Genomic DNA, 144,179 nt, shown 5'->3' with positions numbered 1-144,179 from the left:
GCGACATCCACAGAAGATATGTGGTTAGTTCTCCAAGATTTTTGGAACAACCTCCTGCTGAGTTTCTTCAAAGACTGTCTGCAAGCAGTGTACCTAGAAGAATTGATGAAGGCAAAGGGTGATCACTAGTGATGAGCGAGCACTAAAATGCTCGGGTACTCGTTGCTCGGGTCGAGCACATTGGATTACTCGGGTGTTCGACCCGAGCAACGAGCCCAATGTAAGTCTATGGGAAACATTTTTCAGGCGGCTCCCCCCCCCGGCGGTCTGCAGAGGGCCTAAAAATTGCCCAAATCGATGGGAACAGCATGGGGAAGACCCCTGGAAGCATCTCTGACTCCCAGATCACTGCTGTCAAAAACGTTGTCAGAGTATTACACCACTTTTATGGACTCACAATAAAACGTACAAAAACAAAATGGATTTTCCTGGGAAATATGTTAAGGAACATCCTTCCCAGGGTAATGACTTGTATATAAGGCAAAATAAATAACCAAAAACAAAAATACTCCTCCACACCTTGGGATATGTTCACACATAGCGTTTTTGATGCATTTTTACACTTTTGCATTGCTTTCAACCAAGACAAATGCATTCACCAGGAAATGTTATTTTAACATTTTAAACCTTATCTGGCCATGTGCTGTGTGACACATGCATACAGTGCTGAAAAGACATGGGAACAGCATGGGGAAGACCTCTGGAAGCATCTCTGACTCCCAGGTCACTGCCTAAAAGTGTGCCCATCATAAGTGATCCTTGGCGCATGCGAAGATGCCTCCCGCCATGCACCTGTCGTTGCAGACTTGCAACAATCACCGTCCACGTCCTTTTCCCAGTGCAGCGTTCAGTTGTCCCTACCCCATTCCTTGGAATGCAAGCGCAAGTATGCAGGCAGCCACCCACCCACAGGCTGCAATACTATACTGCCAAATTTTTGACAGCTGCTTGCACTTGAAATGTAGCCTTTTAGGCTCGTGGAGGCGGAATTTTTTCATAACCTCATGCTGGCGTTGGCCAGGTGTCCATACTCGGTCCCCAGCCGCGACTGTTTCTCCCGGTGTCGTCTCCGCCTTGCACTTACAGGGAAGGACCGCCTAACCACAAACATCTGGACAGGTGAATGTGGCCAGGGACGGTACGGAGCCAGTCCACAGCTTTTTTTGCTGAGTTGTATGTCACCACAGCCATATTCTTTAGCTTGGTGAAAGTGTAGCGCCCCGAGGGTTCGGCCGCTACAGGGGTATTGCACCTCAAACCAGAGGTGTGATATTCCACTCCCGGGTAAGGATGGAGCGTGGACCAGGACTCAGTAGGCTGCATGCATCACACACACCCCATTTCCGAGGGACAGCTCAACGGTGCTCCCACTAGACAGAAGTGCAGGCACGACAGCATCTGTCCCTGGCTGGAGTGGGGAGGGGGGAGGAAAACCCAGTGATGTAGGAGCAGATAGGGGTTGGGTTTCTGGGCATAGGTAAGAGCCCATTGGTTGCAAGTCACCTGGGCTCATACACTAGAGGGAGGTATATAAGGTGGGCACCATCTTAGAACAGTGTTCAGTCTGGGGAGTTCAGTTGAGTGGAGAGAGAGGAGAAGTTCAGCCAGAGAGGGCTGACAGGGAGCTGCGGCTCAGTCTGGGCCCAGCTCCACGAGGCAGGCCTGGAGTGAAGGCCAGAAACAGGAGAGAGGACAGAAACAGAGAGGAACAGAAAGGAAAGGAAGAAAGGAACGGAACGCTAAGAGAGGCCCAGAGACACGAAGGCAGAAGGAACCCTAAGGACCCAGGAGATTGCGGGTGACGGGTTGGCAGAACAGGGTACCGGATCCCAAGTTGGTAGAGGCGACTAATCCTTAACCAAGAACCGGCGGTCGTGACCATTTAATGGTGCGACCCCTCACTATACCTACTAGAAAGGCATACCACATAGGGTCAGGGAAGTGGGCACCCAGCCTCCCAAGAGAAGACCCGAGGCAGCTGGACAGAAGTAGCGTCACTGATGGGGCACGGCCAGAGAAAGAAATAGAAGGGAGTCCTGTGCCACACTCTGGAATTACCTGGGGGTTGACCGAGCCCCCTGCCTGGTGGACGCAGCACGGCTTGGGCAGTCATTGCCGGCGGAATGACTAAGAATATAAAGAACTGTGAGTAAAGCATTTGAACTGCAATCCCACGTCTCTGTGCTTCATCGCCGCACCAGCACTACTAGTGCTGGGACGCCCGTGCACCATCACTCCCATCATCCACATTCTCTGCCCTGGGGCTGCACTCTTCCCGTGGGGAGTCACACTACCTAAGCTGCACACACCATCAGCCCCAGCGGTCTGCCTTGCAGCGGCGGTCCGCACTGACCGCTATCCACGGGTGGCGTAGTCGGGCAACTAATCTAAAACTTACAAGTGGACTACCACTGGTTTGACCACCCTGAGCCACGGGACCGGGTCGCCGCCATGGAGACTACAAACCCCAGAGAACCGGTTCCGGGTAAATCACGCAAGGGGGCGAGTCAAAAGGACTTGGGAAACCATATCTAACCAGCTGTCATTTCTCCCAGGAAGTCCTGTAAAGCTGCTTTCACTTGAAATGTGGCCTTTTAGGCTCGTGGAGGCGGAAGCTTTTCACAACCTCATGCCTCGTGTCCATACTCGGTCCCCAGCCGTCACTATTTCTGCCAGTGTTGTCTCCGCCTTCTACAAGCGCGGGTCCCTGAACATTACTGCTGGTACTTTTATGTGGGAATCTGCTTGCCTCCTACTAGCCTGGAATATTTCCAGTAAACTATGGTACGACGCCATGATATTAGCACTGCCCCCAGTACCAGTAGCGAAGCCTTCCCCAATTTCCTTCTCAGGAATTTTATTTGGTAGACTGAGTGGCTGCCCAAATACATTAGTTTCTCACAAAGGAGCTGAAGATAGAGTGGCAGTAGGTGCAAATTTCTCCAGCCTGTTAGATATCAGAGGGTGAACGGCAGCACATTGGATCTGTGGTTAGCACTGAAGCCTTGCAGCACTGGGATCCTGGTTTCAAATCCCAGCAAGGACAACATCTGCAAGGATTTTGTATGTTCTCCCCGTTTTGCATGGGTTTCCACCACAGTAAAAAAGCAGCCATAGAGTGCCCAGGATCCTTCTCACACACTTTTCTTAGCCAGGACTGCTTCTCGGCAGGGTTGGACAGTCCCACCAGAGAATCCTCTGGTGTGCCCTGGCTTCTACATCAGGAGAGTTCATGATAGCACTAACTTTGCAGCTGCTATGGGGCTCTTGAGCGGGGGAGAAAGGTGAGCCCTAAGAATCCAATCATCTGGTGGGCCCAATGTTTTTCAATCTGAAACAGCTTCTCAGTGGGAGTTGTATTTCACCACAGCCATATTCTTTAGCTTGGTGAAAGGACTGGCAAAGAGGGAAACCGTATCTACTCCGGCTGTCATTTCTCCGTCACCAGGTTCCGCACATTGTGACACATAACCATGCCTGGCTGTATGTTCAGCGGTGAGAGCCACAGATCAGGCTGCTGTGTTACACCTTTCAACAACTCTGCAGCGCTGGGTGGTTTGTCACCTAAGCATTAAGCATGTTATCTTCAGCACAGCCTGTTGCCGCTTGGCCAAGACAGTGCTGCAGTGCTTTCAGCTTGTGACTGATGTGGTCATTTCGGAGATGGAGGAGGAGGTGCAGGAGCTGAACAATGTGATTACACTGAGGTTACATTGGCGACTCTGTTTTTATGCTAAAGAAAGATCCTACTGTTTTTTTTTTACGTTATTTTTTAAGGCAAATGCATTCACCGGGAAATGTCATTTTAACATTTTACAACCTTATCTGACAATGTAGTGTGTGACACATCATCAGACACATCCTGTTTTATTGATGATGGAGGGACTCTGAAAGACACATAGAGCAGGGCCACAGTAACGAGTACGACATGTTCCCATTAGAAAGGAGAGTCTGCTATACAGTTATAGGGTATGCAGTGAGTCTGACGGCTGACCAAATTTAGGAAAAACCCCACTAAGAATTTAAAGACACATAGAGCAGGGACCCAGTAGCGACAAATTCCCATTAGAAAGGAGAGAGTCTGCTATACAGTTATAGGGTATGCAGTGAGTCTAACGGCTGACCAAATTTAGGAAAAACCCCACTAAGAATTTAAAGACACACAGAGCAGGGCCACACTAACAAGTACGACATGTTCCAATTAGAAAGGAGAGAGTCTGCTATACAGTTATAAGGTATGCAGTGAGTCCAACGGCTGACCAAATTTAGGAAAAAACGCACTAAGAAATTAAAGACACGTAAAGCAGAGCCACAGTAACGACAAATTCCCATTAGAAAGGAGAGAGACTCCCATAGTGTTGGCCTATGCAGTGAATGCAAGGGCTGCCAAAAATTTGGAGGCACTTCAATGCCCCTTGAAAGAGACGTGGAGGAGGGCCTCATAAAAAAATGTTCCCATTAGAAAGGAGCGGGCCTCCTATACTTGTAATGCCCATGCACTAAGTGTAAGGGCTGACAAACATTTACCCATGGGGGGTGTACATGAACATAGTGTATAATTTTTTTTTTTTACGGGCATCATAAACACCCTTCAAAAAAATTATGTGGGTGTTGCATCATGGACCACGGTCAACCTGGTGATATGGTGGTGGAGGATGAGGAGAAGGAGGAGGACAAGAGCAAATAGCCAAAATCAGGAAGCGTATACCCATATGTGGGTGTGAAAACGTGCATGGGAATACACCTCCCAAGAAAAGACACTGGATTTGAGTTTATGTTACACTGCTATCATTCGGTGGTGTTGAGAAGTCTGGCTCAATCCAGCCCTTGTTCATTTTTATAAGAGTCAGCCTGTCAGCATTTTCAGTTGACAGGCAGATGTGCTTATCAGTTATAATTCCATCAGCGGCACTAAAAACCCGCTCTGATAAAACGCTGGCGGCAGGGCAGGCCAGGACCTCCAAGGCATAGAGAGCCAGTTCATTCCACGTATCCAGCTTGGATACCCAATAATTATAAGGCACAGAGGAATCACAGAGGATGTTGGTAGGGTCGGCAAGGTACTCCCTCAGCATCTTCCCAAACTTTGTACTCCTTGTGAGAGTACCCCGCGCCTCAGGGCCTGTGCGATGGGAGGGTCTGAGAAAACTCTCCCAGAACTTTGACAGTGTTCCCCTGCCTCTGCTGGATTGAAGTTGTGTCTCTCTCGCCTGTACTCCTTGGTTGTCCAACAAAGTGTGCCTTCTTCCGCCAGCGTTTTCAGATGGGAATTTTTTTAATAGTTATGCAACAAGGGCCTTCTGGTACAGCCCCATCTTTGTAGACCTGTCCGCCTCAGAAATAAGAGATATAAAGTTCTCCTTGTAGCGTGGGTCTAGAAGTGTCACCAACCAGTAATGACTGTCACTCAAAATTTTGAGAACGCGAGGTATCATGGGAAAGGCAGAGTAACATAAACTCAGCCATGCGTGCCAGACTACTAACAGGCAAGACTTCCGTGTCCTCACCAAGAGGATGACTGACCATGCTCTCCTCCTCCTCTTCCTCTCTGTCCTCTGGCCATCCACGCTGAACAGACGGTATGACAGCTGTGCAGGTAGTACCGTCTATAGGGCATGAAACTAGCTCCTGTCCTTCCTCCTCCTCCTCTTCCTCATTGTCACCCAATCCACGTTGGGATGAGATGAGGCTTGGCTGTGTGTAATCACCCTGTATGGTTCCTTGCTCCATCTCATCGTGCTCTGCCTGCAATGCATCCTCTTTGATTGTGAGCAGAGAGCGTTTCAGAAGACAGAGAAGCGGGATGGTGACGCTAATTGTGGCCTCATCGCTGCTCATGATCTTGGTGGAGTCCTCAAAGTTTTGGAGGATGGTACATTTGTCTGACATCCACTTCTGAGGTCTTATGTGTGAAGTCTGAACTGAATACTGACGGCCTTGTTGATGCTGGCACTCAACAACTGCCCTCTTCTGCTCACAAATCCTTCCCAACATCTGCAGTGTAAAGTTCCAACGCGTGGGGACATCACACACCAGTCTGTGAGCCGGAAGCTGCAAACGCTGCTGAAACACGGCAAGGGCGGAGGAAGCTGTAGCTGACTTTCTAAAATGGGCACACAGGCGGCGTACTTTAACAAGCAGATCTGGCAGCTCCGGGTAGGATTTGAGAAACTGCTGAACCACGAGGTTAAGCACATGGGCCAGGCATGGTACGTGTCTGAGCTCATCTCGCCTCAGAGCCGCCACCAGGTTCTGGCCATTGTCACACATGATCATGCCTGGCTGTAGGTTCAGCGGTGTGAGCCACAGATCTGCCTGCTCTTTTAGAGCTGTCCACAACTCTTCAGCATTGTGCAGTTTGTCACCTAAGCATATTATCTTCAGCACAGCCTGTTGACGCTTGGCCGAGGCAGTGCGGCAGTGCTTCCAGCTTGTGACTTATGTGGTCATTTCGGAGATGGAGGCTGAAGAGGAGAAGGAGGCTGAGGAGGATGAGGTGCAGGAGCTGTAGACCATAGGGGCAACCCTGATTGACCTAGGGCCCACAATCCTTGGCGTCGGGAGGACGTGTTCCATCTCAAGGTCCGACTGGGTCCCGGCTTCCACTATGTTAACCTAGTGTGCCGTCAGCGAGATGTACTGTCCCTACCCACAAGCACTTGTCCACGTGTCCGTGGTTAGGTGGACTTTCCCGGTAACTGCCTTGTTGAGGGCACGGCTAATGTTTTGGGACACATGCTTGTGTAATGCGGGAATGGCACACCAGGAGAAATAGTGGCGGCTGGGGACCAATTACCAAGGGACGGCCTCCGCCATCAGGTTGCGGAATGCTTCCGTCTCCATGAGCCTAAAAGGCAACATTTCGAGCGCAAGTAGTCATGAAATGTGAGAATTTAGTAGTGTGGCCTGTGGGGCGTTGGCTGCATATTTGCACTTGCATTCCAAGGACTGGGATATGGACAATTGAACGCTGCGCTGGGACAAGGACATGGACGTGCTTCCTGATGCTGCTACTTGAGAGTGCATGCACAACAGCGGAAGACGCAATGGTGCCACCTGCAGACACTGTTCCTGCACCCTGGGGTTCGGCCCACAAAGTCGGGTGCTTTGCTGCCATATGCCTGATCATGCTGGTGGTGGTCAGGCTGGTCGTTTTGCCACCCCTGCTGATACTGACCTGGCAGGTGGTGCAAATGGCCTTTTTGGGGTTATCGGCAGAGTCTTTAAAAAACAACCAGACTCAGGAAGACCTAACAGTTGTACTGGCAACTTCCTTCGTGTTGGTGTTACGGGGAACGGTTGCCTGCCTTCTGTCTGCGGCCACTACACTGCTTCTTCCTGCCTGTTGGGGTGCTCTGCCTCCCTCCACCTGTGTGCTGCTGTCCTCACTCTGCATGTTCTTCTGCCAGGTTGGGTCAGTTACTATACCATTCACCACCTCGTTCTTCCACTTCCGCACCCCCGCACGATGGTCCTCCTCCTGACTTTCTGGCAATTGTGTCTCATCATCGTCCACCTCTTGTGACACTTTCCCACCGTCGCATTCGTGTGACCGTGGCTGCTCAAATATTTGGGCATCGCTACACACGATCTCCTCTTGCCCCGCTTCAAGTGGACCGTGCTAGAGGCCCGAATCTATAAATGGAAAATGAACAGCTCTTCAGAGTGTCCAATTGTGGGATCAGTTGTCTCCGGGCACTCAGCATGGTGGGAGGAAGGAGGATCAGGGTGAGGAACATGCGGTCCAGACTTACGGCTACTGAGACTTGACCGTGTGGAAGACAGGGTGGTGGTGGCTAAGTAACTGGAAGCATTATCCGTTATCCGACCAACAACCTTTTGACACTGCTCTGGGTTCAATAGTGGTGTGCTGCGGTCCCCTAGGAATTGTGACAGGAAGGTCAGGCGAGAAGATGTGGGTGTTTGTTGTGGCACAATTTCAGCTTGCCCACGGCCTTGTCCCTGGCCTCTGCATGCACCATCACCATCACGTCCAGTTCCCCGTCCCTTGCCACGTGACTTGCCCATTTTAAATGGAGGACAGTATCTTCCCCGCTCACTACAAATGACTGAGTTTGGAGCGAACTTATATGTGATCCTTGTGTCAGAGAAAACAAAGTTTTAAATACCTGGCCTGTAGGTAACTAGTTTGAACAGCAAACCGGTGTCAAAAATGTCGCTGACACAGTGAAAAAAAATTAGAATGGAGGCCAAAAATGGCAGTATTTTCTGAAAATGTATATGTGATCCGTGTGACGGAAAAAACAGTTTTAAATAGCTGGATTTCTAGCGCTGTAATATGGAAAGGACCTGGCTGTATTCTGAAGTGCCAACAAGCAAATGGCACAGAAAAACGGTGTTCTCTGGATTGCTTTTTAAGCAAATTATGAGGATTAAGATCCAAAAAAAAGTATTCCTGGCCCCTGAGACCTGGGCCTTTGTATAGAAATATCTAACAGCAGCAGAAGGCAGAATTGGAATGGAGCCTGCTATATACTCTGCCTGCCTGCCTGACTATATACACTGCCTGCCTGATATCTCTGCAGATGGATTAGTTAGTCCTCAAAAGGACTGTTTGTTAAGATGGATATGTGTAATGTACTTTTTTTCTCCCTACACTACCTAATACACAACCCAATCTATCCCTGACACAGCAGCACCTCTCCCTGCACTGTCTGATTCCGGAGTGACTGTGACGAGCATGGCGGCGCCAGGTCTGATATAGACCTGATGACGCTGTGCGGCCAGCCAATCACTGTAATGCCACAACCACCATGGCCATTACAGTGAGTGGCAGGCAATCCCTGCATGTTGATTGGCGCTCTAAAGAGCGCCAAACATGCAGGGAGGGAACCCTCCCTCCCTGCCTAAAAGTTTTGATGTTCTTTCCTGCAATAAATGTTTGGGGATTTGTTCATAATGCTCATTAACCCCTTTCTGGCCCAGGGCGTACTAATACGTATCTGTGCCCTGGGCCTTATGGGCCTGATACGTATTAGTACACCCTATCTTTAATGCGGCACAGTGACTTCGGTCGCGGTGATCGCATTAAATTTCCAGTGCCATTTTACCTTAGGGTAGATGGCGCCGGCATCTCGGGGGGTGTCGCCACCCTCCAGCACCCACGATCGCTGTGATTGCCAGAAACAGTGATGTGCAGCCTAGGATCAGTGCCCGTAAGAGGGCACAGTAACAGGGCGGTCACAGGGCGGTGATCAGCTTGTGACCTGCCTGTCACCACCCCATGACCCCCAGTGATGTCAGAGAAGCCCCCAGCCAGCTCTGATTGGAGCGATCAATGATGACATCGATCGATCCAATCAGAGTACCTGAACACAAGTGACAGAGTGGTCACAGGGCGGTGACCGGCTTGTGATCAGCCTGTCACCTCCCCGTGACCCCCTGTGGTGCGTGCCCAGGCCCTAGCCATCTCTGATTGGTGCAATCGATGTCATCATCGATCGCACCAATCAGAGTAGCTGACTGGGAGGTGACCAGCCTGTCACCACCCTATCACCCCCCTGTGACCGCCCTGCAGATCCTCACACTTGGTGAGGATTTCTACAGAGCGGTCACAATGATCTGCACTGTGTTGGGCTTTGTATTGCCACAGAATCTTCTGTGACACTACAAGACTTTCCTCTCACCTGCTCCAGTCGCTGCTGCTGCTCCAGAGTCCTGCTGTGGTCTCCAGGGTCCTGAGTCTCCTGCTCCAGCATCCTGCTGCGGTCTCCAGGGTCCTGGATCTCCAGCTCCGTGTCCTGCTGCTGCGGATCCTGCTCCAGAGCCTCTTCCAGAACCTGCTGCTGAAAGAAAAACAGAGAAGACTTTGGTAAGTCCATCTCTGTTCTCCCCTCATCCACCCCTATCCCCCTCTCCCCCCCTCCTTTACCACCAATCTCCCTCCCCCTAGTTTTTTTTTTTTTCGTGCGTCTTGCAGCGGCCGGGCGCTGACCAGTGACTAGGTCACTGATCAACTTCCGTGCTCGCTGCTTTTCAGGACCTTTTTTTGTCCCTGTCAATTCCCCCCCCACACACACACACACTTTGCACCACCTCCGTGCGTGCATCCAGCAGCCGCCGAGAGTTGATCGGTGACGCAAATCACCGATCAGCACTCGCGCTCGCTACTTTACCCTTTTTTTTAACTAACCTTTTTAATTTGGAAGAGGGCGGTCGCGTTGGGCCTTGCGGTGCCACAGAAACCTATGACACCAAAATCGCTGCTCCTGCTCTAGAAGACATCGTACAGAAGACATCTTACAGAAGACATCTGAAAGACGACATCTGAAAGACGACATCTGACAGGCGACAACTGTAAGTAGGATTTTTTGATCCGTTCTCATCCAGCCCAATCCCCCTCTCTCCCCTCTTCTCCTTCCCCCCTTCCAATCACCCTTTCTCCCACTAAGTGCTGATCATTACTTGATCAGTACTTGATCGCTCGACTTTTATCTGTTTTTTTTTCCCATGCTTTCTGCAGCGGCTGAGCGCTGATTAGTGACCACAGATCACTGATCCACACTCATACTCGCTGTTTTACACTCCCCTCCACCTTTGCACCAAATCCGCGCACACCCAGCAGCTGCCGAGAGTTGATTGGTGACATAGTTCACCGATCCGCACTCGTGCTCGCTGTTTGCACCACCTACAGTAGTTCCTTTTTTCTCTTTTTTTTTTTCAGAAAAAAAAAGTTCACACCAAGCACACTGACACACACACACACTCTAAATAAAGTACTGACACACACGCACCACATACATAAGAAAAAAAAATGTCCCGCTCATCCCAAACTCGCTATTCAGCGGAGGAGGCATACTCTTTTCTTGCCTCCGACACTGACAGCGAGGGCGAGTATCTCACATTTCTTTATTTTTCCAACTCCTCGTGGTCCTTTTCTTCTTTCTCCTCCTCCTCAGGTGCTGCTGGACCGCCCCGCAGTCGTCGCAGGAGAGAAGATGATCCAGTGCCCCCCACTACTGACCCCATATGGACCTCGACCCCTGAAAATTATGAGCCACTGATTCCTGATTTTGTGGCGGAATCAGGAATCAAGTTTGACACCACCGGCCTCACAGGAATAGACTTTTTCAAAGTTTTTTTCTCTGAGGACTTTATAAACCTCATGGTGGGCCAAACTAATTTATACGCTCATCAATTTTTGGAACAAAACCTCTCTTCATCATTTTCTAACTGGTCTCCTGTAGACGCAGAAGAAATGATGAAGTTTTGGGGCCTGGTCCTTCATATGGGGATCCTGAAGAAGCCAGAGGTTTGGCAATACTGGAGTGTTGACGTTTTGTATAACACTCAAGTGTTCCGAATGGTCATGATCCGAAGACGTTTTGAGGCCATCCAAAAGTTCTTGCATTACAACGATAATGCAAGGTGTCCTGCACGCGACGACCTGAACTTTGATCGTCTTTTCAAAGTTCGGCCGGTCATCGAGCACTTCAACAAGTTTGCTGAAGTGTACATGCCCCAAAGGGACATCTGCGTGGACGAGTCCCTAGTTCATTTTAAGGGGCGGCTTGGATTCCGGCAGTACCTGCCCAGTAAGAGGGCCAGGTATGGGATCAAGCTGGGTACACTCACAAGTTTAGAGTTCATGAAGGGAAGTGTAGCGCCCCGAGGGTTCGGTCGCTACAGGGGTATTGCACCTCAACCAGAGGTGTGATATTCCACTCCCGGGTAAGGATGGAGTGTGGACCAGGTCTCGTTTAGCTGCATGCATCACACACACCCCATTTCCGGGGGACAGCTCAACGGTGCTCCCATTAGTACAGTAATGCAGGCACGACAGATCATGTCCCTGGCTGGAGTGGGGAGGGGGGAGGAAAACCCAGTGATGTAGGAGCAGATAGGGGTTGGGTTTCTGGGCATAGGTAGGAGCCCATTGGTTGCAAGTCACCTGGGCTCATACACAGAGAGGGAGGTATATAAGGTGGGCACCATCTTAGTTCTCGGAGAAGTTCAGTCAGGAGGAGAAGGGAAGAGGGGCTCAGCCGGAGAGGGCTGACAGGGAGCTGTGGCTCGGTCTGGGCCCAGCTCCACGAGGCAGGCCTAGACTGAAGGCCAGAGTCAGCAGAAAGAACAGAAACCGAAAGGAGCAGAAAGGAAAGTAAGAAGGAACAGAACACAAAGAGAGGCCCAGAGACATGAAGGCAGAAGGAACCCTAAGGACCCAGGATATTGCGGGTGACGGGTTGGCAGAACAGGGTACCAGATCCCAAGTTGGTGGAGGCGACTAATCCTTAGCCAAGAACCGGTGGTCGTGATCATTTACTGGTGCGACCCCTCACCACACCTACTAGGAAGGCACACCACATAGGGTCAGGGAAGTGGGCACCCAGCCTCACAAGAGAAGACCCGAGGCAGCTGGACAGGAGTAGTGCCCCTGGTGGGGTACGGCTGACGAAAGGATAGAAGGGAGTCCTGTGCCACACACCGGAATTACCTGGGGGTTGACCGAGCCCCCTGCCTGGTGGACGCAGCACGGCTCGGGCGGTCCTACCTGTGCACAAGTGACCTGGATGAGAACTGTGAGTAAAGAACTTGAACTGCAATACCTTGTCTCTGTGCTTTCTCACCGCATACAGCACTACTGGTACTGGGACGCCCGTGCACCACCACCCCCTCCATCCACTACACTGCCCTGGGGCTGCACTCTTCCCGTGGGGAGTCACACTACCTCAGCTGCATACATCATCAGCCCCAGCGGTCTGCCTTGCAGCGGCGGTTCGCACTGACCGCAATCCACGGGTGGCGTAGTCGGACATTAAATCATAAAAGCCCCCACAAAAGACTGCCATTGGCCTGACCACCCTGAGCCACGGGACCGGGTCACCCCCACGGAGACTACAACCCCCCAGAAGCCCGGTTACGGGTGTCCCTCGGCCCAGGGGGCGAGTCAGCTTTGGCGTAGTCGGCAGGATTCAAACCAACCCGCCACAAACGGGTATTGCGTGCCTGAAAAAGACTTTGCACTTACCTGAGTGAAGTTTCCCACCATCCGGAGTCGTCTCCCGCCATCTTCAGTCGTCTCCCGCCATCTTCAGCCGTTTTCCCGCCATCGGACGCCATCTTCAGTCGTTTCCCGCCATCTTCAGCCGTTTTTCCCGCCCCGGCAGAGCGGACGCCATTATGTGCGCGCCAAAAGACAGCAGGAGGCCACCTCCCATCGTGGGTCAGGTCCCAGAGTGGCGCCAAAGAAGGAGCCCGCCCCCAACAGCGATGAGTGCAGCTGTGGAGATGTCCATCAACGTGGGGGGGCTGCCCCTGAAGGTTATTGTCAGCAGGTGGCCCCAAGACCACCCCCAATGGGGGCGGACAGGAAAGAAAACTGTGGGGCAGGGTGCGGTCTAGATCAGTCTGGGCAGACCGCACCCGGGAATGGAAGGAGCACCGAGCACGACCAGCACCTTGGCCCGTAGCCTGCTGCAGGCTAAACCGCCATGCAGCCTAACAGAGCTGCTGGCACAGCTCCCCAGGGACCCGGAGCGTGCGCAAGCCACGCTAGAAGACCTGGACCGGAGGATGGTCTGGACGCAGCGGGATGTGATCGCCGGGTGGAAGGAGGAGTTGGCCCGGCAAGCCGTGACCCGACCGCAGGAGGCGCTGCCACCGCCCAGCCGCACGCCTGCCTCCGAGGGCGGTGAAGGTGGACCGGAGTCCAGGGACGCCGCCGCGGAGGAGACCGCAACAACCGGGGCAGGTAACGGGGACGTCACCACCCCCAGCCCTGAAACCGCGAGCATACCTCAGCCTCCCATTGCAAGGCCCGAAGCCCCGGGAACCGCACCTGTCGCCACGCCTCCGCCGCTACCAGCTAGGCCTCAGGCTGCAAGCGCTGCTGTCACGCCCCGCCCCGCACCGTGCCCTTTAACCCCGGGCGCGATAAAGAAACAGGCGTCACAGGCCGGGTCGCAAGGCCTAGTGCACCCGGGCGTCACTGCCTCAACAGCGCCCCCTTCCTTGACTGCACCACTCCCGGGCATGACCAGCAGATGACTACCGGCCTGGTCGCAAGGCCGAGTGCCCACGAGCGCTGCTCCCCACCCGGGGCCCCCTGCCATACTACCCCTGGGCGCGGATCTGTTCGCCCAGCACACCGGCCCGGATGGACTGCCCCTGGTATGGCGGGCCGACCTGATCAACAGCCACCCATGGAGAGACCAGCCTCCGCGTGAACCCCTGATACCGGCTCCGGAGCCCAGAGAGATAACACATCCCCCACTAGAGGATGCCCAGTTCGAGTGGGACCCCACTGGAGAAAACCTAATGGGGTTCACCCAGGAAACCCGGGCGGACACAGCCCGTCGACTGGAGTCCTGCCGCCAGCAGTTGGTGACATTTGAGAGGGAGCGGCGTACCAGGGAGGAGCGGCTCCAAGCATGGAGTGCGGAGCAAAAGAGGAGAGCCCGACAGGATCCTCAAGCCACCCGCGGTCCCTGAGTCACCGGGACCGTGGTGAAATTTCAGATGGATCACGGCTGGGGCTTCATCAGAGATCCTGAGACCACAGACGACGTCTTTGTGACCCAAAGGGACGTCGAGAGCCACCTGCCAGAGGGACATTGCGGACGAGATCTATACCCTGGTGACGTGGTCACCTACACCCGGCACAAGGGCGCAAAGGGATTGTACGCCCTCCACGTCCACCGGCTAACCGAGGAAGAGCTGCAGTACCACTCAGCCACCAAGTACCAAGAGGGTCCGGATGGGCCTGAAGATTACCCGGAAGAACCAGGAGCATCAGGAGGACACCGTTACCAGTAAACGGTAAAGTGTGACTGTATATAGTTGCCCGTCAGGGTATAAGAACTGTTGTGGGACTGTTTCCACTGAGAGTGTGGTCCCCGTTGGGACTGATAAAGAACTGATGCTGACTGTGTGAAAGTTACCCCCCTATATCCCTTATCTGGCTGGGGACTGAGAACAGCCATCCCTTTTCCCTAACCTGGCTGGGGACTGAGAACAGCCATCCCCTTCCCTAACTGGCCGAGGACTGAGAGCGGCCATCCTGTACATAGTTGCGCTTCCTAAAGCGCCCCCTACTGGTTTTATAAAAAGACTGCAACGTCTACCTCAAAAGAAGTTGTTGCACCCTTAAGAAGAGTGAACACCTGGTCGCAAGTTGCACAGCGGCCAGTACCCAAGAATATGTTTTACTTGAGAATGTTTTATACTGAAAAGTTTTATATGCTGCTAAAAGAGTTTTATACACTGTGTTCCAAATTATTATGCAAATAATATTTTCTCAGATTTTCCCAAATTACCTATATGAATTGCAGTCATTGTAATTTTCCAGTCAAATAACTATTAGAGTACAATTGAAAGGTTTTTGTACAAACTGCCTATGATAACAGTATATTTTTTAAAAAATAAAAAAAACAAACTGCACTCAAAATGCATGTTCCAAATTATTATGCACAGCAGAGTTTTCAACCTTTTCATTTTAATAAAGAACAAAAAAATGGTCATTTTTGAAATTATAAGCATTAGCAGGTTATTACAAACTGAAATCAAACAGTTTTCAACTCAAAACTTTATTCTAGGTGATGTTACATTTGCACATGGGACCCCTTGTTCGAAAGGAGCTTCTGAACTCTCTCGTCCATTGAATTTGTCAGGTTTTGGATGGTTTCTGCTTTAATTGTTTTGCATGAGGACAGAATACCCTCCCAGAGCTGTTGCTTAGATGTGATCTGCCTCCTGCCATCATAGACACTCCTTTTGATGATGCTCCAGAGGTTCTCAATGGGGTTGAGGTCAGGGGAGCATGGGTGCCGCACCATAAGTTTGTCCCCTTTTAAGCCCATAGCAGCCAGAGAAGCAGATGTGTTATGTGCAGCATGAGACGGGGCATTATCATGCATGAAATGATCTCGATGGTCCAGATGGATGGAGTGGAGGATGGCTGGTTGATGGACACCCCATGCAAACATGGCTACGGCGCTAACAAGGAGGAGGTTGAGTAATGTTTTGGGCTGGAATCATGGGGAGAGAGATTGTTGGCCCTTTTAGGATCCCTGAAGGGGTAAAGATGAACTCCATAATGTATGTTGAGTTTCTCAAACAGCACTTCCTTCCATGGTTCAAGAAAAAGAACCGTGCATTCTGCAGCAAGATCATTTTCATGCATGATAATGCCCCGTCTCATGCTGCACATAACACATCTGCATCTCTGGCTGCTATGGGCATAAAAGGGGACAAACTTATGGTGTGGCACCCATGCTCCCCTGACCTCAACCCCATTGAGAACCTCTGGAGCATCATCAAAAGGAGTGTCTATGATGGCAGGAGGCAGTTCACATCTAAGCAACAGCTCTGGGAGGGTATTCTGTCCTCATGCAGAACAATTAAAGCAGAAACCATCCAAAACCTGACAAATTCAATGGATGAGAGAGTTCAGAAGCTCCTTTCGAATAAGGGGTCCTATGTGCAAATGTAACATCACCTAGAATAAATTTTTGAGTTGAAAACTGTTTGATTTCAGTTTGTAATAACCTGCTAATCCTTATAATTTCAAAAATGACCATTTTTTTGTTCTTTATTAAAATGAAAAGGTTGAAAACTCTGCTGTGCATAATCATTTGGAACATGCATTTTGAGTGCAGTTTGAGTTTTTTATTTTTTTAAAAATATACTGTTATCATAGGCAGTTTGAACAAAAACCTTTCAATTGTACTCTAATAGTTATTTGACTGGAAAATTACAATGACTGCAATTCATATAGGTAATTTGGGAAAATCTGAGAAAATATTATTTGCATAATAATTTGGAACACAGTGTAGTATTTTATATGTGTGAAGAAAGTTTTGTAATACTTGTTAAAAGAGGAAATTGTACCAGTAATGTTGAAAGAGAAAAGAGCCTCCCATAAAGGGATGGGTTAAATGGTTATTGTCTTATATGCGAATGCATTCTAAAAATTTTGCATGTTTTTGAATTGTTTTTACTCTTTTACAGCCCGAGGACGTGCTGTGGTTTACCGGGGGGGAATGTAGCGCCCCGAGGGTTCGGCCGCTACAGGGGTATTGCACCTCAACCAGAGGTGTGATATTCCACTCCCGGGTAAGGATGGAGTGTGGACCAGATCTCGTTTAGCTGCATGCATCACACACACCCCATTTCCGGGGGACAGCTCAACGGTGCTCCCATTAGTACAGTAATGCAGGCACGACAGATCATGTCCCTGGCTGGAGTGGGGAGGGGGGAGGAAAACCCAGTGATGTAGGAGCAGATAGGGGTTGGGTTTCTGGGCATAGGTAGGAGCCCATTGGTTGCAAGTCACCTGGGCTCATACACAGAGAGGGAGGTATATAAGGTGGGCACCATCTTAGTTCTGGGAGAAGTTCAGTCAGGAGGAGAAGGGAAGAGGAGCTCAGCCGGAGAGGGCTGACAGGGAGCTGTGGCTCGGTCTGGGCCCAGCTCCACGAGGCAGGCTTAGACTGAAGGCCAGAGTCAGCAGAAAGAACGGAAACAGAAAGTAACAGAAAGGAAAGTAAGAAGGAACAGAACACCAAGAGAGGCCCAGAGACACGAAGGCAGAAGGAACCCTAAGGACCCAGGAGATTGTGGGTGACGGGTTGGCAGAACAGGGTACCGGATCCCAAGTTGGTGGAGGGGACTAATCCTTAGCCAAGAACTGGTGGTCGTGATCATTTACTGGTGCGACCCCTCACCACACCTACTAGGAAGGCACACCACATAGGGTCAGGGAAGTGGGCACCCAGCCTCCCAAGAGAAGACCCGAGGCAGCTGGACAGGAGTAGTGCCCCTGGTGGGGTACAGTTGACGAAAGGATAGAAGGGAGTCCTGTGCCACACACCGGAATTACCTGGGGGTTGACCGAGCCCCCTGCCTTGTGGACGCAGCACGGTTCGGGCAGTCCTATCTGTGCACAAGTGACCTGGATGAGAACTGTGAGTAAAGAACTTGAACTGCAACACCTTGTCTCTGTGCTTTCTCACCGCATACAGCACTACTGGTACTGGGACGCCCGTGCACCACCACCCCCTCCATCCACTACACTGCCCTGGGGCTGCACTCTTCCCGTGGGGAGTCACACTACCTCAGCTGCATACACCATCAGCCCCAGCGGTCTGCCTTGCAGCGGCGGTTCGCACTGACCGCAATCCACGGGTGGCATAGTCGGACATTAAATCATAAAAGCCCCCACAAAAGACCGCCATTGGCCTGACCACCCTGAGCCACGGGACCGGGTCACCGCCACGGAGACTACAACCCCCCAGAAGCCCGGTTCCGGGTGCCCCTCGGCCCAGGGGGCGAGTCAGAAGGACTCCCGGATTGAACCCCCTGAATGCCCCCCTATTCTGGGAATGAGTGGGAAAATTGTGTGGGACTTGGTGCACCCACTGCTGAATTAAGGTTATCACATGTACGTGGATAACTTTTATACCAGTGTCCCTCTCTTCAATTCCCTCTCTGCGCGACGTACCGCAGCCTACCGTGCTGTCCGCAAAAATCAGAGAGGCCTCCCAAAGACGCTAATTGGACAGCTGCTCAGAATGGGTGAGAGCAGAGCCCAATGTAGTGACCACCTATTGGTGGTCAAGTACAAGGACAAGAGGGATGTCCGTCTCTTGACTACCATACATGGTGATGGCAGCACCCTCAGCACTGTACGAGGTTCCACTACACAGGTCGCCAAACCAGACTGTGTAGTGGGGTACAACAAGTACATGGGGGGAGTTGATCTCTCTGATCAAGTCCTCCAGCCGTACAGTGCTTTGAGAAAGGCCCTGGTATGGTATAAGAAGCTGGCCGTGCACATTGTACAGATGGCAATGCACAACGCTTTCCTTCTGTCACAATGTGCAGGCCAGACTTCTACATCGTATCTTCACTTTCAGGAGACAGTTAGGAAGGCCCTGATATTTGGCAGTGGTGACAGAGCGGGACCCAGTACTTCTGGAACTGAAGGACCTCGAATTTTATCGGGCCAGCATTTCCCAGGGCAGATCCCTCACAGCAGAAAAAAAGGTAAGTCACAAAAGAAGTGCCGAGTGTGTTATAAAAGGGGAATACGCAAGGACACCATTTATCAAATCGACACCTGCCCCGACAAACCTGGCCTGTGCATGAAAGACTGCTTCAGAAGGTATCATACTTCCATGTACTACTAAATTAAATTCTGACGTATGACAACCTGATGAACATTACACAACTGACGTAATGTTCGTCAGGTTGTCTTATGTCAGTTGTGTAGTGTTCATCAGGCTGTCCTACACAACTGATGTATAACACTACATTATAAAATTCACAAATCGGGTATCAGTTCCAAAAAGGGGGCACTTGTTGGGCATTTCCACTGTTTAGGCACATCAGGGGCTCTGAGAACGTGACATGACGCCCGCAGACCGTTCCACCAAAGTCTGCATTCCAAAGCGTCACTCCTTCCCTTCCGAACCCTGACATCCACCCAAACAGTAGTTTTCTCCAACACATGGGGAATCAGCGTACTCAGGAGAAATTGCACAGCAACTTATGGGGTACAATTTCTTCTGGTACCCTTGTGAAAACATTTTTTTTTAGCATTTTTGTGGAAAAAATGTTTTTTTTTTATTTTCACAAGTCAACATAATTTTCTCTGAAGCACCTGAGGGTTCAATGGGCTCACCACACATCTAGATAAATTCATTGGGGGTCTAGTTTCCAAAAAGTGGGCAGTTATTGGGCATTTCCACTGTTTAGGCACATCAGGGGCTCTGAGAACATGACATGATGCCCACAGACCAATCCATCAAAGTCTGCATTCCAAAGCATCACTCCTTCCCTTCCGAGCTCTGACATGCACCCAAACAGTAGTTTTTTTCCAACACATGGGGTATCAGCGTACTCAGGAGAAATTGCAACAACTTTTGGGGTCCAATTTCTCCTAGTACCCTCATGAAAATAAAAATATTGCTGTTAAAAGATTGTTTTTGTGGAAAAAAAATATTTTTTTTTCACGGCTCTGCGTCATAAACCTTTGCAAAACATTTGGGTGTTCAAAGTGCTCAGCAAACATCTAAATAAGTTCCCTGAGGGGTCTAGGTTCCAAAATGGGGTCACTTGTGGGGGGTTTCCACTGTTTAGGCACATCAGGGGCTCTCTAAACGCGACATGGGGTCCGCTGTGAATTCCAGTGAGTTTGGCATTGAAAACGTCAAATGGTGCTCCTTCCCTTCCGAGCCCTGCCGTGCACCCAAACAATGGCTTTCCCCCACATATGAGGTATCAGCGTACTCAGAAGAAAGTGCACAACAACTTTTGCAGTCCAATTTCTCCTGGTACCCTTGTGAAAATAAAAAATTGGGGTCTAAAATAAAATTTTAGTGAAAAAAAGTTAAATGCTCATTTTTTCCTTTAACGTTCAATTAATTGGTGTGAAGCACGTGAAGGGTTAATAAACTTCTTGAATGTGGTTTTTAGTACCTTGAGGGGTGCAGTTTTTAGAATGGTGTCACTTTTGGGTATTTTCTGTCATAAAGACCCCTCAAAGTCACTTCAAATGTGATATGGTCCCTAAAAAATATGGTTTTGTAAATTTTGCTGTAAAAATGAAAAATCGCTGGTTAACTTTTAACCCTTATAGCTCCCTAACAAAAAAAAAATTTTGGTTCCATAATTGTGCTGATGTAAACTAGATATGTGGGAAATGTTATTTATTAACTATTTTGTGTGACATACAGTACAGACCAAAAGTTTGGACACACCTTCTCATTTAAAGATTTTTCTGTATTTTCTTGACTATGAAAATTGTACATTCACACTGAAGGCATCAAAACTATGAATTAACACATGTGGAATTATATACTTAACAAAAAAGTGTGAAACAACTGAAAATATGTCTTATATTCTAGGTTCTTCAAAGTAGCCACCTTTTGCTTTGATGACTGCTTTGCACACTCTTGGCATTCTCTTGATGAACTTCAAGAGGTAGTCACCGGAAATGGTCTTCCAACAATCTTGAAGGAGTTCCCAGAGATGCTTAGCACTTGTTGGTCCTTTTGCCTTCACTCTGCAGTCCAGCTCACCCCAAACCATCTCGATTGGAGTCAGGTCTGGTCACTGTGGAGGCCAGGTCATCTGGCGTAGCACCCCATCACTCTCCTTCTTGGTCAAATAGCCCTTACACAGCCTGGAGGTGTGTTTGGGGTTATTGTCCTGTTGAAAAATAAATGATGGTCCAACTAAACGCAAACCGGATGGAATAGCATGCCGCTGCAAGATGCTGTGGTAGCCATGCTGGTTCAGTATGCCTTCAGTTTTGAATAAATCCCCAGCAGTGTCACCAGCAAAGCACCCCCACACCATCACACCTCCTCCTCCATGCTTCACGGTGGGAACCAGGCATGTAGAGTCCATCCGTTCACCTTTTCTGCGTCGCACAAAGACACGGTAGTTGGAACCAAAGATCTCAAATTTGGACTCATCAGACCAAAGCACAGATTTCCACTGGTCTAATGTCCATTCCTTGTGTTCTTTAGCCCAAACAAGTCTCTTCTGCTTGTTGCCCGTCCTTAGCAATGGTTTCCTAGCAGCTATTTTACCATGAAGGCCTGCTGCACAAAGTCTCCTCTTAACAGTTGTTGAAGAGATGTGTCTGCTGCTAGAACTCTGTGTGGCATTGACCTGGTCTCTAATCTGTGCTGCTGTTAACCTGCGATTTCTGAGGTTGGTGACTCAGATAAACTTATCCTCAGAAGCAGAGGTGACTCTTGGTCTTCCTTTCCTGGGGCAGTCATCATGTGAGCCAGTTTCTTTGAAGCGCTTGATGGTTTTTGCAACTGCACTTGGGGACACTTTCAAAGTTTGCCCAATTTTTCACACTGACTGACCTTCATTTATATAAGTAATGATGGCCACTCGTTTTTCTTTACTTAGCTGCTTTTTTCTTGCCATAATACAAATTCTAGCAGTCTATTCAGTAGGACTATCAGCTGTGTATCCACCTGACTTCTGCACAACACAACTGATGGTCCCAACCCCATTTATAAGGCAAGAAATCCCACTTATTAAATCTGACAGGGCACACCTGTGAAGTGAAAACAATTTCCGGTGACTACCTCTTGAAGCTCATCAAGAGAATGCCAAGAGTGTGCAAAGCAGTCATCAAAGCAAAAGGTGGCTACTTTGAATAACCTAGAATATAAGACATATTTTCAGTTGTTTCACACTTTTTTGTTAAGTATATAATTCCACATGTGTTAATTCATAGTTTTGATGCCTTCAGTGTGAATGTACAATTTTCATATTCATGAAAATACAGAAAAATCTTTAAATGAGAATGTGTGTCCAAACTTTTGGTCTGTACTGTATGTGGCGCCCCTGCTGCGCATTGGTGCCACAGAACCTATAAGGGTGCATAGATAGATTTCTGCATAAGAGGCCCTCACACATTCACACACCTCCACCTTCCACCTCATACCAGCAGAGGGAGCCCTGATAGGGATATATAAAGGGAAGGTGGAGCCAGGCAGCTCAGTCAGTGTTCAGTCTGCAGAGAGACAGGATGTAGCTGCACACAGGCTGCTGTGTGAGGCAAGCTTGGCCTCCAGCAGCCCTGAAGCCTAGTGAGGGCCCTGAGTGGCCGAAGGCAAGTGGAGTAAATGAGCTACATAGGGGGCAGAGGAGCTTAACCATCTCACCCCACAACAATTTACCGGACACCGGGTCCGTGCCTACAGGGATCTTTATGACCAGTAGGAACAACCGGAATCCCTGGAGAACTACAAGTCCCAGGTTAACCAACCACTGACCACAGCAACAGGGTTAGGTACCACTAAGGCTCCAGCGACCAGGAATAGTGGGAACCAGGAGAAAACCCTACCACTAGGTCAGTAGCTACAAGAAGGCCCGGCTGCTGAGTACCCCACGGCCCTGGGGGCGCGTCAGCTTCTGGCGTCATGAACAGGATTTCATGCTCGCTGCAACGATGGCGTATTGTGCCCGTTGCTACAGGGTACTGTGCGCCTTTAATAAGAACTGTGTGTTTAACTGTGGCGAAGATCGCCGCCATTACTGTGTTGCCGCGCGGGAAGAAGGGCGTAACAGCGGGAAATTGAGAGGTGTACCTGTTGAAGTGCGCGAAGCCCAGGACACGCCCCACGCCGCGACGACGAACTAGGAAGTGCAAGGTCCTGGAAGGAGTCCAGTGAGCCCCCTGACGTCAGACGGGAGCGACGCAAGGTCCTGGAAGGAGACCGTCGCCTGCGGAGCTGCGGCCTACCAGAAGAAAAGTAAAGAAGGTAGGCCACGGTTCACTAGGGGGGCGCAGCGATGTCCGAAGCCCAGCAGAACGCCGCGGCCCTCGACAATGCTCCCGCAGGAGTCTCTTCGTCCGGTGATGCTCAGGCAGGAGCTGTGGCACAGATGGTGCCCATGGCTCTACAGCATGCCCTAAATGTTCAGAGGGTGAGGGAACTGTTGGAACAGGACACCCTAACTGAATGGGAGGATGACCAGGACGGGTCACCCACCTCCCATAACCAGGCGCAGCCCAGTAGGGGGCGCCCTTGAGCTACTAGTTTCCTGGTAGCTCTCATGTAACCTGAACTTGGAGTCCGTGAACTATGAGCGGTCCCACCATTGTACGTAGTTTGCACCTCCTGAGGTGCCCCCTGGTGGTTTTCACAAGACCACCACCACTAAAACCTGCTTGGCGTGGCCAAACCAGTGGTTCTACACCAGTCCTACAGCCCGCCCAGGACCTTCGTTGGGGGTTTGGAGCAGGTCCCCCACAAGCCAGTTTACCCGGATGAGAGGGACACACCCGAGGAGGGACCTCATCAAAACTGGTCATTGCAGAACGTAAAGTTGTGTTGCTGCTAATGTGCGTGTGCAGCCCACAAACTGTTTCCTTGTACATAATTGCACTCCCTGGAGTGCCTCTAAAGCTACCTATGCAGTGAAATGGACACCCTGTTAGGGGACTCGCTGACATTTGCTCAAAAGCTTTAACTATTGTATATATGTGTATTATTGATTATGTTTTTGCAACATTCAAGAAAAGTGCCTCCCATAAAGGGAAGAAATGTTATTGTTAACCTGTTATGAAAATTGCTTCAGTCCAGGAGTACTGAGTTTTACTAGGTGGAAATATGGCGCCCCTGCTGCGCACTGGTGCCACAGAACCTAGAAGGGTGCATAGATGGATTCCTCCACAAGAGGCCCTCACACATTCACACTCCTCCACCTTCCACCTCATACCAGCAGAGGGAGCCCTGATAGCCCTGATAGGGATATATAAAGGGAAGGTGGAGCCAGGCAGCTCAGTCAGTGTTCAGTCTGCAGAGAGACAGGATGTAGCTGCACGCAGGCTGCTGTGTGAGGCAAGCTAGGCCTCCAGCAGCCCTGAAGCCTAGTGAGGGCCCCGATCGGCCGAAGGCAAGTGGAACTAAGGAGGCAGAGGAGCATAGTAATCTCACCCCTATTTCTATACCGGACACCGGGTCTGCGCCTACAGGTATTTTTATGACCCGTAGGAACAACCGGAATCCCTGGAGAACTACAAGTCCCAGGTTAACCAACCACTGACCACAGCAACAGGGTTAGGTACAACTAAGGCTCCAGTGACCAGGAATAGTGGGAATCAGGAGAAAACCCTACTGCCAGGTCAGTAGGTACAAGAAGGAAGCAGTAAGCAAGCCAGGCCTAGCTCCAGGCAGGCCTGAAGCTAATAGAGTAAAAGACACAGATCAGGAGACCTTACACCCGCTCACTGGGGAGAGTCCAGAAATGTACCCTTCGCCCTGAGTGCCCTGGACCGTACCTGCATCACCACCAGTAAAGGTATTGAAGTTTGCCCTTGTGTGTGTGCCTGTACTTCCTCTGGGACCGTCCTGCCGTCTCTCTCCTGCTTCCACCATCTTTCTACACCTCTACACTGCCCTGAGGACTGCTCCACCTGTGGGGAGCCGTCCCATCAAAGCTGCCCCTAACATCGGCCTCAGCGGACTGTCGCAGCAGCGCTGGTAACCTCTTATCAGAATCCACAGGTGGCGTCACAAATTATTCTAAAATCCCTATAAATATAATCATTCCCCATTTTTATTGACCGCCCTGGGCCATGGACCGGGCCAGCCACCGTGATTTCCCCCAAGCATCTAAAGGCCCGGCTGCCGAGTACCCCAAGGCCCTGGGGGGTGCGTCACATACTGTATCTCTCTGATTTAAGGGCATAAAAATTTAAATTTTGAAAATTGCAAAATTTTCTAAATTTTAGCCAAATTTCCAATTTTTTCACAAATAAATGCAAATGATATAGAAGAAATTTTACCACTATCATGAAGTACAATATGTCACGAAAGAACAGTCTCAGAATCAGTGGGATCCGTTGAAGCGTTCCAGAGTAATTACCTCATAAAGTGACAGTGGTCAGAATTGTAAAACTTGGCCCGGTCATTAACGTGCAAACCACCCTCAGGGGTAAAGACTTTAAAATCTTTATCAAAAATATACCAGGTAGAAATGAGTAGAACTGATGAGATCCAAATTCATTACATTGCGCTGATTTTATCAGGAGATTCCCTTTAGAGTGAATTTATTCTCCACAATTTGAATGACACTTATTATGCTCTGCAGCAAATTAAACATGAAAGGTAGGAAAAAAGACAACAAATACTCTCTGAACCACTCACTTCTGCTGCTCATTGTTCTCTGTAAGATCTTGGCCCTTTTTCTTAGTGTGGGGAAACACCAAGTATCTTCATGCTAGGCAGGGACACCCTGAGCCTATTCACGACCAGATGTTCTGACCTAGTGTGCGAGTCTTAAGGTCGTGGTGTAAGTCGTTGCTGTGACCTTACAATGTGCATGCACAGAGACGCCCCAGCCCTAGTCCCAAAGTGCGCAGGTCAATGACGTTACCTTGTCTCTCGCCGGGACGCTTACGGTGCAGGGGGACTTATGAGGATCCGTGGTTAGGTGAGTATATATTACTGTACGTAGGGGGACTCATTATTACTGTATATGGGGAGACTCAGGAGGCGTTATAATTATATGCGACTGCAGACTGCCAAATTGTGTGTGATTCGCACACTATCATGATTCCCTTGTATTCTCCATGTGGGTGGCTGGTAAAGTGACGACATGTATGGCAGTCATGTGCCAACTAGACTCATCTGACTTCTCTCAATTCTCTTTTATTTAGAGAAAACAGATAAGACTAGTCCGCGTGTGACCGCAGCAATTATGCAAATTCCTAAAATGTCCTAGGTGCTATTTTTCAACACGACAATGCCAGGCTACTGTGACACCCAGCTGCGCTTGATATCACTGATCCTGGAAGAGTGCATTGATGGATTCCTCCACAAGAGGCCCCCATAACCATTCACACATCTTCACCTTCCACCTCAGACCAGCTGAGGGAGCCCGTTAGGGATAGATAAATAGGGAAGGTGGAGCCAGGCAGCAGTTAGTCATTTAGAGTCTGGTTTAGCAGTGAGTCCAGTGCAGTCTGAGAAGAGTTACCTCAGAGGACAAAAGCCTGTTCCAGCTCCTGCAATTGCTATCCTGCAGTGGAGCTTATCCAGACCAAGACTCAGTGTAGCTCAGAGAAGTGAGCTTTAGGTGTGCCAGCGCCATAAGATCGGTGAAGCGCGGCAAGCTGCTGTTAGTGTGAGTAGCCTAGTGAGGGCCCAAGTAGGCCGAAGGCGAGTGGAGAGTTAGTACATAGGGGGCAGAAAAGCTTACCTAGCTCACCCCGAATAATTTACCGGACACCGGGTCCGAAGTTTACCGGGATCTCTATGACCCAGTAAGGCATAACCAGAATCCCTGGAGAACTACAGGTCCCAGGATCGCTAAGGTGCTGATACGTAACAGAGCCGGGAGACACATAGGCCCCGCAAGCTGAGGAGCGTGTACTCCAAGAAAAGGCCCTACCACAAGGTCAGGACAGAGACAAAGTTAGGCCTAGCTCCAAGCAGGTCAGAAACTTACTACGCAGAGGCAAGAAACAGGAGGCCCTACACCCGCTCATTGGGGAGGATCCTGACATGCACCCTTCACCCTACAGTGCTCCCGGACGTGCCTGAATTTCCATCAGTAAAAGGTACTGAAGTGACTATCGTGTCTGTCCTTGTTCTTGCTCTGACCCGGCTGGGTCTTGCCTGTCCTACATCCCCTTTCCGTACGCTGCCCTGAGGCCTAGCTCCACCTGTGGGGAGCTATACCAACCAGCTGCCTTATCATCGGCCTCAGTGGACTGCGCAGCGGTGGTGATTCTCACCAGAAGCCACAGGTGGCGTCATGAACTTTTATAAAATTAACAACTATCAACGCTTTTAAAGAGGGACCCCAGGGTACGGGCCTGGGAGCCGACCACCGCGACATCCCCGAAGCAAAGGACAGGGTACCGAGTCATCCCCATTCCCCTGGGATAGTCATCTCTCTTCTGGCGTCACGAACAGGATCATGTGCCCGCTGCAACGACGCCGTGTTATGCCCGTTGCCACCGGGTACTGTGCGCCTTTATTCTGAACTGTGTACGTAAAGTTGTGGTGAAGGTTGCCGCCATTGTTGGGCCGCCGAGCAAGAAGAAGGGCGTAACCGTGGGAAAATTAGGGGCGTACCTGCAAAAGAGCGCGAATCCCCGGACACGCCTCACACCTCGACGTTAAACCAGGAAGCGCCAGGTCCCGTAAGGAGCGTCGCTGAACGCCCTGACGTAGGACGCAAGCGACGCAAGGTCCTGAAGACGACCGTCACCTGCGGAGCTGCGGCCTACCGGAAGAAAAACTAGAAGGTAGGCCCCGGTTAACTAGGGGGGCGCCAAGATGTCCGACGAACAGCAGAACGCCGACATGCCGGTCCACGTCCCTGAGGTTCAACCCGCGCCCGATGATGAGCTGGCCGAAGCCGCCGCTCCACCAGCAGTGCCTGTAACACCTGTCATTCCTATGACTTTACCGTACATCCCTGGAGCAAAGTGGCTCCCCCAGTACAACGGCAAACCAGATACCCTGTCTGGATTCAAACAGAAGATACAGTTATATGAAAAAGTTTGGGCACCCCTATTAATCTTAAGCTTAATGTTGTATAAAAATTGGTGTTTTTGCAACAGCTATTTCAGTTTGATATATGTAATAACTGTTGGACACAGTAATGTTTCTGACTTGAAATGAGGTTTATTGTACTGACGTCACTGCTTTCTGGTTCTTCTATCCTTTAGTATACAGGCCCGGAGAGAATAAGACACAAGACAGGTAGTATGTGTCAACAGACTCTAACTTTATTACAAAGCATAGGGTTTATATACACCCTGAAGGCAGGAAACGGATTTACCATATATGGTCCGATTATACAATTTAGCACACAAAGACTGATTTCTATTCTCGTGATGCCTATGCTTGTGTTGAAACATTCAATCGGACACATTTAATTAGACACATTAAATCAGATACTGTCTGATGACTACGTTAGTCTCTATTGATACAAGGAAGGAACATTTCAGCTGTTGTTTTGACCTAAAGTAACCATCAGACTTATATAGCATAGATGGGGCCTTTAAACTTGAGGGACCTCATCTTCTGCTATAACATTCCGTCCTTTTGTTCCTTCATTTATCAATATGAATTTCTATATTTTCTTTTAGTACAACACTGAATACACATTAGAAAAAGCTTAAAAACCAAATAAACCGCAAGACACATTAGCAAAACCTGAAAAATAGCTTGCATTATACCAGCCAACCACCCACCGATACCTTTAAACCAATTAGCGGGATTTAGAAAGGAAAAGGTGTTTGCCCACCAGGAATCCTGATTCTTGAGGTTGGCCTCATCATAAAGTCTCCTTAATTTTACCACGTCTTCTAACTTATGTTTCAGCGTCAGTACACTAGAATTGTCTATATAATGGCAGCATGCGGGCCCTATTATCTGAACAGTTCACCCAAAAGTTTATCTCTTCCCATGAGACTGGGACAGCGAGAAAGGGTATGCTAGTGGATGTTACAGGGGTATGTGTACATATCCAACAATTAGCAATGGTCTGGTTTTGCTCCTTTAGTCCATCGATTAGAGCAATATGGTGTTTAATGAATCTATTGTCGTCTCCATCTGTGGTGCTCAACCTAGTCCATGCACCTGTGGTTGTAAGTATGCAGGTAAGTATAAACAATGTCATCATTCTTTGTCCGCTGGTTCTCCTAGTATCTTTTTGCAATGGGATGCGTGGATCCAGGTCTCTTTTCCCTCTAGCTTAACGGCTGTACTTGTGGTCAGCAGAACTTGAAAGGGTCCGTCAAACCGTGGATCTAAACTTTTCCTCACGTGTCTTTTTATAACCACCCAGTGTCCAGGATGCAGCGTATGGCTGCTAGAGTCTTGATCTGGATCTGGAAGAAAACTGAAGACATTATCATGTATTTGCTTAATCTTTTTGTGTAAAGCCCTCACGTAGGAACTTAGCACATGGTTGTTCATTTCTAGTGCTTGCGGATAGAAACACCCTAGGCTGGGTACGTTGCCAAACAATATCTCATATGGAGAGAGTCCAGTCTTTCTATTAGGCGTGTATCTTACTGAAAACAGAGCAAGCGGTAAACAATCCGGCCATGGTTTTCCTGTCTCAGCCATGGCTTTCAGAATTTTTAATTTCAATGTCCCATTCAGTCTTTCCACTTTACCACTACTTTGCGGGTGATATGGGGTGTGGAATGCTTGTTGAATTCCTAGAGCTGACATGACTTCATTCATTATTTCACCTGTGAAGTGTGTACCCCTGTCACTCTCAATTACCTCTGGTACCCCATACCTGCAGACCACCTCCGCAAGCAGTTTCTTTGCAGTTGCCGCAGCCGTGGCTTTGGCAATCGGGAAAGCATCTGGCCATCCTGAGAACAAATCAATACAGACCAACACATATTCCCATGATCCTGACTTTGGCAGCTGAATATAATCAATTTGCAGTCTCTGGAATGGATAGAGGGGCCGGGGGGGGGGTGTTTGGGTGGTGTTTTAACTACTCTACCCTGATTATGTGTAGCACATATCATGCACCCTTGTATCAGGCTTTCTATACAGGTGGAGAATCCTGGTGCCACCCAATGTTTCTGCATCACACTCATCACAGCCGTTTTAGATTGGTGTGTCGGCCCATGTAGTATCTGGGCAGCTGCTGGGTACAGTGCCCTTGGAAGGCATCGTCGTGTCCCTTTCCCCCATACCCCATTTGCTTCATTCAGGCATGCACCTTCCTTTAACCACTTATCAACCTCCTCCTTTTGAGCCTGAGCCTGCATTTGGGATAAGATGTCATCGGACACAAACAGGATTTTAGGGGCTCTTAACTGACGTACTGTTGACCCTTGTTGCGGCTTACAGGCTGCTGTTTTTGCCGCTGCATCTGCCATCTCGTTACCTCTGCTTACCTGGTCGGTGCGTCTGGTATGTGCTTTTACCTTTATGACAGCTACTTTTTTGGGTAGTTATAGTGCATCAATTAACTGCTGGACTGCATCAGCATTCTTAATGGGGTGTCCTGCTGCCGTCAGGAAACCTCTTGACTTCCATATGGGACCAAAATCATGCGCTATACCGAATGCGTACCTAGAAGAATCCGTGTAAATGTTAACAATACTATCTTCCGCTAGTTTACAGGCCTCGGTTAGGGCCCTAAATTCAGCTTCTTGAGCCGACTGGTGTGGGAGCATTGGTTCTGCCTTGATTACTGCATTGAGGGAGACAACTGCATATCCAGTATGGAAAGTACCTGAATCGTCCTGATGACAGGATCCATCTACAAAAAATTCAAAATCTGCATTTTGTAATTCATGTTCAAATACAGTAGGTAAACCTGCCGTTTCTTGTGCCATCATTTGTACACAGTCATGAGGAACATCCTCTCTTGGATCTTCCTTAAAAAGCACAGCACCTGACCCCTCCTTTAGATCCGAGAGAGGTAACAAAGTTGCTGGGTTCAAAGTAGTACACCTCTGTAAAGAAACATTGGGAGGCATTAACAGTGCACATTGTAACCTGAGATGACGTGCTGCTGAGAGGTGAGCGGGTTGCACTTGGTTCAATATAGTATAGACATCATGAGGTGTTAGCACGGTGAGCGGGTGGTCAAGAACAATGTCTGCGGATTTATGGAGTAATAGTCCAACAGCATGCAGAGCACGTACACAGGATGGTGCACCTCTGGCTACCGCATCCAATCTGCCACTAAAATAGGCAACAGGTCTCTGATTATCACCGTGTGTTTGAGTTAAAACTCCTGCTGCATGTCCAGCTTGTTCATGAAGGTACAGAGTAAATGGGAGCTCATAATTAGGGGTACCCAAAGCTGGAGCGGCCAAAATACGGTTTTTGAGAGAATAAAAACAGTCTATTGCCTCTGATGTTAGTACAAAAGGTGTTGGAGTAAGACAGTCATAGAGGGGCTGCATCAAAACAGAGATGGCATGAATCCACTGTCTGCAATAGGAAACAAGTCCAAGAAAAGTTCTGAGGGCTGCAACATTAATGGGGACGGTGAATGCCTGTACTGCTTGTTTGCGTGCATTTGTTAAATGACGAGCTCCTGGTGTAATGCAATGTCTCAAAAAGGTGACTGAAGATTTACAAAACTGAAGCTTTTCTTTCGATGCCTTGCAGCCAGCGTGATAGAGAAACAATATAAGCGATATACAGTCATGGCCAAAAGTATTGAGAATGAGACAAATAGTAATTTTTCCAAAGTTTACTGCTTCATTTTTTGTAATGGCAATTTGCATATACTCCTGAATGTCAAAGAGTGATCAGCTTAACAGCAATTACTGTACTTGCAAAGTCAATATTTGCCCAGAAAATGAACTTTAACCCCCAAAACACATTTCAACATCATTGCAGTCCTGCCTTAAAAGGAGCAGCTAACATCGTTTTAGTGATTGATCCATTAACACAGGTGTGGGTGTTGATGAGGACAGGGCTGGCGATCAATCAGTCATGATTAAGTAAGAATGACACCACTGGACACTTTAAAAGGAGGCTGGTTCTTGGTATCATTGTTTCTCTTCAGTTAACCATGGTTATCTCTAAAGAAACACGTGCAGCCATCATTGCACTGCACAAAAATGGCCTAACAGGGAAGAGTATCGCAGCTACAAAGATTGCACCTCAGTCAACAATCTATCGCATCATCAAGAACTTCAAGGAGAGAGCTTCCATTGTTGTCAAAAAGGCTCCAGGGCGCCCAAGAAAGACCAGCAAGCGCCAGGACCGTATCTTAAAACTGTTTCAGCTGCGTGAGCGCTACCACCAGTCTTGTCTCATGCCAACTGTAAAGCATCCTGAAACCATTCACGTGTGGGGTTCCTTCTCAGCCAAGGGAATCGGCTCACTCACAGTCTTGCCTAAAAACACAGCCATGAATAAAGAATGGTACCAGAATGTCCTCCAAGAGCAACTTCTCCCCACCGTCCAAGAGCAGTTTGGCGCCCAACAATGCCTTTTCCAGCATGATGGAGCACCTTGCCATAAAGCAAAGGTGATAACTAAATGGCTCATGGAACAAAACATAGAGATTTTGGGTCCATGGCCTGGAAACTCCCCAGATCTTAATCCCATTGAGAACTTGTGGTCAATCATCAAGAGACGGGTGGACAAACAAAAACCAACAAATTCTGGCAAAATGCAAGCATTGATTATGCAAGAATGGACTGCTATCAGTCAGGATTTGGTCCAAAAGTTGATTGAGAGCATGCCAGGGAGAATTACAGAGGTCTTGAAGAAGAAGGGGCAACACTGCAAATATTGACTTGCTGCATTAACTCATTCTAACTGTCAATATAACCTATTGGTACTCATAATATGATTGCAATTATATTTCTGTATGTGATATAAACATCAGACAAACACTAATAAAAACCAGAGGCCAGCAGATCATGTGAAAATATAATTTTGGTGTCATTCTCAATACTTTTGGCCATGACTGTAGTTGCACTGTGACATTGTTTCCTGGAGGGGGCACAAATGAGCAGGTCATCGACATATTGCAGAACAACGATATGTGGTTCAGACCATCCCTCCAGTATTTCCTGCAGACTTGCAGTGTACATTGTGGGTGAATTCTGGGCACCCTGTGGCAACACCGTCCATGTATATTGACTGCCCTGGAATGTGAAAGTAAACAAGTACTGGCAGTCAGGATGTAATGGTACACTGAAAAATTCATTTGTCAAATCGACCACTGAAAAACAAAGAGAGTTAGAAGGTATCTGTGACAGAAGAGTATGCGGGTTGGGCACAACTGGTGTTAGAAGTTCTGTGGCTTTGTTAACCAACCGGAGGTCATGGACCATTCTATATGCGGCTGGTTGTCCTGGCACGCTCTTTTTCTTTACTGGGAACAAGGGAGTGTTGCAAGGGGACTGGGTTTTGACTAGGACTCCCCTGTGTAGTAATTTTTGGACTTGCTGGGCTATGGCATTCTCCTGAGCCGAGCTAAGGGGATACTGCCTCTGTTGAGGTAAGATTGCTCCTGGTTTTAATTTTACCATTACTGGTTGAACTCTAAACCTACCAACATCTGTTTTGTCTGAGGCCCAAAAATCATGTGGCACAGCATGCTCCAATATCGGGGGAAACTCATTTGTCTCTTCTATGCTGGCAATATCTAGTGACATAATTTTGCAAAGGGTACTTGGTTTTAAACCTGGGGTCATGGTGACAGTGCCATCGGGATGATATTCAATATGTGCTTGTAATTGGGACAACACATCATTTCCCAAAAGATTACATTGGCCTCGGGGCGATACCATGAGCTGGCTATGTACAGTAGCTCCTTGAATTTGCAGGGGAATTCTCTTGGTGACAGGGAGCAGGACAGACGGGGAATTGAAGGGGGTGGCAATGACATGATGTGAAAAATCAGTGTCAGTGTATGGCCAATCACCTTGCGTAATTACTGAATTGTCGGCCCCCGTATCTACTTGGAAATCGATTTCATGTCCCCCTGGTAGGTTCACCTGCACTATACAACTGGGAGTTGGGGGTAAGGAGATGAGGGGGTTCATGTGCAAGCTACCCTTATCCTATGGGGGCGTTGTTTGGTTGGCTGAAGGACCCGTACTCTGAGCATTTGGATACGGGTTGGTCCTACAGTCCTTTCTAAAATGTCCTGGCTTTTTACATCCGTAACATAGTCTCTGTCCCCCTCCTGCAGTCTGTCCTTTGTCTCTGTTGTTTCTAGGGGTCGTCTCTACTATGTGTATTCTGGCAGCTCTTTTTGCCTGCGCTATGTCATGCTGTGCTCCCTGGGCTATTCTAGCCAAATCCTCTGTTTTCACTGATCTCCAGTCTGGTCTACTTGCTTTTACCTTCTCTGCAATCTCCTTCTTTAGTCCATTCATGAAAGCACTTGCTAATACCCTCTCACTAGTCTTATTTTCGGGAATAAATCCCATTTCTGACCAAGTTCTCCTTAATGCCCAAAAGTAATCTTTGGGGTCTTCTTCCTTACCCTGAACTCGGTCTTCTAGTGTAACCTGCCTTTCTCCCTGTCTGTCTTTACATGCCTTTACCAATGCTGCTGTGAACAGGACTCCGGCCGCTGCATTATTGAGTTCTGCGGCTTCGGGTCCGGTCCTATTATCATACTGTTTTTTTGTCTCATCTATCAACTTATCATAGCGGGCTTCATCTGCCAATTTTCCCTTAATTACCCCTTGTAGATCCAACCTAGTTGCATTGTACGTATCCTGTATGGTGGTGATCATTCTAGCAAAACCCATAGGGGACTGGGACGGATCTGGCAGCTGGGAGATCAACGCCAACTGCTCTGAAGGACTCCATGGTCTATACATTAACATTGTACGGGTTTCTTGACCTGGAACAACTGCGTCCCCCCCTGCTGCTGCTGCTGCACCTGGAGCTACTGGCACAACTACCGTCCTCATTGGGAATAGTTTAGCTGGGTGGGGTCTTGGTCCTCCACATGCCACACAGATGTCTACTGTCAAGGGGTTCTGCTGTCCACATCTGGGGCAAACCCAGCAATTGGGTTCCTGGGAATTCAGGTACTGGGGTGTGGGTGACGTCGGGGGCAGATAGGGAGAAAAATCTGTCATTCCGGTTTTTGTCAGTCTGTAACATCCGTCTCCTAATTTTTCAATTCTTCCTTCAAAATGAGCACATGCATTCATCCATACATCCACTGTCTTCAACAGACCCTTATCTTTCAGCCATCCATGATAGGAGTTAAAGAAGGATTTCCATTTCTCTCCGTTCATCTCTCCATTTTCATTCATTCCCGCCTTACACAATATTTTGTCAATTCCAATCAGTGCCTGTTTCCCTTCTCTGCGTACCACTAAGTCTTTGGCTGTAATGCCTTCCTTGGCATTTTGGTTCCCCATTTTTTCGGTTCTCCTCACTTAGAGTAGACTCCTCAGTTACTTAGACAATGGTCACTTAGACAATGGGCCACAAAGGTTTCTGAACCATACCACTACTAGCCTTCCAGGACTTATACGCCAGACAGAAAAACAGACCAAAAACACCAATCCCGATACACACCCACAACACAATCATCGGATCCATACTTTCATTCTTAAGTTTTTCCAAAGGATAGAAGGCAGGACTGACAATTTATCTGAGGGGATTCTACTGGTTCAAAGGGACCTGAGCCAGACAACAATCTGTGAATTACCTGGGAGCCGACCGCTCAGGGGTGAGGGAGTCTCTTCTATGTAGTGATATAATTTAGGTAGAATATAACAGTTATTCTTACCTCAGCGCTGTATATATCACCAACAGAGAGCTTCACTCGTCCCACGTCTCAGACCGGTCGAGCACCCCTGGGTAGATTAACTCAAGGTCCGTGTTCGAGGCGCCAGCTGACGTCACTGCTTTCTGGTTCTTCTATCCTTTAGTATACAGGCCCGGAAGAATAAAACACAAGACAGGTAGTATGTGTCAACAGACTCTAACTTTATTACAAAGCATAGGGTTTATATACACCCTGAAGGCAGGAAACGGATTTACCATATATGGTCCGATTATACAATTTAGCACACAAAGACTGATTTCTATTCTCATGATGCCTATGCTTGTGTTGAAACATTCAATCGGACACATTTAATTAGACACATTAAATCAGATATATTCTGATGACTACATTAGTCTCTATTGAAACAAGGAAGGAACATTTCAGCTGTTGTTTTGACCTAAAGTAACCATCAGACTTATATAGCATAGATGGGGCCTTTAACTTGAGGGACCTCATCTTCTGCTATAACAGTACTAACAGAAAATGTGCAATCTGCATTTAAACAAAATTTGACAGGTGCATAAGTATGGGCACCCTTATCATTTTCTTGTTTTAAATACTCCAACCTACTTTTTACTGACTTACTAAAGCACTTTTTTGGTTTTGTAACCTCATTGAGCTTTGAACTTCATAGCCAGGTGTATGCAATCATGAGAAAAGCTACTTAAAGTGGCCACTTGCAAGTTGTTCTCCTGTTTGAATCTCCTCTGAAGAGTGGCATCATGGGCTCCTCAAAACAACTGTCAAATGATCTGAAAACAAAGATTATTCAACATAGTTGTTCAGGGGAAGGATACAAAAAGCTGTCTCAGAGATTTAACCTGTCAGTTTCCACTGTGAGTTACATAGTAAGGAAATGGAAGAACACAGGGACAGTTCTTGTTAAGGCCAGAAGTGGCAGGCCAAGAAAAACATCAGAAAGGCAGAGAAGAATAATGGTGAGATCAGTCAAGGACTATCCTCAGACCACCTCCAGAGAGCTGCAGCATCAACTTGCTGCAGATGGTGTCACTGTGCATCGGTCAACTATACAACGCACTTTGCACAAGGAGAAGCTGTATGGGAGAGTGATGCGAAAGAAGCCGTTTCTGCAAGCATGCCACAAACAGAGTCTGCTGAGGTATGCAAAAGCACATTTGGAGAAGCCAATTTCTTTTTGGAAGAAGGTCCTGTGGACTGATGAAACCAAGATTGAGTTGTTTGGTCATACAAAAAGGCGTTATGCATGGTGGCAAAAAAACACAGCATTCCAAGAAAAACACTTGCTACCCACAGTAAAATTTGGTGGAGGTTCCATCATGCTTTGGGGCTGTGTGGCCAATGCCGGCACCGGGAATCTTGTTAAAGTTGAGGGACGCATGGATTCCACTCAGTGTCAGCAGATTCTTGACAATAATGTTCAAGAATCAGTGACAAAGTTGAAATTAAGCAGGGGATGGATCTTTCAGCAAGACAATGATCCAAAACACCGCTCCAAATCTACTCAGGCATCCATGCAGAGGAACAATTGCAATGTTCTGGAATGGCCATCCCAGTCCCCAGACCTGAATATCATTGAACATCTGTGGGATCATTTGAAGAGGGCTGTCCATGCTCGGCGACCATCAAACTTAACTGTACTGGAATTGTTTTGTAAAGAGGTATGGTCAAAAATACCTTCATCCAGGATTCAGGAAATCATTAAAAGCTACAGGAAGCGACTAGAGGCTGTTATTTTTGCAAAAGGAGGATCTACTAAATATTAATGTCACTTTTCTGGTGAGGTGCCCATACTTATGCACCTGTAAAATTTTGTTTGAATGCAGATTGCACATTTTCTGTTAGTACAATAAACCTCATTTCAAGGCAGAAATATTACTGTGTCCAAAAGTTATTACATATATCAAACTGAAATAGCTGTTGCAAAAACACAAATTTTTATAAAACATTAAGCTTAAGATTAATAGGGGTGCCCAAACTTTTTCATATAACTGTATGTGGTATCTTGGACATGTACTCTATGACAGGCAAACAAAGAGCTGCCGTTGTATTAGGACAGCTGACCGGTGCTTGCGGAAAGGGAAGTGGAAACATGGTCGGCCGCAAACCAGGAGTCAGTGTCCGCAATATTCCAAAAACTACAGACTGTCTTTGAGGACCTTACTGAGGCGGACCTCCGGATGAGGTTCTACAGCTGTTTTCAACAGCCGGAGGACAATGTTCGGGACTATGCCTGGTGTCTACAGGGGGCCCTGCAGGCTCTGAACCAGGTTAGTCCAACCAGCATCGAAAATGAGAACAAAATGCTGAAGGAACAGTTTGTCCGGGGACTGAGGTCTCCAGAGGAGAGCAGGACTATGCGTTGCTGGTCCCTGGATCATCCAGATGCCACCTTTGATAATCTTAAGGACATGGCTATAAAAGGACTGCAGCCCCTGGAAACAAATGCCATCCAACGTTACCAGGGTGAGGCTACCCCAGTGCCTGCTACACCTACCTTATCCCCAGTGGCTGCTGAAGCTAAAGTTCCAGCTACGTCCCCTAGAGAACTGGACAGTCTGCGCTCTGAGGTGCGTCAGTTGAGCTAAACTCTGACCACTGTGCTGAGTGCTCTGCAGCTGCGGACGGAGCCCGAGGAAGGAGGGAAGATCCTGTTAGCCAATAGCCCTGAGGATGTCCCCTGGATGTCTAGGAGGAGGAGGCCAACACCACCCTCACTGAGGACCAGTGACCAGCGAAGGACCCTGCCTGCTACCGCTGCCGCAAGACCGGACACATCGCCCAGAATTGTCCTTTAAATGAGAAAACCCTGGGTCCGAGGGCTGACACCCAGGAGTAAACTCCCCAGGCCCATCAGACTGGTACAACAGGTTCGTCGGAGGAAGACCTTTCCTGTCCATTGTACTGGACGGAATCCCGACGCATGCTCTGCTGGACACAGGATCTCAGGTAACCATCATGCCTGATGTCCTCTACAAGAGGTTCTGGTCCATGGACAACCTACGTCCGCCAGCTCCAAATCTTTCTGTTTATGCCTCAAACGGACTCCCCCTTAACCTACTCGGGGTTAAGAATGTGACTGTAAAGGTGGGGAGAGTGGAGCTGAAGGACCAGGGGCTAATTGTAGTAGAGACTAATCCTGATGACACCAATCCGTATATGGTACTTGGCACTAACATTGTTGGTAACTGTTTGGGAGAGGTTGTGTTCTTGCTCCAACAGATAGCCGACACTGCCAGACCAAGACAGAGGAGGACACTGCAGAGGGAGATCCGAGTCCTGATGTATCAACAGCAAGTAAGGTTAACAGAAGGTGAAATCGGTAACGTGCGGGTAACAGACCCCATACCCATTGTCGTCCCTCCGATGAGTGAAATGCTCATCTGGTGTAGAGCTGCTATAGGTCTTAGAGGACAGAGCTACCAGGCGGTAGTAGAACCCCTTTGCTCCGAGCACAGACCCACGCTCTTAACCGCCAGGGGAGTGGTAGATGTACGTAATGGGAGGGTGCCCGTCCGTCTCCTCAACTTAGGGGAAGATGAGGTCAGACTGCCACGTTGTAGAAGGATCATCTTTATTCTCATTTGCACAAGGAAAGACTAGAAGCAATGGGATGAAACTAAATGGGAGGAGACACAGATTAGATATTAGAAAAAACTTTTTGACAGTTAGGGTGATCAATGAGTGGAACAGGCTGCCACGAGAGGTGGTGAGTTCCCCTTCAATGGACGTCTTCAAACAGAGGCTGGACAGACATCTGTCTGAGATGATTTAGTGAATCCTGCTTTGAGCAGGGGGTTGGACCAGATGACCCAGGAGGTCCCTTCCAACTCTACCATTCTATGATTCTATGATTCTATGATTCTATGTTATGCCATGTTGCAATTACATGCTGTCAATAACAATTTCATTCACGAGGCGGAGTCCTTAACCTCACCAGATGAAGTGGAGGATAATGACCCTGCGACCCAGGTGGGGGATTGGTGTCAACAGCTCCATGTTGGGACAGACACCACTCCTGCCCATCAAAAACAGGGTGTACACCGGGTGGTTCAAGAATACTCGCAGGTGTTCAGTAAACATCCACTTGACTTCGGGAGGATTAAGGGGGTTCAACATCATATCCCGACAGGCGACCATTCCCCAATCAAAGAACGTTACAGGTAGTGTTGAGCATTCCGATACTGAAATATCGGGTATCGACCGATATTCGCGGTATCGGAGTTCCGATACTGAGTTCCGATACTTTTAGAATATCGAATACCGGAATCGGAAGTTCCCATAATGCCTGCGCTCTGCAGTGTCTCTGAAGGATGACAAGCTGGATGGCAGCGCTCAGCTTACTGTACTTGTCATTTAGTGTTAAAGGATTTATTAAAAAAAATAATAGTGTTTTCATGCACCGTCTTTTTAAAAAAGCCGGCTGGCAATTCCGCAGCGGCATACACCGGTACCCGACAATTTACAACAGAAAGAATACAGCATCACACATAGATTAGATAGATAGAAACATGTCAGTCACATATATAAGAAGTACAGTGACAGTGTTGCTTACTGTACTTGTCATTTCGTGTAAAGGATTTATTAAAAAAAATAATAATGTTTTCATGCACCGTCTCTTTAAAAAAGCCGGCCGGCAATTCAGCAGCGGTACCCGACAATTTAGAATAGAAAGAATAGAGCATCACACATAGATTAGATAGATAGAAACATGTCAGTCACATATATAAGAAGTACAGTGATAGTGTTGATTACTGTATTTGTCATTTAGTGTTAAAATAAAGGATTTATTAAAAAAAAAATTGGCGTGGGGTTCCCCGTAATTTTAGGCTCTAGCGGAGGTTAAACAGACGGCTGGGGCAGATGTTTGAAGCCTGGGAAGGGGGTAATACCCACGGAGCTTCCCAGGCTACTAATATCAGCCCCCAGCTGAATACTTAGCCTTTACTAGCTATTAAAATGGGGGACCCCCCAAAAAAATGACGTGGGGTCCCCCCTATTTTAATAGCTAGCAAAGGCTAGGCAGACAGCTGGGGGCTGATATTAACAGCCCAGGAAGGGTGCCATGAATATTGGCCCCCTCCCAGGCTAGAAACACCAGCCGTCAGCCGCCCCAGAAATGGCGCATCCATAGGATGCGCCAATTCTGGCACTTAGCCTCGCTCTTCCCACTGCCCTGTAACGGTGGCAGTGGGGTAATAGGGCTGGGGTTGATGTCAGCTTATAATGCCAGCTGACATCAAGCCCAGGTTAGTAATGGAGAGGCGTCTATAAGACACCCCCATTACTAACCCCATAGTCAAAGTTAAAAAAAAAACACAAACACCCAGAATAAAGTCCTTTAATTGAAATAAACACACAATTTTTTAATGTTCTAAATTAAACCATACTTGCCATCACGCCCATTCCAGCTGAAGCCAATGTCTTCTGCAATAAAAGTAAAATAATAAAGCAACATCATCCTTACCTTTCCATGGTTCCCACGACGGCTCCAGCTCTGCTACATTCACATGACAGGCTGGATCGCAGCCGAAAGCTGCCATCCAGCTTGCCATGCCGCAGAGACTGAGAAGCGCAGGCATGCTTGCGCTCCTCAGTGTCTCGCTGTGACGGCATCCAGATGAGCCGAGTTCATGTCCAATGAACTCAGCTCACCTCATGCACGTCACTGACAGCGTGTGAGAATTCTCCTGCTCAAGCGCTGAGCGCAGGAGAATTTTCCCACGCTGTCAGTGATGAAAACACTGTTATTTTTTTTAATAAATCCTTTACACTAAATGACAAGTACAGTAAGCAACACTGTCACTGTACTTCATATATATGTGACTGACATGTTTCTATGTATCTAATCTATGTGTGATGTTCTATTCTTTCTGTTCTAAATTGTCGGGTACCGGTGTATGCCGCTGCTGAATTGCCGGCTTTTCATCTCATTCTACATTATTCTTAGTTGTTTTCCTTTATGTAGAATTAACCTACAAGGAAAGAAAGGGTTTATTTTTATTCCGATATTTGTGTCCTATTGACTTGCATTGGTTTCCAGTATCGGAATCGGCGATATCTGATACTTTTTGGGTATCAGCCCGATCCAATCCGATCTGATATTTCCCGATATCGGAAGGTATAGCTCAACACTAGTTACAGGCCTATACCACCAGCACACTACCAGAAGGCTAAGGAAATGCTGCAGGACATGAGAAAGGCGGGAGTAATAAGGGATAGTTGCAGTCCCTGGGCAGCTCCCCTAGTGCTAGTTAGGAAAAAGGACGGGAGCATGAGAATGTGTGTAGATTACCGTCAAGTAAATCGCATTACACATAAAGATGCATTCCCTTTACCACGCATAGAGGAGTCCCTAGCTGCCTTAAAGTCTGCAAATTACTTTTCCACCCTTGACCTCACTAGTGGGTACTGGCAAGTAGCTGTGGCTGAGGAGGATCGGGAGAAGACGGCCTTCACTACCCCGATGGGACTCTGCGAGTTCAACAGTATGCCGTTTGGACTCTGCAATGCCCCCGGAACGTTCCAGAGGTTGATGGAGTGCTGCCTGGGACACTGCAACTTCGAGACTGTGTTACTTTACCTGGACGATGTACTAGTGTACTCCAGAACGTACGAGGACCACTTGAAACACCTGGCAGAGGTATTTGAGTCACTGTCCCGGTACGGGATGAAGTTGAAGCCCTCAAAGTGCCACCTGCTCAAGAAAAAGGTACAGTACCTGGGGCACATTGTCAGTCCGGAAGGGGTAGCACCAGACCTGGAGAAAGTCACAGCCATCCAGAAGTGGCCGGAGCCGAAGAACCTCAAGGAGGTGCGTCAGTTTCTGGGACTAGTAGGATACTACCGGAAGTTTGTAAAAGACTACACTAAGAAAGCAGCTCCTCTGCAAGACCTCCTGGTAGGGCAGTCCCCCAAAGGCAGAAATCCCCCATTCCACTGGGGTAAGGAGCAAGCCAAGTCGTTTCAGGAGATGAAGGAGATCCTGACAGGTGATGAGATCCTAGCCCATCCTGACTACAGCCAACCGTTTCTGCTGTATACTGATGCCAGCAACAAAGGACTGGGCGCTGTCCTAAGTCAGAAGCAGAATGGCCTAGAGAAGGTGATCTCATACGCAAGCAGGAAGCTCCGCCCGACTGAGAGGAGCCCAGAGAACTATAGCAGCTTTAAGTTGGAGTTCCTGGCCATGGTCTGGGCCATCACTGAAAGGTTCAAGCACTATCTAGCCTCCAGTAAGTTCACTGCCTTCACTGATAACAACCCCTTGACCCATCTTGAGACAGCCAAGTTAGGAGCCTTGGAGCAACGATGGATGGCTCGGCTGTCAAACTACCAATTTACAATTAAATACCGGGCGGGCCGCAAGAACGCCAACGCCGATGCCCTGTCCAGGATGCCTCACCAGTCAGACACAGAAGAAGAAGTGGATGACCTGGAAGAGATAGAGCTACCTGCCTTTTATCAGAGTGGGATGATCCACGAGCAACGAGCCTCCAGGAAGCAGCGTGGAATGACGTTAAACCCTCTGCCTCACCACAGCTGGAAAGAGACCCAGGACAGTGACCCGGTTGTCAGCCGTATCAAGGAGCTGATAACCCAAGAAGGTGCCTCCCTGGAAAAAGACGCGTCTCTGCAAGCAAAGATGCTGTGAAACGAGAGAAGCCGGCTGTTTATCTACCGTGAGAAGCTGTGCCGGAGGTACGTTAATCCAAAAACCCATGAGATGGTATGGCAGATAGTGGTCCCGAAGACAGACATCCAGATGGTATTGGAAGCTTACCACGAACAGGCGGGGCACTTTGGCTGGAAAAAGCTAGAGACCCTGCTGAAGTGTCGATTCTACTGGGTAGGAATGCGCAGCTCCATTGAGAGGTGGTGCCGGGACTGTGGACACTGTGGCCTAAGAAGAAAATACTTCAGCAGCCAGAAGGTACCCCTGCAACCCATCAAGATGACTCGACCCCTGGAGATCGTGGCCCTGGACCATGTCAAGCTATCCCCCAGCAGGTCAGGATACTCTTATGCTTTGACCATGGTGGATCACTACTCACGTTTCCTGGTGGTCGCCCCCGTCAAAGACCTGACGGCAGAGACAGCAGCAAAGACGTTCCAAGCGTATTTCTGTAGACCCCATGGTTACCCTGAGCAGGTGCTGACGGAGCAAGGCCCGGCCTTTGAGGCTGAGTTGTTCAAGGAGTTCTGCCATCTCTACGGGTGTAAAAAGATAAGAACTACACCGTACCACCCACAAACCAACGGTCTCCGCGAAAAGATGAACAACATCATCATCGACCTGCTAAAGACCATACCACTTGAGGAGAGAAATCAGTGGCCAGACTTACTACCTGACCTAGTGGATCTGTACAATCATATACCAGTAAGTTCCACCAATTGCACTCCGGCATATCTCATGCGGGCAAGGCCAGGGAAGCTGCCCATGGACCTGGAGCTTGGTGTTGTTGAGCCTGAAGCTGATATGACCACTGAGGACTGGGACACGACCAGACAAGAGCAGTACAGAAGGGTACAGGCCTGTGTCGAGGACAGTCTCACTCGGGTGAGAGAAAAGCAGGAAGCGCACTACAACAAAAACGCACCCGCAGAACCCTTCACACCTGGTGAAACAGTATTGAAAAGGAAAAGACGCAACCACAAACTTGATGACCAGTGGGAAAAGGAACCCTACACTGTGTTACCGTCAAGGTTTGACAATAAGAAGACATGCATAATCAGTCGAGACGGAGGAAAAATGTCTACAACAGTGTCCAGGGACCACCTAAAGTTGTGTCCAGATTTACTGAAACCCCAAGAAGAAGTGCCTCTCACAATCCCGGAAGAACCTGAAGAAGCAGTGATACACACTGACCTAGGAGACTTCCCAGCTGATTGAGCTCAAATAGGAGGTGCAGTAATTATTCCAGTACTCCAATTCTACGAACAGCCAGAGAACCCGCCACAGCAAGTTGAACCTGTAAGTGCTGCAGAAGAGCCAGCTCAAGAAGTATCCCCGGATGAAGGATCCCCGGTAGGAGCAGAGCAGAGCAAGAGGGCCCAGCCAATGGTGAACTTGCCAGTCCAAGAGAGAGGTTAAGGCAGTTTTACAACATGGTCACACGTAGAACTGGTAGAGTAACTGAAAATACAGACACTGATACCCCACAAACCACCGCACTTCGCAGATCAATACGTAGCACGAGAGGTAAACCCCCTGCTAGGTACACTCAGTAGATGGTCAAAATTTCTGAAAATGTAGATAGTTACCCCTGGGGTATTGTGTATTAAATTGAAATGTACTGTATTATTGTGTACTTTTTTAAATGTATGTCTTTATTAATTTGTGCTCTACCTTATTAATTCTTTTATTATTTCCTTAAGAACTGCGTGGCTGAGGACTGTGTGCAGCCCAAAAACTGCTATTGTATATAATTGCACTCCCTGGAGTGCTCCTTTTAGGTGACCTCAGAAGGAAAACCTGTCGGGAATGGCTCTATTGGAGATCCAACTCAGGATCTTCATGCCCTGCAGCCACCCCAGGGCCTACTTTGAGGGTTTGGGACAGGTCCCTCAAAACCACCAAGTACTCTACCCTGTGAGATGGACATCCTGTATGGGAACCTCACAACAGGAGACTTGAGTTCTGAGGACGCTTCGTATTTGTTATTGTTATGTAATGTTTAAGATTGGTGCCTCCCATAAAGGGAAGATTGTTCTTGCATTGTTCATGTTTCCTAATGTTATTGTTTTATAGAAATGTACTTCAGCCTGGGAGTGCTGAGCTTAACTAGGGGGGAATATGACGCCCAGCTGCGCTTGGTATCATAGATCCTGGAAGAGTGCATTGATGGATTCCTCCACAAGAGGCCCCCATAACCATTCACACATCTTCACCTTCCACCTCAGACCAGCTGAGGGAGCCCATTAGGGATAGATAAATAGGGAAGATGGAGCCAGGCAGCAGTTAGTCAGTCAGAGTCTGGTTTAGCAGTGAGTCCAGTGCAGAGAAGTGAGCTTTAGGTGTGCCGGCGCTATAAGATCGGTGAAGCGCGGCAAGCTGCCGTTAGTGTGAGTAGCCTATTGAGGGCCCAAGTAGGCCGAAGGCTAGTGGAGAGTTAGTACATAAGGGGCAGAGGAGCTTACATAGCTCACCCCGAATAATTTACTGGACACCGGGTCCGAAGTTTACCGGGATCTCTATGACCCAGTAAGGCATAACCAGAATCCCTGGAGAACTACAGGTCCCAGGATCGCTAAGGTGCTGATACGTAACAGAGCCGGGAGACCCATAGGCCCCGCAAGCTGAGGAGCGTGTACTCCAAGAAAAGGCCCTACCACAAGGTCAGCCAGCGCAGGACAGAGACAAAGTTAGGCCTAGCTCCAGGCAGGTCAGAAACTTACTACGCAGAGGCAAGAAACAGGAGGCCCTACACCCGCTCATTGGGGAGGATCCTGACATGCACGCTTCACCCTACAGTGCTCTGGGGAGTGCCTGAATTTCCATCAGTAAAAGGTACTGAAGTGACTATCGTGTCTGTCCCTGTTCTAGCTCTGACCCGGCTAGGTCTCGCCTGTCCTGCATCCCCTTTCCGTACGCTGCCCTGAGGCCTAGCTCCACCTGTGGGGAGCTATACCAACCAGCTGACTTATTATCGGCCTCAGTGGACTGCGCAGCGCTGGTGATTCTCACCAGAAGCCACAGGTGGCGTCACGAACTTTTATAAAATTAACAACTATCAACGCTTTTAAAGAGGGACCCCAGGGTACGGGCCTGGGAGCCGACCACCGCGACATCCCCAAGGCAAAGGCCCGGGTACCGAGTCATCCCCATTCCCCTGGGCTAGTCACTACATTTTGCTCGTGCTACTGTGAGCAGCCTGTGTGGCTTAAATGTGCTAGCATGCTCTTCAGCGTCTCCGGACTTTTCTCCCAGCGTGCACATCTGGGACGACATTGGTTGGCAATTACACAGGGAGCAGCCAACAGCGGATCTTGATGATTTGTCCAAGTGCATTCAGCTCTGCAGAACCTTCTTCAGACGACCATTAATAACCTCACTGATTGCAGCCCAGGCTGTAAGTGCGGGGATTTTTACGCATGGTGCTCATACTCCATACTGAATAAGTAGAGATGTTTTGAAAATTTTGTTTCAATTTTTTCACCATTTGCAGATCAGTAACATGTCTCCATCCTGTGAATTCCATAATTCTCTAACTTTTTCTTCTCGGTGTTGCAATTTCTTTGTTCAGGAGAATATTTAGGGCCCAATTCACCAAATGCTGTGTCTTAACATAAGTTAATATTTTACAACCCTGTATGCATATAATTCCTGTATACATTAAATGCAAATATGTTCATAGAATACGTGTATGCTTATAGAATGTGAATGGTAAACCTAGTGGGATTTGCTAATTTGTCACCCACATGCTGAAGGGACACTCCTGAGAGATATGACCATGACAATATTAGTAATCACTGAGACTATCGCTTTTGATCGTTTATTCATTTTTTTTTTGTCTTTTCAATAAATGCTCTTTAATATTTTTCACATTGATCTGGCAAAAGCAAGCAAGCGTAAATGTAATACAATGCATGGTTCATTATATATTCAACAAAAAAAAATGTAAAGCAAGTTAGCTAGAACAATGAGCAGGTACCACTAAGTTGGATACAGCAACATTTTCCCTGATTGGCATTATACAACTGTCGGGGGTCAACAAAAATTAGGCTGGGAAATGTCATAAAATAATAAAACAAACCAATTCGGTGCTCTCCATAATTACTTGGTCACTGTGCTGCAGCCAATCATTGAAGTCAGTGGTAACACGCCTGTGACACAGTGATTGGCTGCAGCAGTCATATGTTTATTTATGTCATTGATGCGGTATAGTTACCATTTGATTAATGCTTTCATTATAATTTCATGTCCCACTCTTTGTTTTTTTGTTGATTCCAGACAACCCTTAAAACCTATCACAGATATTGATATTCATGAACGCATTATAAGCGAGGACATCGAATTCTTTTCTTTTGTGAGCCGGGTACAATAGCACTTACAGGGTACGTTGCAATCCCACACATGTTTTTTCCAAAAAAGAGTCTAAAAAATCCCTGGAGAAGAGAGAACAACTATTAGTATAAATTATAGTTACCGGCAGAAGGTACCAACAATTGAGCTTTGTCTACATCTGTGTCGGAGACTCCGCGTAGAGCCTCCATTGAAGAGTCCGTCACGTTTTACAGTAAAAATGGCCCAGCATAAAGGATTTTTTTCTGCAAATATGAGCATAGCTTTAATCCCAAGTGGCGGGCCATTAAAGCCTTATTTAACTGTCAATGTCCTCCAAACAATTATCACCTTATTTTAATATAAATTAGTTTAGACCAGGCCCCTTTAATGCTCTGGCTCGCCAGTCTGTCTTCTGAAAAATTCAGCTTGTTGATAAGACTGGTAAAATAGAAAGAACGAACTTTAAAATACATGTATAGAATAAAGCCCAAGGACATTTTACAAGATGACCTGTGCTCTATATTATAATTATTACTCTTTATTTACTTTGAAAGCACCATTAATTCCATGGTGCTGTACATGTGAAAAGGTTACATACATAATATATATACAGTACAGACCAAAAGTTTGGACACACCTTCTCATTTAAAGATTTTTCTGTATTTTCATGACTATGAAAATTGTACATTCACACTGAAGGCATCAAAACTATGAATTAACACATGTGGAATTATATACTTAACAAAAAAGTGTGAAACAACTGAAAATATGTCTTATATTCTAGGTTCTTCAAAGTAGCCACCTTTTGCTTTGATGACTGCTTTGCACACTCTTGGCATTCTCTTGATGAACTTCAAGAGGTAGTCACCGGAAATGGTTTTCACTTCACAGGTGTGCCCTGTCAGGTTTAATAAGTGGGATTTCTTGCCTAATAAATGGGGGTGGAACCATCAGTTGTGTTGTGCAGAAGTCTGGTGGATACACAGCTGATAGTCCTACTGAATAGACTGTTAGCTGCTTTTTTCTTGCCATAATACAAATTCTAAGTAAAGAAAAACGAGTGGCCATCATTACTTTAAGAAATGAAGGTCAGTCAGTGCGAAAAATTGGGAAAACTTTGAAACTGTCACCAAGTGCAGTTGCAAAAAACATCAAGCACTACAAAGAAACTGGCTCACATGAGGGCCGCCCCAGGAAAGGAAGACCAAAAGTCACCTCTGCTTCTGAGGATAAGTTTATCCGAGTCACCAGCCTCAGAAATCGAAGGTTAATAGCAGCTCAGATTAGAGACCAGGTCAATGCCACACAGAGTTCTAGAAGCAGACACATCTCTACAACAACTGTTAAGAGGAGACTATGTGCAGCAGGCCAATATACTGTATATACAGTACAGACCAAAAGTTTGGACACACCTTCTCATTTAAACATTTTTCTGTATTTTCATGACTATGAAAATTGCACATTCACACTGAAGGCATCAAAACTATGAATTAACACATGTGGAATGATATACTTAACAAAAAAGTGTGAAACAACTGAAAATATGTCTTATATTCTAGGTTCTTCAAGGTAGCCACCTTTTGCTTTGATGACTGCTTTGCACACTCTTAGCATTCTCTTGAAGAGCTTCAAGAGGTAGTCACCGGAAATGGTCTTCCAACAATCTTGAAGGAATTCCCAGAGATGCTTAGCACTTGTTGGCCCTTTTGCCTTCACTCTGCGGTCCAGCTCACCCCAAACCATCTCGATTGGGTTCAGGGCTGGTGACTGTGGAGGCCAGGTCATCTGGCGTAGCACCCCATCACTCTCCTTCTTGGTCAAATAGCCCTTACACAGCCTGGAGGTGTGTTTGGGGTCATTTTCCTGCTGAAAAATAAATGATGGTCCAACTAAACGGAAACCGGATGGAATAGCATGCCGCTGCAAGATGCTGTGGTAGCCATGCTGGTTCAGTATGCCTTCAATTTTGTCACCAGCAAAGCACATCCACACCATCACACCTCCTCCTCCATGCTTCACAGTGGGAACCAGGCATGAAGAGTCCATCCGTTCACCCTTTCTGCGTTGCACAAAGACATGTTTGTTGGAACCAAAGATCTCAAATTTGGACTCATCCGACCAAAGCACAGATTTCCACTGGTCTAATGTCCATTCCTTGTGTTCTTTAGCCCAAACAAGTCTCTTCTGCTTGTTTCCTGTCCTTAGTAGTGGTTTCCTAGCAGCTATTTTACCATGAAGGCCTGCTGCCCAAAGTCTCCTCTTAACAGTTGTTGAAGAGATGTGTCTGCTGCTAGAACTCTGTGTGGCATTGACCTGGTCTCTAATCTGAGCTGCTGTTAACCTGCGATTTCTGAGGCTGGTGACTTGGATAAACTTATCCTCAGAAGCAGAGGTGACTCTTGGTCTTCCTTTCCTGGGGTGGCCCTCATGTGTGCCAGTTTCTTTGTAGTGCTTGATGTTTTTTGCAACTGCACTTGGGGACACTTTCAAAGTTTTCCCAATTTTTCGCACTGACTGACCTTCATTTCTTAAAGTAATGATGGCCACTCCTTTTTCTTTGCTTAGCTGCTTTTTTCTTGCCATAATACAAATTCTAACAGTCTATTCAGTAGGACTATCAGCTGTGTATCCACCTGACTTCTGCACAACACAACTGATGGTCCCAACCCCATTTATAAGGCAAGAAATCCCACTTATTAAACCTGACAGGGCACACCTGTGAAGTAAAAACCATTTCCGGTGACTACCTCTTGAAGCTCATCAAGAGAATGCCAAGAGTGTGCAAAGCAGTCATCAAAGCAAAAGGTGGCTACTTTGAAGAACCTAGAATATAAGACATATTTTCAGTTGTTTCACACTTTTTTGTTAAGTATATAATTCCACATGTGTTAATTCATAGTTTTGATGCCTTCAGTGTGAATGTACAATTTTCATAGTCATGGAAATACAGAAAAATCTTTAAATGAGAAGGTGTGTCCAAACTTTTGGTCTGTACTGTATATATATATATATATATATATATAGAAAGGTAGAGAGGACAATGCCCTCAGAAGCTTACATTATACTAGATAGATACTCCTTAGGATAACAGACACAACCCACAGCAAGCTGTACCTTCCCGGACTGACAAATGACCAAACCCCTATTCGGCTTATATCAAGGTTACACCCACATACCCCCCCCCACGGTGAGCTTGTGTGGGAGTTGGTTGTGGGATGTACTAGTTCTTTTAGAATTTTAGGAGATCCCCAACTTACAGGATATCTTCACCCCTGGATAGATGGTAGACATTGTCGTCATGTTCATTATCGTGATTTTACCTGTCTATAGGTGAAACATGGCATGGATAGCACCATCCATCAGACCAATATTAAGTTGGAGGGGTTAGAATGACCTTACAGTGATGTGAGTGAATCCGTTATGTTCGTCCCTTCTCTACGACGCCGAAAATATATCTCCCATAAATATCGGGTCAATGTAAACCCCAATATTCATTACTGACCACTGGCTCCAAATGTCTGCGAGCCGTGCTTTGATCAGAGGAAGCTATGCCTGGGAAGTGTACTTCTCCACTTCTGCATAAATGAATCTCAGTCTTGGTGTCTTTTTCCCAGAGCAAATCTCCTGTTGTAAATACATGTCACTGCAGGAGGCTCCTATTTCAATGGAGGCTTAAGCGTCCGCGCTCTCACACTTCCCCAGTTATAATTAGTTTCTCTCTTCCCCAGCCACAATTAATTCCATATGTTCAATATGAGGGTGATATGTCCCCTCTCTAGAGAATTCTTTATGGATTTTAATTTTTCTCTATGACAATAGCCAATACATCTGATGAAGGGTTTTCACCCAAAACGTTAACGTAATATTGTACTTATTGTGGTGTAACCAATGGATATGAAATACTGACAATAAATCCTATTTGAAGCATTGCCTTTAGGTGTGCAGATCCTTCACTCTGTCTACTATTGGTCTACAGGAGCTCAGTGGTTGGCTCCAGAGGAACAAGCACCCTTCCCAAGCTAACTACTTAACTGGGTGTGCCGCCTCCCTGTTTCATTACTAGGTGCAAAAAGAATAGTCCAAACTGAACTAAATATAATTTATTATGTCCTCCCACCTCTCCTCTTGCTCCCTCTTTGACCGCTTACAATCTGGCTTCCGACAGCATCACTCAACTGAAACTGCCCTGACTAAAGTCCCCAACGACCTACTAATGGCCAAATCCAAGCGACACTACTCTGTCCTCCTCCTCCTCCTCTTGGACCTGTCATCTGCTTTTGACACAGTGGACCATTCCCTCTTACTACAGACTCTCTCATCTCTTGGCATCATAGACTTGGCCCTATCTTGTATCTCCTTATACCTAACAGACCAGACATTCAGCATCTCCTGCTCACACACCACCTCCTCATCTTGCCCCCTATCTGTCGGTGTCCCGCAAGGTTCAGTCCTAGGGCCCCTGATCTTCTCCATTTACACATTCGGCCTGGGACAGCTCATAGAGTCTCACGGCTTTCAGTATCAACTCTATGTTGATCACACACAGATCTACCTCCCTGGACCTGATATCTCCTCCCTACTAACCAGAATCTCACAATCTCTGTCTGCTATCTCATCCTTCTTCTCTGCCAGATTTCTAAAACTTAACATAGACAAAACAGAATTCATCATCTTTCCCCATATCACTCAACTCCCCCAACGGATCTATCAATTAAAGTAAATGGTTGCCCACTCTGCCCAGTCCCACAAGCTCGATGCCTTGGGGTAATCCTGGACGCTAATCTCTCCTTCAAATCCCATATCCAAGCCCTTTCCTCTTCCTGCCAATTCCAACTCAAAAATATTTCCCAGATCCCCACATTCCTTACTCAAAAATCGGAAAAAACCCTAGTGCACGCCCTTATCATCTCCCTTCTCGACTACTGCAACCTGCTGCTCTGTGGCCTACCTTCCAACACTCTCGCACCCCTCCAATCTATCCTAAACTCTGCTGCCCGACTAATCCACCTGTCCCCCCGTTACTCCTCAGCCTCTCCTCTCTGTCAAACCCTTTACTGGCTCTCCATTACCCAGAGACTCCAGTTCAAAACCCTAACCATGGCATACAAAGCCATCCACAACCTGTCTCCGCCATACATCTGTGACCTAGTCTCCTGGTACTTACCTGCATGCAACCTCCGATCCTCACAAGATCTCCTGCTCTACTCCCCTCTTATCTCCTCTTCCCACAATCGCATACAAGATTTCTCCCGTGCATCCCCCCTACTCTGGAACTCTCTACCCCAACAGATCAGACTCTCGCCGACCGTGGAAATCTTCTAAAGGAACCTGAAGACCCACCATTTCTGACAAGCCTACAACCTGCAGTAACCACCACTCTACCATACCACTCCACGACCAGCTCTACCCTCACCTACTGTATCTTCACCCATCCCTTGTAGATTGTGAGCCCTCGCGGGCAGGGTCCTCGCTCCTCCTGTACCAATCGCTGACTTGTATTGTTTAAGATTATTGTACTTGTTTTTATTATGTATACCCCTTTTCACATGTAAAGCGCCATGGGATAAATAGCGCTATAATAATAAATAATAATTATGTAGTAATCAAAAAGCAAAAAAATGAAAAATTTGGACGCATCTACTCGCAGTAGCATTGTTCTTCCATTCTTATATTTTTCCTGCTTTAATATCTAACACTGTACATTATTGTATCACACTACTGTACTACTTCATGATAAGCTTCATGTTAACCAGAAAATGGGCTTCATTTTTTGGAAGAAACTATTGCTCAGGCACCTATTAAATTATTACAACTGGATTTTGAACCTAAGAAGCAAACAGTCAACATTGAAGGTCAACTAGAATTATGATTTTGATGATGCTATTACTGCATATGCTTTCGGAAAGGAAGCTTCCTGGGCTCTCAGTCCATTTTGGAAAATTATTTCTTTTTCTTGTTCCTTTAAGATCCAAGCTTTTTTTTGACACATTATATACTGTATGGTTCCTACACAGTTCAAAAGTATTAATGCTATTTGAAAGTATCCAATCTTTACTAATACTTACGCGTTCTCCCCAATCAGCCCCCCAGCTGTTTTTTATGATCCAATAAGGTAATTTAGTGCCTGCAGAAAACAAAAGAAAAAGAAGTCAACTGATTTGTGTAACCCTGTCCCACCACTGATTGGCAGCTTTCTGCCTATGCACAGTGTACACAGAAAGCAGCCAAGCAGTGGTGTGGGCGGAGTTATACACAGCTCAGCATTCTGAGCACTGCTAGATCTGCAGCAGAGAAAACAGTGATTGTATCAAAATGACAGCATGCAGCCCACTAAGTGGCATTTTGTGGGTGTCTATACAGTATATATACAGTGCCTACAAGTAGTATTCAACCCCCTGCAGATTTAGCTGGTTGACACATGCGGAATTAACTTGGCATTGTGACATTTGTACTGTAGATCAGCCTGGAAGTGGGAAATGCACTGCAGCAAATTTTGTTTTTGTTTTTTTTTTTTGTTTTTTTTTAAACGTTAAAAGTTAATTCAGAGTGTCATTTATTATTCAACCCCTCAAACCACAAGAATTCTGTTTGGTCCCCCTAAAGTATTAAGAAGTAGTTCAGGCACCAAGAATAATGAGCTTCACATGTGTGGATTAAAGATCTCTTTTGCCAGCCTTTTCTGACTATTTAAGACCCTCCCCAAACTTGTGAACAGCACTCAGACATGGTCAACATGGGAAAGACAAAGGAGCATTCCAAGGCCATCAGAGACAAGATCGTGGAGGGTCACAAGGCTGGCAAGGGGTACAAAACCCTTTCCAAGGAGTTGGGCCTACCTGTCTCCACTGTTGGGAGCATCATCCGTAAGTGGAAGGCTTATGGAACTACTGTTAGCCTTCCACAGCCTGGACAGCCTTTGAAAGTGTTCTCCCGTGCCGAGGCCAGGCTTGTCCGAAGAGTCAAGGCTAACCCAAGGACAACAAGGAAGGAGCTCCGGGAAGATCTCATGGCAGTGGGGACATTGGTTTCAGTCAATACCATAAGTAACGTACTCCACCGCAATGGTCTCCGTTCCAGACGAGCCTGTATGGTACCTTTACTTTCAAAGCGTCATGTCAAGGCTCGTCTACAGTTTGCTCATGATCACTTGGAGGACTCTGAGACAGACTGGTTCAAGGTTCTATGGTCTGATGAGACCAAGATCGAGATCTTTGGTGCCAACCACACACGTGATGTTTGGAGACTGGATGGCACTGCATACGACCCCAAGAATACCATCCCTACAGTCAAGCATGATGGTGGCAGCATCATGCTGTGGGGCTGCTTCTCAGCCAAGGGGCCTGGCCATCTGGTCCGCATCCATGGGAAGATGGATAGCACGGCCTACCTGGAGATTTTGGCCAAGAACCTCCGCTCCTCCATCAAGGATCTTAAGATGGGTCGTAATTTCATCTTCCAACAAGACAACGACCCAAAGCACACAGCCAAGAAAACCAAGGCCTGGTTCAAGAGGGAAAAAGTCAAGATGTTGGAGTGGCCTAGTCAGTCTCCTGACCTTAACCCAATTGAAAACTTGGGAAGGAGCTCAAGAATAAAGTCCACATGAGACACCCAAAGAACCTAGATAACTTGGAGAAGATCTGCATGGAGGAGTGGGCCAAGATAACTCCACAGACCTGTGCCGGCCTGATCAGGTCTTATAAAAGACGATTATTAGCTGTAATTGCAAACAAGGGTTATTCCACAAAATATTAAACATAGGGGTTGAATAATAATTGACCCACACTTTTATGTTTAAAATTTAATAAAATTCAACTGAGCAACATAACTTTTTGGTTTGTAAGATTTATGCTTCTGTTCATAAAACCTACTCTCGAATGCAGTTTGAAGGCTCTAACTTATTTGCATCTTATCAAACCAGCTAAATCTGCAGGGGGTTGAATACTACTTGTAGGCACTGTACATATATATATATATATATATATATATATATATATATATATATTTCATTGATTTTATTTTTCCTTTCCTCCCTGTTTTTTTTTTTTGTATAGAAGTGCTACAGCTTTGTAATACATGCAGCAGTTGTAAGATTTTGACTAAGAATAAAAAAAGTCTGACAGCTGTGTAGAGAATAATGTCTGTACTTTACAATATTATGGCCCCGATTCATCATTTGCGTTTTTTTTTTAAAGTCACTTTCTTTTTTTTCTGCCTTGTGGTATTAGTTGCCGTTTTTAGCGCTAAATTCATCAAAATGGTGCATGTGATTCATGAATTTGCCGCAAAGTCAAAAATTGGCTTTTTTCCTCTCTGTTTTTGAGACTTTTCGTGCCAAAAGTTGCAAAAATCTGGCATACTCAAAAATACATCAAGGAGAAACTGGAGTGAAGTGGACCCACGTTGTGCGTCTTTTTATAAAGTCGCAATTGATAAATCAGGTGAAAACATCTGGATTGCTAGACTCTGCCCATTAAACGGAAAACAAAAAAAAACGAAAAATAGACGAGCACAAATAAAATAGACTTCACAAAAGGAGCAGAGTAATGAATTGGGTGCTAGAAAAAGGAGAAAAACACACAAAACTAAACAAAAAACAGGCACAAAGGCAATGATGAATCGGGGCACAAAGGATGCACAGATATACAGCTATATTCATCACAACAGTTGGAGAGCGGGGGATCTATTTCACTAACAGAACCACAATGAAATCGATTTTAGGACACCTGCAAGGTAGTTTTGCAAACAGCATTTTTTTTCTGCAAAAATGTCCTAGTTCCTTGAAGCAAAACCAAAAGAATTAAGAACTAAGATTTATCTTTACCTTTGGAAAATCCCATTAGTACAACTGCATGGTTTAATTTTTTTCGATCACAGGATTTACGTCGAATTACTCCTCTCTGGTAACACTGTATTAACACCAAAAGAGTCAACAATTAATGAATACTGTAGACACGATACAACATAGGAACATCGTAATGTAGGTTGAATAAAGACCTAGGTCCATCAAGTCCAACCTTTCTCCCCCAATTGTACTCCCTACACTAACACTACACTAACTTACTAGCTAACTGGGACTAGGCCTCACAAATGTATTATTACCATTTTTATTATTGTTGCACAATTACAATTACAAATGAACCCTTTTCTAATTTTTTAATTCATTTTAGTTTTTGTATTACTCTTGTGATTCTAATAATGGTATTACTAAAATCCCTATGCCTAAAACTGTTGATCCAGAAGAAGGCAAAAACCCCAGGACACATTCAGCCAATTTGCATCACGGGATAAAATTCCTTCTTGACCCCAAGAAAAGGCGATCAGTCCTAGAACCCTGGATCAAACCTACTTATGATACTAGTCATGTAATTACTATTACTGTATTAAATGTACTACTATAGGTGTAACATTTTGTCTAATTTAACTGTAACCCACAATGTTATGTGTATTGAGGAAATCATCCAGCCCTTTTTTGAAAGCTGTTATAGTGTCGGCCATCACTACCTCTTGTGGTCGGCATTCCACAGTCCAACTGCTCTGACTGTAAAGAACCCTTTCCTGTTTAGATACCGGAATCGCCTTACTTCCACCTGTAATGAGTGAACCTGATCCTTAGTATGGTCTTTGGAAGGAGTAAGTCATGTGCCAGTTCTTTGTACTGATCACACATATATTTATACATGTAAATGAGATCCCCTCTGAGGCGTCGTTTTTCTAAACTAAACAAGCTCACTTTTTTCAATCTCTCATCATATGAGAGGCCTCCATCCCTTGTTATTATCTAGTTGCTGCCTTTGAACTGACTCTAACTTCTGAATATCATTTTTAAATGTGGCGCCCAAAACTGGATCCCATATTCCAGATGTGGCCTCACCAGTGATTGATAAAGGGGTAACAATACATTGGGATGACATAATTTTATTTCTCTTTTTATACATTCTAAAATCTTGTTTGCTTTTCTAGCTGCTGCTTGACATTGAGTGCTGCTGCTCAGCTTACTTGTAACCAGAATACCCAAGTCCTTCTCCTGTTCTGTAGTCCCGAGTATACTCCCATTAATGTATATGCAGCAATAGGATTACTCCATCCTAGGTGAATTACTCTACCTTTATCTACATTAAACCTCATCTGCCAAGGGTTTGCCCATTCAGTCATCTTATCCAAATCGTTCTGGAATATTGTAATGTCAAGGTCAGATTTTAATACTTTTACTTTTTACTTTTACTCTTAAGCTAGCCAGGTGCCTTGTACCTTACTCTGTAGTTTGCTTGGTCTTTTGACCACTAGTACTTCTGTTTGTTTGTTTGTCTTTGCTCTGCTGCAATTTCTGCTAGGAGGTGTCCAGCTATCTCCCAGTCCTTAGTTCTTGTAGGGACCCCTCCCTTATATCTATAGGTCTGCGTTCAGACTAGCCGAGGACTTAGACGGGTCTGTTCACAAGGAACAGGTCCCCCGCTGCATCGTAGGGAATCAGCTTAGTCCTATTGTAGGGACAGTTTTCCTTTCTTTCCTTAGTGTTTGTAGCAGTTCATAACAGTTAGCTGTGATAATCTAGCCCAGTAGAGGGAGAGGGAACCCAGTGCTATGGTTGAGCACAGGATGTGAATAAATGCTCTGTTCCTGATATGTTTCCTTCTGGGCTGTAGTATTAGTAACCAGCCACAAGATGCCACTGTTTAGAATGCAGATAACAGGTGAAGTTGGCCAGTAGCATTGTAGGCATTTAGGGCAGTGAGGGAGTTAACTGTGTGTGAGGACAGCACATAGAGGGTGGGCACTGTGGGAAGTAGTTAGTTAGTGAGATTTAGTACTTGGGACAGGACACACAGCCTTGGTATATTGGCTGCTAGGGCAGACGTGAGCCCCATACCCCAGACTGTGGATCACCAAGGAGAAAAATCCCTCCACAAGAGTCCCCTTATTTGGCCTGGGAAACTCAAGAGAGTCAATGAGGACCTGGGGACACATTCTGTCTGCAGGCTGCATAAGAAGTCAGGACTCAAACCTAAAATGTGGGGAGAACTAGGATCCAGATATACTGTAATTGGTGAGGAAGATTCTCTAGGGCTAGAGAATAAGGCAACAGAGATGCTTCCCATAAATTGGGAACCAGGGCTGAAGTTGTCAAGTACCAGTGGGAAAGATGACAACCCGTTGGGCCTTATCCATTATATCTGCCTGTAAATATTGTACATATTACTCTTCCTCAAGTAAAGTCCCAGTTATTGTTATGAACCTCTTGTCCTCTGAATTTATTGCTGCCCTGGTTACAGAAGAGAAATGCCTGGAGACAGACGTGACTGGCAGGTCTGAAGTAAGTGGAAAGCACCACATATACTGCAGCACATCAGAGGGAGGTAAGGTGGGAGGGAGGGAAGGCTGTAAGGTGTCAGAGAGAGCAGGAGCTACAGCTCACCCACAACTACCTCACTGGGGCACCTTACAAATGTATGTGTATATGAATGTCTTTATTTATTTTGGTTGCATATGTGAAACTGCAACTGTAGTGACTGAGAGTATTGACTTCTGACCCCACGTAGTTTTGTGACTATAATTTGCATCTATCTGCTTGGTTTTGATCCTGCTTGTTGACTCATTTTGCAACTAAAAGCCACCCACTCCATTACAATTTTTCTAAGCTGGTTCTTCTTGACCGTATCCATGGAATTAAAGGGCTATTCCCATCTCATGAGTTTCTCTAAGGCCTCATTCACATATCTGTGTTTCCAGTACATGTTCTATCCATTCTTTCACTGCATATTTTACCTTCAGAACAATAGCATTCATGCCCACAGCAATTGTTCCACTGTTCCTGACATAACAGGCCATTACTGAAAGAAAAAAATATAACAAATCAATGTGTAATTCTAAAATGTTTCCATGAATGTAATAATTTTTCTTTAACCCTATTGGTTTAAAGGGAATCTGTCACCAGGATTTTTCACCTAATTTGACGGCAGCATGATTTACGAAAAGAGACTAGGGGAGTAATAATTGCCGTCTCAGAGTTTGTGACTGTGACCAGGCCCGTGCAGGAGGGGGGACCGCCGACACTGGTTCCTATTTCAAACGAATGTGCATCGTCAGATAACCATTCAGCTATAGTGTATTGCAGCACAGAAACCCTCCGGGGCCCTGCACCGCGTTACACGCCACGGGCCAATTAGAAGCTGGCAGCTGACAGTGGCCCAGTCAAAGCCAGGATGGGGGGGTCATTATACTAGGATGGGGGACATTATACCTGGAAGGGGCCCAGGATGGGAAACCTTTTACCCGCATGGGACCCAAGATGGGTGTCATTATACTAGGATAGGGGACATTATACCTGGCAGGGGGCCAGGATGGGGAACTTTTTACCAGGATGGGGCCCAAGATGGGTGTCGTTATACCAGGATAGGGGACATTATATCTGGCAGGGGACCAGGATGGGGAACTTTTTACCAGGATGGTGGGGCCCAAGATGGGGGTCATTATACCAGGATGGGGGGTCATTAAACCAAGATGGGGATCATTATAACAGGATGGGGGACAATATACCTGGAAGGGGCCCAGGATGGGGAACTTTTTACCAGGATGGGGCCCAAGATGGGTGTCATTATACCAGGATGTTGGATATTTTACCGGAATTGGGGGTCATTATACCAGGATGGGGGACATTATACCTGAAAGGGGCCCCAGATAGGGTACTTTTTACGAGGATGGGGCCCAAGATGGGTGTCATTAAATCAAGATGGGGATCATTATAGCAGGATGAGGAACATTATACCTGGAAGGAGCCCAGGATGGAGAACTTTTTAACAGGATGGGGCCCAAGATGGGTGTTATTATACCAGGATGGGGGCTCATTATACCAGGATGGGGGACATTTTACCAGGATAGAGGGTCATTAAACGAAGATGGGGAACATTATACCAGGATGGAGGACATTATACCTGAAAGGAGCCCAGGATGGGGGTCATTATACCAGGATGGGGAACATTTTACCAGAATGGGGGAGGTCATTAAACCAGGATTGGGGACATTTTACCAGTATGGAAGGTCATTAAACCAGGATAGGGGTTCATTAAACCAAGATAGGGATTATTATACCAGGATAGTGTTAGAACCCTCCTGTTTGTTTTTTTCTTCTTGTGTTTTGGGGTCACGTGACCATCTGCCTTTATATTCCAGCTCAGCCCTTTTGGCTGTGCTGGACTTCAGTGTTGTTTGACTGTTTCTCTAGCCAGGTGATTCGGTGCCTATCTCTGTCAGTTCGCTTGGTCTTTCTGGGACCTCTAGTACCTTTTTGTCAGTTTGTCTTTTTGTGTTCTGCAACAATTTCTCTGTTTAGGAGGTGTACCATTTTTGTTCCAGTCCTTAGTTCTTTTAGGGACCCCTCCCCCCTGCTATAGGTCTTCGTTCAGACTAGCCGAGGACTAAGGCGGGTCTGTTCGCTAGGAACAGGCAGCCCGCTACATCGTAGAGATTCAGGTTAGTCTTACTGTAGGGACAGCTTTCCCCTATCTTTCCTTAGTACTTGTTGCAGATCATAACAGAGAGGGCCCAAGATGGGGATCATTATAGAAGGATGGGGGACATTATACCTGTAAGGGGCCCTGGCATGGGGGCCATTTTACTAAGCTAGGGCCCAAGATGGGGTCATTATACCAGGATGGGGGTCATTATACCAGTATTGGGCTGGATGGAGGTAATTATACCAGGATGGGGGACATTTTACTAGGATGGGCGTCTTTATACCAGGATGGGGCTCATAATTCCAGGAAGGGACCAGGATGGGGGACATCATTACAGAAAGAGGCCAGGACAGGGGACATTATTGCAGAAAGGGGATCAGAATGGGGAACATTATTACATGGAGGGTGAACACATACATCTTTATAGGATATAGAACACTACAAGGGCCCATACACCTGACCAATATGCAGGTGTGAGCCCAGGTCCAAATTTTGCACTGGGCTCCAGTAGTTACGCCACTGGCCGAGACCCTGATTCTAGCGCTGAGTCACTTACTGTGCTGCTGCTTGCTGTAGTTTTGATAAAATCATTGTTTTATCAGCAAGAGATCAGTAGAGGACTAGTAAATCTGTTACCATGTAGTCCTCCATATTCATAAGCTCTGTGTACCTCCGCCCACACCACTGATTGGCTGCTTTCTGCTTATGTAAGGTGTACACAGAAAGCTGCCAATCAGTTGGGGGGGGCGGGATTATACACAGAGCTCAGCATTCAGAGAACTGGTAGACCTGCAGCAAATAAAACTGTGATTTTATCAAAACTGCAGCAAACAGCCCAGTAAGTGACATATCACTGGAATCAGGATCTCTGTCCCCGCATCATGCTGCTCTCAGATGGGGTAGCAAAAGCCTGAGGACAGATTTCCTTTAAATTGTACCTCTGCTAGTTTAAAGTAACCTTCAGCACAGAGTTCAGGTAGTCCGTGCTGCAGTTATCAGCAAAACTGAGTGATTTAGAAAAAAGATTATACTGCAGGATCCTACACTATAATCACTATCTTGCACAAGTGGATGTACATTTTTTAACTGTTCTAAATTGTAGTACTTTCCATACCAACAATCTTGGTCTCCTTCATTAGAGCCAATGGTTTTTAGAGTTCTAGTAGTATAGTTGTGGCAGAAAGCTGCACCTCTTCTATAGAGGAACACCTGCCTGCATCAAAGAGTTTTCGTCTAGTGTATAACTTTGAAATCTCACAACATTTTTGGACAACTTGAAGTTGTGCAAAAACGTGGCAACTTTTGATATTTTCATGCAAGTCTCGGCCAGCTCTGCCAAAGTGAGTAGAGCTGGTGCAGGACAGAGCGTGACACAACTTGTCCATCAACTTCATCATTATTTGCACTACAAAGATGGCAGAAATTATGGCAGAAATATACACTAGCCCCTGGCTGGGGTAACACTTCTGGTGGAAGTGCATTCCTCTTAATGAAGTCGCCACATCTTACAACTGCCATTCGTCTCTACCAAAAATGTTAACCCAGTCACTTAAAGGGAATCTATCAGCAGGTTTTTGCTATGTAATATGAGAGCAGCATGAGGTATGGGAAGAGATCCTGATTCCAGCGATGTGTCACTTAATGGGCTGCTTGATGCCATTTTAAGAGCATCACTGTTTTCTCTGTTGTAGATGTAGCAGTGCTCACAATGCTGAGCTGTGCATAACCCCGCCCACACCACTGATTGGAAGCTTCCTTTGTACATTGTCAGCAAGCTGCCAATCAGTGGTGAGGGTGGGGTTATATAGATTATCCTGACTGCTTGAGACATAACACCTAGTCCTGCAGTGATAATCTCCTCCTGATAAAACACTGATTGTATTGAAACTACAGCAAGCTGCTGAGCAAGTGAAACATTATTGGAATCAGGGTGTCTGCCCCTACATCATGCTGCTTTCAGATTAATAAATATCCACGTATACCGCTATCATAAAAATGAGACATAACAAATGACTGCCCAAGTAGATAAAATCACAATCACTTTATTGAAGACATATGTATTAAAAGCAAGTACAAAAGAATACCTCAAAAAGAGACAAAAGACCAAACCTAGTATGCATGCAAGTCCCCACAAAATATTCACTGAAAAGCTTCTAGTGTAATCTAATTTCTAGTAAATAGCCTGCTGAATGCTGCACAGTTTCTAGTAGTTTCTAGTAGTAACTAGAGGCATAAAAGCTTTCCTAATGCATTATATAGCCCAGTACACAAGCCTTGGGAACAAGGTGCTAAAGGGAAACAACAGAAACAACAAATCCTATGACAACTTACATGTTATTATGTAGAGAAGCAGTGCACGTCCTGCGCATAGTGCGGTCTCCTGTCTCGCAGCCCCAACGCGCGTTTCATGCCAACCATTTCCTCAGGGGGCGTCGCCTGAGTTGTCATAGGATTTGTTGTTTCTGTTGTTTCCCTTTAGCACCTTGTTCCAATGGCTTGTGTACTGAACTATATAATGTATTAGGAAAGTGGAGCATCAGCTTAATATAGCCCAATAGCTTTTAATGCTCTAGTTACTATTATAAACTATGCAGCATTCAGCAAGCTATTTACTAAAAATTAGATTATACTAGAAGCTTTTCAGTGAATATTTTGTGGGGACTTGTATATATAGTAGGTTTGGTCTTTTGTCTCTTTTTGAGGTATTCTTTTGTACTTGTTTTTAATACATATGTCTTCAATAAAGTGATTGTGATATTATCTATATGGCCAGTCATTTGTTATATCTCATATTTATGATATAGGTATACGTGGATATTTATTGTCTATAGAATGACACCAACAATTGGTATATAAAATTCAGGACACCCTTTTTGATTTATTGCTTTCAGATTAAATAGCAAATACCTGCCGACAGTTTCTCTTTAATAAATTTAGTGCATCTTACCCCAGCGCACCTTTCATTAAGATTGGTGTGCAAAATGCTAGTCCTGATTAATCGGCGCCTTGGTGTACTAGAATTTATAGGTGTGAATGTCTGAAATGAATCTATGACATTGAAAGATTAAAGTTTAGAAAAGAAAGAGAAAACATATTGTCCCCGATTCATTAAGACTGGTGTTTTGCATTTATGCATTTAGCTAATAATCTCGTTTATGCAGGAAATTAGGCCAATATATTTTTCAGATTTTCTAAGAGTCTCACAGTAAACAGGAATATCATCAGAATTTCTTAGTAATCAAAGCTTCCACTGCACAAAAAAAATATCTTATATTCCTTACCGTTTTCATTTCGAGGCAGCATTCTAAAGCCTTTTATGTTCGTTTTTAAAGAATTGAACTTTTGACATGCCTGTTTAATCCCTTTATATGGGTAAACACATTCAGGAACCAGTCCGTCTATAGAGGAAATCAGAGAAAAATATTATTGACTTTTATTAATTAATACATTCATTTTATATAACAAATATTTATAGAATACAATAGACACTACTGTATACAGTGCCTACAAGTAGTATTCAACCCCCTGCAGATTTAGCTGGTTGACACATGCGGAATTAACTTGGCATTGTGACATTTGTACTGTAGATCAGCCTGGAAGTGGGAAATGCACTGCAGCAAATTTATTTTTTTTTTTTATATAAAAAACGTTAAAAGTTAATTCAGAGTGTCATTTATTATTCAACCCCTCAAACCACAAGAATTCTGTTTGGTCTCCCAAAAGTATTAAGAAGTAGTTCAGGTACCAAGAATAATGAGCTTCACATGTGTGGATTAAAGATCTCTTTTGCCAGCCTTTTCTGACTATTTAAGACCCTCCCCAAACTTGTGAACAGCACTCAGACATGGTCAACATGGGAAAGACAAAGGAGCATTCCAAGGCCATCAGAGACACGATCGTGGAGGGTCACAAGGCTGGCAAGGGGTACAAAACCCTTTCCAAGGAGTTGGGCCTACCTGTCTCCACTGTTGGGAGCATCATCCGTAAGTGGAAGGCTTATGGAACTACTGTTAGCCTTCCACGGAATGGACAGCCTTTGAAAGTGTCCTCCCGTGCCGAGGCCAGGCTTGTCCGAAGAGTCAAGGCTAACCCAAGGACAACAAGGAAGGAGCTCCGGGAAGATCTCATGGCAGTGGGGACATTGGTTTTAGTCAATACCATAAGTAACGTACTCCACCGCAATGGTCTCCGTTCCAGACGAGCCCTTACGTACCTTTACTTTCAAAGCATCATGTCAAGGCTCGTCTACAGTTTGCTCATGATCACTTGGAGGACTCTGAGACAGACTGGTTCAAGGTTCTATGGTCTGATGAGACCAAGATCGAGATCTTTGGTGCCAACCACACACGTGACGTTTGGAGACTGGATGGCACTGCATACGACCCCAAGAATACCATCCCTACAGTCAAGCATGGTGGTGGCAGCATCATGCTGTGGGGCTGTTTCTCTGCCAAGGGGCCTGGCCATCTGGTCCGCATCCATGGGAAGATGGATAGCATGGCCTACCTGGAGATTTTGGCCAAGAACCTCCGCTCCTCCATCAAGGATCTTAAGATGGGTCATAATTTCATCTTCCAACAAGACAACGACCCAAAGCACACAGCCAAGAAAACCAAGGCCTGGTTCAAGAGGGAAAAAGTCAAGGTGTTGGAGTGGCCTAGTCAGTCTCCTGACCTTAACCCAATTGAAAACTTGTGGAAGGAGCTCAAGAATAAAGTCCACATGAGACACCCAAAGAACCTAGATAACTTGGAGAAGATCTGCATGGAGGAGTGGGCCAAGATAACTCCACAGACCTGTGCCGGCCTGATCAGGTCTTATAAAAGACGATTATTAGCTGTAATTGCAAACAAGGGTTATTCCACAAAATATTAAACATAGAGGTTGTATAATAATTGACCCACACTTTTATGTTTAAAATTTAATAAAATTCAACTGAGCAACATAACTTTTTGGTTTGTAAGATTTATGCTTCTGTTCATAAAACCTACTCTTGTTTGCAGTTTGAAGGCTCTAACTTATTTGCATCTTATCAAACCAGCTAAATCTGCAGGGGGTTGAATACTACTTGTAGGCACTGTATATATTGGATATTGCTGACAGTAGTTCTGCATGGTGTTTTGATTTTAAAGAGCATTCCCATCTGGGCCATTTATAGTGTTTCTACCACTCTGCAATTTGTGGAGCTCCCACAGAAAGAATGAAGTGGACTACGCCTGTTTGGCCACCTCTCTTTTCCTGAGACTGTGTAAAGAGGCCTCATTCTTGAGATAAATGTGAGTCACATCCATCTGATATTTATGGCTTATCCTGTTGATATGCAATCAATGTCCGAGATAGGAGAACTCCTTTAAAAGGAACCTGTTAGGCGATTCATGCTGCCCAAACTTGTCAGCATGATTTTGTTATGTAAAGTAACGCCATGTCTGTAATGGCGCTGTAATACTGATTACATTGATACATTTGATGAAGAATTCTGCTTTGTAGTTCTTCTTTATTCCCTATTTAAAATTTTCTTCTAATTATATTTGGGTGCACAGGGGTCGGACTGTGCACTGGGTCTTCTCCTTCCTGTCTGTGATTCCCCGGCCCTTTTTCCTAGCTCCACTCTGTGAATGACCGGCCCCCTCTGTTTAAAATCTCGGCAGTGACCTGCTTTCACAGACTGGAGGCAGGCAGAGGGGCCGCAAATTGCTTCTCTAATTAGTGCTTTCCTTGCTTAGGATGTCAGTTTAGGTGGACGGCCATGTCTTGGTAGGTTTGCTGTTGTGCCATACTCCTTCCATTTTTGGATGATGGATTGACCAGTGCTCTGTGAGATGTTCAGTGCTTGGGCTATTTTTTTTATAAACTAACCCTGCTTTACTCTTCTACACAACTTTATCTCTGACCTGTCTGGTGGGTTCCTTCGTTTTCAAGATGCTGTCTGATCCCTAATGTTCAGAAACAAACCTCTGAGGCCTTCACAGAACAGCTGTAGCTACAGTGGGTACGGAAAGTATTCAGACCCCTTTAAATTTTTCACTCTTTGTTTCATTGCAGCCATTTGGTAAATTCTAAAAAGTTCATTTTTTTCTCATTAAAGTACACTCTGCACCCCATCTTGACTGTAAAAAAAAGATATGTAGAAATTTTTGAAAATTTATTAAAAAAGAAAAACTGAAATATCACATGGTCATAAGTATTCAAACCCTTTGCTCAGTATTGAGTAGAAGCACCCTTTTGAGTTAGTACAGCCATGAGTCTTCTTGGGAATGATGCAACGAGTTTTTCACACCTGGATTTAGGGATCCTGTGCCATTCTTCCTTGCAGATCCTCTCCAGTTTCGTCAGGTTGAATGGTGAACGTTGGTGGACAGCCATTTTCAGGTCTCTCCAGTGATGCTCAATTGGATTTAGGTCAGGGCTCTGGCTGGGCCAGTCAAGAATGGTCATAGAGTTGTTCAGAAGCCACTCCATTGTTATTTTAGCTGTGTGCTTAGGGTCATTGTCTTGTTGGAAGGTGAGCCTTTGGTCAAGTCTGAGGTCCAGAGCACTCTGGAAGAGGTGTTCATCCAGGATATCTCTGTAGTTGGCCGCATTCATGTTTCCTTCAATTGCAACCAATGGTCCTGTCCCTGCAACTGAAAAACACCCCCATAGCATGATGCTGCCACCACCATGTTTCACTGTTGGGATTGTATTGGGCAGGTGATGAGCAGTGCCTGGTTTTCTCCACACATACTGCTTAGAATTATCACCAAAAAGTTCTATCTTCGTCTCATCAGACCAGAGAATCTTATTTCTCATAGTCTGGGAGTCCTTAATGTGTTTTTGAGCAAACTCTATGCGCGCTTTCATATGTCTTGCACTGAGGAGAGGCTTCCATTGGGCCACTCTGCCATAAAGGGCCGACTGGTGGAGGGCTGCAGTGATAGTTGACTTTGTGGAACTTTCTCCCATCTCCCTACTGCATCTCTGGAGCTCAGCCACAGTGATCTTGGGCTTTTTCTTTACTTCTCTCACCAAGGCTCTTCTCCCACGATTGCTCAGTTGGGCTGGACGGCCAGGTGTAGGAAGACTTCAGGTGGTCCCAAATTTCTTCCATTTAAGGATTATGGAGGCCACTGTGCTCTTAGGAACCTTGAGTAATGCAGATATTCTTTTGTAACCTTGGCCAGATCTGTGCCTTGCCACAGTTCTGTCTCTGAGCTCCTTGGGCAGTTCCTTTGAGCTCATGATTCTCATTTGGTCTGACATGCACTGTGAGCTGTGAGGTCTTTTATAGACAGGTGTGTGCCTTTCCAAATCAAGTCCTATCAGTTTAATTAAACACAGCTGGACTCCAATGAAGGAGTAGAACCATCTCAAGGAGGATCACAAGGAAATGGACAGCATGTGACTTAAATATGAGTGTCTGAGCAAAGTGTCTGAATACTTAATGCCCATGTGATATTTCAGTTTTTCTTTTTTAATAAATTTGAAAAAATTTCTACATTTCTGTTTTTTTTTCAGTCAAGATGGGGTGCAGAGTGTACTTCACTCGCATATAACACCAGTGACTCTGTTACATAACAAATAAGTAAATTATATGACATGGTTTTATCAAATAGTTTTCATAACTTTTGTAAACTTATTAGTGTTGCTTTTGAGTTTTTAAAAGGCAGTTTGATTTTCCCACAATCCGTTCATTTCCTGATTGTAAATCACGCGACAATGACATTGGTTTTACAGTAACAGTTTTGTCCTCCCTCAAATCTTTCATGGCCTCGCAATCCCGCTTGATTTTGGAATATCCTTTATTCTTATGTGGCTTCATTGGGTAAACTGACTAGCAATTTAATCTATCTGTTCAAAATTTTAGGAGTGGTCAAAATGATCTATTGTCTTACATGATACATTTTGTATTTCTGTACAGTAAATATAATATTTCTTACTTTGCTTCCTGACAGTTTTGTAAGCGTCCCAAAGATATCCTCCTTTACAGCCATCTTCAAAAGGACTACAATCCAGAACCTCTGAAAGAAAATATTTAGGTGAACAAATGAGAAGAGGTAAATTTAGGAGGAGTAAAGTTTGCAAAGTAGAAATTCAGCATGCCCGCAGAAATAAGGGAGCTTTCAAGACATGCAATTTTTCCATTTTTACATGAACAGTTTGGAAGAGCCCTAACTTCTTTATTTTTCTGTTGACATATCTACTTTATGTAAGGGCTTGTTTATTTGCAGGACAAGTTAGGTCATATGTCAATTATTGAGTAACTGCAATTGTTATAGAGACACGTCAGATGTTTTGATCAGTGGCTGTCCTGCTCATTAAAATGATGGAGCAGTAAGGGAGCAGAGAGCCGTATTTCTCATGCAAGGATAGCATCGCAATCCTCAGACCTGCTGTCGGCTCTTCTGACCTGAGCATGACAGCTGCAGAGAAACACATGCTGCCACTCAGGTCAGGAGAGCCGACAGCCAGTCCGAGGATTGCAATGCCATCCTCGCATGAGAAATACGGTCGTCTGTCTGCGCCCTAATGCTCAGCAAAGTGATGCTATCCTCCCAGTGTGAACATAGATTTTCTCTTGTATCCAGCTTCAGTATTGCATGAACTGCAGCCTTTGGCTGTGCAATTCTACTCTTTTGTATTAGGGAGGCTGCAGACAAGCGTATGAGAAATCGTCCGAGTTTCATCCAGAATACTCTGAGGATTTTCATCTAATTTTTCTCAGATTTTCATCCATGTGCCATCCATGTGTTCTTTTTTCACATCCGTGCGACATCCGTGTGATGTCCGTGTGACATCCTTGTGCTATCCGTTTTCACATATCTATATTAAAATATGTACAGTACAGACCAAAAGTTTAGACACACCTTCTCATTTAAAGATTTTTCTGTATTTTCTTGACTATGAAAATTGTACATTCGCACTGAAGGCATCAAAACTATGAATTAACACATGTGGAATTATATACTTAACAAAAAAGTGTGAAACAACTGAAAATATGTCTTATATTCTAGGTTCTTCAAAGTAGCCACCTTTTGCTTTGATGACTGCTTTGCACACTCTTGGCATTCTCTTGATGAGCTTCAAGAGGTAGTCACCGGAAATGGTCTTCCAACAATCTTGAAGGAGTTCCCAGAGATGCTTAGCACTTGTTGGCCCTTTTGCCTTCATTCTGCGGTCCAGCTCACCCCAAACCATCTCGATTGGGTTCAGGTCTGGTGACTGTAGAGGCCAGGTCATCTGGCGTAGCACCCCATCACTCTCCTTCTTGGTCAAATAGCCCTTACACAGCCTGGAGGTGTGTTTGGGGTCATTGTCCTGTTGAAAAATAAATGATGGTCCAACTAAACGCAAACCGGATGGAATAGCATGCCGCTGCAAGATGCTGTGGTAGCCATGCTGGTTCAGTATGCCTTCAATTTTGAATAAATCCCCAACAGTGTCACCAGCAAAGCACCCCCACACCATCACACCTCCTCCTCCATGCTTCACGGTGGGAACCAGGCATGTAGAGTCCATCCGTTCACCTTTTCTGCGTCGCACAAAGACACAGTGGTTGGAACCAAAGATCTCAAATTTGGACTCATCAGACCAAAGCACAGATTTCCACTGGTCTAATGTCCATTCCTTGTGTTCTTTAGCTCAAACAAGTCTCTTCTGCTTGTTGCCTGTCCTTAGCAGTGGTTTCCTAGCAGCTATTTTACCATGAAGGCCTGCTGCACAAAGTCTCCTCTTAACAGTTGTTGTAGAGATGTGTCTGCTGCTAGAACTCTGTGTGGCATTGACCTGGTCTCTAATCTGAGCTGCTGTTATCTTGCAATTTCTGAGGCTGGTGACTCGGATAAATTTATCCTCAGAAGAACGTCTTCCTTCCCTGGGGCGGTCCTCATGTGAGCCAGTTTCTTTGTAGCGCTTGATGGTTTTTGCAACTGCACTTGGGGACAGGTTCAAAGTTTTCCCAATTTTTCGCACTGACTGACCTTCATTAAACTTATTAAACCTGACAGGGCACACCTGTGAAGTGAAAACCATTTCTGGTGACTACCTCTTGAAGCTCATCAAGAGAATGCCAAGAGTGTGCAAAGCAGTCATCAAAGCAAAAGGTGGTGTGGCGCCCCTGAGGGTTCAGTCGCCACAGAGGTACTGCACCTCACCCCGAGGTGTGGTGTCTCCCTTCTCTCAGGTAAGATGGGAGTGCTGCACGGAACCCCAAACACCTGCATTTAACACTACACTGCTCCAGGCCGGCTGGAGGGGCAACATGCAGAGCGCAGCTGCTGAGCCCTGACCCTTGCTGGAGTGGGGGGAACCCAAAGGTAGCGGGAACCAGTAGTGGGTGTGGGTGGAGGAAGTAGTTAGAGGGAGCACTTTAGTAGAGTATAAATAGGGAAGCCATCTTAAGGTGGCAGATCAGAGTTCAGTTATATGGAGCAGTTCAAAAGAACAGCACAGGACAGTTCAGAAGAACAGTCCGGGGGCAGAGTCTCATTAGGAAATCTGCTACACAAGTAGGGCCAAGTCAGGAGGCCCAGGAGGGGAGCAGGGAGTAGGCTCCGTTATAGAAGGGATCCCAGAGGGTACGGCGCGCGCAGGACGGCACCTGTACGCCCCGCATCTGTCAGAAGACAGAGGGATCGTTGCAGCATTCTAATCCCCAGGAGGGTCAAGTAGGTCCCGGATCCGACGTACAGGAAGGACTTCAGAGCACCCGAGTGGGATTGAGAGTGGGCAGCGCAGAGCAGGAGGGAGATGGACCTAGTGTGAAGACGGTCAAAATAGGAACACGAGAAAGTGGGGTTCTGCCAGGTATTCCCAAGCAGCCTGAGGAAGAATTGAACCCCTGCCCGGTGAACGCAGCGCGACGTGGGAGGCCTGCACCTGCACAGTGCACCTGTGGACTGTCTGGAGAATTGTGAGTAAAACCTTGGGTGCACTGTACCGCCTCCATCCATTCTTTCATCTGCGCCATTGTTCCCCCTGCACTACAACGCCCAGCGCACCCCACGCTCTCACTTCACTGCCCTGAGGCCTGCTTCACCTGTGGGGAGCCGTTCCATCACAAGCTGCCCTAACATCTGCCTCAGAGGACTGTTGCAGCACTGGTGATCCTCACCAGACTCCACAGGTGGCGTCACAAACTTTCTAAAAATAAACCCCTTTTGCACTGACCGCCCTGGGTCACGGACCGGGCCAGCCACCGTGATATCCCCCCCTGCAAGCAAACAGAGGCCCGGCTGCCGAGTACCCCACGGCCCTGGGGGCGCGTCATGTGCAAAGCAGTCATCAAACCAAAAGGTGGCTACTTTGAAGAACCTAGAATATAAGACATATTTTCAGTTGTTTCACACTTTTTTGTTAAGTATATAATTCCACATGTGTTAATTCATAGTTTTGATGCCTTCAGTGTTAATGTACAATTTTCATAGTCATGAAAATGCAGAAAAATCTTTAAATGAGAAGGTGTGTCCAAACTTTTGGTCTGTACTGTACATGATTAAATACCGTTTCCTAGGTATATAATAGAAATGTATCTGTAAAAATCTGACATTCTGTGTGGGATCCGATTTTTTTCGACACCCATAGACTTGAGTGGGTGAGTGTCACGAGGATGTCACGTCCCCCTAGGAGACCTGGAGTTAGAAGGTCACAACGGGTAATGAATCGTAGGTCCTCTTTAGAGACAGTGTGATTCGTGTCCTATTTTAAATGGATTTCCTTTCCATCAGTGCGCTTTCCATGCTGGCTGAGACCATATAGCGTTTTTGATCTCGGCTGCAACTGCTTATATAATTTCCTCTCCCTACATATACTGACTGGCTCTGGGAGTTTCTTCCTTGCCGGTGAAAGAATCTTCTTCCTGGAAAGTTTTGAGCTGTGTAGTTTGGAGTAGTAGTTGAAGTGATCTGTGTGCAGTAGTTTCATGAGTGTTTATCTCCTTGTCCTTATTCCTATTTAGTTTGTTTATTCCTCCCAATCCTCCTCCCTATTTTTGGTGAGTGTTTTTGTATGATAGTACCATTCAGTTATCACTGTCTGTGTTTGTGTCTTGTTTCCCTTACATTTCTGTCCCATGCCTCATCGGCTGGAGGAGGGGACAGATTAGGGTTTAATAGGAGCTTAGTAAGGTCAGTCCCAGTCCCAGGGATAGCTTGAGGCTCCTCTCCCACACTTCAGACCGTCATATCGTGACAGTGAGTTTCATCTGATATACGTAAGAGAGTTGTCTATGCTGTAATTTTTTTCTCACGGACAGTCAGGCCAAGAAAAAACTTATTAATCTGAACTGAACTATTGAATAATATGGGTCAGAGTGCTGTTCGATTAGGAGCGAGTGCTGTCCATCACAAACTAGCTCAGTCCCCAAGACGCAAATTGAGGCGGCGTAACGGTGCAGTCCATGTGTGCAGCGGAGCTATCTCATGTGCATATGGATTAAAAGATATTTTCGCAATCACTGTACAAGTAACAAATCCAATGTTAGTGTGATTTTTATAGGGGTGAAGTCCCCTTTTCCCTATATAGTTAGTCTAAAAGACATTTTCGGGGTGACACACTCCATTTAAACTTATTTACACTTTAAAAAGAAGTCTCCATAGATAGTTGGATCTCTTCAATGAGAGCTGGTATTCTCCATAGGCTGCACTTTTTAGTAACAAAATGTCAAAAGAACTGATACTAAGAACATATAGGAGTGAACGGACCCCAACATTACTGCGATTTACAGAACATAATCTTAGGGCACAGTCAGACTGCTGTATTACTCGCGCAAGGATTGCATCATAATCCTCGGACTGGTCATCGGCTCTCCTGACCTGAGCATGGCAGCTGCACAGAAATACATGCTGCCACTCTCAGGTCAGGATAGCCGACTGCCAGTCCAAGGATTGAGATGTGATCCTCGTGTGAGTAATACGGCTGTCAGACTGTGCCCTTATATTCACACTCAGGAGCATTGTGACAAGGATGGGCAGACACTTACGCTGAACTGATAAGTTTACTGGACGTCCAAGGATTCCCCACTGTGCCTCAATGTTTCCAACAGCAGCAAAAGCCCAACAAGAACCGCAAGTGCCCTGAATAGAATACATTTATTGAAAGGTGTTTTATTATACTGTACATTTACACAACATAACATTAATATGTAACCAGCGCTCCTACCCAATATACATGGTTGCAGGGAAAATCTGCAAACCACGCTTGAAGTCTTTGAACCTGCGATCATTTGATTGCTTGTACTACAATTGAAACCAAAAGTTTATGTAGCACCCTGAGGATTCGGCTGCTACAGGGGTATTGCACCTCAAACCAGAGGTGTGATATTCCACTCCCGGGTAAGGATGGAGTGTGGGACTGAGCCCAGAGAGCTGCATGCACTACACACATCCCATTTCCGAGGAACAGACCAACGGTACTCCCACTTAGAAATGTGCAGGTACGACCGAGTCTGTTCCTGGCTGGAGTGGGAGGGGGGTGGTACATCCCAAGTAGTGTAGGGGCAGATAGGGGGAGCAGCCTGGGTAAAGATAGGAGCTCATTGGGTGCTGGTCACCTGAGCTCACACATAGAGGGAGTATTTAAGGTGGGCACCATCTAAGATCAGGGTCAGTCAGTCAGTCAGTCAGCCAGTCTTTGCAGAGGAGAGGAAGAGGAGCAGAGCAGCCTGAGCCAGAGTGAGAGAGGAGAAGAAAGAGAGACCCAGAGGGGGAAACGAAAAGGAACTCTAAGAACCCACATACAAACACAGGGTGAAGAGTTGGCAAAAGGGTACCGGATCCCAAACTGGTGGGGGCTCAAGCACACCTCAGCCAGAGACCGGAGGCCGTGGGCAGGATCTGCCACGGCCACCCACCACATCCACCCTGAAGGCAAACCACGAGTAGGGTCAGGGAACCCAAGGCCAAGGGTTTCCCAACAGAAGGCCCGAGGGAGCTGGACCTAGGTGGATCCCTGGTGGGGACGGCCAGAAGACAGGACAGGAAGGAGGGCTCAGGGTCACGCTCCGGACTTGCTTGGGGGTTGGCTGAATCCAGGACCTGGTGGACGCAGCACGGCTCGGGTGGTCACTTGAAGCTGGAGTGACCGGAACATCAGCAGTAAGTAAATACCCTAAACTGCACAACCCGACTCCGTCTTTAATTACCATCTATGCTGCACCACCACAACCCCCATCCTCTGCACCTGACCCCCTGAGGCTATACCCCACCCGTTGGGGGTTATACTATCAAAAGCTGCACCAACACCATCAGCCTCAGCGGACCCTGCTGCAGCGGCGGCCGTAGTGACCGCAATACAACGGGTGGCGTAGTCGACATAAAGAACTTTATAACATCTGTAGGACTGCCACATACTCTGAGCTTGACACCCTGGGCACGGACCGGGTCACTGCCACTCGGTGACTACAACTCCCATCTGATCCGGCTCCTGGTATTCCCCTAAAGAATATGGCCCAGGGGGCGCGTCAACTTTGGCGTAGTCGGCAGGATTACGTGCCCGCAACACCCGGGTACTGCGTGCCTGAAGAAAAGAACAAGTTTACCTCAAAAAGAAGTCTCCCGCCGGTTCCGGAGGGTCCCCGCCATCGGACTCCATCACAGATCGATTCCCGCCGGTTGTCCGCCATTAACAGCTTTTTCCCGCCATCTGCGGAGTTTCCCGCCACTGGGAGACGATTCCCGCCATTTCCAAAGGTTTCCCGCCTTGGAAGAGCGGACGCCATTATGGGCGTGCCAGAGGGTGGCAGGAGGCCGCCTCCCATCGTGGGCCAGGACCGAAAATGGCGCCAAAAGTGGAAACCGCCCCCACCAACAGAGACTGTGATGCTAGAGGTGTCTGTCAGCGTGAAAGAACTGCCCCTGGAGCTGACAATCACCAAGTGGCCCCGGGACCGCCCTCGAAGTGGGAGGACTAAGAACGAGAGAACAAAGATGGGTGTCGCCTGGAGCAGTCTGGAGAGAGCGCACCCGGAGACAAGAAGCCTAGAGCTGAGTCCAGAAGAAGCTTACCCGGAGATGGGAGAAGAGCAGAGCAGCACCGGCCCGCTGGCCAGGAGCCTGCTGGAGACAACAGAAGGAGAGCAGAGCAGCACCGACCCGTTGGTCAGGAGCCTGCTAGAAGCAACGACCCCACTAGGCCTAGTGGAGGTCCTGGCACAGCTCCCCCGAGACCGGGAGTGTGCGCAGACCGCTCTGGAGGGCCTCGCAAGGAGGATGGCCCGGGTGCAACGAGAGACGTTGGCGGAGTGGAGCCGTGAGATGGCCCAGCAGACCGAGACCCGTCAGCGGAGCACGCCACCCAAGACGAGGAGACAGACTGCCTCTGAGGATGGCGCAGGAGGACTGAAGGCCGGAGACGGCGCCGAGAAGGGAGCCGAACGAGTGGAGGCAGGTAAAGGGGACGTCTCTACCCCAAACCCGGAAACCGCGTACCTGCCCCAGCTCCCCGTCGCAGAGCCCGAAGTACCCCCTGCCGTGCCCGTAGCCGCAACGTCACCGCCGCAGACTAGGCCTCAAACGGGAGCCGCGACCCCTGTGACGTCACACGCCTCGACCCCGAGCGTGACCAAGCAGGAAGTACCACCAGCCTGGTCGCAAGGCCTAGTACCCCCGGGCGCCGCAATACCAACAGCGCCCCCTACCTCCGCGGAGCCCCCGGCCTGGTCGCAGGGCCAAGTAGCCCAGGGCGCCGCCGTCCTTACGGTGCCCTTCACTTTCCAGGTGCCCCAGGCCTGGCCGCAAGGCCTGGGCAACCCGGGCGCCACCACCACCGTGCCCATAAAACCAAGAGTGCCGCATCTGGGAGAAGATCTGTTTGCCCAACATACGTGCCCGGATGGGCAGCCCTTCATTTGGCCACCGGAGTTTCACCATCCCCGACTCCGGAAAGAGAGACCCCTAGATGAACCCCTGATTCCGGTTCCAAAGCCCGTAAAAAGGACCTCGCCCCCGCTAGAGGAGGCACAGTTTGAGTGGGACCCCACCGGAGAAGATCTCATGGGGTTCACTCAGGAGACTCGGGCAGCCGCAGCGGAGCGTGCAGAGTGCTGCCGCCAGCAGCTCGAGGTCTTTGAGAGGGAGCGGAGAGAGAGGCGGGTCCGGGAACAACAAGCGCAGATAAGGAGCGCGGAGCAGAAGAGCCGGGCCAGGAGGAATCCCCGTGCAGCTCATGGTCCCCCTTCCACCGGGACTGTGATCAAGTTCAATATGCAGCACGGGTGGGGCTACATCCGAGACCACCGCACCCCATGGCGACGTCTTCGTGACCAGGAGAGACGTTGAGTCCCACCTACCGGAGGGACACAGAGGTCGTGACCTTTACATCGGGGACGAGGTCACCTTCACCCGGCACAAGTGTGCCAAAGGACCCTACGCCCTCCATGTGCATCGCCTGACGGAGGAAGAGCTGCGGTGTGAGGAGGAAGAACAAGAGGACCCGGACGGGTCTGAAGCTAAAGGTAACCACAAAGAAAGAGCAGGAGGACGTCGTCGTTAAGTACAGCGGAGTAGAAGCTGTATATAGTTGCCCGTCGGGGCACAGTGAACTGTTACTGTTGCTGATAATATAGTCCCCGTTGGGACCAGCAAGTGTGAACTGTTTACCCGTTTATCCCTTAAATCCCACTGACCGAGGACTGAGAGCGGTCATTCCTCCCTAATACCTGGCCGAGGACTGAGAGCGGCCACCTTCCCTTTTGTATATAGTTGCGCTTCCTAAAGCGCCCCCTACTGGTTTTACAGGAAAACCACTTCCAAGAAAAGAGACTGTCGCGCTTTGCCCGGTCACCAGTTGCACAGTGACCGGAGGAGGAACAGAAGCGAGGAAAAGTCTACAAGAATGTTTTATATGAAAAAGTTTTATTGATATATATATATATATATATAATGTTTTATATGATGTTTTATTATGATGTTTATGCAAAAATTGTATGTTTTGGATGTTTTATATCTTACAGCCCGAGGACGTGCTGTGATTTACCAGGGGGGAATGTAGCACCCTGAGGATTCGGCTGCTACAGGGGTATTGCACCTCAAACCAGAGGTGTGATATTCCACTCCCGGGTAAGGATGGAGTGTGGGACTGAGCCCAGAGAGCTGCATGCACTACACACATCCCATTTCCGAGGAACAGACCAACGGTACTCCCACTTAGAAATGTGCAGGTACGACCGAGTCTGTTCCTGGCTGGAGTGGGAGGGGGGTGGTACATCCCAAGTAGTGTAGGGGCAGATAGGGGGAGCAGCCTGGGTAAAGATAGGAGCTCATTGGGTGCTGGTCACCTGAGCTCACACATAGAGGGAGTATTTAAGGTGGGCACCATCTAAGATCAGGGTCAGTCAGTCAGTCAGTCAGCCAGTCTTTGCAGAGGAGAGGAAGAGGAGCAGAGCAGCCTGAGCCAGAGTGAGAGAGGAGAAGAAAGAGAGACCCAGAGGGGGAAACGAAAAGGAACTCTAAGAACCCACATACAAACACAGGGTGAAGAGTTGGCAAAAGGGTACCGGATCCCAAACTGGTGGGGGCTCAAGCACACCTCAGCCAGAGACCGGAGGCCGTGGGCAGGATCTGCCACGGCCACCCACCACATCCACCCTGAAGGCAAACCACGAGTAGGGTCAGGGAACCCAAGGCCAAGGGTTTCCCAACAGAAGGCCCGAGGGAGCTGGACCTAGGTGGATCCCTGGTGGGGACGGCCAGAAGACAGGACAGGAAGGAGGGCTCAGGGTCACGCTCCGGACTTGCTTGGGGGTTGGCTGAATCCAGGACCTGGTGGACGCAGCACGGCTCGGGTGGTCACTTGAAGCTGGAGTGACCGGAACATCAGCAGTAAGTAAATACCCTAAACTGCACAACCCGACTCCGTCTTTAATTACCATCTATGCTGCACCACCACAACCCCCATCCTCTGCACCTGACCCCCTGAGGCTATACCCCACCCGTTGGGGGTTATACTATCAAAAGCTGCACCAACACCATCAGCCTCAGCGGACCCTGCTGCAGCGGCGGCCGTAGTGACCGCAATACAACGGGTGGCGTAGTCGACATAAAGAACTTTTTAACATCTGTAGGACTGCCACATACTCTGAGCTTGACACCCTGGGCACGGACCGGGTCACTGCCACTCGGTGACTACAACTCCCATCTGATCCGGCTCCGGGTATTCCCCTAAAGAATATGGCCCAGGGGGCGCGTCATTTACATACTCCATATAAAAAGACACATCTGCATGGGGATGTCCAGAACATCATACCATTCAAGAAGGAGACGGGTTCTCTGTCCCAGAGATGAACGTCCTTTCGTCCGACATGTACATATCAACCCAAGGACAAAAGCAAAAGACCTTGAGGACATGATAGCTAAGATTGTGACACTATCCACAGTGAAACGAGTACTGTACCAACATGGGCTAAAAGGCCACTCTGCCAGGAAGAAGCTACTACTCCAAAAGAAAAAAGCCAGATTAATGTTTGCAAATGCACACAGGAACAAAGAACTTAATTTTTGGAGACATATCCTGTGGTCTGATGAAACTAAAAGTGAACTTTTTGGGCATAATGACCATCGTTACGTTTGGAGAAGAAAGGAAGAAGCTTGGAATCCAAAAACACCAAACTGTGAAACACGGGGGTGGCAGCATCATGTTGTGGGGTTGTTTGCTGCAGGAGGGACTGGTGCACTTCACAAAATAGATGGCATCATGACAAAAGAAGATTATGTGGCAATACTAAAGCAACATCACAAGACAACAGCCAGGAAGTTAAAGCTTGGGCGGAAATCGGTCTTCCAGATGGACAATGACCCAAAGCATACTGCCAAAATGGTAACAAAGTGGCTTAAGGATAACAGAGTCAATGTTTTGGAGTGGCCATCACAAAGCCCTGATCTCAATCCAATTGAAAATTTATGGGTAAAGCTGAAAAGGCCGGTGCGAGCAAGATGACCTACAAACCTGGATCAGTTCCACCAGTTTTGTCAGGAGGAATGGGCCCAAATTCCGACCAACTATTGTGAGAAGCTTGTGGAAGGATATCCCAAACGTTTGACCCAAGTCATTCAGTTTAAGGGCAATGGTACCAAATACTAATGAAATGTATGTAAACTTTTGACTTTGCAGTAAGTAATAAAAATGCCTTAAAACATTCTCTCTCTCACTATTCTGGCATTTGGCAAATATTAAAAATTATGGTAATCCTACTTGACCTAAAATGGGAAAGGTTTATTCTGATTTCATGTCAGATATTGAGAAAAACATGTGACGCGCCCCCTGGGCCGTGGGGTACTCGGTAGCCGGGCCGGTCGTTGCTAGGGGAGATGTCACAGTGGCGGTGACCAGGTCTGTGACCCAGGGCGGACAGTAAAAGGAGTTATTTACAGGGGATTTATAGTTCTTGTATAGAGTTTGTGACGCCACCTGTGGTATGCGGCTAAAGGGAGCCGCCGCTGTGGAGCAGGTCCTCTGGAGGTGATGTTAATGCTGCAGAGTTGGTTCAGCTCTCCACAGGCAGAGCTTAGCTCCAGGACAGTGTAGATGTTGCGGTTATTGAGATAGCACTCGTGGTGCAGTGTAGTGCAGGGGGTGATGGCGCAGCAGTAATAATTCACAGAGACAGTGGGGTGCAGTCTACCGGATTTACTCACAGTTCTCACTTTGCTCTTGGTTACAACTGCAGATCATAACTTCCCACGTCGTGCTGCGTTCACCGGGCAGGGGTTCAGCCAACTCTCAGGTACCTCCGGAGTACATAACGGGACCCCGTTATGTGTGTTCCTTCTGGCCGTCTCCCTGCACCTCACATCCAGTGTCCCAATCCAGTGACCGCGGACCTTGTCGGGCGACGTCTTCTCTGTCCCCTGGGTCCTCTATGGCCACCTTTTCGCTGAGTTAGATGAGGTCTTTGGGCTGCAGCACCTGAAATGCTGCACCCTCCGGTTACCTAGTTGAATATTGCAATTCTCACTAGTTAGGGGCCGGTCTCCTCTGCGACCCGATCCCTCCACCGCCTGGTAGATTCGGGAATACGGGTGGCCTCCAGCACTGCCCGTACCCCTGGGATCCTCTCTTCACTCCTGGAGCCTTCTCTCTGCTCCCATTCCTTCCTCCTCTCCTTCTCCTGGACCTCCTCACTCAGGCTCACGCTTCCCCTGAGCAGAGCGCCTGCAGAGCTCCTGCTCCCAACTCCTCCTCTGACTCTCTCTCACTTCTTCTTCTGACTGGAACTCACCACTTCTAGATGGTTCCATCCCTTTTTATATCACTTCTTACTGAGATCCCCTGAACTCCTTCCTCCACCCACACCCACTACATGGTTCCCCCTACTTTGGTTCCCCCCACTCCAGCCAGGGACAGGGCTCAGAAGAGGAGCAGCGCATCTTGCCCCTCCTGCTGGTCTGGAGTAGTGTAGTGTTGGATGCAATTGTTAGGGTCCCGGGCTGTACTCCTTCCTTACCTGAGAGTGAGATACCACACCTCTGGGTGAGATGCAGTACCTCTGTGGCGACTGAACCGGCAGGGGCGCCACACATGCAGATGTGTGTTTTTATATAGTGTATGTAAACTTTTGGTTTCAACTGTATATACTGCAGTACCACAGTATTGCAGTATATATAAATATCAGAGAAGTGGCAGCATGCGAGTGGACTCACTGTTTAGACCTAAAGTCCAGTAAGCTGAACCTGTGAGCTGTCGCGGTGAGACACTATCAGAACTAGATGGAGACAAACGTTAAAGGGAACCCTGTCATCTGGTTTGGCCGATATGAGAAGACCACCACCTTTCAGGCCTGATATACAGCATTCTGCAAGACAAGAAAAAGAGCTTTTATTATAATCACCTGGGGGGCAGTCTGAAGGGTGTCCCTCATCCTGGTCCGACGCCTCCCTTCTTTAGATGCCCTCCTTCTTGCATTCTGTGGATGACGCGCATGTGTACTGTAAAGTACTGCAGTGCGCAGGCGCCAGGGCTTTTTGACCTTGCCCGGCGCCTGCACACTACAGTACTTTACTCTGCCCTCAACAGGGCAGAGAAGTACTCCTGCGCAGGAGCACGATGCCGGGGAGACTGCGTGGATGACGTAGTGATGCGTCATCCACATGAAGCAAGAAGGAGGACGGCATCGCAAGAAGAAAGATGGCACCGGACCAAGACCAGCGACGCCCCTTGGACCGGACCGCCACCCCAGGTGAGTGTAATAAAAGCTCTTGTTCTTGTCTTTGCAGATCGGGTAGGGGGCTTAAATACAGCATTATAGAATACGGTCTCTAAGGGCTGAAAGGTGGTGGTCTTATCTGACATCAGTTAAACTTAGTGACAGGTTTGCTTTAAGGTGCACTGCAGCTGTCCAGGGAGTCCCGGCCGGTGACACCTCTGGAGATGAAAGTAGAGTGCCGGAGAGAGTGGCGTGTGACGTCAGACTGTCTCTGGGGTGCGGATGCCTGAAGGGGTCGCACTTCTCCTTAGGCACTTTGGAAAACATTGTTTTCTTCATCAGAGGAAGCACACAGCTTCAGCTTACTGGACTTTGCGTCAAGACGGTGAGTGCACTCGCATGCTGCTGCCTGTGTTCTTCATCCAACGGTGTTTTACTGTTGCCTTATATCTGCTTTTTCTGCTCACCAGCAACATCTCTGCATTTTTATCACTGATATGTGCACTAAACAGGCTGCCTTTTTTTATAATAAAATATTTTTCATCACATGAATTAATTATTTATACTCCGCCTGGTTGGTTTTATATATTTACATATGGTACCTTTCAAAATCTATTATTTCAGCAGTCTTTTGGCACAGACTGTTAGATGTATATCATGAATAACAGACCAAAAAGAAAAGAAACATGCCACTATGTAGTGATCACCAAAAAAAATATACAAATTTTAATTATATAGGTACAAATGTGAGTGCACAGCACACTTCAGTACATTAAAAACATTTAAAAACCCCAAAATGTCCTATTGGGTGAATGCCCAACCATAAGCTCCGTTCAAAAAAAATCTTAATATTTCTAGGCATATGATGATATACCACACAAATTTTTCTGATGGTCATTTTTTCACTTTTATTTAACTCTTGTTACTAGTTGCCCACGATCATTGGTTTCTTCTTGGGAACTAACTAGGATTCTGGACATCTTTTAGCACAGTGGTTTTAGTCGTAAATTAAAACCTAAACTTTATAAACTAATATCTCAGAGAGAGGAGAAATTAAAAACTAAAAACTACGCTTTATTCAGCTCTGCAGCCATTATTCTATCATGTGGCAAATTCAACATGCTCAATGTGGTGAAAGGTCCTCTTTAAGCAAGGACGGCCTTAAAAAATATTACAATATACAGTACAGACCAAAAGTTTGGACACACCTTCTCATTTAAAGATTTTTTCTGTATTTTCATGACTATAAAAATTGTACATTCACACTGAAGGCATCAAAACTATGAATTAACACATGTGGAATTATATGAAACAACTGAAAATATGTCTTATATTCTAGGTTCTTCAAAGTAGCCACCTTTTGCTTTGATGACTGCTTTGCACACTCTTGGCATTCTCTTGATGAGCTTCAAGAGGTAGTCACCGGAAATGGTCTGTCAACGATCTTGAAGGAGTTCCCAGTGATGCTTAGCACTTGTTGGCCCTTTTGCCTTCACTCTGCGGTCCAGCTCACCCCAAACCATCTCGATTGGGTTCAGGTCTGGTGACTGGGGAGGCCAGGTCATCACATAGCCCTTACACAGCCTGGAGGTGTGTTTGGGGTCATTGTCCTGTTGAATGATAAATGATGGTCCAAATAAACGCAAACTGGATGGAATAGCATGCCGCTACAAGATGCTGTGGTAGCCATGCTGGTTCAGTATGCCTTCAATTTTGAATAAATCCCCAACAGTGTCACCAGCAAAGCACCCCCACACCATCACACCTCCTCCTCCATGCTTCACGGTGGGAACCAGGCATGTAGAGTGCATCCGTTCACCTTTTCTGCATCGCACAAAGACACGGTGGTTGAAACCAAACATCTCAAATTTGGACTCATCAGACCAAAGCACAGATTTCCACTGATCTAATGTCCATTCCTTGTGTTCTTTAGCCCAAACAAGTCTCTTTTGCTTGTTGCCTGTCCTTAGCAGTGGTTTCCTAGCAGCTATTTTACCATGAAGGCCTGCTGCACAAAGTCTCCTCTTAACAGTTGTTGAAGAGATGTGTCTGCTGCTAGAACTCTGTGTGGCATTGACCTGGTCTCTAATCTGAGCTGCTGTTAACCTGCGATTTCTGAGGCTGGTGACTTGGATAAACTTATCCTCAGAAGCAGAGGTGACTCTTGGTCTTCCTTTCCTGGGGCGGTCCTCATGTGAGCCAGTTTCTTTGTAGCGCTTGATGGTTTTTGCAACTGCACTTGGGGACACTTTCAAAGTTTTCCCAATTTTTCGCACTGACTGACCTTCATTTCTTAAAGCAATGATGGCCACTCGTTTTTCTTTACTTAGCTGCTTTTTTTCTTGCCATAAAACAAATTCTAACAGTCTATTCAGTAGGACTATCAGCTGTGTATCCACCAGACTTCTGCACAACACAACTGATGGTCCCAACCCCATTTATAAGGCAAGAAATCCCACTTATTAAACCTGACAGGGCACACCTGTGAAGTGAAAAACATTTCCGGTGACTACCTCTTGAAGCTCATCAAGAGAATGCCAAGAGTGTGCAAAGCAGTCATCAAAGCAAAAGGTGGCTACTTTGAAGAACCTAGAATATAAGACATATTTTCAGTTGTTTCACACTTTTTTGTTAAGAATATAATTCTACATGTGTTAATTCATAGTTTTGATGCGTTCAGTGTGAATGTACAATTTTCATAGTTACGAAAATAAAGAAAAATCTTTAAATGAGAAGGTGTGTCCAAACGTTTGGTCTGTACTGTATATTTCCTGCCCTGTTTAGTATTGTTTTCAGTGCACAGATTAATTTTAGGGCACATTTGTTTTCATCCTTAGCACTTAGTAATGTAATGTTTGTTTTTTACCTGATCTTTTGCCTTTGAAATGACTCCTGCTTTGCGCCAATCGCAAGATCTCTTAACCGGGGCGGCCTCTATCTTTAGTTGTGTCATATTATACGGAGGAACGTCATTTGGAGGAACGTCATCAAGTAAAGTCAAACGATTTCTTGTGAACTCTTCATCTGAAGACACAAAGACAATTTAATTAATAATAACAGATAGCTACCAACTTGGCCCCTTAGCTTGATTGACAGTTCCTCAGTGACCCTCCTCCTGCTATGGAGATCTCACACTGCTCAGTACAAGCTGCAGCTGTCAGTCAGGCTGGGTGGGCAGAGATTGAATACACTTGGACTCATGAGCTATTTTATTCTATAGCTGGACTCATAAAATGCTCATCTTACTATCCAGATTATATTGTCGTTCTGATGTTGATTTCCAACGTAGGTGCATTAGTTTCATCACTAGACTCTTCTCATCTCTAGTCTATGATCTATTTAATAATGCGTGCTGTTTGTATTGTAAAATCTGGGGCCAGATCAGCTTGTCTGTGCCATCAGAAAATGACATATTTTAAATCAGGTTTTTATTTTTACCTATGTTAAAAAAAATATCAGAAGTCTTGCAAGTTTTGCACTGTCCACTGCGCCTAATATTAGACTCACTTTTCCTGTGCTGTACAGATGTCACGCAAGGTGTGGGAAAGACTAAGTGCAACACGAAGGGATGAGGGGAAGAGAGCCCAGACACTAGGAAAAGGGGGAGTGGAGATCTCCTAGGCTGATCTGATATCACCCTTTCTCCCCTAACATCCCTATATTGGTTCTTCACCAATCGTTGCACAGGAACCTAAAACCCTGTATTTGCTAGAGCTTGGCCCTGGCTAGGGAATGAAGGGGGGGTGAACACTAGTCTTTCCCCACTAACAACTAAAGACAACAAGGAAGACATACACGGGGGAAAAATAACTTCGCTTGAGCTGACTTCAGAGAGATAACACACACGTCCTCTTAGCACCAGAGAGGAAGTAAACAGACTGCACTCGCTCCAAGCTTTCACAAGGAAACATGTGAATATCACCGGCGCCTCCCTATTGCAGACTGAAAGTATTTAAACACACCGGCCAGGGTGTTAATCAGCAAGAGGGAGGTAGTCGCTGGGTCCTAGAGTGAGACAGATCTAAGAAGGTGTCTGTAATACCAAACGAAGAGCTCTCCTGCAACCAACTGCAGGGCGACTGTCTGTCACATCTGACTCACCCGTGACAACAGATGACTTTTCAGCACTTTCATTATCAACAGGATTATAAAGACAGAAAAAAATATATATTCAGCAGATAACACATAATCTACCATTTGCACCAATTGATGGACAGAGCTCACCTCCACCACCATCCTGCACAATGACCTTTGTCCAGATCAGAGTAGGCCTAGAAAACTCTCTTGAAGTCAAAAAGTCAGAGTTAGTCTCCTGAAGCCTATTTGGTCCATTTTATTTAATATAAAATGTAATGATGACGTTGTACTAATCAAAAGAAGAGCTACAGAATCCTGAAGGCTAGAGGTGTTACTCCCATTTTCGTGCAAAAGCCACAGACCACTGTCATGACTGATGGAAATAAATTCACTCCTACTCTAGTAGGGGACCTGACTTATATATAAACTAAATGTCCTTTCCTAGAATGCCCCTTTAAAGATTAATTTCACAATTCATGATTTACCTGTCAGGTCGCTGAACTTGGTGATCCCATATGTTGCTGTTCCTAGTTCCTCTTCCTGTAGGCGACGGGCAGCGTTTAAATTTTCGGTAAAAACAGACAATCTATATTGATATTCTGCAGAGATATAAGAAATGAGATACACAATTACACGATTTTGTACAGAAATGGTCCATAGTGTTCAGGAAGACTGGTTAAGGCTTTGTTCACATCTCAATTTTATGGTAGTTTGATATATATCTTGGAAGTATTTATTTATTGAAACAAAATACGTATAAACCTATGATCAAAAAAGTCAATTATTTTATAGTTGCTGCTAGGTTTTACCACATTTTGTTCCCATCATCCTATCCATAATCTATGTCATTTCATGCTGCACTGTCTCATTTCTGAAACCTACTTTAACGTAGTTGTCCCATGAACAAAGTACATCTTAATCAATAGATCTTGGAATAATAATAAGTTCCACAATTGTATATGTTAAAAAATGCTACTATGCTGAGATAATCATATAAATGTATTGTGTAATGGCTGTGTCCAATCATGCAATGCTGCTCCAGTTCATGGTCAGCATATACTACATCTTCTGGCCAGATGTGATAGAATAAGTTACATACAGTGGGTACGGAAAGTATTCAGACCCCTTTAAATTTTTCACTCTTTGTTTCATTGCAGCCATTTGGTAAATTCTAAAAAGTTCATTTTTTTTTCTCATTAATGTACACTCTGCACCCCATCTTCACTGAAAAAAACTGAAATGTAGAAAATTTTGCAAATTTATTACAAAAGAAAAACTGAAATATCACATGGTAATAAGTATTCAGACCCTTTGCTCAGCATTGAGTAGAAGCACCCTTTTGAGCTAGTACAGCCATGAGTCTTCTTGGGAATGATGCAACAAGTTTTTCACACTTGGATTTGGGGATCCTCTGCCATTCTTCCTTTCAGATCCTCTCCAGTTCCGTCAGGTTGGATGGTGAACGTTGGTGGACAGCCATTTTCAATTTTTCTTTTGTAATAAATGTTCAAAATTTCTACATTTCTGTTTTTTTCAGTCAAGATGGGGTGCAAAGTGTACTTTAATGAGAAAAACTGAACTTTTTAGAATTTACCAAAAGGCTGCAATGAAACAAAGAGTAAAACATTTAAAGGGTTCTGAATAGTTTCCATACCCATTGTATAATAAGTGAGTATACAGATGAAACAGCAGGAATTCACAGCTGCTGTTTTCTGAAGAAACTCATATCCCTGCCTGTTTTATCATAGGAGCGAGTGCTTCTGCTGTGTATCCAGCTCTCTGAGCTCATCATAATTTAAATCAGTGATGCAGGAGCTCCAGCGGCCGCTTAGTTTATATGTCACTGACTTGATTTATGATGAGTTCACATGACTGGTGATGAGGCAGAAACACTCACTCCTGTGATAAAACAGACAGTATCCTGTGTTACCTTAGAAAACAGCATCTGTGAACCCCTGCAGTTTCATCTGTATACTCATTTATCATAAGTGAAGAAAGAAAAGATATCCAGCATGTAGGTCTTCCATAAAAATCCAAGTTTTTATTGTGAAAAATTATTTCAATATGAATTCCAAAAAAACTGCAACCAACTACTATCACCACTAAAAAATTAAAATACAGGACAAACGCGTTTCACATATGTGTCCTTAATCATTGCAGTGGGGGCTGATTGTGTTTTTTTGTGAATTTCTATTGAAATTATTTTTCACAATAAAAGCTGGGATTTTTCTGGAACACCCTCATGCTAAGTTTCTTTTATCCTTATTACTGGTGCACTGCAGTTTCCATGCATTGAATCTCCATTTGGGTAAGCTGACTTTAGAGATTTCCTCTTTTCGTTTGTTGCAATCCTATAGTTAGGATTACAAATAAGTCTGCAGCAGCGGAGCGTGTCTTCAGTTTTATCAGTGATGCACGCTGTGCTCTCCCGGGTTACTCTGGGAGGAGCCGCCAGCCAGAAGTCATTACTCCTAGCAGCTCCTTCCAGAATTACACAACCCGGGCGGGAGAGCAGAGCACAGCAGGCGCAACACTGAAGCCACGCTCCCCTGCTGCAGACTGTTAGTTGTAAGTAACAGACTGTTGATGTACCCTGATAGCTTCTTATGTCATCCCTCTTCCCTGCCTTGAAGAAGCAGAGAGAGCGGTGCAGCTCTTGATAAGGCAAACACTGATTAGCCGCAGCGCAACCAATCAGTGTTAGCTTTGTGTGTGTCCTCCCCGGCTGTACAGCACAGCCTATGATTCACATAGTACCTGCTCCCGTCCCCCACAGTGTCAGCTGCAGAGGGAGATAGACTACTCCCTGCTACAGCTGCAGTGATTGCAGAAGGCCCTCCTGCCAGCCTAATAGTAAGTAAGTGCAATGGGGGGCCTTTAGTCAGGGGTGATAGAGGGGGGGCTTAGTTACTTAGGGATGAATGAGGGCCCTATTTCATCATCATCCCTCTTATCACCCCTGAGCACCCCTTACCTACATCACCCCTAACTGCACCCAATCACCCTATATCACCCCTGACTGACCCCCATCCCCTTACATCACCCCTGACAGCACCCTCTTCCCCCATATCACCTCTGACAGTGCCCTCTCTCCCTGTATCACCCCTGACTGTGCACCACTCCTCCCTGTATCACCCCTGACTGTGCCCCTCTCCCTGTATCACCCCTGTCAGGAATTCCAACACACACAGAGGGACGACACCGGGGAGATCACGCAATATCTCACCGTGCTGTCACGCTGTCCGTATTTCGTCTGTAGTCGCGAGCACGCGATCCAGACTACTTGCTATGTGGATATCGGCAAGTGACCAGTGAGTGTATGGCGTCACACCTCGGGGATTCCAAAGCCTAGAATCCATGTTTAACGCCCTCCGTGCGGTCACTGTCAGCTTCACGATAGCCCAATTATTAATATTCTCTGCCACCACCAGACAAGTTTGAAATATAATACAGGCCTGGCCGGACGCCTGCGTTTTGGTAGCGTATATGGCTTCGGGGAAGGGAACAATTACAGAACAAAAGAAACAGGATTATTAAATTTTATATTTAATCCAAAAGTGAGGCAGTGTTTAGGAAAATATATACAAGGATGTTACAAAGGAGACATTAAAATACATAAGCAGTTACACAAATTAAACAGGATATAAAAGGTGAAACTTACACTATAAAGTTCGCTGCGACGACTCAGTATAGGTGGAGGGGAGATGTTCCGTTTACTGTTATCGAACAGGGTCCTCCGCTATGATAGACATACGGTACAGACCAAAAGTTTGGACACACCTTCTCATTTAAAGATTTTTCTGCATTTTCATGACTTTGAAAATTGTATATTCACACTGAAGGCATCAAAACTATGAATTAACACATGTGGAATTATATACTTACGAAAAAAGTGTGAAACAACTGAAAATATATCTTATATTCTAGGTTCTTCAAAGTAGCCACCTTTTGCTTTGTTGACTGCTTTGCACACTCTTGGCATTCTCTTGATGAGCTTCAAGACGTAGAAACCGGAAATGGTTTTCACTTCACAGGTGTGCCCTGTCAGGTTTAATAAGTGGGATTTCTTGCCTTATAAATGGGGTTGGGACCATCAGTTTTGTTGTGCAGAAGTCAGGTGGATACACAGCTGATAGTCCTACTGAATAGACTGTTAGAATTTGTATTATGGCAAGAAAAAAGCTGCTAAGTAAAGAAAAATGAGTGCCCATACTTTAAGAAATGAAGGTCAGTCAGTCCGAAAATTGGGCAAAATTGAAAGTGTCCCCAAGTGCAGTTGCAAAAACTATCAAGTGCTACAAAGAAACTGGCTCACATGAGGACCGCCCCAGGAAAGGAAGACCAAGAGTCACCTCTGCTTCTGAGGATAAGTTTATCCGAGTCACCAGCCTCAGAAATCGCAGGTTAACAGCAGCTCAGATTAGAGACCAGGTCAATGCCACACAGAGTTCTAGCAGCAGACACATCTCTACAACAACTGTTAAGAGGAGACTTTGTGCAGCAGGCCTTCATGATAAAATAGCTGCTAGGAAACCACTGCTAAGGACAGGCAACAAGCAGAAGAGACTTGTTTGGGCTAAAGAACACAAGGAATGGACATTAGACCAGTGGAAATCTGTGCTTTGGCCTGATGAGTCCAAATTTGAGATCTTTGGTTCCAACCACCGTGTCTTTGTGCGATGCAGAAAAGGTGAACGGATGGACTCTACATGCCTGGTTCCCACCGTGAAGCATGGAGGAAGTGTGATGCTGTGGGGGTGCTTTGCTGGTGACACTGTTGGGGATTTATTCAAAATTGAAGGCATACTGAACCAGCATGGCTACTGCAGCATCTTGCAGCGGCATGCTATTCCATCTGGTTTGCGTTTAGTTGGACCATCATTTATTTTTCAACAGGACAATGACCCCAAACACACCTCCAGGCTGTGTAAGAGCTATTTGACCAAGAAGGAGAGTGATGGGGTGCTACGCCAGATGACCTGGCCTCCACAGTCGCCAGACCTGAACCCAATCGAGATGGTTTGGGGTGAGCTGGACCGCAGAGTGAAGGCAAAAGGGCCAACTAGTGCTAAGCATCTCTGGGAGCTCCTTCAAGATTGTTGGAAGACCATTTCCGGTGATTACCTCTTGAAGCTCATCAAGAGAATGTCAAGGGTGTGAAAGCAGTCCACAAAGCAAAAGGTGGCTACTTTGAAGAATCTAGAATATAAGACATATTTTCAGTTATTTCACACTTTTTTGTTAAGTATATAATTCCACATGTGTTAATTAATAGTTTTGATGCCTTCAGTGTGAATGTACAATTTTCATAGTCATGAAAATACAGAAAAATCTTTAAATGAGAAAGTGTGTCCAAACTTTTGGTCTGTACTGTATACTCCCAGGCAAAGAGCACGGCTTCAGCCTCAACAAACTATTTTATGCTGAAGGGAGAGACCCCCTCTGTGATGACATCACAGGGGCTGGGCTCCACCCTTCAGATTTGTATTAAAAACCTGTTTTTTGGGATAACTCATTGTGCTTTGATCCCAGAAGCCCAAAAGTGCTATCATGTTTTCCCTTATGATTTTAGCTTTATTTAGAGACCACACATCACATAGCTGCAGTCTGCTATTCTGGTGTTTTTACGCTACAGCTCCCTGATTTTGCCTACAGCCCTGGAAAACTACCTATACATTCCTGGGCTGATTTGGTAAACATATGGGTCCTGTTACTGTCGGACATATGGAACTCATAATATTTCATATTTCATATCGGAGTCAGTTCATCTGCAAATTTCCCTTTGAGGCTCGGGAAGCAGCCTCACGGGTACACACAAATTAGTGCAAGCCTGCGTTTCAATTACCTCCTGCGTCTTTCAGAGACAAGATGCTTGCTTCCTAACAAAGTTATAACGCTCCTTGCCTGGCATCGTTTGCATAAGCTATTTCTCAGGCGCATGCTAATTGGGGCTTTTGTGCTAAGGAAAATGGGACAGTTCGGTACTGACAAGTGGTGATAATTTGCAGTAAGACGCTGTATAATTGTAATCTCTGGACAAACACTACAGGAGAGGGCATGGGAGAAGGGGCTAATATTCTGTTAATATGTCCCTGACATTAATATTTTCCTGACAACCAGTGACTGTGCCCCTCTTGCTGTATCACCCCTGACAGCATCCTCCTCCCCCATATCACCCCTGAGTGAGCCCCCTCTCCCTGTATCACCCCTGACTGCACCCCTTCTCCATGTATCACACCTGACTGAGCCCCCTCTCCCTGTATCACCTCTCACTGAGCCCACTCTCCCTCCCTATATCACCTCTCACTGAGCCCCCTCTCCCTATATCACCTATCACCGAGCCCCCTTTTCCTGTATCACCTATCACTGCGCCCCCTCTCCCTGTATCACCCCTGACTGCACCCCTTCTCCTTGTATCAGCTATCACTGAGCCCTTGTAGAGAGATGGACAAGAGAAACTAAGTAACTGTAAGCAAACACCAACCTCTGCTGCAACAAACTGAAAATGAAAGTAAACACAGAATGGTGCTAGCAGGAACCAAATTTCCTAGCAGTTTTTGCAGGGGGAGAGACTTTTGTGTGCTGGACCTGATCATATGACCCAGAGAGTTTCCTAGGTATAAAGGCCCTGTGTGCCAAATTGCAGGGGCTTTTGGCATCAACAGAGCATAGGGTGCGCATGTGCACCGCAGGAGACGCTGCAGCCAGAGATTTGGAGCCAAGATGCAGAGTGGAGCAGACGTGCTTCAGAGAGACAGCAGAGCCCAGCGCGACAGGCCTCAGCTGGAGGTCTGCGTAGCACCAGAGTTGGACATTGCCTGAGAGGCTCCGCACTCCTCACAGAAACCTCCCTGAACCCTGCGCATGTTGGTTAGAGTCAGGACCTGCGCCCCACACTAAGTAAGTTCCCGAGATCCGACAACGCCTGTCAAGAACCGAGGTCTGGACACCCTTCCCCCAAGCGTGAGAGACTACCGTCGACGGTCAAGCCGAGAAGAGCTGAGAGAGGACCGCGACAGAAAAGATGCACCAGCAGGAGCAGAGGAACCGCGCAAGTGAACAGAGCCGTCACTTACAACTCTCACCTACAGTACAGGGGACAGTTGGGATTAGGATCTCAGTTTGGGTGGGGGCCATTTGGTGCATGGGAGGCTAAACGGGATCTAATGGACTTTATCTGGAAGAGACTTGCAGCCTAGCGGGAAGAACCAGTGACCCCTGCTAGGGCCATATAAAGAGAAAGAGAACTCACGTGGTGTCTCCCACGACTGGGTGCATCACACTGTTGCAAAGGACTGTACTGTTATTCACTGACATATTTCTCATTGTTATTCCAAGTTGCTGTTTATTACCCTTGCTACTAACCCCCTTTGTAGAATAGTTGTTATACATATAAAGTGGTTATAGCAACCCCTGACTGTTCTTGTCTTGTGTCTCTGTGCGTTGCATTATGGCACCTGCATTACACCCCCTCTCCCTGTATCACTCCTGACTGAGCCCCCTCTCCCTGTATCACCACTGACTGTGCCTCTCTCCCTGTATCACCCATGACAGCATCCTCTTCCCACCATATCACCCCTGACTGAGCCCCCTCTCCCTGTATCACCCCTGACTGCGCCCCTTCTCCCTGTATCACACCTGACTGAGCCCCCGCTCCTTGTATTAATTCACACTGAGCCCACTCTCCCTCCCTATATCACCCCTGACTGAGCCCCCTCTCCCTGTATCACTCCTGCCTGAACCCGCTCTACCTCCCTATATCAGCCCCGACTGAGCCCCCTCTCCATGTATCACCCCTGACTGAGCCCTCTCTCCCTGTATCATCCCTGACTGAGCCCCCTCTCCCTCTGTCACCCCCGACTGAGCCCCCTCTTTGTATATCACCCCTGACTGAACCCCCTCTCCATGTATCACCCCTGACTGAGCCCCCTCTCCCTCTGTCACCCCTGACTGAGCCCCCTCTCCATGTATCACCCCTGACTGATCCCCCTCTCCCAGTATCACCCCTGACTGAGCCCCATCTCCGTGTATCACTCCTGACTGAGCCCCCTCTCAGTGTATTACCCCTATCCGTGTATCACCCCTGCCTAAGCCTCCTCTCCCTCTATCACCTATGACTGAGCCCCCTCTCCATGTATCACCTCTGACTGTGCCCCCTCTCCCTCTATTACCCTTGACTGAGCCGCCCTGAATGTTCATAAGGTTCGGTCAGTAGATTTTTTGGAAAATCTTTTATTTCCCCCAATTTAAATTGATGAGAAATAAAGATCTGTAGTGTAGCCTCCTTGTACCGAAGAGCTGTACATGTTCCTATGGGACACAAAACTATATTTGTCAATGCGTTTCGAAGTTACAAACTTCTTCATCAGGATAAACCACAATGTTTGCACTGATGAAGAAGTTTGTAACTTCAAAACGCTTTGATAAATAAACCGAATTCATGGATACCGCTCTTAACTTCCATCCTTGATTTACCGGCAGTGCAGAATTAACCCTTCCATTCCATTTCAGTTATCTTAGCCGTGGGTCTGCAGCAGCTTCGAGCCTTTTAGTGGTATCACCGGCACTTATTTCTCATTGTTCTTGCTTCTCAGTAAATTATGCTGTAATGTCATGTGGCATTCTTGGCTCATTGATATGAATGTTTTTGTATTGAGAAGTGACTCTTTACACTTGTACTTTAACAAATATAAAAGTACAGGGTTGTTATCTATCAATCTACTGTATGTGTCACATCTATCTATCTACAATCCAAAAATAGACGGCACTGCAGTAAATATTTCCCAAAATAGTGGATTTTATAATCCCAAATGTAGCGAGATCTTAGCTCAACAAATAATGAGGCTTTTTTAAAGCTCGAAAAGGCTCATTATATTTTGAGCTGAATCATTGCCACATATGGGCTAATAAAGTCTACTATTTTTCAAAATATTTTCTGGAGTACGGTCTGTTTTTGGATTTTATGAATTGGAGCCAGTGGTTCGGTCATTGGAGATGTGTGCCCATATGGATCATATACTCGTGGTACTTTAATTCTAGGTCTATCTATCTATCTATCTATCTATCTATCTATCTATCTATATATCTATCATCTATCTGTATATCTATTATCTATCTATCTATACATCCCTATATCTTTCTATACATCCCTTTATCTGTCTATACATCATCCCTCTATCTATCTACAGTATCTATCTGTCTATCTATCCATCCATCTATCCCTCTATCTATCTACCTATCTATACATCCCTCTATCATCCATATATATGAAAAATAGGATGCCTTTATTAGTACATATCTGAATAGCATTTTTTCAGTCCCTCCTGGAACCTTTCTGTAGGGAAATTTTGCTTGAAAAAGGTTCCAGGAGGCATCCCATGTTGTAAAGGCATCCTATATTTTATATGGAGGAGTGCGGCAATTTTTGGATGATAGATATGCACTAATAAAAGCATATTTTTTAATTAATGGAGGAATGCTCTATGGATTGTATCTATTATGGACCATGTTGAGGTCTGTATTGGATTTGTACCCCATACTGTTACGGTGCTGCGTCTACTTTCCATGCACATTTATCTATCTAATCTCTAAAAACATGTATGAGGACAAAAAGCATAACACAATAATAAATGTAGTTATCGGCGCTATATATGCAAATAAAATAAATCAATAATTGGTGAACATAATCCATGTGAAATAAGTGACCAGCTTACCTTCTGGACTCTCGTAAACCTTCTTAAATTGCTTGATAAAATTCTCAAACTGTTCCTGGTTTGAAAAAAAGGAAGAAGAAGAATATAGATTAGAAATGTTTTAGATGTCAAATAAATTCTGGATAAGAAAATATTAAAAGCTTCTAGTTCATGAAGATTGACAGAAAGTAAAAATCAAACAGCAGTATTTGAAAATAGGTGATCACCAATTCAGTGTCCCCTGAGACCACGTGTACGAGAGCGCACAGAGAAACGAGCGATGGGAATAAAAGATACATCGTGGAGGATTAATGTTCAAATGCAATCGTCGGTCAGAAGTAGTAAGTAAAAGAGCGACCTGAAAAATCTGAATTTATATCCAAGAAGGAAACCACAACTTTAAAAAAAGGACATAAATGGTCAATCCTGGGCGGCAACTAAAACAAACTTTAAAGTAAAAAATCTGATAACATGATTAATCAACCCCTTCTGAACTGACCTATTTTGGGCTTTTAGGGTGAAGCATTTTTTTTTATTGTTTATCATCGCAAAAGCTAGAACCATTAAAGTTTTCCTTCAATGCAGCCATATGGGGGCTTGCTTTTTATGAGATATTAGGCAACATTTTAGGGGATATATAACTTATTGATTAGGTTTTGATAACTCTTTATAATGACTTAAATTTTACACCGTACACTGACCTATATGTATAATGTGTCTATTTTGTGCTTTGGGTTAAACTGACAGCAGATTGTCAGGATTTCTGTTGCTCTTCTACAGTTTGACCACAAGTGGACGCTATTGTTCATTTTAATAATTGTGCTGCAGTTTCACTCCTTACCACTGGAGGGTGCTGTTGTGTTCTGCAATTTCCCTTTACCAAGATGGCGGATTCTGATGCTGTGGAATCCATCTTGTTTCCTGTTTGGGCCTACTTAAAGTCACATGGAACTCTCACTCATTGTTTGAGTATTGTTTCTAGCTATTAGCCTAGTTTCAGTCTTCAGCTCCTGAACATTCTTACCCAGACTGTTCTCACCTATTTACGAATTGTTTCCTACAACTTCTTGCTAAGTTCAAGAACTTCTACTACCGCTTGCTGTTCCTGCTTCTGCTCCTTTGGCCAGAAGCAGGAACAGCAATACTACGCCAGTATCATAATACAGATTTATTTTTTTTATTATTTATTTTGATGTCACCATAAATTGAAACCTTTAAGTTTTCTATTTTTCTGCCAACAGAACAAACTACAGTGGCTTGCAAAAGTATTCACCCCCCTTGGATTTTTATCTATTTTTTTTACATTATAACCTGTGGGTAAATATTTTTTGAATCAGATTTGTGTATGATGCTTCAGCACTAAATAGTCTAAGTTGGTGAACTAAAGTGAGAAAAATATAGGCATAAATTAAATTGATTGGATCAAATAACTAAAAATTGGCATGTGCATATGTATTCATCCCTTTTGCTATGATGCCCCTAAAAATTTCTGGTGCAAGCAATTACCTTTATAAATCACATGCTTAGTGAAATGAAGTCCACCTGTGTGCAATCTAAGTGTCACATGTCTGTCAGTATATACACTTTACCTTTTCTGAAAGGCCAAAGAGGCTGCAACACCATTAATAAGAGGCACCACTAACCAAACAACACCATGAAGACAAAGGAGATCTCCAAACAAATCAGGGACAAAGTTGTTGAGAAGTACAAGTCAGGGTTGGGTTATTAAAAAAAAACAATCTCTGATGATCCCCCCAGAGAACCATCAAATCCATTATCATCAAATGGAAAGAACATGGTAACACCTACAATCCTGCCAAGAGAAGGCCATCCACCAAAACTCTCAGCCCGGGCAAGGAGGGCATTAATCAGAGAGGCAGCACAGAGACCAAAGTAAATCCTGAATGAGCTGCAGAGTTCCCAAGCAGAGACTGGAGTATCTGTCCATACGACCACAATAAGCCATGCAATCCATAGAAGTGGCCTTTATGGAAGAGTGGGCCAGAAAAATGCCTTTACTTACACACAAAAATTGTAAGTCTCATTTTGAATTTGCCAAAAGACATGTGGGAGACTCCCCAAATGTATGAAGGAGGGTGCTGTGGTCAGATGAGACAAAAATTAAACCTTTTGACCACCAAGGTAAATGCTATGTCTGGCGCCAAACCAACACAGCTCATCAACCCAAGAACACCATCCCCACAGTGAAACATGGTGGTGGTAACATCATGCTGTGGGAATGCTTTTTCGGCCGCAGGGAAGGGAAAATGGTCCTAGTCAAGGGGAAGATGGATGATGCGAAATACAGGGATTTTTTTGAGCAAAACCTGTTTCAGGCTGTCAATGATTTGAGACTGGGACAGAGGTTCACTTTCCAACAAGACAATGACCCAAAGTATACTGCTAAAACAACACTCGAGTGGTTCAAGAGGAAACATGTAAAAGTTTTGGAGCAGCCTAGTCACAGCCCACAATCCAATGGAGAATCTGTGGTCAGACTTGAAGATTGATGTTCTCCAGAGGAAACCATCTAACTTGTAGGAGATGGAGCAGTTTTGCCTTGAGGTATGGGCTAATATACCACTGGCAAGATGTGGAAAGCTCATAGAGACTTATCCAAAGTGACTTGCAGCTATAATTGTGCCGCAAAAGGAGATTCTACAATGTACTGACCTTACGGAAGTGAATAGTTATGCACACTGAAGTTTTCAGTTATTTTCTCCTATTTGTTGTTTGTTTCACAATAAAAAGAAAACCAAATGTTCAAAGTTGTAGGCATGTTCTTTACAAGAACTGATGCAAACCCTCAAAAAAAAAACAGTGAAATTCCAGGTTGTGAGGTAGCAAAACAAGAAAAAAATGCCAAGGGGTGAATACTTTTTCAAGCCACTGTACGTGCGGTTTTTGCCAGACAAGCTGCTGTTTTTATTGGAACCATTTAGGGGTACATAAAGCTTTTTTGATTATTTCATTGTTTAGAAGACTGCATGAGCAAAAAAACAACTTATTCTGCAAACTGGTACAATTACGGTGACAAATTCCTGTTCTTTTTATTATTTTCTTTTCTTTTACTACGTTTGTACAGCTGAGTTTTTTATTTTATTCTTTTTGCGGCAGTATAACGTTTATTTTCTCCTTCCTGGAGCAGTGTGAGGGCTTGCTGTTCTTATTTGTACCGATTTGAGGTGCATACTTTTTAATCACTTTTTTATTTATTTTTTCAAGATGCTGTCTGAACAAAAAACAGCAATTCTGAAAATGATTTTTATATTTATCTGTTATGGTGCTCACTGTTTGGCATAAATGACATGTTACATTTCTTCTGTGCGTCAGTACAATTATGGTGATTATCAAATGTTTACAGTTTATTTTTCCTCATCTTTTTCTGTTCCTGTAGGACACAGATGGGAACTTCTGAAAGTCCATTGGGTCCAGCCATATCAAATGAAACATTTAGCCTGAAAATCACAGCATAGAAAAAGGAAAAAAGAAATGAAAACCTAAAGACATAGGCCAGAACCAGGTGAGGAACAATCAGAGGAAAAGTTTAATAGAAACACGTCACCACTTCTGCATTTATCACCCACTCCTGGTTTTGGCTTACAGATACTGATGTGAAATACTGACAAAATACTGAACGTGTGAACGTTGCATTGCAAAGACAGAAACATTCACCTGAGATCCCCAATTGCAATTGTATTCTGCTAAATTAAATTTATGCAGAATGTTTGTCCATAGGAATAAGGGAAGAGTGTAAATCAGGGAAAATGAATGTGCAATTAATTGGGCAACATATCTATTGAATTTATCCTCCAATTTGTCATTTTAAGATTATTGCATATAAAACTTATCCTAGTTTATTGGGGAGTATGGAGAACATGACTCATATGTGCCCTATTATAAATTAATTTATTTTTATAGTTAATAATAGAGTATAATAGAGTAGAGTTAATAGAGTATAGTTAATGTAATTCTTCTGTTAGTCTCTTAATTCCCCCTTTTTATTTATCCATTTCTTGGGTTACATATTTTTGTTGTTCTGTTTCAATTGTCACAAGAATATTATCATTAAATGAAAATAAAGATATTATATATCAGGTGCAACAATGATCTCCAAATTTCTACCCACTTGTGAGCTGATAGCGGCAGAGAGACGTGCCATACGCGAACTCCACTGTCCGGAAACTCATTTTTCAATACCCTGTAAATTCTCAGTTAATAGAAGGCACTCTCATCATTAATGACAACTTCCATTCTGGAGTGGAGAGCAATTACCAAGAGCCACTTATTATATATTTATAACACCAAATAGCACCAAACCAAGTCTTTGGGTGAAGGATGGCTGATCTACAACTCTGCTGCAAACACAAACCCTAAGTTGTCTGATTCTGTAGGTCTGAGTATTGCGTTCCATCTACCATCTTAGATGGAAGGGGCAGAGAAAGAGAGAAAAAAATATGGTGACCATACGTACTTAATTAGGCTCCTCCAATTTTAACAATTTTGGACTTGTAGAAATAAAGCATAAATTATAGACATTATAGTAAATTCCACTTACTAGTATATATTTTTTACAGTATTGTCAAAATGTCACTCAGCACTTTATATACACCAGCACCTTCATGTAATAATAAGTTAACTCTTTATTTTATTAATGTTAATTTTTTATGTTTTAATTCCACAATGTGAAGTACCACATATAATAGAGCGTTAGTCACAATAACTTCATCAACCCATAACCCCTTTACCCCCGTGGTTGGTTTGCACGTTAATGACCGGGCCAATTTTTACAATTCTGACCAGTGTCACTTTATGAGGTAATTACTCTGGAACGCTTCAACGGATCCCATTGATTCTGAGATTATTTTTACATGACATATTGTACTTCACGATAGTGGTAAAATTTATTTGATATGACTGGCGTTTACTTGTGAAAAAAATGGAAATTTGGCAAACATTTAGAAAATTTAGCAATTTTCAAACTTTGAATATTTATGCCTTTAAATCAGAGAAATATGTCACACAAAATAGTTAATAAATAACATTTCCCACATGTCTACTTTACATTAGCATGAAAATTTTTTTTTGTTAGGAAGTAATAAGGGTTAAAAGTTGACCAGCGATTTCTAATTTTTCCACCAAAATTTGCAAAACCATTTTTTAGGGACCACATCACATTTGAAGTGACTTTGAGGGGCCTTTATGTAATAAAATACCCAAAAGTGACACCATTCTAAAATCTGCACCCCTCAGGGCGCTCAAAACCACATTCAAGAAGTTTATTAACCCTTCAGGTGCTTCACAGGAATTTTTGGAATGTGAAAGAAAACAATGACCATTTTTTTTCACAAAAATTTTACTTTAGACCCAATTTTTTTTTATTTTCGCAAGGATAACAGGAAAAAATGGACCCAAAATTTGTAGTGCAATTTCTCCTGAGTATGCCGAAACCCCATATGTGGGGGAAAACTATTGTTTGGGCGCACGGCAGGGCTCAGAAAGGGAGGAGTGACATTTTGGCATGCAGACTTTGATGGTCTCATACCTCGTTTAGAGAGACCCTGATATACCTGAACAGTGGAAAACCCCCACAAGTGACCTCATTTTGGAAACTAGACCCCTCAGATGTGTGATGATCACCTTGAAAAAAGAGGTATTTCTTTTTCCCCATTGCCGAGAGTGGCTGATATTTGACCCCCCCAGCCCTGTATTGTGGCTTACCTTATCTCCCCTGATAAGCCTAGAAACGAAACGCATTGGGAGGGAGGGAGGTTGTTGGGTCATGCTTCTAGATTCCAAGTATAGTGTTATTGATGGGGTAATGTGTGGGTGTTTTATGAGTCCCCCCCACTCCTCTTCACCAGAACCGGTATTGCTTGGTCTTCCCATCCGGAATTTGCCTGGAATCATCACATATACCTGAATAGGACAACTAATTGGTAAGATTGTTCCTTTTTACATGCATTTTCTCTATATAATACCTATTTGCTGATTATCACCGTGGTTGTTCCTTTTTCCTCTTATGGTTCATTTATTGTGAACAGAGGATAGCACCTGTGAGTTCACATAGGTCCTGCTTTTCTGAGATTCTAATCTCTAATTTTTTGCTTGTTTTGTATATACTTGTGAGCCCCCTATTTTTACACAAATGTTAATAAAAAGTTATGTTTTAAACCATTGCGCACTCCATACCTTCTATCTGCTGCTATTTACCTAATCGAATTGGTAGACTGTCTACCTTTTTTCTATTTTGTGAGCACCTTGAACCCACAGGTGCGTCACAGAATTTTACAATGTGTAAAATGAAAAAAATATCTTTTTCCCACAAAAATGTTGTTTTAGACCCAAATTTTTAATTTTCACAAGGATAGCAGGAGAAAATGGACCCCAAAATTTGTTGTGTAAGTTTTCCTATGTACACCGATACCCCATATTTGGTTGAAAACTACTTTTGATGCACAGTGCAAAGCACAGAAGGGAAGAAGCACCATATTGGAGTTCAGATTTTGCTGGAGTGGTTTGAGGGTGCCATGTCACATTGGCAGAGCCTATGAAGTGCCAGAACAACAGACCCCCCCATAAGAGACCCCATTTTACAAACTACACCTCTGAATGACTTAATCTAGGGATGCAGTGATCATATTGACACCACAGGTGGATCACAGAATTTTATATCGTGGGGCAATGAAGAAAAAAAACGTTACATTTTTACCACCAAAATTTAATTTTAGCTCTAGATTGTACATTTTCACACTGATAAGTGGGTAAAATGTCACCACAATTTCTGCTGAATGTAGAAATACCCCATATGTGGCTGTACAGTACTGCTTAGCCATACAGTGAGACTTGGGAGGAACGGAGCAGTATTTGCCTCTTGGAGCATAGATTTTTCTATAATAGTATGCAGACTCCATATACAGAGCCCCTAAATGCTAGAATAGCAGAACCCCTCCCCCAAGAGACCCCATTTTGGAAATTATACTCCTTTGAGAATTTATCTACAAGTGTAGTGATGATTTTGACTCAATGGGTCTTTTCCAGAAACAAGCAGCAGCGGATGTTGCTCAGTGAAAATTGCAAACTGCCGTTGTAGTGACCAGTATGCTGTAGTGACCATTATGTTGTAGTGACCAGTACGCTGTGCCTAGCTCATGCTTCTGGAGACACACACCTGTAAATTAGGCGGGCTCTCATCGCTCCAGAAATGCTAAACATGTGGATGCTAACTGCGGTTTAGATACACACTGGAGCTCAGAAGGGATGGGGGCATTTGGATTTGGGAGTGCAGAATTTGCCCAATTTTTGTTTTGGGGGGTGATGAGCCATTGCGCGTTTCCAGAGCCTTTGTTCTACCAGTAATGTGGAAGACCTTATATTTCCGAAAACTGATGACGGACCTGAGTGGGGGCTTTTTTTTGTGGATTGAGGTGAAGCTTTTGTTGGGAACATTTTACATAACATTTTGTATCACATTTATACTGCGCTTTATGCTGAGCACTTATATCGGGGTCTCTATCTAAATCTCCGAGTGACGTGATTCAGATGAAACCCTGAGGGATCCATTCACTATAATGAGGCAGCAGAGTTACTCTGGACTCCGTCTGGCCTCTGTTCAGCGTTGTCCTTTTCAGAAGTGCACAAAACTATGGGTGACGGCACTTTTATGCATGGCTAATAAAAAGACAGACACTGACAGATCATAGGCCAGACGGCTTCCACAGTGCCTCCATCAGCCTCATTATAAGGAATCTTTCACCGGGGTTCTGTCTGAATCACGTATTTCAGAGATTTAGATGGAGACCTCGGTGCTAGCGCTCAGCATAGAGCGCAGGATAAATGTGAGCCGAGCCTTACAGCGATCTCTGGGAGGCAGAATGAACAAATCAGCAGCAGGTGAAGAATTGGTTTTATATATTTTTTACACCGTACCTCGTGCGGTATAATTGATTAGGTGTCTTTATTCTTTGAGTCAGTGCGATTACAGGAATACAGATTTATATTGGGTTTTTATGTTTGGCTGCTGTCACACACTAAAAGACACTTTTTATTGCATTGCCATATTTTGAGAACTATAATTTTTCCATATTTCAGCCAACATGTCATGTGATGGCTTGTTTTTTGCAGGACAACTTGACGTTTTTATTGGTACCATTTTTGGGCAAATGACATTTTTTGATCGCTTTCTATTCTGATTTTTGGGAGGCAGAATGAACAAAAACCTTCAATTCAGGAATTCTTTTTTTTTATTTATATTTTGTTCCACGCGTGGTAAAAAAATTTTTTACATGTTTTTTGCACTTTTTTTCACTTTTTCTTACTTTTACACTTCGTCCCACCATGGGACTTTCACTAATTGCAGGCTGATCGCTTGTATAGTATAGGGATGCAGGAGCATTCCTATACTACACAGACAGTCAGTGCTGCACTGATAGGCAAACTTGTTAGATCATGCACTGTGCATGATCTACCAAGCTTCCTAACTCTGGTGACCTGGATGTCGTCATGACGACATCAGGTTTCAATGGCAATGATCGGGACCCCGCAATGATTCAACGATCCAAGGGCAGAGGGGCTTTCTTCCCTCTGCCTGAACGCTAAATGCTGCAATTGCAGCATTTAGCGGTTTAAAGTGCCGGTAGCGGTGCGAGCACCACTCCTGGCACTGAGTGCCGGGTGTCAGCTGTCAGAATCAACTGACACCCGGCGGCGATTGCGAGCGCACAGCCTCTGTGAGCGCAAAATCGCAGAGACATATCCATACATCCCTGGTCAATAAGTACCAGGTCACAGGAACATATGGATCTGTCTTGTCTGATTCTGAGATTGTTATTTCATGACATATTGTACTTCATGATTGTGGTAAAATTTCTTCGATATCACTTGCGTTTATTTGTGAAAATATTGGAAATTTGGCAAAAAATTGTAAAATTTCACAATTTTCCAAATTTTAATTTTTATGCCCTTAAATCAGAGAGCTATGTTACACAAAATGGTTAATAAATAACATTTCCCACATGTCTACTTTACATCAGCACAATTTTGGAACCAAAAATGTTTTTTATTAGTGCGCTATAAGGGTTAAAAGTTGACCAGCGATTTCTCATTTTTCCAACAAAATTTACAAAACCATTTTTTTAGGGACCACATCACATTTGAAGTGACTTTGAGGGGCCTTTAGGACAGAAAATACCCAAAAGTGACACCATTCTAAAAACTGCACCCCTCAAGGTGCTCAAAACCACATTCAAGAAGTTTATTAACCCTTCACATTGCTTCACAGGAATTTTTGGAATGGGGAAGAAGAAAATGAACATTTAACTTTTTTCACAAAAATGTTACTTTAGACCCGAATTTTTTTATTTTTGCAGGGGTAACAGGAAAAAATGGACCCCAAAATTTGTTGTGCAATTTCCACGGAGCATGGAGATACCCCATACGTGAGGAAAATACACTGTTTGGGCGCACGGCAGGGCTCAGAAGGGAAGGAGCGCCATTTGACTTTTTGAATGTAAAATTTGCATGAATAATTAGCGGACGCCATGTTGCGTTTAGAGAGCCCCTGATGTGCCTAAACAGTGGAAACCCTCCATAAGTGATACCATTTTGGAAACTAGACCCCTCAGGGAACTTATCTAGATGTGTAGTAAGCACCCTTAACCCCTAGGTGCTTCACAGAAGTTTATAACATGAGGCTGTGAAAATAAAAAAATCTAACTTTTTCCACAAAAATGATCTTTTAGGCCCAATTTTTTTAGTTTCACAAGGGTAACAGGAGAAAATGGAATCTAAAAACTGTGCAATTTCTCCTGAGTACGCAAATATCCCATATGTGGGGAAAATACACTGTTTGGGCGCACATCAGGGTTCAGAAGGGAAGGAGCACTGTGTGACTTTTTGAACGCAAAATTGGCTGGAATCAAGAGCGGACGCCATGTCGCATTTTGGGAGCCCCTGATGTGCCTAAATAGTGGAAACCCCCCACAATTGACTCCATTTTGGAAACTAGACCCCTCAAGGATTTTTTCAAGGGGTATAGTGTACATTTTGAACCCAGAGGTACGACAGAATTTGATAACATTAGGTCATCATATTGAATAAGTTGTCATTAGTCTTGAGCGCAAGTGACGTGCCCCCTGGGCCGTGGGGTACCCGGAGCCGGGCCTGTAGATGCTGGGGGTTGTAGTCACCGTGGCGGTGACCCGGTCCGTGACCCAGGTGGTCAATCCAAGGCGTATTAGATGAATATAGGTTATATAATGTCCGACTACGCCACCTGTGGAGTGCGGTTAATAGAGACCGCCGCTGCAGAACAGTCCTCTGAAGCCGGTGGTATAGCAGCAAAGGTGGAATAACTCCCCACAGGAAGAGTGTAGCTTCAGGGCAGTGTGTGTGGATGATGGTGGTTGTGCAGGGTGTCGCAATGCAGAAATAACCACAGAGTCCGTGCAGTGCAGTCCCAGGGTCTTTACTGGTAGCAATTAGACAGGCCTGGACTGGAGTACTGGCTAGAGATAAGAGTCTGGTCAGTCTGGGAGCAAGCATAGAGTCCTCCTGGCCAGGTGGAGTTGTAGGCCTGCCGTTCTGACTATACTCTTTTGGCTATTCTGCTTGTAGCTGTATTGTAGCCAACGTCCCTGAGTATAACGTGCTGTTAGAACTCTCCTGTTAGGTTTTTTCTATTATGCTGGTCACATGACCGTTTTTGCCTATTTAATCCTGCTCCGCCCTTCTGGCCTTGCTGGACTTCATTGTAATTTCTACTCTTAAGCTAGCCAGGTGCTTTGTTACCTTTCTCAGTCAGTTTAGCTAGGTCTTTTGACCTCTATGTTCTATGTTGTTTGTTTGTCTTTTTCTGCTACAATTTCTGCTAGGAGGTGTCCATCTTTCTCCCAGTCCCTAGTTCTTGTAGGGATCCCTCCCTCACATCTATAGGTCTTCGTTCAGACTAGCTGAGGACTGATCGCAGGATCAGGTTCCCCGTTACATCGTAGGGATCTAGCTTAGTTCTATTGTAGGGACAGATCTCCTGTCTTTCCTTAGTGCTTGTAGCAGATCACAACAGTAAGTCCAGCCCAAAAAAATTCTCTAAGGAAAGACCTCCAGTTTCCATCATGGTGTCGGTTCAGGATTTGGCTCAACGCCTGCAGGGACTCTCTCTGGAGGTGGCCGAGCTCCAACAACACGTGAGTAGCTGTTCTGGAGCGCATTTTGTGGAGCCAAAGGTACGATTGCCTGATTTATTTTTTGGTGAACAACAAGATTTTTTTTCCTTTAAAAATGCTTGTTTATTGTATTTTCGTTTGAGACCCAGATCCTCTGGTGATGAATCACAGCGCATAGGGTTCATAATGTCACTTTTGCGCAAAGAACCTCAGGGATGGGCCTTTTCTCTCCAACCTAGTTATCCGTGCTTTAGATCAGTGGATAGTTTTTTTTCTGCTTTGGGGTTGTTGTATGATGATCCTGATCGTGTCTCATCAGCTGAGACGGAATACAGACATTTGAGGCAGGGATCAGGTAATGTGGAAAATTATTGTACTCACTTCCGTCGGTGGTCTGCTCAGGTGGGGTGGAACGATTCAGCTCTGAAAAGTTTGTTTCTTGCTGGGCTAGGTGAAAGGGCTAAGGATCTGCTGATTGCTTATCCTACACCTGGAAACTTGCAGGAGGCAATGCAATTAGCTATACGGGTGGACAGGAGACTGCGTGCAAGGGTTAATGAGAGTAAATCCTCTGCCATGTCAGCTCCGAGTCTTGAGAGGGTCTGGAGAGCTGATGGAGATTGGGGCGATGTCACCCCGCTCTCAGGAAAAAGACCGCAGGTTTTCTGAAGGTTTGTACTTCTATTGCGGCAAATCTGACCATTTCATTAAGAACTGTGTGTTTCGTATGAACAAAGAAAAAAAAAAGGTCAGTTACGCCCGTATAGCCTGTTTAAATACTAAGGGGGTATTTCTTTCTGCTACTACCGCAGCTCAGGAAGAATTAATTGAATTTTCGGGTATTTGTGGATTGTGGTTCAACTCTGAATGTGATTGATGGGGGATTCTTGGAAAAACTTAATTTAAAACCCAAACCTTTGTCATCCCCTATTGCCGTGGTTTCTGTCGATGGCACTCCCTTGAAAGGTGTTACTCACAAGGTTTATGAATTTCCCCTCACTATTAATGGTATTCACCAAGAAAATTTGGATTTGGTGGTATTAAATAATTTGCCTTCTCCAGTAGTTTTGGGGTTGCCCTGGTTAAAATTGCACAATCCTGTACTGGATTGGTCTACCAATGAAATTAAGTCCTGGAGCCCTAAGTGTTATGACAAGTGTTGTAACGGGCGCATTGCTGCTGTGGATAAAGGGGAGTTACCTGTACCTATTCAGGATTTTTGGAAAGTTTTTTCTGAGGAGGAGTCGCAAATTTTGCCTCCCCATAGAGAATACGATTGTACCATTGAATTTGTCCCTGGAGCGACTCTTCCTAAAAGTGGTTTATTTAATCTGACTATTCCTGAGAGAAAGGCTTTGGAGGAATACATACAGACGAGCTTGGCCGCCGGTCATATCAGACCCTCTAAGTCACCTGTGGCTGTTGGATTTTTTTTTGTAAAAAAAAAAAGGACGGCGGTTTACGTCCTTGTTTGGACTTTCGCGACATTAATAAAATTACTGTACGCAATCCCTACCCTCTGCCATTGATTCCTGATTTGTTTAACCAGTTAGTGGGGGCCAAGCGGTTCTCTAAAATTGATCTCTGGGGGACATACAATTTGTTGCGCATGAAGGAGGGTGATGAATGGAAGACTGCTTTTAACACTCCTGTGGGTCATTTTAAGAATTTGGTTATGCCTTTTGGTCTTACCAATGCACCAACATTTTTTCAGAATCTTATTAATGACATCCTTAGACCTTTGATCGGCAAAAATGTGGTTGTGTATTTGGATGACATTTTGATTTATTCGCCTGTCCTGGAGTCTCATTGGCGGAGCGTACGTGAGGTATTGCAATTATTGATTGACAATTCACTTTTTGCTAAGCTGGAGAAATGTGAGTTCGCTGTACAGAGAATTAGTTTTTTGGGCTACATTATCTCCAGCGAGGTCTTTGAGATGGACCCGGTGAAAGTTCAAGCTGTGCAGGAATGGCCTAGGCCTATTGGTTTGAAATCGATACAGAGGTTTTTGGGTTTCGCCAATTATTACAGAAAATTCTTTAAAAATGTTTCTATTATTGTTAAACCACTGACCGATCTCACCAGGAAAGGTTCTAATACGGTTCAGTGGACTACTGAGGCCATTGAAGCTTTTGTGTTTCTAAAGGAGAGGTTCAGCTCTGCCCCCATCCTTATGCAGCCTGATGTGACTAAGCCATTTTTGGTTGCGGTTGATGCTTCTTCTGTGGGGGTCGGTGCAGTGCTGTCTCAGGAAAACAAGGATGGAGTACATCCCTGTGCCTTTTTTTCAAAAAAAATTTCTGAGACTGAACTTAATTACGATATTGGTAATCGGGAATTGCTGGCTATTAAACTCGCATTTGAACACTGGCGTCATCTCTTGGAAGGTGCTGATTTTCCCATTCAGGTTTTCACTGATCATAAAAATCTGATCTACCTTGATGCCGCCAAGCGCTTGAATGCCCGTCAAGCTAGGTGGGCACTTTTTTTTGGCGGTTTAATTTTTCTGTTACTTACATTCCGGGTACCAAGAATGTAAAAGCTGATGCTTTATCTCGCAGTTTTTCTCCCATGGTTGGTACTGAGGAGGAGGAGAGCATTTTACAGGAAGGTGTTGTGATAGCAGCATTGGACTCCGTTTTGGAAGATGGGATTCTGAAAGCCCAGGAGAATGCCCCATCTAACACTCCCCATGGGAGGTTGTTTGTGTCTAGGACCTTTAGGAGAGATTTGTTTGTTGAGTGTCATGAGTCTCGGTTGGCAGGTCATCCTGGAATTTCTGAGACCAAGAGACTTGTGGGTCGCAGTTTTTGGTGGCCTGGATGGCAGAAGGAGGTCATTAAGTGGGTGCGTCAATGTACTGTGTGTGCTAGATCTAAGTCTTCACATACTCCTGCTGCGGGGTTGCTTTGCCCTCTGGAGGTTCCTAGTGCACCTTGGACACATCTGGCTATGGACTTTAATACTGACCTTCCCCCCTCTGAGGGTTTCACGGTCATCTGGGTGGTCGTGGACCGTTTTAGCAAGATGTGTCACTTGGTTCCCTTCATCAAACTGCCCTGCGCTAAGACACTCGCTAAGGCCTTTGTCAAGGAGATTGTCAGACTCCATGGTGTTCCTACTGACATTGTTTCTGATAGGGGACCTCAGTTCGTGGCTCGTTTTTGGCGTGCCTTTTGTGACAGGTTGGGAGTTCATTTGTCGTTTTCATCTGGATATCATCCTGAGTCTAATGGCCAGACAGAAAGGAAGAACCAGGATGTTGAGCAGTTCTTGCATTGTTTTGTGGCAGACAATCAAGAGGGGTGGTCTGAGTTTCTGCCGCTTGCTGAATTTGCTCTTAACAACCATACATCCTCTTCTGCTGGGTGTTCGCCTTTTTTTTGTTGTTCTGGGAGACATCCGTCTTTTGGGTCATTCTCCAAATTGGTATTGGCTGTGCCTGAGGAGGAGAGTTTTTCCGGTGATGTGGAAAGAGTTTGGACGGATGTGCGTGGTAATCTTCAGGAGGCTAACAAAAAATCGAAGAGGTACTTTGACAGGAAACGTCAAGAGGTTTTGTTTACGGTTGGTGACATGGTTTGGTTGTCCTCTAAGAATCTGCGGTTGAGGATTCCTTCTAAAAAATTGGGTCCCAAGTTTGTAGGGCCCTTTAATGTGCTTCAGGTAGTTAACCAATCTGCTGTTAGGTTGGAGGTTCCTACCTCCTGGAAGATTAATCCGGTGTTTCATGTTTTCTATTAAAAAAAGCTTATGTATCAGATAGAGACGCCACTGCCACTGTTCTTCCGGTGGTGGAGGACGGGGAATATGAAATTTCCCGCATCCTTAATTCTAGACGGTATAGAGGGAGTTTGCAGTATCTCGTCGCTTGGAAGGCTTTCGGTCCCGAGGATAACTCATGGGTGAGGGCAGAAGATGTTTCTGCTTCCAGACTTGTCAGAGCGTTTCACAAGAGGTTTCCTGATAAGCCTGGGCCTAGGGGATCCGGAGGATCCTCATAGAAGAGGGGGTACTGTTAGAACTCTCCTGTTAGTTTTTTTCTATTATGCTGGTCACATGACCGTTTTTGCCTATTTAATCCTGCTCCGCCCTTCTGGCCTTGCTGGACGTCATTGTAATTTCTACTCTTAAGCTAGCCAGGTGCTTTGTTACCTTTCTCAGTCAGTTTAGCTAGGTCTTTTGACCTCTATGTTCTATGTTGTTTGTTTGTCTTTTTCTGCTACAATTTCTGCTAGGAGGTGTCCATCTTTCTCCCAGTCCCTAGTTCTTGTAGGGATCCCTCCCTCACATCTATAGGTCTTCGTTCAGACTAGCTGAGGACTTTAGCGGGTCTGATCGCGGGATCAGGTTCCCTGTTACATCGTAGGGATCTAGCTTAGTTCTATTGTAGGGACAGATCTCCTGTCTTTCCTTAGTGCTTGTAGCAGATCACAACACGTGCTCTGCTCACCCGTATGGCTGGCAACTCGGGCCTTGTGGATGCCTCGCTCCTCCTTAGCGGTACTGGTCCTTTGGTGCTCCTGAGCCTCCGGGCGTCTGATGGGGGCCAGGAGACCTGCAATCTCCTGCCCTGCGGTATCTGCTGCTGGGTCTGGAATCACCACAGCCTCGGACTCCGGTGTCCGGTTCTCTGTATATCCTGGCTAGGACGAGCTTCCTCAGCTCCAGTCCCTAGCTCCTCTCTCCTTGATGTCCTAAACTCGACTCCACACTGACTAAACTAACCCCGCCCCCAGATACCAGTTTCCAAGGGGAGGTGCCTCCCCTTGTTGGCCTGGAGACAGGAAGTGTTGCATGTATTGTGTTCCTGACCAGGGAACCCCTGCTTGCCTCCAGACATAGCATTACCTCTTTTAAGGGAAGCAATGCCACTGTGGCAACCAGACCCTCTGGGGTGCCACATTCCCCCCTAGTTAATTTCAGTACTCCGCGACTGAACATATATATTTTTTTAAATAACAGGTAACAAATAACAATAGCAATAACAAGGTACATTGGAATATTTACAAGCATTATAGTCTTTTACAGGTTACAGTATAATCTGCAACCAGGAGTCCATTCCACTGAGGAAGATGTAATTTGAGGGACCCATCCCAAACCCTCAATAGAGGCCCTGGGGTGGCTGCAGGGCATAGATGATCCAGGTGTTGGACCACGTCTTCGGCCACCTCCAACGGGTTTTTGTTCAGTGGTCTGTCAAAAAGGGGGCACTTTAACGAGTGCAACTATTTACAATGGAGAGTTCTTGGTTATTCACTGTCCATAACCTAAAAGTCTTTGGACCCTTTCCGGGTAACTGGATAAACACACGTATAAAACATTTCAAAACCGGCAATATCTCTGTTATAGCTTTACAGGTAACTATATACAGCATACTTTACATTTTAAATTCTCCAACGAGCAGGGGACTGACCTTTTGTACTTCTGGTGGATCTACGGAGTACACTATCTGTCACTGCTCCCTCCTGGTCCCTTGTGTCTACCCCTGGTGTGGTGGGTTCAGTGTGAACTGCATTACTAGTATTTTGAGGTGACACTGGTAGGTTGGGCAACTTCCTATGGATTCTTTGGCTTACCGTGGGTACGACAGGTTCGCTACTAGCAGAGGGTAGATTCTCTTGGTCTGCTGATGGGGAAACTTCTGCCTCCGGGGCCAACTGTTCTTCCAACTCTTCCGGGACTTCTGCAGCTTCCTGAGGGGCTGGTTGGAGAAAGGTAAGGACTGGCACAACAATTGCATTGTTCACTTGTGTCCACGACTGGGGAAATTCTCCGAGTACCGTCTTGACCATTTCTTCCACTTCCTCTGTGGGTTGAGGGCTATCTTGGTCTTCTTTAGGGTGCTGTAGTTGCTCAGGACAGTTCTTCAAGTGGTCTCTTGAAACTGTTGCTGATGTTTCTCCTCCATCCTTACTAATGAGGCACACTTTGGTGTTATCATGACTCGAGGGTAGGATGGTGTACGGCTCTACCTCCCACTGGTCATCTAGTTTGTGGAGTCGCCTCTTCCTCTTTAGGACTTGCTCTCCAGGTGACAGGGGAACCGCCGGTGCATGTTGATTGTAAGTCTTCTCTTGCTTTTGTCTTGCTTGAGACAAACTTCTTTCAACACTCTCTTGCATTTTACTGTATTGTAGTTGCCGCTCAGTATCCCAGTCTGCATCCGGTGAGGCGGTCTCTGGTGTTAGGACTCCCATATCCAGGTCGATGGGCAGCTTATCAGGTGTTGCTCTCATTAGGTAGGCAGGTGTGCAGTTGGTAGAATTCACTGGGATGTGGTAGTATAGGTCCACCAGATCTGGTAGCTTTTCTGGCCACAGACTGCGTTCCTCCAGGGGCAACGTCTTCAACAGGTCTATCACCACCTGGTTCATCTTCTCACACAACCCGTTGGTTTGGGGGTGGTACGGCGTTGTCCTGATTTTCTTGCAGCCATACAGGTTGCAGAATTCCTGGAAAACCTCCACTTCGAAGGCTGGACCTTGGTCAGTCAGCACACGGTCAGGGTAACCGTGCGGGTGACAGAAGTGCTATTGGAAAGCTCTGGCGGCTGTCTGAGCCATCTGGTCCTTTACTGGCACTACTACCAGGAACCGGGAGTAGTGGTCTACGATGGTGAGAGCGTAGACATAGCCTGACCTGCTTGGGGCTAGCTTCACGTGGTCCAAGGCTACCAATTCGAGTGGCTGTTTGGTGATGATGGGCTGCAGGGGAGCCCTCTGGCTGTCACGGTCTTTTCGCCTCAGGTTGCATGGTCCGCATTCTCGACACCACCTCTCGATTGCTTTCCTCATGCCAGCCCAGTAGAACCGTTCACGTAGCAGGACTTCCAACTTCTTCCATCCGAAGTGTCCTGCTCCATCGTGGTACGCTTCTAAGACCATAGACGCATCACGCCTCGGGACTACCACCTGCCAGACCAGTTCATGTGTCCGGGAGTTGATGGCTCTTCGACACAGCTTCCCTTCATAGATGAGCAACTCGCCCTTCTCCTTCCACAACCGTTTGGTCTCCTCTGGAGCATCTGGATCAGGGTGTGAGTCAGCTTGTGTCAGCAACTCCTTGACTAGGCGGACAGCCGGGTCACTATCTTGCGTTTCTGCCCATCCATGGTGGGGCAATGGATTGAACGTGGCCTCTCTGTTGGCGTAGCACCTGTTCTTCACACAATGGGAGCACTGGGTTACTCCATGACGGTAGAAAGCGGGGATCTCTATCTCCTCCAGTTTCTCCGGGTCTTCTCCCCCATCTGGCAACTTAGGCATCCCGGACAGCGCATCAGCGTTTGCATTCTTGCGCCCAGCCCGGTACTTGATGGTGAACTCATAATTAGACAGTCGGGCCATCCATCTTTGTTCCAGGGCACCAAGTTTCGCAGTGTCCAGGTGCGTCAGCGGGTTGTTGTCTGTGAAGACGGTGAATTTGGAGGAGGCGAGATAATGCTTGAAGCGCTCTGTCACGGCCCAGACTACGGCGAGGAACTCCAACTTGAAGGAGTTGTAGTTATCAGGGTTCCTTTCTGTGGGCCGGAGCTTCCTGCTGGCATAGGCAATCTCTGCCCTGCTGTATCTGGGACAGCACCGCTCCCAGCCCCATGTTGCTCGCGTCTGTATGGAGTATGAAGGGTTGGCCATAGTCAGGGTAGGCCAGGATCTCGTCTCCCGTGATAGCCATCTTCAGCCTGCCGAAGGATTCGTCTTCCAGCTTATCCCATTTGAATGGAGGCTTCAGGTTTTTGGCCTTCCTGGATTGGCCTACTAGGAGGTCCTGCATGGGTGCCACCATCTTGGTGAAGCCTTGGATATATCTTCGGTAGTAGCCCACCAACCCGAGGAACTGCCGCACTTCCTTGATAGAGGAGGGTCTTGGCCAGTCCTTGATTACTGTGACCTTGTCAGGGTCTGGTGCTACACTTTCAGCGCTTACCACATGACCTAGGTACTGTACCTTGGGCTTCAACAGGTGGCATTTTGACGGCTTCACCTTTAGGCCAAAACCAGCAAGGGCTTCAAACACCTCTGCCAGGTGCTTCAGGTGATCTTCATAGGACTTGGAGTATACTATGGCATCATCCAGGTACAGCAGGACTGTCTCGAAGTTCTTATGGCCTAGACAGCACTCCATCAACCGCTGGAAGGTTCCTGGGGCGTTGCAGAGTCCGAATGGCATGCAGTTAAACTCGCTGAGGCCCATCGGCGTTGTGAATGCGGTCTTTTCTTTATCCGCCTCTGCTACAGGAACCTGCCAATACCCACTAGTGAGATCCAAAGTAGAGAAATAATTAGCAGATCTTAATGCAGCTAGTGACTCCTCAATCTTAGGTAATGGGTATGCATCTTTATGTGTAATGCGGTTAATTTGCCTGTAGTCTACACACATTCTCATTGTGCCATCTTTTTTCCTTACGAGAACTAATGGAGCTGCCCAGGGGCTACAACTGTCTCTTATCACCCCAGCCTCCTTCATCTCTTGTAACATCCCTTTGGCATTCTGGTAGTGTGCTGGTGGTACAGGCCGGTACCTTTCTTTAATGGGTGGATGGTCTCCCGTGGGGATATGGTGTTGTACCCCTTTCACCTGCCCGAAGTCGAGTGGGTGTTTGCTGAAGACCCTTTCATACTCCTGGACCACCCGGTATACTCCATGTCTTTAGTGTTGAGGGGTGGAGTCAGTGCCTACATGTAGCTTCTGACACCAGTCCTCCATCTGTCCCTTGGAGCCATTATCCTCCGCCAGTTTGGATGGAGGTAAGGGTTCCACTGTTTTTATAGAATTGTTGCTGACAGTGAATAATTTGGCAAGGGTAGCATACCGGGGCAAATAGGCCTCTTTTTCCCCAATATTCAGGATGCGGACTGGCACTCTCCCATGACGGACATCAACTACCCCCCGGGCTGTCAAGATGGTGGGCCTACTGTCGGAGTATACGGGCTCTACCAGGGCCTGGTAATCCCTACCCTTGAGACCGATTGCTGCCCGACACTATACCAACATTTCACTTCTTGGGGGCATGGCAATGGGGAATGGGTCACTCATCCTGACACTGCCAATTTCACCACCAGACAGTTCTCCCTGTTGTCTTCTCATCAGGGCTCTGATCTCTCTCTGCAGAACCCGCTGATGACTGGAACTGGCGGTCTCCACAACCTGCTGTAACAAGACAATAATTTCTGAAAGACAATTTTCAATGACATTAGTGCCTAAGGTTATCATGGGATGACTTTCTCGGCGATCAATGTCAACAATTATCATTCCTTGTGATGGCAACTCTACTTTGCCAACCTTTATGGTCACTTCTTTAAACCCCACCTGAGGTACGGGCTGACCATTGCTAGCATAGATGCTTAAATGTTCATCTGGACAGCGGGTGATGTCCGAATCAGTCCAGTATCGTTTGTAAAGAATGTAGGGGATGGTGGTCACCTGGGATCCAGTGTCCAGGAACGCGCTCATTGGGATGCCATCAAGCACGACAGGTAGGACCGGCCGTCCTCCCACGTATTTATCTCGCCAGCTGTGTGGGCCTGGTGGTCTTACGCCTGGGGGTTGGCCCTCTGCACCAGGTTTTGCTCGTTTAAATTACAGTACCTTGCATAATGTCCTGGCTTGTGACAGCGGCGGTAGATGGGTTGTCCGTCCTGGTCGTAGCGGTCGCTGTTCCTCCCTCTGGTTGGTGGAATACTCCTCTGTCATCGCCACGGGACGTCCTCCGGACTGGAAGCCAGCTGGATCTTTTCCTTGGGGGACACCTGCAAGGACTGCACAGTTTTGGTTAGATCTGCCACACTTTTAGTCAGCTCTTGGACCTGAAGGTGCATGTCTGTAGACGGAGCATTGTCCAGAGTCTGTGCATCAGCTCCTACAGGCTCTGGGGAAAAGGGAACCACCTCCTGGTGGTAGGTGATAGCTGGGCGCCGGAGGGATGTGTAGCGCCACCTGGTGCTGGCTCTCGTACCACCCGGATGGCTCTGTCTGTAAATTGTGCAAAGTCCAGATCAGGGTTTTGCAGAGCCATTATGCGCAGCTGTGTCCGGTGAGCTCTGGACAGTAGACCCTCAATAAACTGCTAAGTTAACAGTCTGTTCTCATCTCGCACACTGTCGGGGACTACCTGTTTGATGGCCCTCAGCGCCTCCTGCAGGTTTAAAGCATAGTCCCATACACTGTCCTGTGCCCGTTGCTTGCACCCATAAAACTTCATTTTCATCTCAGCTGTAGTACGGGTGTCAAAGGTGTCCTTTAGGCGGGCCAGTATCTCTTTCACAGTCCCTTTGTCTCTGGCTGACCAGGACTTCACTTCCCTCTGGCCTGCTCCAATTAACTGGCCGATGAGGATGCTGACTTTCTGCTCCTCGGACAGGGGGTACACTTTAAACAAGCTGCTCAATCTTTCTTTAAAGTCACTCAGGGTGTGTAACTCCCCTGAGTACTGGGGCAACCATGCCGCCCCCGGTATATATGGCATGGTGAATGGCATTACCGCGGCAGCGGCCGTGCCTGTGGCTGAAGTTCCCTCCATATCGGGCGTCTTCCTCCCCCCTAGTGAACCGTGGCCTACCTTCTTTCACTTTTTTTCTGTAGGCCGCAGTTCCGCAGGTGATGGTCTCCTTCCAGGACCTGGCGTCACACGCGTCTGATGTCAGCGCTCGCTGGGGCTCCTTCCAGGACCTTGCACTGCGTCAGTGCGTGAGGCGGGGCTTGGGCTTCGCGTGCTTCCAGCGGTCACGCCCCTCTTCTTCCCGCGCGGCGACCCCAAAATGGCGGACAATGGCGGGAAAACAGCGGCAATGGCGGGAAAACAGCGGCAATTGCGGGAAAACTTCATCACGGTATGCGACACAGTTTGTGAAGGCGCACAGTACCCGGTGGTAACGGGCACGTAATCCTGCCTACTACACCACAGTTGACGCGCCCCCTGGTCCGTGGGGTACCCGGAGCTGGGCCTGTAGATGCTGGGGGTTGTAGTCACCGTGGCGGTGACCCGGTCCGTGACCCAGGTGGTCAATCCAAGGCGAATTAGATGTATATAGGTTATATAATGTCCGACTACGCCACCTGTGGAGCGCGGTTAATAGAGACCGCCGCTGCAGAACAGTCCTCTGAAGCCGGTGGTATAGCAGCAAAGGTGGAATAACTCCCCACAGGAAGAGTGTGGCTTCAGGGCAGTGTGTGTGGATGATGGTGGTTGTGTAGGGTGTCGCGATGCAGAAATAACCACAGAGTCCGTGCAGTGCAGTCCCAGGGTCTTTACTGGTAGTAATTAGACAGGCCTGGACTGGAGTACTGGCTAGAAATAAGAGTCTGGTCAGTCTGGGAGCAAGCATAGAGTCCTCCTGGCCAGGTGGAGTTGTAGGCCTGCCGTTTTGACTATACTCTTTTGGCTATTCTGCTTGTAGCTGTATTGTAGCCAACATCCCTGAGTATAACGTACACTGCTCACCCGTATGGCTGGCAACTCAGGCCTTGTGGATGCCTCGCTCCTCCTTAGCGGTACTGGTCCTCTGGTGCTGCTGAGCCTCCGGGCGTCTGATGGGGGCCAGGAGACCTGCAATATCCTGCCCTGAGGCATCTGCTGCTGGGTCTGGAATCCCCACAGCCTTGGACTCCGGTGTCCGGTTCTCTGTATATCCTGGCTAGGACGAGCTTCCTCAGCTCCAGTCCCTAGCTCCTCTCTCCTTGATGTCCTAAACTCGACTCCACACTGACTAAACTAACCCCGCCCCCAGATACCAGTTGCCAAGGGGAGGTGCCTCCCCTTGTTGGCCTGGAGACAGGAAGTGTTGCATGTATTGTGTTCCTGACCAGGGAACCCCTGCTTGCCTTCAGACAAGGGAAGCAATGCCACTGTGGCAACCAGACCCTCTGGGGTGCCACACAAGTGCTCGCTACTTGAGTTTGCATCGGGTACTCGGGTATGCACCATGTATCACGGATGCTTGAGTGACATGCTCGAGTCCCTGCCCTGCATGTTTCACGGTTGTTAGACACCCAAAAAAAAACATGCGGGGATTGCTCGTGCATGGCAGGCAATCCCAGCAACATTTTTTTGGGCTGCGAAGCATATGGGGCAGAGACTCGAGCATGTCACTCGAACACCCACGATACTCAGTGCATACACGAGCACCCGATGCAATCTCAAGTAACGAGCACTTGCGCTTAACACTGATCGCCATATCATCATTTTTTTTCTTTAATTTTGAAAAATCCCAACCCTAATACAACCCCAACCCTAACCCTAACCCCAATCCTCACCCAACCCTAACCCTAGCCCAACCCTAACCCCAACCCTAGCCCAACCCTAACCCTAGCCCAACCCTAACCCATGTGGTATAAGTTATTAGACGACTTTATTCTTTGGGTCGGTGCGATTACAGTGATACCAGATTCATATCGGGTTTTTATGATTGACAGCTGTCACACACTAAGAGATGCTTTTTTTGCAAAGACTAGTTTTTGCATCGCCATATTTTGAGAGCTGTAATTTTTCCATATTTTGGCCAACAGAGTCATGTGACAGCTTGTTTTTTGCGGGACAAGTTGACGTTTTTATTGGTACCATTTTCGGGCACATGACATTTTTTGATCGCTTTCTATTCCAATTTTTGGGAGGCAGAATAAACAAAAAACAGCAATTCCGGATTGTTTTTATGTTTTTTTTTTATGCCGCTCTGCTTGTGGTAGAATTGATAAGGTAGATTTATTCTTCGGGTCAGTATGTTTACAGCGGTCCAACATTTATATCGTTTTTTTATGTTTTGGCGCTTTTACACAATAAAAACTATTTTCTAGAAAAAATATTTTTTTTGTATCGCTTTATTCTGAGAGCTATAACTCTTTTATTTTTTGAATGATGGAGCTGTATGGCGGATTGTTTTTTGTGGGACAAGATGACGTTTCAGCGGTTCCATTTTTATTTACATTCGTCTTTTTGATCGCGCGTTATTCCATTTTCTGTTCGGCAGTATGATGATAAAGCATTGTTTTTTGCTTCGTTTCTTTTTTTTTTTTACCGTGTTCACTAAAGGGGTTAACTAGTTGGACAGTTTTATAGGTCAGATCGTTCCGGACGCAGCGATACCAAATATGTGTACTTTTATTGGTTTCTTTTTTTTTTCATAATAAATAAATATTATGGGTTCAATATATTTTTATTTTTTGGGGATCTTTTTCATTTTTTTTATATTTTCACAATTTTTGTTTTTATTTTTTTCTCCACTTTTCTACTTTTTTTTGGGCTCTTACACATTGTCCCACTATGGGACTTTCACTTTTTGCAGCCTAATCGGCTGCATGGCATAGAGAGCAACAGCTCCCTATGCCATGCAGCCTATCAGCGCTGCACACAGGGGAGACATTACTTTGGTCATGCACTGTGCATGACCAAAGGAACGTCCTGTCTCCTGGTGACCGGGATGTTGTCATGACGACATCGGGTCATCATGACAACATCCGGAAGCCGCCGCAGACATCGCGGGATGCCGGCAGGAGAGGTGAGTGTAGCGATCACCTCCCCCCTTGCCATCGCAATGCTGCAATCGACTTTGATCACAGCATTGCGGAGGTTAATGTGCAGGGAATGGTGCGGGACCGCTCCCTGCACATAGCACCGGGTGTCAGCTGTGACAATGACGCTTGTGTGCGGGCGCGATCACAGCGCGTGTAATAGTACGTAGCTGGCCCTATAGGCCCAGGGTGCATCTACGTACTATTACTGACAAGGTCGTAAAGCGGTTAAAGGGAAATAATATAAGGACAAACCCCATATTTGGATTATTAATATAAGGAAAAGAAAATGCCTTTCTGAGCCAGGCATTTCATCTATATAGCTTCCTATGGGCAGGTGTCTGAACAGTCGGGCCCCTGTCCTGCTCTTCCTTTATCTATATTGAGGTTGGCTGGCACAACATAATACTAGAGATAGGAGAGGACCTTCCCGATTGGGTACACCTTGTCGTGGTGGGATGGCTTTCATGCTTTTTTTATCAAAATTTTGTTAACTAAATGCACTATGTTATTAGGAAAAGATAGGTTGCTTTAAGGGTTGAAAACTGGGCCAGACTGAACGTCTAGCAATTCTTGCAAATACCGGATTTGCCTGTCCGGCAGTGCACCCCTTGGACCCACAACACTTTTAGAAGCATCGATATCCTCAGGGCGCTTTATCGCACCACCTGCACTAGCTCAGAGCTTGCAGTGGAGGAACACATCACAGCTCAGCATAGCATCGGCATGATGTATTTGTTTTTTTCTTATTCTTTGGCAGTCATAGGGGATACACAATAGGGGGTGATTTTCACAAAGGAAGCATAATGGCGGGGTGCAGTATTAAAATTAAGGATAATGGGGTTTAGCATAAAAAGGAGTTCCAAGGGGGGTTCAGTATTATAAGGAGGTACAAGGGGCATTATTATTATTAGACATGAAGGGGGGGGGATTATTACTATAAAGAGGCATGGAGGGGCCTTGGTATTATTATTATTATTACTACTATAAGAAGGCACATGTGGACAATATTTCTATGAGGAGGGACAGACGGGGCATTATTACTGTCTGTGCACTTGGCGATGCGGTAAAACCAATGAGTCAATTTCAGTCCCTACCCTGTGTGAAAACCATAGACTCTACTTTAATCAATGGAAATATTGTTGTAAATGGGGATATCATCCAATACATGACACTTCTATATTATGGCAATGGACTATATGTGATACGATACGGGTGATTGCACCTCTTATGGTAGTGTGACTATTCTCTACTGTTTAGTGTGCTGTCCCGATTATTTTCTTGTAAAGATTGGTGGAATTATTTTGACTAATGCATCATAGGAGTGGTGTTTTATATTGTGGAATTAAAAGTTATGTTTTAATCAGATGCTTTTTAAATGAATATTTTGATAGCCCATAATCATATCAATGCTAAATATAAATATTGGGTTTCAGTTCATCAAAGCTTTGGAGCAAAAATTCAGACTTAAAAGCTTTGAAAAGTCACAAAATTTACAGTAGGTACGGAAAGTATTCAGACCCCTTTAAATTTTTCACTCTTTGTTTCATTGCAGCCATTTGGTAAATTCTAAAAAGTTCATTTTTTTTCTCATTAGAGTACACTCTGCACCCCATCTTGACTGAAAAAAACAGAAATGTAGAAATTTTAGCAAATTTATTAAAAAAGAAAAACTGAAATATCACATGGTCATAAGTATTCAGACCCTTTGCTCAGTATTGAGTAGAAGCACCCTTTTGAGTTAGTACAGCCATGAGTCTTCTTGGGAATGATGCAACAAGTTTTTCACACCTGGATTTGGGGATCCTCTGCCATTCTTCCTTGCAGATCCTCTCCAGTTCCGTCAGGTTGAATGGTGAACGTTGGTGGACAGCCATTTTCAGATGCTCAATTGGGTTTAGGTCAGGGCTCTGGCTGTGCCAGTCAAGAATGGTCACAGAGTTGTTCTGAAGTCACTCCTTTGTTATTTTAGCTGTGTGCTTAGGGTCATTGTCTTGTTGGAAGGCGAACCTTTGGCCAAGTCTGAGGTCCAGAGCACTCTGGAAAAGGTTTTTATCCAGAATATCTCTGTACTTGGCCGCATTCATGTTTCCTTCAATTGCAACCAGTCGTCCTGTCCCAGCAGCTAAAAAACACCCCCATAACATGATGCTGCTGCCATCACCATGTTTCACTGCTGTGATTGTATTGGGCAGGTGATGAGCAGTGCCTGGTTTTCTCCACACATACCGCTTAGAATTATCACCAAAAAGTTCTATCTTCTTATCATCAGACCAGAGACTCTTATTTCTCATAGTCTGGGAGTCCTTCATGCGTTTTTGAGCAAACTCTCTGCAGGCTTTCAAATGTCTCGCACTGAGGAGAGGCATCCGTCTGGCCACTCTGCCATAAAGGCCCAACTGGTGGAGGGCTGCAGTGATAGTTGACTTTGTGGAACTTTCTCCCATCTCCCTACTGCATCTCTGGAGCTCAGCCACAGTGATCTTGGGGTTCTTCTTTACCTCTCTCACGAAGGTTCTTCTCCCACGAATGCTCAGTTTGGCTGGACGGCCAGGTCTAGAAAGACTTCTGCTGGTCCCAAACTTCTTCCATTTAAGAATTATGGAGGCCACTGTGCTCTTAGGAACCTTGAGTAATGCAGAAATTCTTTTATAACCTTGGCCAGATCTGTGCCTTGCCACAATTCTGTCTCTGAGCTCCTTGGGCAGTTCCTTTGAGCTCATGATTCTCATTTGGTCTGACATGCACTGTGAGCTGTGAGGTCTTATATAGACAGGTGTGTGCCTTTCCAAATCAAGTCCTATCAGTTTAATTAAACACAGCTGGACCCCAATGAAGGAGTAGAACCAGCTCAAGGAATATCACAAGGAAATGGACAGCATGTGACTTAAATATGAGTGTCTGAGCAAAGGGTCTGAATACTTATGAACATGTGATGTTTCAGTTTTTCTTTTTTAATAAATTTGCAAAAATGTCTACATTACTGTTTTTTTTTTTAATCAAGATGGGGTGCAGAGTGTACTTTAATGGGAAAAAAATAACTTTTTAGAATTTACCAAATGGCTGCAATGAAACAAAGAGTGAAACATTTAAAGGGGTCTGAATACTTTCCGTACCCACTGTAGGTGCAACTTGGAGTTGCTCCACAATTTTGGAACTTTTGGCATTTTCACGCCAGTTTCTCCAGCTCTGACAAAATGAGTGTGTGGCACCCCAGACCTGGTTGCCACAAATGTGATTAATCTGCGTCTGAGAGCAGGAGGGAGGTTCCCTGGTTAGGGACAATTAGCATGCAGCACCTCCTGTCCCAGGCCAGTAGGGGGAGCTGGCTGCCCTATAAAAGCTGGAACTGGGGCAGGGTTAGAGAGACCAGAACCCCCTTCTGAAGTGACCAGAAGGGTTTCTTAGAGGAAGGGACAGGTCAGCAGCAGCTGAGGAGTCCGTGAGGCAGAGGAGAGACTGCAAGCCAGGGACAGAGGCGACGAGAGCCGGTCCTGGCAGAGAATCAATCAAACCGGATATTGGGGTCCGAGGCTGTCCGGGTTATCATTCCCAGCAGCAAAGAACCAACCCGCGAGGGATTTCAGGTCCCTTGGCCTAAGAAGCCTGGAGGCTCCGCCACACAGAGGGACCAGTACAGCGAGGAGAAAGCAAAAGGTACCCAAGGCCCGAGTCGCAAGCCATACAGGCGAAAAGTACACGGCAAGCTCAGGGACGTGGGCTATTACACCACGAAGAGGGGGATAGTCAGAAAGAGCATAGAGAGAACGGTAGGCCTACACACTCACCCTGACCAGTGGGTCTCCCCCGAATGCTCTCAGACACCCAGGCCCATTCCTAACTGGAACTACTGTTGGGTCATTAATAACATCTACAATAAAGACCCAGAAATGTTTTGAAACGGACTCTGAACTTTTACTATTGCGGCCGGCACTATCACCCCCAGCATCCACCTACACTGCCCTGAGACTACACTCCTCCCGTTATCCTACCCTTGAGCTGCACACCAACACCAGCCTCAGTGGTCTGCCTAGCAGCGGCGGTTATCCCTGACCGCAATCCACGGGTGGCGTAGTCGGACATTCACAAATCTATAAATAGACTGCCACAACATTGGTCTGACCACCCTGAGCACGGGACCGGGTTGCCACTACTACCCCCATCAGCACCGTACACCAGAAGACCCGGTTTCGAGTACCCCACGGCCCAGGGGGTGAGTCAAGTGGAGTTGGGGCGGGAGGGGGGCACAGCAGGAGTGCAACGCCACAGCTCATCTAATCTCTGACATGCTGTGGCGTTCCCTACACCAGAAATCTTACTCCAGTTCCCAAATGGAATAAGATTTCTTGTGTGGAAACAGAGGCCAACACCACTCGTCACACACTCAACATTCATGAAGAGGGATGCACTTTTTCATGAATCAGGAACGTCTGACTGCAGCAAGTCCCATCATCAAGACTGGCGTGAACAATCAGGTCCATAGTGTTTATTTCTATTATTATTTTCGGATTTGATTTTATTGAATACTTTTGTGATTCTTCTGTGTTTTATCTGGATTTATTACATACTTTATTGCAAACTTCAGCAACTTTTGAATTGGCTATACTTTATGTCCCTCTCTACTGCATTCTGGCAACTGTACCTAACTGTTCCAAACCACCGGATATGTTTTTGATGAACTTAAAGGGGTAGTCCTTTCCAAATCGATAAGTCTGGGGGGATTCATAAGTCTGCAGTCACACAGTGTGACTGCAGACTTATCGATTTGGACCAGATAACTCCTTTAACCTGGATAGTCAACTTTTAGAACCTCATTGCTACTCTGCAACTATCTGATACTTATTTCCCCCTAGTGTGGTTCCTCTTCATGTGGTTCCTCCTAAAAGTTACCCAAATATTTAATAAATGGGCGACCAGAATGCATCAGAATGCATCAGATGTCAGTTACCAAGACCCTAAACTCAAGTGCAGTAAGTGAGGCAAAATGTCTAATTTGGTTTTGTAACATTATCAATTCTTTAGACACAGTCATTTTAAGGAAGTTTCTAATACTCGTGCGATGCAGAACCACCACAGAATGTAGATTGTGGCAGATAATCTTTGAAAGATAAGAATAGGAAAGTTTCATTTTTGCACATTTGCATCTCATATTACAAGTAGGACTTTATTTTCAAGTTTGTCTTTTTTAGTGATGTTCCTAATGTTCTGTAGAGCACCATGCCGGAAGTAGTTACAAGCAACTGGGAATCCTCTAAGTGACAAGATGACTTCTCAACAGTTCCAAATATCAGTCAATTTTGCAACAAAACCTTCAGGTCTCTTAAAAAGCTGAACATGAATTTCACCTTTCAGCACGACAACGACAATAAGTATACCTCCAAATCAACAAAAAAATGGCTTTGCCAAAAGAAAATCAAAGGTTTGGAATGGCCTGATAAGAACCCAGGCATAAATCCAATTGAAAATCTGTTGGTGACCTGAAGAGGGCGCTGTACACAGGCGATGCCCCCATAATCTCACAGATTTGGAGCTTTGGAAGAGTGACTGCCAATTATAGATGTGCCATACTGATAGACACCTGCCCAAAAACACTGTATACTGTCATGAATTCAATGGGTACTTCAGCAAAGTATTAGTTTAAGGGTGTGCATATTTATGCAACCACATTATTTCAGTTCTTGATTTTTCTTTTTCAAGCCTCAGTGTCAGGCTGTGACGGCATCCAGATGAGCCGAGTCTCTCACGCTCACCGCATGCGCAGGAGAATTCTCCCACGCTGTCAGTGACGTGCATGAGGTGAGCTGAGTTCATTGTCGGCTCATCTGGATGCCGTCACAGCCTGACACTGAGGAGCGCAAGCATACCTGCGCTTCTCAGTGTCTGCCTGCGGCATGACAGGCTGGATGGCAGTTTTCTGCTGCGATCCAGCCTGTCATCTCGATGTAGCAGAGCTGGAGCTGTCCTGGGAACCATCGAAAGGTAAGAATGATGTTGGCTTATTATTTTTCTTTTATTGCAGCAGATCGTTGGCTTCAGCTGGAATGGGCGTGATGGTAAGTATGGTTTAATTTAGAACAATAAAGAATTGTGTGTTTATTTCAATTAAAGGACTTTATTCTGGGTGTTTGTGGGTTTTTTTAACTTTGACTATGGGGTTAGTAATGGGGGTGTCTTATAGACGCCTCTCCATTACTAACCTGGGCTTGATGTCAGCTGCCATTATAAGCTGACATCAACCCCAACCCTATTACCCCACTGCAACCGCTACAGGGCAGTGGGAAGAGCGAGGCTAATTGCCAGAATTGGCGCATCCTATGGATGCGCCATTTCTGGGGCGGCTGACGGCTGGTGTTTCTAGCCTGGGAGGGGGCCAATATTCATGGCACCCTTCCTGGGCTATTAATATCAGCCCCCAGCTGTCTGCCTAGCCTTTGCTAGATATTAAAATAGGGGGGACCCCACGTCATTTTTTTGGGGGGGTCCCCCATTTTAATAGCTAGTAAAGGCTAGGTATTCAGCTGGGAGCTGATATTAGTATCCTGGGAAGCTCCGTGGGTATTACCCCCTTCCCAGGCTTCAAACATCTGCCCCAGCCGTCTGCTTAACCTCCGCTAGAGACTAAAATTACGGGGAACCCCACACCAATTTTTTTTTTAATAAATCCTTTATTTTAACACTAAATGACAAGTACAGTAACCAACACAGTCACTGTACTTATTATATATGTGACTGACATGTTTCTATCTATCTAATCTATGTGTGATGCTCTATCTTTCTGTTGTAAATTGTCGGGTACCGCTGCTGAATTGCCGGCCGGCTTTTTTAAAGAGACAGTGCATGAAAACACTATTATTTTTTTAAATAAATCCTTTACACTAAATGACAAGTACAGTAAACAACACTGTCACTGTACTTATTATATATGTGACTGACATGTTTCTATCTATCTAATCTATGTGTGAAACTCTATTCTTTCTATTATAAATTGTCGGGTACTGGTGTATGCCGCTGCTGAATTGCCGGCTTTTCATGTTTCACTGTGAGCACTGTTCCCATCGATTTGGGCAACCACCTCCCCCAATACATTCTACGTTATTGTTAGTTGTTTTCCTTCATGTAGAATTAACCTACAAGGAAAGAAAGGGTTTATTTTCATTCCGATATTTGTGTCCCATTGACTTGCATTGGTTTCCGGTATCGGAATCGGCGATATCCGATACTTTTTGGGTATCGGCCCGATCCAATCCGATCCGATATTTCCTGATATCGGAAGGTATCGCTCAACACTATTGATTAAGCAAAAGTTCAGGGCGGGAAGCAAACTTAAAGAACCACTCCTCCCATTAAAATTTATATCCTCTTCATATATTGCAGCCATCATATTATATAGCACTGTGTACTTACAATTGCTCATTTTGCCTTTCTACCCAGTTAATTCTTCTCTTTTCTCTGCTCCACATAGAAACAGGAAGTCTCTTTTCCCTGCATGAGTCATCCCCCCTCTTCAACTCCGGACCCAGCTGCTCCCTCCTCCCTGCCAGAGACTTTTGCAGTGATGACTCATGCAGAGAAAATTGACCTCCTGTTTCTACATAGAGCTTAGAAGGATGCAGCTAGTCTTTGTTTAAACACGTGATGTCATAGACTTAATGGAAAAGAGAAGAATTAACTGGGTAGAAAGGCAAAATGAGCAATTGTAAGTACACAGTGCTATATAATATGATGACTGCAATATATTAAGAGTATAAAAACGTTGATGGGAGGAGGAGGAGTGCTTCTTTAATTGACTGAGGTCAGAAACAAGCCAAGTTTTTATCTACCAAGAACACAGTAGAAAACCACTTTGGCACCAAATGGTAGACCCAACTACCTGAATTGCTCAGGAACTGGATTATGAGGAGTAAGAATTTTATATAACAGGTCTTCAAGACATCATAATTGTCTGTCAGGAACAAATAAAACCACAGATCTCAAAATAGAGATGGCTAACTATACAATTCAATGGGGTTATTCAGACTTTTAAAATTGATGGCTTATCTTATTGACCTGATGATTTTTAAGTTTTATGGAGTGCTGTCTGGGTTTCATTGCCATATTTCTGTGGTCTATGTCTGTTCTGTGGACTTCTCAGGCATGTGTGGCGCCCCTGCTGCGCATTGGTGCCACAGATCCTAGAGGGGTGCATGGACGGATTCCTCCACAAGAGGCCCTCACAGCATACACACACCTCCACCTTCCACCTCAGACCCCCAGAGGGAGCCCGTTAGGGATATAAAAAGAGAAGGTGGAGCTAGGCAGTTCAGTCTAGAGTAAGTCTGAAGTCTGTAAGGAGTCCAGTTACAGTAAGTCTGGAATCTACAGTCTAAGTCTACAGTCTGCTGCACCCAGAGAAGTTGTCAGCCCAGCCCAGACTCAGGAGCTCAGGTTAGTGAGCCTAAGGCGTGCCGACGCCATAAGAGCGGTGAAGAGTAGCGAGGCCTACTGCCAGTGTGAAGCCTAGTGAGGGCCCCGAGCGCGGCTGAAGGCAAATGGAGTAAGTGAGCTACATAGGGGGCAGAGGAGCTTAGTCAGCACACCTCAAGACCATATACCGGACACCGGGTCCGCGTCTGCAGGGATCTCTACGACCAGCAGAAACTACCCCTGGCGAACTACATGTCCCAGGAACACCAAAAGCTGACTGTCATACCAGGGTCAGGAGTCACTGAGGCCCAAGAGACCAGGGAGTGTGATCTCCAACAGAAGGCCCTACCACCAGGTCAGCCGGTGCAAGACAGAGACCAAGTTAGGCCTAGCTCCAGGCAGGTCATAAACTTAACAGGAAAAGGCAAGAAACAGGAGGCCCCACACCCGATCACTGGGGAGAGTCCTGAAATGCACCCTTCACCCTACAGTGCCCTGGATCGTGCCTGAAACACCACCAGTAAAGGTACTGAAGTGAACTGTTGTGAGTGTGCCTATTCTTCCTCTGACCCGGCTCGGTCCCCTCTGTCCTACATCCCTTCTCCTACGCTGCCCTGAGGCCCCGCTCCACCTGTGGGGAGCCGCTCCAACTAAGCTGCCTGACCACCGGCCTCAGAGGACTGTAGCAGCGCTGGTGATCCTCACCAGACACCACAGGTGGCGTCACAAACTTTCCCCTTCCCATACACCTTTTCCCCCAATTCCTTTTTCTTTTAAAGAGTGACCCCAGGGTATGGCCTTGGGAGCCGGCCACCGCGGCATCCCCCAGAACTAACAACAAGGCCCGGGCGCCGAGTCGTCCCCATCCCCTGGGCGCGTCACATGCGACTATAATCCAATCGCCAGTGTCCACCTCCTCTCCTCCTGCCCGGAGGCTCCGTTTCATCTCTCTTGTACGTTGTGTCAGGTTGCCAGGGTCACCCTCGCCAGAAGATGAGAACACCATCATTTAAAGAAGACAGAAAAAATGACAGTAGATATAATTATAAGACTTTTCTCAAATACATTATAGATAGCCAAAATCTGGTAAGAGACTCTTCTTCTCTAGAAAATGCCAACTTTGAAAGAGTAGGTGATTTAGATACAACATGTGAATGGTAGATGGACTTTTGTGAATAGATGTGGAAGATTTTGGGTGAACAGATCAGACAAATAGAATACAGAGAATTCCTTCATTTATATTGGTTGTAATTTTACCAAAGGCCAGATACGAACATAGTTAATCATTTTCTAATGCAACACAAAGGGCAGTGAAACAACAAAATTCAAATAGGGCAAAGTTTTTCCTCATCTTGAGTCTTTACTACATACTTAATACATACTTACCAAGATTGCCCAGTCCAGCCAAGTAACGCTCCTAACTGGTGTTGATTTTCAATTTTTGACTTGGATTCATACAAAGCATATAATATTTCGTTAGAGACATATCCGAATTTGCCGGGATTGTTTCCAAAAAATTGGAACTGTTGGCAACTATAAGAATCTGGCTATTTATCAGTCATTTATTAAGATGTCTCTGTGTACCATGTAACCCAGTTAAATGAGGGAGACACAGCTACTTGTAAATGGTTAATCTTCCAGATGAGGACATAGCTGCTTGTAAAGGGTTTATCGGCAAGAGCAGGAGACAGTTGTTTATAAAGCATTATTCTTACTTCATACACAGTGCTAGAAGCTGTCACTCCATACTAAAGAAAAGGCTGTAGTCTGCTTGCAGCTCCATTCTCTTTCTGCAGCTCCATAATACACAGAAATCCATCATACATTCCTGCTTATATAATAACACCCAGCATTAAGTAAATCTTGTGTTTGCAACTTCTTTAGCTGCATTACTCTTTTTGCTGACCTCTGCTTGTTCATTGACCACTGTAATTCCTTGAACTCTCTAAGGCTATGTGTCCACGATGCAGAAATGCTCCGGATTTTTCCTGAGCGTTTTTGCATCTCCCTGGCAGAAAAACCGCATGCGGATTTTACATGCGTTTTTTCAGCCAGGGACAAGTGTTTGTCACGCATTTTGCACATGCGATTTCGCATGCGGGTTGTCAAGCGCTTTCCAAGCGATTTTAGCATCTCTTGGAAAGTGCTTGACAACTTGGTCGCACTATATTAATCCATGCAACCGGCATGGATTTTATATAGTGTGACCAAGTTAGTTAAAAAAAAAAGAATAAAAATGGTAAAAAATAAAAAAAAAACATTATACTCACCTTCTGCTGGCCCCCGGTCTCCTTCTCCGGTCTCCCCGGCGGCTCGCGGTGGTCTAAAAGGACCTTCCATGACGTCATTTAGTCATGTGACACGTCACTCGACCGCCGACGTCAGCAGTCGCGTGACCCGTCACATGACTAAGTGACGTAATGGAAGGTCCTTTTAGACCATCGCGAGCCGCTGAGGAGTCAGTACACATCACTAAGAAGACCGGGGGCCATCAGAAAGTGAGTATAATGTTTTTTTTTTATTTTAAATTCTTTTTTTTACAGGTACTATGATACCCGGGTCTGGAGGAGAGTCTCCTCTTCTCCAGACCCGGGTATCATCCGCACATTGAATCGCTTCATATCTGTGTGTGCACATGTAGTCATGCAGATATTAAGCGATTCAATGCAAGTCAATGGCAGCAAAAACGCTGCACTTGCGCAAAATAATTGGTAGTGCTGCGGATTTTTCCGCAATGATAATCCGCAGCGGAAATTTCCACACCATGTACACAGCACATGCGGATTATCATTGGGGAACATTGCAGACCTTCTACCAAGCGTTTTTTAAGCGTTTCTGCTGCAGAATTGCCGCTGCGGAAATGCTTAAAAAACGCATCGTGGGCACACAGTAGTATTTTTTTGCTCTTGTTTTGTCCTCGGCTCTGTTCTTAAGTGCTCTGTATTTTTTAGCATATCTGCTCCCCCCCAACTCATTGCCTATCACCCTCTGCACTTCTCTTATATAGAAAATATTTTGTTCCATTCACTTCAAACGTCTGTTTTCTTTTCTTCAGACTCCATCTTGAAATTCAGATTTCACTCTGGTTCTTTCACCTCTAGGCTGTGCTATGAATCCTTGCTGTATCAGCACAGCATCATATGAGCAGCTAGTGCCAGTAGTATTTTTGCCTGTATGAGTGTGAACTGTGATAGGAGGGCATTAGGACCCTGTGGGTTTTGCCTGGCTGAGCTAAGAGCAGGGGCAGACTGGGAGACCCTGTGTGTTCTGAGGGTGTCTGCTGTGTGAGACGCTGGAAGCAGAGTCTGAGGAGAACTGTGAGGGTATGTGCACACGATGCAGAAATGCTCAGGATTTTTTCCTGAGCGTTTCTGCATCTCTCTGGCAGGAAAAAACGCATGCGGATTGTACATGCGGTTTCCTGCCAGGGACATGCGGAAATGAAGCGGTCTTCACTTTCATTTCCGCATGCGGGTTGACAAGCGCTTCCCAAGCGATTTTAGCATCACTTGGAAAGTGCTTGTCAACTTTACACTTTATAAATCCATGCAACGGCATGGATTTATATAGTGTGTGATGTCAAAAAAAAAATATATATATATATACTTTACCCTCTGATGGCCCCCGGTGTCCGGCTTCGCTCGGTCCCGGCTGCCGGCAGTGAAGACTTTAGGACCTTCCGACGTCAGCGTCACGTGACCCGTCACATGACTCTGACGTCAGCGAAGGTCCTTCTTCATTCAACCCCGAAGTGCCGCGAACCAAGCAGGAGCGCTGCGCGGGCCGTCAGAAGGTGAGAATATATATATTTTTTATTTTATTCTTTTTTTTTTTAATGGTACCTGGGTCTGGATGAGAGTCCTCTCATCCACACCCGGGTACCATCCGCACATTAGACCGCATGAAAAGCGCATCAACATATACAGTGATGCGGATTCCATGCGGTCTAATGCAAGTCAATGGCGGCAAAAGAGCAGCGTTTCCGCAAAATGAATTGACATGGTGTGGATTTTTGACCGCAGCGTTTACGTTGCGGAAAAATCCGCATCATGGGCACAGCACATGCGGATTTCAATTGGGGAACATTGCTTCCCTTCTACCATGCGTTTTTCATGCGTTTCCGCGGCGTTTACGCAACTGCAAAAACGCCGCAGAAACGCATTAAATACGCATCGTGTGAACTCAGCCTGAGGCTATGTGCCCACGATGCAGAAATGCTCAGGATTTTTTCCTGAGTGTTTCTGCATCTCCCCTGGCAGAAAAAACGCATGCGGATTGTACATGCGTTTTTCCTGCCAGGTAGAAGCGTTTGTCAAGCGTCTTTGCATGCATTTCTGCATGCGGGTGTCAAGCGCTTTCCAAGCTATTTTAGCATCACTTGGAAAGTGCTTGACAACTTGGTCACACAATATAAATCCATGCAAAGAGCATGGATTTATATAGTGTGACCCGAGAGAATGGTTAAAAATAAAAAAATAAACCTATACTTACCTTCCGATGACCCGCGCTGTCTTGCTGCGCTCCTGTACTGGCTGCCGGCAGATCGCGGTATGCTGTACTGAAAGACCTGCCGTCACATGACTGTGACGTCACCGCAAGTCCTACAGTCCTGCGCGATCTGTCGGCAAGCGAAGAGAAGGAGTCCGAGGGCCGTCGGAAGGTGAATATAATCTTTATTTTTTATTTTATTCTTTTTTTTATAGCTTTTAATGGTACCTGGGTCCGGAGGAGAGTCTCCTGTCCTCCATACCCGGGTACCATCCGCACATTAGAACGCGCCAATTACGCAAGTACAGATGCAGTCTTGTGGAATTGGCGCGTTCTAATGCAAGTCAATGGCGGCGAAAACGCAGCACTTCTGCAAAATTAATGGACATGCTGCGGATTTTTGAGCGCAGCATAAACGCTACAGAAAAATACGCAGCATGGGCATTGAAAGTGCGGAATTGCATTGGAGACAATGGGGGAAGGTTTACCAAGCGTTTCCCAAGCGTTTACGCTGCGTATATGCCGCAGCGTAAACGCTTAAAAAACGCATCGTGGGCACACAGCCTGAGGACTGAACTTCAACAAGACTCTCTACAAGCTCTCCTGTGGGGGTTGTTAACCCCTGGCCCTGGTGAAGCTGTGTCCCTGCTTAAGAACGAGTGCTGAGCTGGGGAAAGCTGTGTGGCTCTTTGGAGTTTTGTGGAAGTCCATGCTGAGTAGACTAGAGACTTTGTGCTGAACGAGCCAAGTGTCGAGTGAGAGGGAAAGAGACTGAGGAAATCACCTCTTTGACGGAGCGCGTGGTTGGTGGTCTGGAAAAGAGTGAGTGGCTGCGAGAGGAAAGACGGGGTCTGGTGCCATTCACATTGAGAGGATTCTGACAAGCCTGGTGAAGAGTTCTTCCCGGACCTTAACCTGAGGCTACAGGACTAAAGTCCCCGGCATGTGTACTCGACATCGGCCGACAAGACAAGGAACCTTTGCTGTTTTTGTAAACGTTGCTTTTTATTTGGTGCCAAAGTTTTCCGGGACTAGATGCAGCCACTGCGATTCACAGGCCTGTGATAGACCACATCTGAGGTTAACGGTACCGTAACTTTAAGATACCTGGGTATCCCTATACTAGGGGTAAAAGAACAATTGGTGTAGTTTCATGCATTGTTATTTGTAATAGTGGTAGGATTGTACTCAGTGTGCCATTTCAGGGGTCCCCATAAGAACACCCTCACTAGATTGACACAGTGTTTAGGTAAAATTGTTCCAGATCTTTAGTATAATTCACATAAACTGGACACCTTGAAATTGGCACATTGATTTCAGCTTTTGCTGATTGTGTGTAGTTATTAGAGACAGTGTCCCAGGTGGAACCTGAGACTGATTCATGCAATACTGAATTTTAGTCTAACCCCTGTTTTAGTAAAGAAAGTGTTGTCCATTTCTGTCTCTGTCTCAGTTTGTGACTCACGAGAGCTCTCTCAGACCTCCTGTCATTACACCTGCTGTGGTCAGGTCTAGGTCCTGCTCTGCCCGCGTCTATTTTGAGGCCTTCTGGCACATAGTGAGGTGAACTACAAAAGTTAGGGGCCATCCTGACTGGATACACCTTGTCGTGGTGGGATGGCTTTTATGCTCTTTGGATCAAAATAGTTTCAATTAAGTACCCTATTTATTTACATGTACTATTACTATTTACTTACTACAGGGTATTTGCACATTTGTTTTTATCCTAGGTTCTTTCTGCTGTGGTAAGAGTATAACTATCATATTTTTGGGACTATAAGACGCACCAGACCATAAGACGCACCCCAAATTTTGGGGTGGAAAGTAGGAAAAAAATATGTTTTATAAGATGGAGATCTGTCTTATGTAGCGCCGGCGTCCCTGCCCTCTGCTAGGCAGGGACGCTGTTCCCCTCACCTCCCTGCTCCGTGCCCGGCGTCCTCCTCCCGCTCTGCTGGCAGCGCGCGCTCCTTCCCGGCCACTGTGCTTAGGGCGCGCGCGCGCGCTCTCCCTCCCTCTTAAAGGGGCCGCGCGCGCCGTCCTAAGGAGTCCCCGGCCAATGGCCGGAGGACTTCACCATATATAAGGCACCTCCTCCAAAATGGAGGTGCCCGAGCAATGTTGTTGCACTGTTCACTACTCTGCTTCAGCCCTCAGGTCCCGTTGCCAGTTACCTGCCAGTTACCTGCCTGATTCCTGCCTGATTATCTGCTACCTGCCTGCTAGTCTGAGGTCCGACGGTCTGCCTTACTACTCCTGTCAGTCTGTCTAAGGACCAGCCTGCCCGCTCACCTGGGAGCGCACATCAGCCACCTGCCTGCTTGCCTGAGGTCCGACGGTCTGCCTTCCAACTCCTGTCAGTCTGTCTATGGACCAGCTTGCCCGCTCACCTGGGAGCACACACCTGCTACCTGCCTGCTAGTCTACCTGGAGGCTCCGCCGTCACGTGCTGTGACCACCTGCCTGTCCAGTGACTCCTGCTCGCTCACCTGGGAGCGCTCATCTGCTGCCTGTCTGCTAGCCTACCTGGAGGCTCTGCCGTCACGTGCTGTGACCACTCGCCTGTCCAGAGACTTCTGCCCGCTCACCTGGGAGCGCTCATCTGCCGCCTGTCTGTTGGTCTTCCTGGAGGCTCCGCCGTCACATGCTGTGACCACCCGTTCATCCAGAGACTCTCGCCTGCTCACCTGGGAGCTCACGTCTATCATCAGCCGCCACAGGTCGTACCAACCCTTTACCTAGAGACTGCCCCGGTCACTTGCCGTGACCATCTGCCCGTTCATCCAGAGACTGCCCCGGTCACTTGCCGTGACCATCTGCCCGTTCATCCAGAGACTGCCCCGGTCACTTGCCGTGACCATCAGCCCGTTCATCCAGAGACTGCCCCGGTCACTTGCCGTGACCTCCAGCCCGTTCACTCAGAGACTGTCCCGGTCACCTGCTGTGACCTCCTGCCCGTCTTCCCAGGTCGCCACCCGCTCCCTTACAAGGACTGCCCCCTTGTATAGTAGCTCAGAGGTTCCGCCTCCCAGACCCGTTACAGTTTGCTCGGGCCATGGAACCCGGTGGCACCCAAGCTCCCTCGCTCTCGGACCTGTGTCATGAACTGTCCCGTCAAAGGTCTCAACAGGAGTCCATCCTGGGTCACCTGCGGAATGTCAATACTCGCCTGAGCACTCTGACTGCTCCACCAGCAACCTCCACCAGTGCCATGTCTCGCAATCCGGCAGCTCCGCTGCCCACTAATACCATGGTATCCTACCCCGGACCCCGGCTTTCTGCACCTCCTCGCTTCGGAGGCGACTCCGCCCAGGCTCGGGGCTTCATAAATCAGTGCACCCTGCACTTTGAACTATTGTCCCACCAGTTTAACTCCGACCAGGCCAAAATTGCATTCATCATGTCCCATCTCACCGGGGAGGCCCTGGCCTGGCTAAATCCTCTATGGGAGAGAGGAGACCCCCTGGTGTCCAACTTGCCTGCTTTTCTCACGGCTTTCCGGAAAGTCTTCGACGAACCCGGACGGAGGACCTCATCCGCATCATCACTGCTACGCCTCCGTCAGGGAAGTCTCACCGTGGGCCAATATGCCATAAGGTTCCATACCCTTGCCTCGGAGCTGGCCTGGGATAACGACGCTCTGGTATCCGTCTTCTGGGAGGGTCTGTCCGGCCGTATTAAAGATGAACTTGCCGGTCGGGACATTCCTACCACTCTCGATGACCTAATAACTCTTGCCACCCGGATTGACCTACGGTTCCAGGAGCGTGCCAAAGAGGTCACCCGTGAGAGGAGGTTTCCACGTCTAGCTCCTACTTTTCAGAAACCCGTCACTCCCTCCGTCTCTACCCAGGTACACTCTCCTGAGTCTATGCAGGTCGACCAGACCAAGATGGTCAAAACCCGTCAGGACTTACGCCGTGCCGAGGGGAGCTGCTTCTACTGTGGCAGTAAGGAGCACCGGATCCGTGCCTGCCCGGAGAGGTCGGGAAATGCCTGTGTCTAGGTTCGCTCAGAGAGGTCGACCTAGACAAGAATAAATCCTCTCCATCTCTGCTGCTGTCAGTCTCAATCGTCTGCGGGGAGAACCGTTTTTTCGAACTAGCCCAACTAGACTCTGGAGCAGCCGGGAATCTTATTTCACAGTCCCTGGTAGAGAAATACCGCATCCCCACCAAACCTCTGGCTGTACCCTTGTCTGTTGCTGCCGTGGATGGGGGCCTCTTACCACGCCCCATCCAACTCATCACCGAATCCATTACTCTGCATGTGGGAATGCTGCATTCTGAGAGTATCTCCTTTCATGTTCTGCCTGGACTCTCTCACGCCCTCTTGCTAGGCCTACCTTGGCTCCAGAGACATGCACCCGTGCTTGACTGGCAGACCGGAGAAGTCCTTCGCTGGGGACAGGACTGCCATAAGACCTGTCTGGTTCCCGTCCATCCCGTCCGTCCTTCTCCTACCCCAGCTAATCTACCTGGACTTCCGATTCCTTATTGGTCTTATGCTGATGTCTTTAATAAAAAGGAAGCAGAGACACTACCTCCTCATAGACCATACGACTGCCCTATCGACCTGTTACCTGGTACTACTCCTCCCCGTGGGCGTATTTATCCTTTATCCGCTGCTGAGACCCGGTCGATGTCCGAATATATTGAGGAGAATCTGGCCAGGGGATTCATCCGGAAATCTACTTCCCCGGCGGGAGCAGGCTTCTTTTTCGTCAAAAAGAAGGACGGCTCTCTCCGTCCCTGTATAGACTATAGAGGCCTTAACCAGATCACGGTGAAGAATAAGTACCCCCTTCCGCTCATTCCGGAGTTATTTGATCGTCTGAGGGGGGCTAGAATCTTCACCAAACTGGACCTCCGTGGGGCGTACAACCTGGTTCGTATCCGTCAGGGGGATGAATGGAAGACGGCATTCAACACCCGGGACGGCCACTATGAATATCTGGTAATGCCCTTTGGTCTCTGTAACGCTCCTGCCGTCTTTCAAGAGTTGGTCAATGACATCTTCCGGGACCTTCTCTACTCCTGCGTAGTGGTGTACCTGGACGACATCTTGGTCTTCTCTCCGGATCTCCAGACTCACCGGAGGGACGTTCGTCAGGTCCTGCTCAGGCTCAGGCAGAATCACCTCTTCGCTAAATACGAGAAGTGCCTCTTTGAGCAGACCTCGCTTCCGTTTTTGGGCTACATTATTTCTCAGACCGGCCTACGAATGGATCCAGAGAAACTGTCTGCCATCGAGAAATGGCCTCGACCGGAGGGGTTGAAGGCCATTCAGCGATTCCTGGGCTTCGCCAACTACTACCGCCTCTTCATACCACACTTCTCTTCCCGGACTGCCCCAATTTCCGCGCTCACCGTAAGGGTACTAATCCCAAAGAGTGGCCGCCCGAAGCAGAGGAGGCCTTTCTTTCCCTAAAACAGGCCTTCTCTTCCGCCCCGGTGCTGCATCGCCCGGACGGCAACAAGCAGTTCTTCCTGGAAGTTGACGCCTCCTCCTCTGGAGCCGGAGCGGTACTTACTCAAAAATCATCTTCCGGGAGAATGGTAACTTGTGGCTTCTTCTCCAAACTCTTCTCCTCTTCTGAGCGCAACTATTCCATAGAAGACCGAGAGTTATTGGCCATCAAACTGGCATTGGAGGAGTGGCGTTACCTACTCGAGGGGGCTCTTCACCCGGTAATAATTTACACTGACCACAAGAACTTGGCTTACCTCCAACATGCCCAGAGACTTAACCCGCGCCAAGCCCGGTGGTCCTTGTTTTTTGCTTGCTTTGATTTTGTTCTTCATTTTCGCCCGGCTGACAAAAACGTCAAAGCAGACGCCTTGTCCCGATCCTTTCTGGTGTCCGATCTCGAGGAAGAACCTAAACATATCATCGATCCCGCCAGAGCAATGCAGGTGGCTCCCGTGAGCCTAAATCGTCTCCCTCCCGGTAAGACGTTCGTATCAGTACCTGATCGGGAGAAGATCCTACACTGGGGTCACTCGTCTAAACTAGCTGGCCACGCCGGTCAGAAAAAGACCCTCCAGCTTATTGCCCGGCACTACTGGTGGCCTACCCTGCACAAGGACGTAATAGACTTTGTTTCTGCCTGTGTGTCCTGCGCCCGCAACAAAGTCCCGAGACACCTGCCAGCCGGTCGCCTTCTTCCGCTTCCTGTGCCCGCTGCCCCCTGGCAGCATATTGCTATGGACTTCATAACTGATCTCCCCGTCTCTGCCGGTTGTACGGTCATTTGGGTGGTCGCTGACCGCTTTTCCAAGATGGCTCACTTTATTCCCCTGCCTGGCCTCCCGTCTGCACCCGAGCTGGCTAAAGACTTTATCCGCCACATCTTCCGTCTTCATGGCCTGCCCCTCCACATCGTGTCGGATCGTGGGGTACAGTTCACCTCACGTTTCTGGAGAGCCACTTGTAAACTGCTAGACGTCACCCTGGACTTCTCTTCCGCTTACCACCCACAGTCCAATGGTCAAGTGGAGCGGATCAATCAGAACCTGACCAGTTACCTCCGGCACTTCGTTAATGCCCATCATTCTGACTGGGTGGATCTCCTACCATGGGCCGAGTTCTCCTATAACAATCACGAGAGCGAATCCTCCTCCAAATCCCCGTTTTTTGTAGTCTTCGGTCAGCATCCTCGGATTCCTTTTCCTGTCTCCACCTCTGTGGACAACCCGGCTGCGGAATCTCTCGTTAGCAAATTTTCCTCCATTTGGGAGAGTACCCGATCCGCACTCCTTCAGTTGTCCGAACGGATGAAAAGACACGCTGACAAAAAACGCCTGGATCCTCCACAATTTCGTCCTGGAGATAAAGTCTGGCTCTCATCTAAATATGTCCGACTCAAGATACCTTCTTACAAGTTAGGGCCTCGGTTCATCGGTCCTCTGGAGGTCATCAGTCAGATCAACCCGGTGGCCTATAAATTAAAACTCCCGGCCAACTTACGGATCCCTAACTCCTTCCATGTATCTCTCCTCAAACCTGTGGTACTTAACTCTTTTTCCAAGTCTACAGGTACGCCTCCTGCTCCGGTTTCTGCTGAGGACGAGTTTGAGGTAGAGAACATTCTTGCCACCAAAAGGGTAAGAGGAAAGACCTTTTTTCTAGTAGATTGGAGGGGGTTTGGTCCTGAGGAGAGAACGTGGGAGCCCCAGGAGAACATCTATGCCCCTCTTATCCTAGCTAAATTTCTGTCTGGCCTAAAAAAGGGGGGGCCTAAAGGGGGGGGTACTGTAGCGCCGGCGTCCCTGCCCTCTGCTAGGCAGGGACGCTGTTCCCCTCACCTCCCTGCTCCGTGCCCGGCGTCCTCCTCCCGCTCTGCTGGCAGCGCGCGCTCCTTCCCGGCCACTGTGCTTAGGGCGCGCGCGCGCGCTCTCCCTCCCTCTTAAAGGGGCCGCGCGCGCCGTCCTAAGGAGTCCCCGGCCAATGGCCGGAGGACTTCACCATATATAAGGCACCTCCTCCAAAATGGAGGTGCCCGAGCAATGTTGTTGCACTGTTCACTACTCTGCTTCAGCCCTCAGGTCCCGTTGCCAGTTACCTGCCTGATTCCTGCCTGATTATCTGCTACCTGCCTGCTAGTCTGAGGTCCGACGGTCTGCCTTACTACTCCTGTCAGTCTGTCTAAGGACCAGCCTGCCCGCTCACCTGGGAGCGCACATCAGCCACCTGCCTGCTTGCCTGAGGTCCGACGGTCTGCCTTCCAACTCCTGTCAGTCTGTCTATGGACCAGCTTGCCCGCTCACCTGGGAGCACACACCTGCTACCTGCCTGCTAGTCTACCTGGAGGCTCCGCCGTCACGTGCTGTGACCACCTGCCTGTCCAGTGACTCCTGCTCGCTCACCTGGGAGCGCTCATCTGCTGCCTGTCTGCTAGCCTACCTGGAGGCTCTGCCGTCACGTGCTGTGACCACTCGCCTGTCCAGAGACTTCTGCCCGCTCACCTGGGAGCGCTCATCTGCCGCCTGTCTGTTGGTCTTCCTGGAGGCTCCGCCGTCACATGCTGTGACCACCCGTTCATCCAGAGACTCTCGCCTGCTCACCTGGGAGCTCACGTCTATCATCAGCCGCCACAGGTCGTACCAACCCTTTACCTAGAGACTGCCCCGGTCACTTGCCGTGACCATCTGCCCGTTCATCCAGAGACTGCCCCGGTCACTTGCCGTGACCATCTGCCCGTTCATCCAGAGACTGCCCCAGTCACTTGCCGTGACCATCAGCCCGTTCATCCAGAGACTGCCCCGGTCACTTGCCGTGACCTCCAGCCCGTTCACTCAGAGACTGTCCCGGTCACCTGCTGTGACCTCCTGCCGGTCTTCCCTGGTCGCCACCCGCTCCCTTACAAGGACTGCCCCCTTGTATAGTAGCTCAGAGGTTCCGCCTCCCAGACCCGTTACATCTTATAGTCTGAATAGGTATGGTATCTTACCTGTGGGGCGGTGGAGGGGGTCTCAGGAGGCAGGGTCCTACTGGAAAATGGCCCCCGATCTCCCAGTCTGCACATGCGCCAGCCATTTTCCTGTAGATCACGGCTTCAGGAAGTTGGCCGCTGTCACCGGAAAGCAGCGCACGCCACTCTGCCTCACCACCAACAGCCAGACACCGGCCTTGCAGCATCTCACCTCTTCTGCTGCCACCGCTGGACTCCTGAGGGAGGGAACGGAGGGCCCTGTGATCCCGATTCACCACCACAGTAACTATCCGGTAAGCTACAGTACAGACCAAAAGTTTGGACACACCTTCTCATTTAAAGATTTTTCTGTATTTCCATGACTTTGAAAATTGTACATTCACACTGAAGGCATCAAAACTATGAATTAACACATGTGGAATTATATACTTAACAAAAAAGTGTGAAACAACTGAAAATATGTCTTATATTCTAAGTTCTTCAAAGTAGCCACCTTTTGCTTTGATGACTGCTTTGCACACTCTTGATGAGCTTCAAAAGGTAGTCACCGGAAATGGTTTTCACTTGACAGGTATGCCCTGTCAGGTTTAATAAGTGGGATTTCTTGCCTTTTAAATGGGGTTGGGACCATCAGTTGTGTTGTGCAGAAGTCAGGTGAATACACAGCTGATAGTCCTACTGAATAGACTGTTAGAATTTGTATTATGGCAAGAAAAAAAGCAGCTAAGTAAAGAAAAACGAGTGCCCATCATTACTTTAAGAAATGAAGGTCAGTCAGTCCGAAAAATTGGGCAAACTTTGAAAGTATCCCCAAGTGCAGTTGCAAAAACCATCCAGCGCTACAAAGAAACTGGCTCACATGAGGACCGCCCCAGGAAAGGAAGGACAAGAGTCACCTCTGCTTCTGAGGATAAGTTTATCCGAGTCACCAGCCTCAGAAATCGCAGGTTAACAGCAGCTCAAATTAGAGACCAGGTCAATGCCACACAGAGTTCTAGCAGCAGACACATCTCTACAACAACTGTTAAGAGGAGACTTTGTGCAGCAGGCCTTCATGGTAAAATAGCTGCTAGGAAACCACTGCTAAGGACAGGCAACAAGCAGAAGAGACTTGTTTGGGCTAAAGAACACAAGGAATGGACATTAAACCAGTGGAAACCTGTGCTTTTGTCTGATGATTCCAAATTTGAGATCTTCGGTTCCAACCACTGTGTCTTTGTGCGACGCAGAAAAGGTGAACGGATGGACTCTACATGCCTGGTTCCCACCATGAAGCATGGAGGAGGAGGTGTGATGGTGTGGGGGTGCTTTTCTGGTGACACTGTTGGGGATTTATTCAAAATTGAAGGCATACTGAACCATCATGGCTACCACAGCATCTTGCAGCGGCATGCTATTCCATCCGGTTTGCGTTTAGTTGGACCATCATTTATTTTTCAACAGGACAATGACCCCAAACACACCTCCAGGCTGTGTAAGGGCTATTTGACCAAGAGGGAGAGTGATGGGGTGCTATGCCAGATGACCTGGCCTCCACAGTCACCAGACCTGAACCCAATCGAGATGGTTTGGGGTCAGCTGGACCGCAGAGTGAAGGAAAAAGGGCCAACAAGTGCTAAGCATCTCTAGGAACTCCTTCAAGATTGTTGGAAGACCATTTCCGGTGACTACCTCTTGAAGCTCATCAAGAGAATGCCAAGAGTGTGTAAAGGAGTCATCAAAGCAAAAGGTGGCTACTTTGAAGAACCTAGAATATAAGACATATTTTCAGTTGTTTCACACTTTTTTGTTAAGTATATAATTCCGCATGTGTTAATTCATAGTTTTGATGCCTTCAGTGTGAATGTACAATTTTCATAGTCATGAAAATACAGAAAAATCTTTAAATGAGAAGGTGTGTCCAAACTTTTGGTCTGTACTGTATGTTCAGACCATAAGACACACCCCCCATTTTCCTCCTAAATTTGGGTGAAAAAAAGTGTGTCTTATGGTCCGGAAAATAAGATATCTTTTCCTTTATATGCTCCTAAATGAGCGCTTGAATGGTGACCCTCTATAAAGAACACAAAGCCATGTAACTCAAAGGTGGTCAACAT

The 144,179-nt window shown here is 46.5% G+C and overlaps 1 protein-coding gene across 1 annotated transcript; it reads right to left on the bottom strand.

Annotated features, from left to right (window-relative positions):
• Nucleotides 1-47,226: 47,226 nt before the first annotated feature.
• On the bottom strand, nucleotides 47,227-96,450 carry LOC141174544 (cathepsin W-like). The gene is made up of 11 exons (XM_073659481.1): nucleotides 96,315-96,450; nucleotides 96,109-96,163; nucleotides 86,881-86,994; nucleotides 85,185-85,342; nucleotides 74,162-74,255; nucleotides 69,123-69,203; nucleotides 64,488-64,604; nucleotides 59,519-59,583; nucleotides 56,577-56,661; nucleotides 53,818-53,876; nucleotides 47,227-47,853 (listed from the first exon to the last, which is right to left on the bottom strand). Exons 1-11 carry the CDS (start codon nucleotides 96,384-96,386, stop codon nucleotides 47,743-47,745), a joined length of 1,011 nt encoding a protein of 336 aa, XP_073515582.1. The 5' UTR covers nucleotides 96,387-96,450; the 3' UTR covers nucleotides 47,227-47,742.
• Nucleotides 96,451-144,179: the final 47,729 nt, after the last annotated feature.

The sequence above is a fragment of the Phyllobates terribilis genome, unplaced genomic scaffold, assembly GCF_046119375.1.
Source record: "Phyllobates terribilis strain yellow unplaced genomic scaffold, ASM4611937v1 Scaffold_13__5_contigs__length_258822181, whole genome shotgun sequence".
NCBI lineage: Eukaryota > Metazoa > Chordata > Amphibia > Anura > Dendrobatidae > Phyllobates > Phyllobates terribilis.
This window is presented reverse-complemented; position numbering and strand designations above follow the sequence as displayed.

Coding starts and splice junctions, on each gene's coding strand:
- LOC141174544 (XM_073659481.1), bottom strand. CDS start 96,386: ATGTATCTTTTATTCCCATCGCTCGTTTCTCTGTGCGCTCTCGTACAC. Junction 96,164..96,314: donor TCTCAGGGGACACTGAATTG/GTGATCACCTAT, acceptor TTTTCAAACCAG/GAACAGTTTGAGAATTTTAT. Junction 69,204..74,161: donor AGTAAACTTATCAGTTCAGC/GTAAGTGTCTGC, acceptor ATTTTCTTTCAG/AGGTTCTGGATTGTAGTCCT.